The sequence below is a fragment of the Mastigoproctus giganteus genome, chromosome 12 (genome assembly GCF_048544385.1).
Source record: "Mastigoproctus giganteus isolate SK-2022 chromosome 12, ASM4854438v1, whole genome shotgun sequence".
NCBI classification, from domain to species: Eukaryota; Metazoa; Arthropoda; class Arachnida; order Uropygi; family Thelyphonidae; genus Mastigoproctus; species Mastigoproctus giganteus.
Genome location: NC_143586.1, coordinates 27,846,971 through 27,991,149, shown reverse-complemented (window position 1 = coordinate 27,991,149; position 144,179 = coordinate 27,846,971). Strand labels below are relative to the sequence as shown.

Sequence of the window (144,179 nt, the reverse complement as noted above, 5' to 3'; positions counted from 1 at the left end):
AGTTAAAGAGAAGGAAAGAAAGAGAGAATGAATGAGAGGGAAAGAAATAATCAGTGATTGAATTAAAGAAAGCGAGAGAGATTTTCGATGAAAGAGAGAATGAATAAGAGCGAATGAATGAGAGTAAAAGAGAAAAAATAATAATCAGTGAGAGAAAACGATAATTAATGAAAGAGAGAATGAAACAGAGAGAATGGACGATACAGAGAGAGAGAGAGAGAGAGAGAGAGAGAGAGAGAGAGAGAGAGAAAGGGAGAAAAAGATAATCGATGAAAGAGAGTGTAAGTGATTGAGTTAAAGAGAGCGAAAGAAAAAAAGAACAAATGAGAATGAAACAGAGACAGAGAGAGAATGAATGAGAGAGAAAGAGAGAGATTGAATAAGACAGGAAGAGAGAGGATGAAAGAAGGAAAAATGATGAATGAAAGAGAGTGAGTGATTGAGTTAAAGAGAAGGAAAGAAAGAGAGAATGAATGAGAGGGAAAGAGATAATCAGTGATTGAATTAAAGAAAGCGAGAGAGATTTTCGATGAAAGAGAGGATAAAAGAGTGACAGAGAGAATGAATAAGAGAGAATAGAAGTGTGAAGGGGACTATCAATAAGACAGAATGAATGAGAAATGAGAAAAAGAAATGAATGACAGTAAAAGAGAGAACACAATAATAAAACGATAACCACAGAGAGAGAGAGAGAGAGAGAGAGAGAGAGAGCCGAGTGGTCAGGAGCCCATGCTCTTTGAGTGGACCGCGGTTCGAGCCCGTGACTGCTAAATACGATTAATATTTTTTTTATATTGATTGATTTATTGTAAACCCCACTGACCTGGTGGTCATGCCGGAGTAGAAACAAAATAATCGATGAAAGAGTGTAAATGATTGAGTTAAAGAAAGCGAAGGAAAACAATGAATGAGAATGAGAGAGAGAGGACTGAGTTAAAGAAAGAAAAAGAAAAAATAATGAATGAGAATGAAAAAGTCACAGAGAGAGAGAGAGAATGAATGAGCGTGAAAAAAGAGAGAGTGATAATGAATGACAAAGGAAGAGAGAGGATGATAGAGAGAAAAATAATAAACAAAGGAGAGTGAGTGATTGAGTTAAAGAGAGGGAAATAAAGAGAGAATGAATGAGAGTGAAGAGATAATCAATGAGAGTGATTGAATTAAGGAAGGCGAGAAAGATAATTGAAAAGGAGGTTCTACACTTTCACTGAAAGACAAAATGAAAGAAGAAAGCGAATTCAGATGATAGTTAGAAGAACTGAAAAAAAAATAAAAAAAAGAAACAAATCAAAATACATGTTCGATTCTCCTGGTCAGGTGTTGAAATGGAAAACTGCCCTAAACGGAAAGCTCCTTCATAAAAAATAAACTTTGTACATGCGACTGACGAACCACGCGCGAACAACGTCTATTCCGAGTCTGTGCAGCGTTCCAGGTCTCGTACAACCGATATCGATGCTCGTGCACGCTGCTAATTCACGATAAAATCATACTCCGGCGTTTAATTGACGCTATTTTCTATCTAAAGGTACGAAGGAGGGAGTTATCAATTCCGAGTCTTCGATCTTTATAAACTGACGCGCAAATTTCGTAAGAAAGTAGAAATAATCCAAAAGATCCGTAAATGACGGAAAATAAACAATTCGGCAACGGACTCGCTAATTATGTTCTCCACCCTTTCACTGGCATTGCGCATCATCCCATTAACACCAACTTCTTCTGAGACGCATTAGCTTTCTTATTTCTGTTTTGCGCGATGTGGCTCAGTTGTCCGCGTTCCGTGCACCTTAGCCCTTTCGACATCTCGCCGTTGCGCCACAACTAACACGTGACCATTCGTACCACGAACGGAAACCTTTTACGTAGTCGAGTAGAATTATTGCCGCTCTTTCTTCACTACCAACAACGCTCACGACTTAAGATTGCGCGATGCAAAGCTTATCGTTTCTATGACAACGGATATGAGAATAGATATACTGTACGTAGCTAGGGTGCGCGAAGAAAAAGAAAAAAAGTATTATCATTTGGCGCTTTTTTTTTGGATTTGGAGTTTGAGTTCGATTTTTGATGCATTGCTCAACTTTTTCATTCGTTCATGGTTATTGGCATCACAACCACGTAATGGCTGACGGATTTTGAGCCTCCATCATTAATATAATTTGCATAACAATAGGATCATACGATTAAAGTTGCTGCACGCGTATATTGGGCATTGAAGGGATTCGTGTACGATAGACTCAAGTGTTTGGACTTTGTCGCGTGCAATCGATTTGTTTGCGCACGCATTTTGATGATTTAGGTCAGGCCTATTTTCTTCTTTGTCCCCTCCCCCAGACATGATTTCTGCTTAATCTATTTGTAGTGTTACTCAATGTTGAGTGGAATCCAGCCAAGGGCTGATTGGTATTTTTTGCCTTATACTTCAGTAACTTTGCACCAATATATGGTTCCTAGGGGTCTTGTATTAGGTTGATTGGCATCCACTAGATGGCTTTTTGATTATTATTTGTACAAGTGCATTTTTGAGAGCAATTTGCATACTGTGAGGGGTTAAACGCCCAAAATAATCCACCCAGAAAACTCTGCTCAAACAATATGAAAGTGGGGTTAAACTTTAGAACAGGGTGCGCACTCCAGTGAAAAAAAGGCTACGTTATGTTATGCCACTAATTCGGGACGGATTCAAGCAATTAATGATTAGTAATGATTATCACTCCAGTGAAAAAGGGTTAGGTTATATTACACCACTAATTCGGGACGAACTCAAGCAAGTAAACGATTAATAATGATCAGTAATTAATAATGACTAGTAATTAATAACAATTAGTAATGATTAGTAATTAATAATGATTACTAATGATCTATACTCCAGTGGAAAAAAAAGGTTATGTTATGATACACCACTTGAGGATTTAAACAATTAATGATTAATAAATGATTAGTAATGAGTAGCACTCTGGTGAAAAAAATGATTAGTAATGATTAATAATGATTAATGATTAATAAAACAATTAACAATTAGTGGAAAAAGGTTAGGTTATGTCATGCCACTAATTTGGGATGGATTCAAGCAATTAATGATTAGTAATGATTAATAATTGTTAGTAATAATTAATGATTAATAAAGCAATTAATAATTAGTGAAAATATGTCATGTTACGCCACTAATTTGGGAAGGATTCAAATCATTAATGATTAGTAAATGATTAGTAATGATTAATAAAGCAATTAGTAATTAGTGAAAAACTTAGCTTTGCAATTAATGATTAGTAAATAATTATTAATGATTAATTATTGATGCTTAATAAAACAATAACTAGTCAAAAAGGTTAAGTTTTTGACTAAGTATTGTTTTATTAAATGATTAATTAATCATTAAATCAATTAATGGTTAGTAAATGATTAGTAATGATTAGTGATTAATAAAGCAATTAATAATTAGTGAAAAAGTTTAGACTATGTTATGTTATGCCACTAATTTGGTACGGATTCAAGCGTTAATGATTAGTAAATGATTATTAATTATTAATTATAATTACTAATGATTAATGATTAATAAATCAATTAATAATTACTGAAAAAGGTTAGGTTATGTTATGCCACTAATTTGGGATGGATTCAAGCAATTAATGATTAGTAAATGATTAGTAATGATTAATAATGATTAGTAAAGAAAATAATAATTAGTGAAAAAAAGTTAGGTTGTGTTACGCCACTAATTTGGGATGGATTCAAGCAAATAATGATAGTCTGGAGTGCGCACCCTGTTCTAAACTTTACCGAAATTGGATAAAGAGTGAAGGAAGGCGTAATAGAGGTGGAAAACAGAGAGAGAGAGAGAAAATAAAACACAGTTGTAAATAAAGAACAAATATAAGAAGGAGAGATAATAATAGAGCGAAAAATAGAGAATTAAAAAATAAGATGTAAAAAAGAGAGAATATGAAGAAGAAAAGATAGAAATAAAGAAAGTAGGAGAGAGAGAAAAGTGTGTGCTTTGAATGTTTATCGGAGGTCTTCTTGACTATGTGTCGCAATTACTATTGATTATTCGAAGATTCTTCAAAGTACTTTCATATTCTCTCTTTTCACAGAATCTTTTATTGATAAACAGCAACATGGTAAACGTCAACAAGAAGGCTTAAAACTGAACGTGACTATAATCGTGAGCAACAAGATTAGAAATGTGTCCAGATAAGCACGCTTTTCAGAGAACCACTCCAGGAAAGTCAATTGTGTCATAATAACAAGGTGGTGGGTAGCTGACATCATTCGTAGTGTAACAACCACTTTGGGACTCCTGTCCATATACTTCAGTGTCACGATGGGAATTGATGGAGTGATTATTTTAAAAAAAATCATTGAGTCGTCTTTTGAAACCTCAGTTGGATTACTTTAATCACGATGATGGCTTTTAAAAATGAAAATCAGAAGACCAATTTTTTGCACTCCTCCAAGAATCTTATTCTTCTACACCTATACAGCGCAGTAAATGATTCAAATTCAAAATTATTTAAAATACTAAACTAATAAAATTAGCAAATTTTATGCCACAGGTCAACTGAATACATTGATTAAATGTTTAAGAGACAAAATTTACCGTTATCCTCAGAGGAGAACAGATGCTGCCCATGAAATAATACTAGAACAAAATATCCAGGCGTCTACTCGCTCCTATGGCAACATAACTCTTTTTATTCTTAGAGCAGTGATAAATTAGCACTGGCAGAAACGAGATGACAAACGGAAACTGTCTTCTCGTGTGATAACTTTCAGAAACCAGAGAGGGTGGAGAAAAGAGAGTATGAGTTAGGGTCGGGTAGTACTCATCCAACCCAAAAGGCACGTTTTTAAATAATGATGACAGTCGCTGGTCCATTTGTCACTGGGACACAAAAATAGGATGTGCTTGGTGTGCTGATAGGAAGCTACACGTAATTTTGTGTAGAGGGGAAGAAAAGATTTTGGGGGTTCGAGCTTTTCAACTGCGTGCTTTGAATTATTACGCTTGCTCTGAAATTTAGAAGAGAGGATGGCTTCCGTTGTGACACGACTCGAAATATTTCACTTTTGTGTGGTGGCGCAATTTTGTAGCTCATTGAAAAACCACAGCATAAAGAAGGCAGGTGATAATGGAAAACAATTCACCCTTTCTATCCATTTATACCTCTCACTGAGAACTTATGATGCCAGTAGGTGGTGTGAAACTGTGGCAGTAATAGCATTTTCTTTTATGGCCATTGCTCGCTTATCGAGGTCGGGATCAATCGATATCAATGGCATCAATCAATAGCGTGGCTGAATTTGTATGGAATATCCAAGAAACATCAATCTCCAACGACAGATGTTTTATTCGCTGTTAGATGAGGTGAAGTAAAAAATTAATAGAACGATTGACGTAGTACCAAACATTCAAAGTGGTATGTACAACTTGTTGAAATCGGATTGAAATTTTCCACTGTTTTACTGCGAAACCTTATCGATCCACTGTTAAATTATTTTTCGAGGTTTAGCTATATTCATCTAAAGTAAGCGCAAAAAGGGACTGCAAGGGCCTTTTGGATTGGAAAAGGGCCTGTATTGTATTCATTATTTCTTGAACTGTTTTCCGATTAAATTTATTTAAATAGTTTTCGTTTCTACTTCAGTTAAACTGATCATGAGTATGTATGAATCATAAGGGTATTTTCAAGTCTCAACAAATTTGCTTAAGATCTGATCGCCAGCTGGAGGGTTGTTTGTTGTTGGGTTTTAGGAGCATCATGCTCCTAAACCCAACCCATATTGCTCCGTGTCTGCAAATTGTATGTTCTGAGGTCGATTTTTGTTTTCTGGACGAAAAACCCTTTTCTGGTTTCTGGGAGAAAAACACCATGCTACACTCGCTTGAAACCGACTAACTCAGCCATGTTGTAAAAAAGGCCCATAAAAATTCTTCCCGTCATCGATGGGACATCGATCGCCGTCCTCCATCCGGTTGGGTGGAGGATGGCGATCATACCAAATGTGCTATCCACGAGGGCCAGCTGGAGGGGAGGGAGCATGAAAATGGTCGTTATGCAGTGAACTCGATTCATGTGATGAGGTAAAAATTCTGCTGTTTGCATCACTCGTTTAGAGAGGTCTGGATTCGAAGAATGGAAGAATTATAAATGATATATTAACTAGGTCACTCCCCGAGTTCCGAAAACTTGACTTTTAACTAGCACGCATGCTTTTAGGAATCAATAATCTTCAAATATTTATTTTTCTTCAGGATCAATTAAAAATGGATAAAGCTTGCTGTACCAATTTTGAATACGAAACTAATTACGAAATTCTCTACAGGTAATTTAAATTTTTGCACTGTCCTAACGAAAGCCAGATATGGTTGGTTGGGCTATTCTTTGTCACGTTCCTTCAACCAATAAGATTCTGAAAAATAATGCCCTCAATAGTTTGTCAATTGTCTGTCCTAAGAGTCCGTTATACTGTACGTTTGTTGAAAGTCGCTATTCCTTGAAAGACACAGACCATAGCAATCATAAAATAAAGAACTGGTGGTTCAACCTCACAGCCGCTAGACTGGTCTGTAAAATATTAATTGTCAAGCAGTCGCCTTTGAGCTCCTCATACGTTCTACAACGATGTTCCGGAATTTGTAATCCTCTCAAATTGAAATCGTAAGACTGCTCCCCAAACCAGGCTTCTGTTGGTTGCATGATGTCACCATTCGATGCATAGTGGATAATCTTTAAATGTTTTTTTTTTTTTTTTATATTTGGAAAAAGGTAGTCAGAGGGTGCAAGATCTGATGAATATGGGAGATGATGATTCTACCCATTTCCAGGTGCCCAGAAGACATGACCTTCACAGCAGACTCCGTGTGGAACATCTTTGGACGGGAGAAGCTATTGTGCCTTACTCCTTTTCGACTGTTTCTTGATCTCTGGATCACATAATGAAACAACCATGTTTTAACCATGGTCACAATTTGAGAGAAAAAAATCATTGACACCTTGTTAAAAACAGTGAAGAATGGCAGTTGAGAACAGGACATGTTGTCTCTTTTGATCAATATTCAGACACATTTGGGGATCCATTTGGCAGAAAGCTTCTGCACGACTAAAATGTCATGAATAACATAAATAATACATTTCCTGTACATGCCTAGAGTCTCAGCTAACTGTTTAGCAGAAATTCGTCTATTAGACAGTATCATGGCGTGAATAGCATAAAAATGGTCTTCCTGTCCTCTCTGCATCCTAAGTTTCAAAAAACCCATTTTAAATTTTGCAACCCAGCTTTTAATGGCTGAATAGAATGGAACACTGTTCTCCTAACGTCTCCATATCAAAATGAATTTCCTTTGGTATTTTCACCACGACCGTTCTACCTTCAGTTATGCTGTAAGTGATGTTTTGGGCTCACATCCTTTGTTCAAACTGTAAAAAATAAAAGTGAATATTACGGTTTTTGAGGCAAACGGGCTATTTAACTTAAAAAGATATGCTCTCTCATATTTTGAGACCCATTTGTCAATAAATGGTGGTGAGTCAAGCCAAGGAGGAAAAACATCATTTATAAGCACCCCCCCCCCTCATAAGGAATAAATTGTAAATATATCGGTATTAATTCTTGTCTTTCTAACCCGAAATACATGCCTTTAATTCAATCTTAGGATTTTAAACTTTTCATATAAGTCGACCCTAAAATTTCAAAAGACTTTTTAGCGCGTCAAAGGTAGACTTATATCCCGGGATGTACGGTATATTATATAAGGATCCGAACGAAATAGTCTTTCTGTTTTTGGCAACTCACTGCATTCTGAATGGCCTCGTTCAATTTGTCTATTTTATCTTTCAAGTTACATGAACACATGAGACCCGATTCGCAAAGAAAATTTTTCTTAAAGGATGACGAATGAGTTGTAGGAGGAAAAACATCGAACTACTAGCCCATGAAAATCGAATGGAAAAATCTAAGAAAGGAAAAAGAATTCCGAGTTTCTTGTAGTTAGGAAGCCGACAAGAAAACCAATTACAGGAAAACTCCAACAGCAAAAGGGTAGCTAACAGAATTACAGAGAGGCCAAAACGACTAAATTCAGTGGAAGAACATTCACGTCTTAGATTTATCGAGAAATATTTCTTCGAGTAATGCGATAGCGCGACAGACCAGAGTGTACCACACACACACACACACACACACACACACGGACATACAGAAATACAATTAGATGAACGCCATCGCAAACTGACCTAAGGATTAGATGGAGCAAGAAGACTAGGAAGAGTCACTTGGAAAGCCAATAATTTAAAGAAGGGAAACCCAAAGGAAGGAAGGAAAGAAAGAAACAGTCAAAGAAACCAAAAATCAGGTTTGCATGCAAATAAAATTTTTAAAAAGAGAATTGCAAAATAAAAGGGAAAAATCCAACGATCGAGTATTACAAGAAGTTATAGAGATGTAATGAAGAATGCAGAATGAGAAACAAATAGAAAAGAAGGAAAAATTGTAGCTCTTAAATTCATGCGTGTTTAATACGTATTATTTTATACATTCCACTCCAAAAAGGCATCCGGGTGCATGTCGGTTTCCTATTGACGTCGCTGAAATAGCGTTCCAGTCCCCCCCTTTTGGCCTCTATGACACGTTCTACCTTCGTTGGTAGGCCTTTTACCAACGAACTATAGGCCACATCCAATATAGTCTTCTATTCCTCTTGCATAAAAGTGATCAATTCAGCTATGATGTGGAACATGTTGGTTTGACCCTAACCCCACATTACAGTGCATCTCATGGGTGTTCCAGAGTTTTCAAATCGAACTCTGCGCTGGTCATTCTAACTTTTTGTGTATGGAAGTCCGGCAGAATTGCATTGGGCATTATTCTGTTCAAACAAACATTGGTCTGTATCAAAGAACTGGTTCTCCTCCTCCTCCTCCTCCTCCCCCACAACCACCTAAGGTCTTTGGCAATACTATGAGAAACAGCCCCATACCATAACCACCTACTTCAAACTGAATTGTTCACACAATACACTCCGGCAGCATGCATTCTCCACACCAATATTCGACGCTCCACAGAACCGATTTCCAATGCTCTGGACTAATTACTACGTTCTTTGTACCATGAAAAGTGAGACCACTGATTGTATAATAGTGATCTTTGGCTTATACGCCACCGTTCTCCTATAAAACCGAGACTGTAGAGCTTGGTACAGACCGACCTGAACCTCTGAAGCTTTTTATGGGTATTTTTCACCACGTTGCTGAGTTAGTCGGTCTCAGGCGAGGGCATAGTTTTTTACTCTAAGAAACTCGGATTTTTAGTCCGGCAAACAACAAATTGACCACAGAACACACGTAATTTATATATTACATACGGCGCATGGCCAATTGCAGATGAACCTAAACCTTACAACAACCAACCAACCTATACTTAGTCGATAGAGTAGAGGTAAAATATGTCAAATTTCTATATTTTCACACGCACATTAAAATCAGCTTTTGTTCCTTTTAAATTTGATGCATTTATTAGTTAGTAGAAAATACCACTATATTATTTTTATATCTAAAATACAGTAGTTGATAATGCTATCGATTCTATAGAACTTTTCTGACTAAACTTCTCGTTGAAGTACCCATGTAATATGGGTTACCATGTGCCACGCTTTATTCCATTTTGTAGGTAAAGCTTCTCATATCATCGTCCCTTTTGTTCAGATATGCTAAACTCATAAACCAATTCTGTGTACACCCATTTACAGTACTAATTCGTTCCAAGAAACAAGTGCGCGATGAGCAGCTCCTTATTTCTATTTCTTGCTGTTGTCTTCTTCTTCTTCTACACTACCATACCCCGCTGCTGGGTACATTTTGACTTTATATTAAATATTGTGCTTTCATTATATAAATACCAGCTTTATGTAAATATTCTGTGATTTTATGTCAAAACTCTATTTAGCTGTCTTTCTGTAAATGCTGCTATGTTTATCTATGTTTATCTGCATCTATGTTTATCAGGGGCTCTGGTACTACACTGCTCTACAAAATTAACAGAACACGTAGAAAACGTGGTAACTCTTTCAGCTTTTGATGAAGCGGAACAAAATTTGATATGGTGTTGTACCACAGAATAGCGATGAAATGAGGAGACAACGAGAAACTTTGGACAGGTATAAGGACACTTATAAGGGTTATATAAGAATTACCAAAAAAGGTCATATTACAGAAGTCAATACAGATGCTCGAAAACATGGTCACATGGCGTGTGACCCCTCCAACGGCTAAACAGGCCTGATAAAGGTCAACCACGCTCGATATAATGTCTTCAAGATTATGTGGCAAGAAATCCCGTTCTTTCACCAGCGTAGACCTTAGCTCACCGAGTGACCGAGGAATTGGCTGTCGGCGTGCAATGCGACACCCAAGAACGTCTCACACATGTTCGATCGGATTTAAGTCTAGGGATCGTGCTGGCCACGGCAGTCGTTGGATATCTTCAGTTTCAAGATATTCCTCCACCACTTGAGCTCTACGTGCAGTGGCACTGTCGTGAATCTGGGCAACCGCCCCCATAAAAAGTCGCACATAGGGTTCGAGGATCTGTTCTAGGTACCTCTGCGCAGTTAGCGTACCCCTAAAAAAAATGTTGATCTTTATTCCGCCCCACACGAGAACACCGCCTCTATCGTAAGCGTTTCTTAGATATTGGAGGGATGGCACCACATTCCTCGTTATCTACAGATGAAATAACGTCTAGAATTTGTTTGTAGGATAAAACGAGAATCCTATTTTAGTGTGAACAGTGTCTTCGGCTACACTGTTCACAACAAAATATTGATGAAAAACACTTTGTTCCATTAATTTTGTCAAGCAGTGTATTATGTATGTTGTTATAAATAAATTAAAAAAAAATAAGATATAGCGCTTCTGAAAGGCTATTCTTAAATTTTTAAACTACTTGTTCCTTGGAAACAAATTCTTTAATTAATATAATAAGTTATCTACGGTTTATGAATAGTAATAAATTATATTTTATATAGTTATTTAATAATAATTAATATATAAAATAATAAATTAATATCATAAAATTGTAAAATTAATAATAATAAATAATTTTAATAATAATACATTTAACGTAACTGTTTAATTTACTTTTGATTCAAAATACTAGTTGCACATTACGATTATTACTTTAAGAATTCTTGTTTATAATAACGATGAAATTGAATAAAAGATTGAAAAGCTTTTACTTACTAGTTAATTAAAATTTATAAGCAGATATGTTGAGAGCTTATATACCACCCATTATAATTTATATATAATACTAGAAATTATCCAATGCTTTTTTTAATTCAAAAAAATACGAAACTTTCATCAATAACCATTAAACCTTAAAGAGTTTCTTCACACATCGTTTGGCGTGATTTGATGACCGACTTTGCATGCGCCCTCTACTTTGGCCGAATTCCAAGTGAGTGAATGATTATTGGATTCAGAAATTCGCTACAAAGTCTTTAATCTGATTGCCTTCTCCAGTTAGGAAAGGAATCGTCAAGTTGCATTTCATTTAAAACGTGTGTTTTTATTTAGAAGTAATTTATCTTTTTTTTTTAAAGTGTCCTTTAGAAAAACAATTGACATCTAGCATGGAGAGAGAAAGACAGACAGCGAGCGAGCTGAAGAAGAATGCTGAAGGAATAACAAAGAAATACGAAGTGCTTTGCTTAGGGAAAAAGAAAGAATGAAGCTGAACATTAGATAACGAGAAAATAGCCCATGGTTACTGACCATTAGATTAAAGAACCTGCTTCAACAAAAGGTTGCTTCCTAACACGGTTAATTTAGAAAATTAAATTAAAAGAAAATCTCATTTCTGAAATCATAATTAAGAAAGCTGACTGAAAGATAGGTAGTAATTATGCCAAAAGATTGATAACATAATATGGCTAATCGGAATATACAGACGCTGACCACTCAAAATGTTATGACAACCCCCGAGTTTTAGCAATTTACCGTTAGTCCTCACTTGGTGGCACACGTGTCTCAGTGGGAACCGGTAAATGTGATAATGCAGGTTGGTGGCATGCGGTCCGTACGAACGACTTGATCGACGTGAGCACGGGACGCGATCTGACGGACTTCGAAAAACGGTTGATTGTCGGTTACCGGTTGAAAACGGAAACTGCGGATGTTGTCGGCTGTTCGGTTTGTGCTGTACTTAAAGGTGAAAAAAGGTGGAGTTCAGCTTTCCATCGTGAGCGAAAAAAACTACAATCAAAGAAGAGTGGTTCATCTCCTAGCAAAAAAAGGGAAATGGTTTGCATTTGAGCTTTTGAGTTTTTTATTGGACGTCGATGTGCCTAGATCAACATTGTCAACTGCTGTCAGTGATGAGGAGGACTTTGAGGTGAGTTTTTTAAATTTAAAACTTAATTACCTTAATTTGAATAATTATATATTTGAATAGTACATATAGAAGTTAGGCATAAAGGTCCTGCCAAGGCACACGTCCTTCATCTGATTGAAAATATCTCATAAATTCGTTTCTCACTTCTTTAGCTTCAAAAGTTGCCCTCCGTGCTCTATGTTGCAAATCCTGCAGACCAGTATCGCCTTGGATAACTGCCCTCCATTATCCCGGAATAATATTTCCATCTCGTGTTTCATGGTCAAAAGTTCCTTGAGGAGAGTATAGTGATCGCGATGTTTTACTCCTTCTCAAAAAGTTATGAAGATAAATGCATATTGTTGTGATGATTTCAGAGTTTTTCACATTAATCATTAGTGGTTTTCTAAATACACGAAACACACATGAAAGCAACCCAAAAGTATTTTCCACTACTCTGCGAGCACGAGAATGTCTATAATTGTATTGTCTCTGACAAGAGCCTTTGTCGTGGTAGCCGCTAAAGGGTTTCATGATGTGTTCCTGCAGAGGGAACGCATCATCCGTCAATATTACATAAGGCGATAACTTATTGCTACCAGGAAGTGATTATGGTTGAGGTAATTGTAGGTTTCCTTTGGCCAATTTCTTATAAAATGACGGTTCTCGAAAAACACCTCCGTCAGAAATCCTGCCTTGACAGCCAATATTAGCGTATATGAAATTATAGTTTGCGTCAGCAATGGCCATCAAAACAATGCTGAAATTCCCTTTGTAGTTGAAAAACATACTGCCACTCCAACACAATGCGGGTAATTCCAGGAAACTTCAAAATCTTTTGCTATCTTTCTCCACCCATCTTCAGTGCAAGGCATCTGGAAAAATTCAAAACAAATTTAGTTATCTAGTAATTGCATTTTTGTAATTGCAGGAAGAAGAAGAACAAGAAGGCAGTCGACACACTCAAGATTCTCAAGTAGAAGTCAATGAGCCTCCAAATCAGCATGAGATGTCCAATAAACGCGAAAGAAAAAGCTGTGAAGAGGAAAGTGAAAAATACATTGCCCCTAAAAAGACACGGAAGCGTTTATCTCCTTCGGATCGTGAAGAGGAAGCATATACTATTTTAAAAAATGCGTGTCAAAGAGATGATTGCTCAACATATGGAGACCATGTGGCTAATGAGCTGCGAAATTTAAACTCTAGAGCACGAACAATGGTTAAGCACATTATTTGAAGCAGCTATGGGCAAATATGATGTCGAAAATGTGCCTACTCGAACTAGTACACCTCTTCATCACAACTATGAAAGTAGTGGTTGCACTGTTCTATCCTCTGGGGCCGAGAATCTGCCTCACAACTACGAGTATGAAAGTAGTAGTTTCACTGTTTTATCCTCTGGAGCATCTACATCGACGTTTTCTGAGCCATCCAACAGCTCAGAAAACCTTTTGACTTTTCCAGTACCTTCTGAATTCCTAACTAAGAAGACTCTGCCGAATTGACTTCAAATCTTGTAATAATATATGTCTGTTTGTAATAAATAAAATGTTTAGTATAATAATATTTTTACTTACCTCGACAAAATCATGTAGAACGTCGATCAAAGCTCTGCATACCTCTGGAATAATTCGAGAAATGCTTGGCTCAGATATCCGAAACAGATACATAAGGGATGGATAGTTATCACCCGTACCCAAATATCTCAATGTTACTAACATTTTCACACGAGGTCGCATTGCCTCACGAAGGTCGGTATCATATTTTTTTATAATAGGTGAAACTTTCTCAAGCAAGTATTCAAAATCTTCTTTGCTCATTCCTGTGAAATTTCGAAATAATGCTTCATCGTCAGCAACCAATTCATTGTAAAAATCATTCTGAGCTTCTTCACCACCAACATATAATTCTTTTCTCCACCACCGTGGCTTTCTTCTTTTTTTTCTACGATTCAAAGCTACCAAACTGAAGTTGCTTCCATGGAATCGTTGAGACGCATGCTTCAAAGCATAGACGACATAGCGCATGCGACATTGTGGCACATAGTCGCACACCTAGAAACAGGCAACACTAGGAAACATGTAGCATGCCTCTTGTCGTTCAGTGTTGCCTCAGTGGAATTGCGCCTTAAGGTTTCCAAGAGTTGACGGATGGTGGACAGAGCAACAATTGCCGGCCAATGGTCATGACGAACGTAGATTTTCCCGCCTAGTGCGAGCAGATTGATGGTAAACGGTGGGACAGCTGACCATGTACTTTGAGCGCCCATTGGTTATAATCACTGTCCTCCCCACGCCGGGTGGAAATGGCGCTGGTTTGAATCCTGTTAATGACGCGAGGAACTTTTCTAGGTTTTTTTTCCACTCTGTGGCTGAGTTAATCGGTCTCTTCCCCCCCAGAAACCTGGGTTTTTCATCCAGCAAAGCAGGCAAATCGATCAGAGAACTCACGCAATTTACACATGGGTATTTGAAGAGACTTTCTAAGTGACCCTAATAAATAATTTTTAGTTTTTTTTCTACCCATCGCAGGTGTGAATGCGTCACTCAGTTTGAAGCTGCGTAACTTTGGCAGCAGCGTTGGGTTGATCCTAAAGATTGTGTAGTGGTGCGTTGGTTAAGAGATTCCAGAATGGGCATGAAATGAGACCAGTTAACAGTTTAAAAGAAGTTGTGAGCTTTCTGCTGTTTACTTTGATTGGTAGCCTTGGCAGGTCTATTTGTCTAGCCATTTGGGTCGTCTTTACCTGTGGAAGAATCTGATGTTTATGAAGGGCCCACTCTCTTCGGCATAGACTTTTCCTTGACTGTCAGGGCAGCTTACGCCAAACTTTCTATTATATAGAGCACCGTAGGGTAAATTACAGATATAATTCGTCTGGATATATTGCATAATTGTTCTTAAGTCATTTGCATACAGAAGATTTACTTTGGCGCACCATCTAAGGCTACGCATTCTTGTTACTAGCCTCATTATACTGATAGAATCTAAGTTTTGGGTCAAAAATAACCCCAAGGTCTTTGTGGCTGTTCGCTATGGGAATCTGGGCTCCACAGAAAGAGGGAAGAATTTTGGCCGGTGAAGGCTTTAAAGAGAATAACACCATGTTAGATTTACTAGGGTTTAGGCGCAGCCCAAACTATTCAAGGTAGAAAGCAAACTCAGCGACCTGTTATTTATAGCATATGTAATTTTAGCTGGGTCAACTCCAGGCCGGAAGTGTTTTAGTATCTTGATGTCGTTGGCGTACACCAAAATATCTTAATTGAAATCGATGAAAGGTATGAGCGCAGCCGTGTAGAGCAATCCGTACAGAACACCTCCTTGTGGCACCCAGCACTTATTTTTCTAGTGCAGACTGAAGTTGTTGTTTCTGAGGTATACAATTATGCATGTGAGAAATAATCTTATGAAGGCCTGAATCACTTCCCTGAAGGTGGAAAAACGATTCCAGCAGTGCAAGAAGAGTTTGACGTTGAAGCTATCAAAGGCTGCCTTTAGGTCAACGTATAAAACGGCTTTGAGTGTGAAGTTAGACGTCGCCAGGAGATTTGTAAGAGTAGAGCGGTTAGCTAATGTGCTTGGGTGCTGTGGGCACTGATGTCTTCTGTAATAGTCTGATGAAGTATTTGTTCTATGCGCGAGGAAATATCTGTTTTGAGAGGATTGTATTAAATATATTTACCAGTAGATCAATAATGTTTGGACATAGACACTTCACGATAAAATGTGGTATTGGGTAGGTGGTCATAATGTTACTATTAGGTAGTCACTATTAGGTAGGTGGTCATAATGTTTTGATTGGATGCCTTTTAATACTTGTTCTCTTAGTTGGTGTTTTTCTTCTCTTGTACGCTGACTACTCAAAGAATTTGCTTTAAATGATATCTATAAAAATCTAGTCTTCAATCCCTTTATACGAGTAACAGCATTTTTACGCTGTGGAGGTCGCTTTCCTGCTGAATTGCGTAGCGTTGCGTGTGTCCATACTATTTCGGTGACATTCGAAAACCGATTCTTTTTGAAAACCCCAAGAACCAGAAGTATTATAACCTATAGTATTTAGAACCGTACATGGGTTGAGAAGATGAAAGGAGATACCTGTTGAATCGTTGATGTGATGCCTGTAATTTTCAGGAAATACGTATGAAGGGAGCTTGTTCTAGAAAATGGAAGTTGAATGAGTAAATGAAGAAGAAAGGTTGTTCTGTGAGTTTGAGGTTGGACAGTAAAAGGATGCTCACTGACTGTGGCACGTGTTCGGACTGGTTTGGAAGAGAGAGCGGGAATTATAGAAGCCAAATCAGAAGAACAGTGCCCATAGAAGAATCTATAGTAACAGTAATACACTGGTGTGCAAACCTTAAGGACCAACACTATTTCTAAAGGTTACAACCACAAAATCTTTACTTAAGTTACTCTTTACTGATGAGAGTAGATTCAGTCTCAGCAGCGATTCTGGACGGCAGTTAATCTGGAAAGGCGGTTGGCACACGGTATCACCCCGCAGACATCACTGAAAGGGATCAATATGGCGGTCGAGGTGTTCTCGTCTGGGGAGGCGTTATCTTGGATGGACGTCCACAACTCCAGATACTGGAAGGCGGTACTGTAACCGGTGCACGCTACTGTACTGAGGTAATCCTTGCCCATGTGCGTCTGTTCCGAGGTGCTATTGGCCCCGAGTTCGTGTTTATGGATGAAAACGCCACATCCCATCGCACTGCAGCTGTTGATGTGCTTTTGGAAAATGAGGACATTGCTCGTATGGATTGAGGAGACGCCTAGCGGCACGTCCACGCCCACCAGAAAATGTTCACCAGCTGAAGATGGCACTGACAGAGGAATGGACAATGTTACCGTAAGAACTTATCAATAACATTGTTCTAAATATGGACAGGCGGTGCAAAGCCTGCATCGACATTAGGGGTGGCCATATCTCTACTGAGGACCGCCTCTTCCCTTTGTTCCATCTTTGGCAGTGATGTATCTGTACCATGGCAGCCAGTGCTATGTTGCCATTTTTGAATAAAGTCCCTCTGTATCGTTTTGTTTCTGTTTTTGTGTCGGTTTTGTCTCCTTCATCATTTCTGTACCTCACGAGGTTCCTTTGATATGCTTTTCCCATATCCAGGCCACTCTTATGAGAAGCTACAGGTGAAAACCTGACTGGTCCTTAAATTTTGCACACCAGTGTAGTATTCGCCATATAATGCAAAGAAGCCACAGACTTTTTACGACTTGTTGGCTAAAAGAAATCTTCCTACAATTCAATTTAAACCTCAAGCTCTGTAATTTGAATTTGAGACCCTTAGTTCTGGGATTCTTTGTAACAGTGAGAATTTCACTTAAAGTAGGTTAAGGTAGCTCACTGGTGAAATATTTGTTTTGTGTTAGGAAAGCCGCAGGTTCGATCCTTGTAATCTATACGTATGTTTTCATTATTATTCTTTAGACATTCGTGAAAGTAAATATAGAATAAGTATAAAAAATATTCTTCATTTCAATTTTTAAAGTCATTAAAATTATTAAAAAAATTGTCTGCACTGTTGTACATGGTAAATTTTAAAAATTCTGCAAATTGTAGGCACGCCACCTCTATAGTTCCTTCCTGCTATTGCATGCTTCTGCCAGCGGAACTGCTTCAAGTAGACCTTTCCTTTCGAACCACTTCAGTATCTCCATTGTAGCTGTTTTAACCTCCTATAAGTTGACAGAAAAAAACAGTTAAGATTCTTGGATTGTGTTTGCAATTGCGCGTATTCTTCAGTCGATTTTCTGTTCGATGGGCGAAAAGCCCGAGTTTCAGGATGGGGAAAAAAAAAAACCAAAAAAGCTTTTTCCACTCGATGTGGAAAGACAGCCATTATAGCCACGCGAGTGACACCACCCCTGCAAACTCAAACTGCAAAATTGGAAGTAATTTGCAGGGGTTATATTGATGAATGGGCAAGTTGAGAAGCAAAGGGACGGCATGCTTAATCAGAAATTCTGTGATCATAAGAATCATGCACATAATTTCTACTTTTTCCAAGCTTGGTATGTCTCTGAATGCGTAGGTATGAAGATGTACTCAAGCAGTGGGTCTTCTAAAAGTTCCGAAACTCTTTGACTCAGGTACGTAGAAATTATTATTATTATTAGCCATGCAAGGAAGTTTATGCTGCACCAGCCAAAAAAAAATTCTCGAGTTACCCTGAGAGACAGAGAGAGAGAGAGTCAGAAGTAGAAAGGAATCACCAAGAAAGAGAAGAATGATGATATCCTTCAACAAGGTTGAAGGAAGACTTTGCTGTCGAATAGTTCTCTCCAGCATCTCCCATACATTCTTAATAGGATTAAGATCAGTGAATGGGGAGCCATGGAAGATGTTGTATACTCATGTCATGTTCTCCGAACCATTCTTACGTGATTCTGACACGATGTGCTGTTGAATTTCCATCCATAAAGTGGCCATCACCTTTGAGATAAAAGTGTAACATTGCAGGGTGTGGTAGATCTGATGAAAAATTCAGGTACTTCCTATATGACGTTCGACCTTCCACCGGTATCAATGGATCCAGCTCATGCGAACAAAACATTCTCCATACCAGGATAGCACCTCCAGATGCTTGGATTGTCTTAGCAAGGCAAGGTAATCTGGAGGTGGTATCATGATATGGGGAAATCCAGTAACCTAGCAACCATCGCTTCGTGAGGTTCTCGCCACACTTTCTGCCTACTATCAGTACAAAAATGCGTTGTAATTCATCTAATGGCATGACTTTGTCATCAGATGAATTACCTTCAAGAGTATTAAAAATAATACTCTTGAAGTATTATTTTTCTGCCACATTTATGCCTTTGCGATGTGGAAGAACCGCTTGCTTTCCAGTCATTAAAAACCTTTGAGATGGATGCCTTTGAGAAATCAGTTATGTCTTTTCGTTTCTTGAATCGTGGCTCCTGCTAAACGTGCACCAAAGATAAAAATTTTTTCAAATTCTGATATATCATGCGTTTTCCCCATTCTGGCTTCAGATTACTGCAATTGAACAGACTGTGCATCTATTTTGTTTGCATCTATTTGCATTTATTTGTGTTATAGAGTGGAGTTTCTCCTCTCGCCTTTTAATTTTTCTTCCCTACTGTGAATTAACCTTTTTTTAAATTGCTCTCCCCTCTTGTTTTCCCTATAATGTATACAGCCCGCTTACTAATATACTTGTATTAATTAATATTTACAAGAATTCTTCCAGTCAACTAATGAAAACCCGACATTTTAAATAACTGTTATTTAAAACATCATACGCTGATAAAAGACAATACAACGTACATCGAAAAACTCCACTCATATTGAGGAGAAAATCCACATAAGTTGCCTATACCTTACCCAAGAAGTATCCACTTCCGCTGTTAGGGCAGACAGGTCAAGGCAATTAGTTGGGTCATGTAAACAATGAGGGTTCTCACGAAATATGGTCATGATTACGCGGACCCAAAGAGAGAGATAGAGAAACCGTAATTATCACGTGAGTGAATAAGTAAATACCTTTAGCGCGGAACGAGCGTTCACACGTATCTGGTTTCACCCTTCCATTACGGAAAAAGGTAACGAAGAGGGTTTGTTCACAAGTCTTTACTACAGACGTGCTGGAAGATGTTAGGTGATGGGATCATTCCTTTTTCCATCACGTGTGTTAGCATTAGCACTAGTAGTGGCGTATATACAAGAAAACAAGCATATACAGCATTAGCCAAAAGAAAAAAAAAAAAAAAAAAAACGAAAAAACCATCATCCTCCCATTTCACCTAACCATTCTCTCCAAACGTTTATCTAGTTCTTCCTTGAATTTAGTTAAGTTATCAACTTCCACAACAAGACAGATGAAAGTTTGTTCCAACAATCAACCATTCGCTGACATATCTGTCTTTCCTCAATTTGAATTTATGCTCTCTAAAGTGCAAGAGCAAGAATCCCATCAGCATTGAGCTTGCTAAAACCATTCAAAGCCTTAAATTGGTGCAATTGCTGCCCACGCGCTGAAATTTGCAAAACTGAAGACTTTCTTGAAAAGAGCACCTCTTTGTTTCCTACACTAATCTCGTTGACCTTCTCTGTACTCATTCCAGCAGCTCTACATCCTCCTAAAACGAGGCCTCCAGACCTATGCAGTACTCAAGGCGTGGCCTGACCATTGTCTTATACAAATGGATAATCGCCTCCTTACCCCTTGTTCAAGTGCAAGGGACATGAGTCTTGGCTTCGATGTCCAATCAGATGCTGATATTTGATAAACTTTACGGGACGTTCAGAACTTAAAAAAAGGGGACCCTTAGAAGACCATGGTGACGAGGAAGGCAATCGTCAAAGAAGAGTCGCAGTGGTAAAAGAGTTCCAAAAGAGGTGATATCCTAGTCTTGTCCACAGTCACCGCATCCAGAAAGGACGCCCAAGAGCAGAGAAGGTGGATCGAGCTCCCAAAGATCCTCAGATAAATTGCGAGACCTTGTAAAAATCGTGAACGCCTACTTAAAAAGTATGATTAGCGAGAGACTGAACTAAATACACAGCTCAACAGAATAACAGCACAAGAAGAACACGTGGTGTAACTCGGGCAATGAAGTCAGAAAAAAAATTGGTATACTGGTGTAGTACCGTAGAATAGCAATGAAAAGAGGAGACAGCGAGAAACTTCGGACAGGTATAAGGGAGATTTATGGAGTTGTATAAGAATCACGAAAAAGGTCACATTACAAAAGTCGATACAAGATGCTAAGATGCTGGAAAACATGGTCACATGACATCAGTACGGAATATAATCCCTCCAACGGCTAAACACTCCTGACAGCGGTGGAGCACGTTCAATATAAGGGTGTCTATGAGATTCTGCGGCAACAAATCCCATTTTTCCATCAGCACCAAGTGACCGAGGAGCTGGCTCTCTGCGTGCAATGCAACGCCCAAGGGCGTTCCACACTCGTTCGATCGGATTTAAGTCTGGTGATTGTGCTAGCCACGGCAGTCGTTTGAGATCTTCAGTTTCAAGATATTTCTACGCCACTTGAGCTCTATATGCAGTGGCATTGTCGTGCATGAAAAGACGATCTGGGTCAACCGTACCCCTAAAAACTCGCACATAGGGTTCGAGGATCGGTTCTTGGTGCCTCTGCACAGTTACAGTACTCCTCTCAAAAACATGAAGAGAAGTGTGTCCGGTGAACATTATTCTTGCCCCTACATGAGAACACTGCCTCTACAGTAAGTGTCCCTTTCTCTGATGTTGGACGAATGGTACCGCATTTCCTCGTTATCTCCAGACTATATCCCATTTGTCAGATCTCCAAGTCACGTGTTCATGGCACTAGTTTCAACTAGATCTGATTTGGTTTGGGGTTAATGGGATAAAAAAAACTCTGACTTCCTTGCGTAGGGCCCACTTGAATTGAACCTTTTTAACACAGTCCAGTTGGAAATGTTTTCACCTCTGGCCGCAGCAACCTCAGGAGACAGTTGATGACAGGTAATCGTAGGGTTCCGTCTTGCTGTTGGAGCCAAATAGTGGTCTGTTCTGGTTTACGTAGCCCTTGGGCGACCTTGGCCAGCTGGTCTTGTAATAGTTCCTGTCTCTTGGAACTGCTTCCATAGTGCCGAGACGACACATTAAGCCAACGTGCCACATCCACCTGCGACTGACCTGCTTCGAGTCGTCCCAGGGCCCACCATCTCAATGAATCATCTAAACGATGAAGATTTGCCATCCTGAGTACTGGAGATGTGGCTATCCCACTGAGCAAGCCAAAACATGGGAAGGAAGTCATGTGGTGGCAACCTGTGTTTTTATAGGCATGAATAATTTGCATAACGTGCGGGTCTGCAAGGTGGTAGATCGATTTCTATTGGTAACTCGGAATTTGCATGCCAGGATGCCTATTATATCAAATATTATCCTTGGGCGACACTGTTCACAATAAAATATTCATGAAAAACATTTGGTTCTGTTAATTTTTGTCGAGCAGTGTAGTAACGCGTTAATATTTACTTGTGAAAAACAATAATGGTTAAATGATTTCTTCCTGGTATTTTGTGCTGTTATATACTTACAAAGAAACTTAACTCTAAAATTTATGCGCTTAGTTAAAATACTGAAGATAGTAAAAAAATAAACGTTTGTTCATTTTCTAATTGATTGCCTCTCTGCTAATCCTCATTGACACCAGAATTAGGAACAAGATAAAAGGCTATTCCGGCATTGAAGATTAAGCAAACCAGTATTGTGCAATCTTCAATGAAATCACAACACCAATCCAAACTGCGGTATTCATGGGAAGTTCTCTTCTTGAATATTGAGGGTACAGAGATTGTGTCCTGTAGTATTGAGGCTGTGGGACCGCACTTTACGCATGCGCAATGAAAACGCCTCCTTAACACGGCTGCAGTGATCCCAGTCTTCATAACATTTGCATTTCTTCTATCTGTGACTGTACAAAAGTTCTTGTTTTTTTGGCCAGTGTGCGTAATTGTAACCGCCCTTGTCCAATAGTCCTTATTCAACCGTCCTTGTCTAATAGTGCATTGTGTGACCAGATAAATGGTAAACTTATGGATTTATTCATGTGCTTAGATAAATTTGGCCTGGCCCTAAATCCACAGAAGACTGTATTGGTGTACTCTCTGAAGAAATCACCTGCGCTGGTACATCCAAAACTGAACGGGATGCTTATTCCAATTGTCAGAACTCATGGAAATCTGGGAATAATGTTTGACACTGAACTTACGTTCACGTTGCATTATGACTTGCTTGTAAAGAGAATGAACTATCTACATTGGACAACCAAACAACACCTCTTACAAGTGAAACAAACTGCGAAAACCACACGATCTATGAGAACCAAAGTGTATTCCGCCATATTGTATGGTGCTAAATTGTGGGCGTCAGTCACCCACCTACCTACATTAGGAGAATGTATACGACTGAATCCTGGCTGCTGAATTGGACTAACAAAAACAGTATCTCCCCCTTCATTTAAGGACCACACAGCTTTCTGAACAGCTGAAACCACAGCATTTACCAGTCATCATTGCCTGGAAATGACTGGAGTGATATCACCACCATGCTTCTGGCAGCTTTGTGAGTGGCATATCCCACCATCTGCCTTAAGAGACACGAAATCCCTCTGGATGAAAGCCAACATGCTGAAGATGGTCGATAGATTCATACCAGCCAGGGCGTTGGAATCAATCTTATCATAGCTTATCTCAAATTGGAGCTGACCTTGAAAGGCTAATAGAAAATCCAATGTAAAACTTTATTTTTGGTAGGATTTCTGATTAATTAATTTATGTTCAATAGAGAGAGAGAGAGAGAGAGAGAGAGAGAGAGAGAGAGAATCACTTTCCATGGATTAGGCAAATGGGTACAGCTAATTAGTTTTAATAAAATCTATCTGTCAAACATTAGGATTAGCATTAGCTCACGGAGTTTTGGTGCACAAATAGAATAACGTAATATGTCACTGTAGAGTCATGTGTCTGTTAATTATATTCGTGGAGCTCCAGTAATTAGTAATGTTAATTAACAACAGTTATTTCTGAGCTAGAGAGATGGCACTATATAACTTTTCCTCCACCTCTTTATTGGATTTATTATATTGTAGGTATAAAAGTCTGGAACATTACTTGTTTTCAAGAAACGAAGTAATGCTGAAATATCTGCTTAAATTTAAAATTTCTTCGTCTGAGAAAGAAAGAAGAAAAGACAAGAAAGAAAAAATGGAATGGAACTAAAGTATGACTGAATAAGAATCTAAATGTTCGAAATATCACTCATGTACATCATTTGAAAAAAAATAAGAAAAAACATTTTATTGAAATAGCGTACGAGAGGGTAAGAATTGTTACTGGTGCGAGTCTATTGAATTCGTTGTATTAAAGCAGGTTGTACATTGAAGGGGGATTTTGGGTCTACGAGGAATAAAGGGATTTACACTCCATTACCCCACACAGAGAACTTGCCATGATGACCGATTCGTTTATTTACTTTAAGTATACACTCTAAATGTATAGTTCCATCGAATTCAATTGCTAATGGATAAGTTGCGTATCTACAAAAGAAAAACGATAAAGTAGGAGAAAGAGAAAGAGAAAGAAAAACGCAAAGGAAAAGACAAATAAAACTTAAGGTATCTAGAATATCGACAAAAAAGAAGAAAATAGCAAAGTTAATGAGAAAAGATAAGAATGTGTTTGTGTATGTACCAAACTAAAGAAGTTAGATGCGTGTGTTAAACGGCAAAGTAACTAAGGCTATGAGGCGTCAATAGCTTGTGTTTTTAAGTAATCACGTGTCTCCAGTCTGAAACAGTGCAACCATCGTCTGAAGCCCAATAACTCAACCACACTGTGAAAAAAAAGTCCATAAAAATTCCTCGCATCATTGACAGGATTAGAACGCAGGCCTTTTCAACCCGCTATAGAAGGGCGGTGATTACAACCGTTGTGCTGCTCGCGAAGCTGAATTAGAGAAAAGAAGTACGAATAACTGATAGGAAACATCATGTCACTGGATGAATTCTATATCTATATGAAATACTAGGCTCATTTTGTGTAGATATTTCTGCTCAATGATTTTCAACACTCGTATAAAGCTCCAGAGCGCCAATCTCTTCAGCAATGATCCATGCCACAAGTGACATTCTTATATTACACGCCACAGACACCACGCATCTTTCTCAAACTGGTTGTTTTTCCGAGATTGAAGTGCAATACGCAACAAAATACTTTCTATCTACTCCACCTTCACTGTTTTTGTTGCCAAAAAAAAAAAAAAAAAAATGGGGCTTTGAGTTGATATGAAATCTTTTTCAGTGAATATGTTTAGGTTTAATCTTCTCAAAAGAAATTCGAAGTTCATTTAAACATCATTCTTATTTCGCAGTTGGAAAAGCAACCGAATTATTGGTAAAAAGGAAAAATTATATGCAATTTGATACCTCAGTAAAGGACTTTTGCCTTCGTGGGTACCACAGTTGGTTATTACCGTCCTTATTTTCTACACTGATGGAAAATTCTTCAGTTTGAATCCATCAATGACGTGAGGAATTTTTATTTCACCACGTTTTTCACAACGTGGCCGAGTTAGTCGGTCTCAGGCGAGGGTGATATGGGTTTTTTCGCCCGGAAATTTGGTTTTTCGTCTTGCAAAGAGCAAATTGACCACAGACCACCCGCAATTTACAGACATATAGACGTTGCAATATGGCTTAAGTTGCTGACTCCCCTAAAACCCTACAACGTTCCACAAATGACTTTTCTTCTCAAAAAAAGGAATTTATTTAAAATTCCGATTTCTGTACTCTAATTCACCAATAGATAATTTGTCAAAAAATAACATTATTTAAAATTTTTCAACTAAAAATTTGGTCTAAATATTAACATTGGATAGCCAAATCGTTGAAGATAATAGAGATATTACACCTTATCTTAAGAAATACAGGTTAAATGGAAAGGACTTTTGAGTTTGGAGTCGAATAAAATATTAGGAAGGAAATGTTCAAACGTTTTGTGCCCATTACGGAACAATAAATCTAGAGCTGCAATTTAAAGAATAAACGAGATTATCGGAAAAATCGATATCAAAGCTCTGCTAGCTACAAGGGTTGGATGGCAAATCATTTACCATCCAGCCAGAAACATGAGGAGAAATATAAAAAGCGTGTAGGGTTTCGTCAAATGTCGACAACAGAAGGCAGTAAATTAACATGGAAAAGAAAAAAGAGACAAAAAAGAAACATCTTGTGCTGTTGTGAAAACAGTGACCATTATTATTTTTGACATCAAGGGTTGAGAAGTTCCAGACGCATAAAGTAATGCAACTATAATAATAAAGGTGCACAAAAAAAGATAAAAAAATTGTTGACTTATTTCACTATCGACATCTTTTCTAACTTGTTACACGCAATGTGTATAAAAATGGCTTGAAATAAAAACTCATGTAGATGAGTTGAATTATTTACCTTGCGTGCATTTTAAGACCGGTTTGTCTGTGTTCAAAAAAAAGGAGAAAAAAAAACAGTTTTGAAAACTGATGGTACCATCTACTAGTCTCACACGAACCCGTATACCAGTACCCTATTGATTTTCCTGTTGATATACACTTTTAAATGACCTTTTGGCATGTTTGCTTAATATATGAAGTGCACAAAAGATAATAAAATTTCCGAACAGTAATTAAGTTATCTTGATTTTATAAAATCCAAAGTACTGCATCTCTTTTATAAGTCTTATGCTAACTTATGCATTAAAGAGGTCTGTTTACGTTTAATTTCCTTGATAAAACGAAGACCCAGGAAGCTTTCTTCTTCCGGAGAAAGCGCTGTTTTTCTAATCTCTGGAGAAAATGTTTCAATGAAGGAATACAAAAGTGATGTGGGCTTCTTATCTTCTTCTTCTTGAAAGTAAGTAGCACAGAGCAAATTACGACGAGATTGAGAACAAGAAATGAATAAGTATGCATTTTGGAAAGTTTAAAGTTGTTGTAGGGTTTTAGGAGTATCAGCAACCATATTGCTCCGTTATATATGCCTGTAAGCAGTTCTGTGGTCGATGTGCTGTTTGCTGGATAAAAAACCCGAGTTTCCAAGAGGGGAAAATGTCACCCTCGCATGAGACCGACTAACTCAGCCACGTTGTGAAAAAGATCCATAAAAATTCCTTGCTTCATTGATTCGAACTCAGGTCTTTTTCTCCGGTGTGAGGAGGATGGTGGTAATACCAACTGTGCTACTCACGAGATCGGAAATGCTAAAGTGAATACAACTGAACATTAATTGTTTAGAATATTTTGGTACGTAATCTGGTAGACAATTCTATATTTCGGATTATAGAGAAGCCACAACGAAAATTACAATTGACGAATAACCTAAATCGAGCATTTCTCCAGTGTAATTCACAGATCAAAAGACGAGGTAATGAAGAAGAGAGGAACATGAGAAAATGAGGAACATGCACTCGGTATTTGCATAATTCGAGACTGCTCCATTAGGTGGAAGACAACCATTTATCAACTTTTGGAAAGAGAAAAGCAATCATATGTCCATGTCACTAATTCATCATTACACCCCAATTCACCACATCGCGCTCCTGTCAGTGTCATTGGACACTGATAGGGGCGCAATGTGGTAAATTAGTAAGGCAAGGAAGCAATTCTGAAACTGCGGCACTAGAACACTGAACTGTACACAATCGCGTCGTGGTCCGTGTTCCAACAAACCTGTGAGTAAAGAAATCTGAGGTCACCCAAGTCAAGTTCACCAAGCAAATGATTAAGACACTCTTCTTGACATTACACTGCAATTTATTGTCAAGTTGGAAAAGGGAAGAGGAATCCCGGCAACGTCCTGAACAAATGAAGTAAACATTTCTCCAGTCTACTTCTGATTGGTGTAAACACACAAAATTTGCCATTTCGTCAGAATTGAAACCACATTATGCTCATGAGGTGAAAGTAACAGTCTGATGGAAGTTCATTTCTCACTTCATCTTTTGTCCCTACTTTTTTTAAGGAACTAAAGGCGAAAGGACCCAAAACGTGTATCATCAATAGTGTGGCGCTACGCTTATCTATCCAGGTCATACCTGCTCTTCAAAGTAAGAGGCAATCGCAAAGGTTATCTTCATTCATGATTGTGCTCCACCGCTATTGATTGAAGAAGTCAACACGAACTTTGACGATTATTTTCATAGCAGGTAATTTCCCATCACTTTGCTGGACTTGCAACCAGTGGATTTCAAATTATGGAGGTACCTAGAAGTCTGGAGTTTATACAGAGGGTGTCCACAGAAAGCAGCAGAAGTGATGTGTGCGTGCGTGTGTGAGCGCGCGCGTATGATAAACGCCAAAGCAACTAAGTCTATGAGGCGTCAGCATATTGCATTGTGTAAATTACGTGTATTCTGTTTTAGATTCGACTGTTTGCTCAATGAAAATCCAAGCTTCCCGGTGGGACAAGACCATGCAGCCTTCGCCTGAGAACGACAAACTCGGCCACTTCGTGGAAAAAGCCAATAAAAATTCCTTGTGTCATTTGACGGAATTCGAACTTAGGCATTTTCCACCTGGTGTGAGGTGGAGAGTGATTATATCCAGTGTGCTAACGAGGATCGAGCAGAACTGAAATCAGCTTTAATTAAATAGGTAACATCACGGGTGAAATGCCTTCATCAGCTATTTCATTGGTGAATAGAGGTATGCAATGTGTAATGTATCCTAGACGTTGAGTTGTCATATTGAAGGAATATTGTACAGTATACGGGAGATATATATGTCCATCAATATAAATGCATTACTGTAAACCAAATATCACATAACAGCAAAATTTCTTTTGTCACGAGTTTCGCGCATACAGAATTCTGAAAAGCAACAAACACTTTCCCGTAGCATAAATTATAGTATAGGAAGAATGCAAACACTACTAATCGATGTCCTAATGTATTAATATTAGCAATGTGAAATATCAATATACAATTTTTTTAAACCCCTTTGCACTGGAGAAATACAGATCGATACGATCTGTAGTTCGTTCGTTCGATACGTTCTCCAGTTATTATTTTTTGGAGATGGCCATCAGGGGAGAAACTGCGAGATAATGTTAATGAAACATTATTTCGTTGATCAATTTATTTTATTTTTCGTTAAGATTTTGTTGCATACTGTTGATCATTTGGATGGTAAAGGAGAAATAACATGTCATGGGCCATGACATTCTCAGAATACTAGACAGCTAAGAAAAGTAGGTGTTTAAAAGATCAATAACGGTAACATCCTCTTATAATAACAGTAGCAATGAAAACATGTTTGCCAGAGCAGTCTAGACGTGGTTTGTTTCCTTAGTAAGATCAGCCAGAGGCAAAGGAAAGTTTGCGTTATCCATCTTCTACAGGAAAGGCAGAAGTTTCCTATTTCAATACTTTTAATTATCAAGAGAAAAGCCGAAACGTACACAGTTTTGAAGAGAGGAAGAGAAAGGTTTGGGGTTTACCATAATGAAGTGTAAAGTCCTACAGTTGCTGCACAAATGAGCAAAGTAAACAGTATGGGATACAAAGGGATGAATACACAAACGGATCCACACACATTGAAGTATGTGCGTAAACGCATATTTTTATTAAAATGCATAAAAGTCTTCAGTACATATACAAGGTGGCAGAAAAGTAAGCAAATATATTTGAGGGTAAAAATTTTAAACATTATTGCTCTCTAGATTACCTTGATTTAATTATTTATTTGACAATTTTGAAGGCCTTTCAGCGCTTATTGCACTATCGCCTTAAATATGTATAATGTATAAATTGGAGCAGCGTGGCAATAAGGGCAAGACAAAGAGTGGTTATTCATGGACACTACTCTTCGCCGACTAATATTGTTAGTGGAGTCTCCGAGGGTTCAGTGTTGGGCCCATTATTTTCTATATTTATTAATGATACTGATGAAGGTATATCAGAAGGTGTCTCAGTTTGCAGATAATAGAAAGATTGGCGGGGTGGTTAACGACAGTAATCAAGGTAAGCTACTGCAACAAGATCTAGAAAAATTAGGTAGATAAGCTGAGAAATAGCAGTTGAAATTTAACATTGACAAATGCAACATACTGCTTATAGGTAGCAGTAATCCCAGATTAAGGTACCAACTGTGTGGTTCTACACTCAGGTCAGTGGAAAATTAAAAGGCCTGTGGGTAATTGTGCAGTTAGATATGAAGTTCTCTGAGCAGTGCAGACAAGCTGCCAGGACAGCTCATGGAGTTTTGTCTATGATATACAGGAACTTTGCTAGTAAGGATAAGGAGGTGATTATCCCATTGTACAAGGTCATGGTTGGGCCGCATCTAGAGTACTGTATACAGGTCTGGAGGCTCACTTTAGGAAGAATGTAGATCTTAGATCTTCTCGAATGGGTACAGAGAAGGGTAACAAATTTGGAGAAGGGGTGCAAAAGGGTGCTTTTACCAAGAAATGCTTCGGTTCTGCAAATTACAGCGTCTGGAGACTAAGCCTGTGAGGTGTTCTGATTGAGTTAAGGCCTTGAATGGATTGAGCAAACACAATGCTGATGGCATTCTTCCTCTTGCTCAGACTACGAACAGGAGGGAGCATAGATTGCTCAGACTACGAACCCGAGGGAGCATAGATTGAAATTGAGGAAGATTGGTTGTAAGATTGATGCACGGAAGTTTTATTGTTGGAACAAACTTCCATCTGCTGTTGTTGAGTAGTTTGAATATATTCAAGGAAGAACTAGACAAATTATTTGAGGGGATGTACAGGTGATGTGGGATTTTTTTTTTTTTTTTTTGGCTGATGCTTTATAGTTTCGCTTTCTTGCATCATTTTCCACCACTAATATGGTGCTTATACCCACGCACGTTACCACAGAAACACACCCAGTGAAGCTGCCACGATATGAGATAAGACGGATAATTGCATAATAATGATAAAAATAATGCATACTGCTGACCTCGTGTTCAATGGATGGAAAAAGTTTAACGTTACTATCCAATTTAATTAAAAAAACCCTTAAAAACTCCATTTTCGTAATGAACACACAATTAAGAAATAATGCATAGTACTATATCTAAAGGACGTGAACTAAATTTCTGTATATACGGGGGCGCGATCATATAGATCAAAGTTTGCAACTAACCATTTAACAAAAATGTTATTATTAACCGTATTTTGCTGCAACATGAATTCGATATTGAGAAGTTTCTAACATCAAGTTTTCCATACCTCTAATTTCTTTACCACAACTTGTTAAGCTTACGCCCTCAGAAATATTTGAGGGTCCATTCAGATACGGAGGGGCTGTTAAAACGGAGCAAATATGCCCTCGCAAAGCAATGTTAATGAGTTACTCAGTCTTTTAAACAAAATGAACAACATATTGCAGAAGCATCCACTGTGAATTACAGTCTCTGGGCAACGCCGGATGTTTATTTGCTCCTGCGTCGTGTAGTCACGTATACAGTATTCGCATTGACGGTGGCTACTCTGAACACCTGCTAGAGCCTGACGTGTACCTACATTCGGCTGCAATAAATCGCTTTTCTTTCTTTTATTAGCTCCAGCTCATTGCACAACGTGAATGCCACACAAATTGATCTAAGGAGCATATTCGCTGACCGTTATCGAAGTGAGTCGTTACTTTCGTAATTGTGTCCCCGATGTCCTTTCTTCAAAGGACCAAACAGATAATAATCTGGCAAGGACACGTCTTGACTATACGGATAGTGAGGAATTACAGTCATCCAAATTGTGACTTCCCACAATTTGTGTGGAAATCACAATTTGGACTGACTTATACAGCGACCAAATATGGAGACTGCACCTGAAAAAAGAATCGAGCTTCTAGAAAGGATTCAAAAACGGGAACCCTCTTACAGATCTCATTCCCTTGGTGAGATCTGTAAAAAGGTGTAAGTGGAAAGACTACAGAATTTGACAGTGTGGCAACTTAGAGAGGATCTGATTAAAGTTTACAACTTTGAGAGATGGACAGTAAAATGAACGAAGGCAAAATTTTCACTGTTATAAATGATTGTCAGCGTGGGGTGTACAGTGGTTATAATCACCGGCTTCCTCGCACTAATTAGAAAAGGCTCGGGTTCGAATCCCTTCAATGACGCGAGAAACTTTTATGGATTTTGTCCACCGGAAACTCGCATTTTTCGTCAAGCAAAACTGGCAAATCGATAAGAGAACACAATTTATGGACATAATATACAGGGGTATACGAGTTGGCTTGCGGGTAGTCCTCATATGCCAGTTTGTTACAAATAATCCCAGAACAAGGGCCATAAATTTAGATTACGATGGAAGAGGAACAGACCGGATTGTAGGAAGTTTTCTTTTATTACGATTAATTACTATAATCTCTACATGAAGAGGAAACACCTAGGTTATTTATTAATTATTGTTATTACCTTTTTCTGGTATAGCAAAAGTCTGGGGCTTCCTTGCATCATATGACTAATGGATAAATATTATCATTATCATATGTTAGTTCAAACTGCCCATCTTAATTCTAACGTGAATACATATGTTAATCTCGTCTGAGATGGATCAATTTTAACTTGTATTATTATGCCCTCCTTGCCTTCAGGCTGTGTAGGAGCAATCCTACAGAGCGAGTGTTTCTAGTGTTCATGCTCGCCACCCAAGACTAGGTAATCAACACCGGGAACTACAGAAAATGCATCGCCAAATACTCCCGGAGTGACAGATGACACATGTCAACGATGCCGCCTGGCCCCAGAAACAATCTAGCACATCACTGCGGCATGCAGGGCAATCATCCAGACGGAGTACACTCATAGACACGTCCAGGAGGCCATGATAATACATCAGAAGCTAGCGCAAAAATGCGAGTTGATCAGAGAAAGTGTACCGTATTACAAGTACTGTACGAACCTCGAGCCGTACTAGAGGTCACCACTCGCAAACTATACTGGGACCATGGCATAATAACGGACATGACAATCTCGCACAACAGACCAGACATGATTCTCATCGACAAGAAGGATCGCCATAGCGGTGCGCAACACCAGAAAATCTACGAGGAAAAGATCAGGAAGTACACAGAACTTAGACAGGAAGTTAAAGGGATGTGGCATATGGAAGAAGTAGTGATCATCCCGATCACCGGGTCAACCACCGACAATTTGCCAGAGAGCCTCCATAAGAACATAGCAGCAATAGGCTTCCCAGAAAACCGCGATCCTAAATACCTGTAGGATAACAAAAGAGTTACTTGACCAACAGAAATAACAATAATAATTGTAATCAGATAGAACCAACCACCCACCCCATGGTACCAGTACCCATCAAGGGGAGAAAAAAGAAAGCGGTTTTTTTTTTTTTTTTTATTAAAATAATAATAAATACTAAATTTTGCGATTACCTCAGCGTGCACACACATGTGTGGGGACCTGATAGTGCAAAAAATTAACGTGAATAACAACTTAAAATAAAAACAGTTCTCTACAGAAATATTCGATAAGTACTGTATTATGTTTTCTCGATAAACAAAAAATACATAATTAGAAAAGTAAAATGCCCGGTTGAGTGCCTTTGCCCGACGAGGTGAGGAAATAGTGTTCAGTGGGCGAATAATAGCATTCATTTAATACTAATTTCAAATAATAATCACATGCATGTAAGCAGGAGTGTGCTGCCACTTTGTTAACAACGGGCTCGTTCGAAAAGAATTTCAGCTAAAAGTCATCCACGGTTAAAATAGCCTGTTAAATTTTATCCAGATATTGTTTTAGACAAGGGACTCGGATAAGCTCCAAAAATTTAACAAGGGACTTGCACAAGCCCCTCTCCCCAAGTACACCACCATGTAAGTAATTCTTAGGTGTGTCTTTTCACTACTTCGGTATTAATCGCGTTCATTGTGATTTAATACCGATATTGATCTTTCTTTGTCTTGGACACTCCTTTTCGGAGAACGCCAGTGTTAAACTGATTCGCGGTTTTCTCTCATTGGAGTTCCAGGTAAGGTTTCAGACGTTTGCTTGGTGGATCTATTATTTTCCTCCCCTGCATCATATTTGAAGATACTGAGGTAGAAAAAATCTCCTCAATGGGTAGATTACGTTTAAAATTCAAACTTGGGACATTTTTGTAATTTTATTTTGGCTTAGAACTGTCAGTCCAGTCTCATTCCTTGAACTACAATGGTGATTATATCCAAGAAGCAACTTGTGGAGCTGCTTGGACCTTATTTGGACTCTGTGGGCTGAGTAATACAGTCCTCATTAGAAACTATATCTATATTTACTGGCTTTTTTCTTTTTTTTTTGAATGATTTTGTATTTACGCGGCGTGGTTGTGAAAGGTTGGCAGGGACCACCTAATACAATAAATAAATAAATAATAAAAAATATATATATATTAGAATAGGTATCGTAATTTCTTCACATCTGATTTATGTAATTGTAGTTTCTGGTCCAAAGGCCATAGGCGTGTTCTGAAGTCGATACATTTCTATATGTTCAGTCGCTAATTATAGCCTATTGGGTCTTCCTTCCTCTATGGGTAACTTTGGGGTAACATCGCCCGCGACGGCATCGGCTGTTTGTCTGCATCGCATAAGTTTAATGATGAACATGTAAAAATGTTGTACATCACATGTACAAATATCGTGCATCAGCCAGCAGGGACCAGAATTCTCTGAATGGAAGTTAACAGGTGATACATTTAACGCATGGACCAAATGATTAGCAGTAAATTCCGATGTCCAAATTGCAAGCATTAATCGTATAAATTGTTGTATCAATTCGTTAGAATGAGATGAAGGAGTGAGATATCCTCTCCTGTTATCTTGGGATCTTTAGGAGCGTGCTTACCGAGTAATAGCATTAGCATTACCACTGGCAAATGATGTAAGAAAGCAAGCTTATACAGCATCAACAAAAAAAACACGATACCTCCCATTTCACTTATTCATTCCCTACAATAGTTTGCCTAATTCTTCCGTTAATTTATTTAAACTATCAACTTCCACAACAACAAATGGAAGTTTGTTCCAACAATCAATCACCCATTGGCTAAAGGAAATCTTCTGCACATCTATCCTGCAACCGTCCTTCCTCAATTTGAAATTGTGCCGCCTCATGTGTGTGTGGTCTGAGCAAGAGGAAGAATCCCATCATCATTGAGCTTGCTCAATCCATTCAGAGACTTAAACACCTCAATCATATCACTTGCAGGTGCCTAGTCACCAGACGCTTAAATTTGCAGTACTGAAGTCTTTCTTGATAAGAGCATCTCTTTGTTCCGCTAACAAATCTCGTTGTCCTTCTCTATACTCGTTCCAGCAGCTCTACATTCTTCCTAAAATGAGTTGTAAGACACAAAGTCTTACAAGTTAAATTTAAATATAATTTAAGAAAGAACGCTAGATAGTGATATTGTAAACCACAAAAGAAAACACTTAAAGTCACTAATATTGTTTAAGATAATGGGTCTCGCGCTAATGGAATTAATTTAAGAGAAGGTTAAATTTAATGTACAAGCAAATATACCTTGAAGAAAAACATTAGAAACAGATATACGATCAGTGCCCACACCGGAAATAGCAAGCGAAGATAGCAAGACGGAACAGTGGGGGGTCAACTGATAGTATGGCAAGGGACGGTTTGGTCCAGAGATGACAATAGGGGTACCAGCGGGGGCGCTCTTGTTTACTGCAAACAGAGCAGGTGTGGTCATTTTATAATAAGGCGAGACGAATCAAGAAAATGGACGCAGATGATTTCCGGATGGGTACCGAGCTCCAGAAAATTCTGGTCATTTCCAGAATATTCGAGAATTCTCTAGAAACGGAAGTTATCTCTACACCGGAAGGGGACGATGATGGTCAGATAGAAATGATTGGTCGAGGAAAGGAGGGGCGTTACTAGGTTTTGGGAAATAAAAGGGGAAGAGCGCGTGCAAAAGGGTGTGAAAAGGGGTGATAAGATGTTTTAGATATGTGATGAAGTTTTTCGGAGATGATTTTTCGAGATGTGATAAAGTTTTTTTTGGAGATAATAAAGTTTTTCGGAAGATGATAAAGTTTTCTTCGAGAGTGATTTTTTGGAAAGATAAGCCCAGGAAACAGTCCCCGGAAGCGATCCACCAGTAGAACCAGTTATGGTGAGTTCACTAAATTCTGATAGCTTTAACAAAGTGTAGATAAGTTACGGAAAGGGGAACTTTCTCGAGATGGAACATAGAAGTCCGAAAGCGTCCACCGAGAAATATATTTGAAAGAAGGACAGCGAGATAATGCTAACAGAAGAAAACTGTACCGTCCTGTAGAAATAAAGTGATGAGAAGCGGCTCCTACAGAATGATCCGGCACAGCAAAGAAGGATACGACACCAGGATGATCGTCAAAGCGGAAAGTGTCCCTGGCAAAGTTTAGAATTCCAGATGAACGTTCCCAAACCAATGGAGGACCCGATGCAGAGCAGAAAGTCACAGGCCACACGTTGTATTAGCGGTAAGATCCAAATCCCCAGAAGTAAGTGGTTAAACAACGAATTTACCTCTATGTAATTGCAAAGGACTGCAGGGAAGATAGATAAATATTAAGGGAGATTTAGGGAAGCATACAGTTAAGAGTTAAGTTAAGGTATAGATAAGTAAGGAAATATCATAGAAATAGTTAATGAAGGATGGTTTACAGTTATGATTTATTTACTGATTAATCAATGGAGTAAAAGTAATAATTTTGGACGGGTTAGCCTATAGAGCAGGTACAGATGTATGTTACTTACCTAATGTCACTGATGTAGAGAAATTAGTCGCTAAATGCTGGAGTTTACTTGAGGGAATGAAGAAATAAATAATCCCATGTATATTTCATTTACATGTAACTTTAAAGTGCTGGGGAGAGAATAGAATAGAATAGTTTGTAAAGTGGACATTTAATTCCAGAAGAAGAATTGTATCAATCATGAAGAAGAATGTAGGATTGTGCTAGATAGGTATGAAAAAGAAAGATATAAATAGATAAATAATAAATGTCAATTGTAATTAAGAAAGAGTTAAATTAAACTGATTGTACGAGATGTTAGTGGGCCTATAGTAAGAAGAAGATGATGGATGGGGGAGCCTAATGACCAGGAACGTGATCCATGCTTTGTACCTATATATGAAGTGAATAATGTGTAATGATTTGTCTTATCTTTTATTTGTAAGTATGTATAATAAACTGATTGTATTTCACTTAATGAAAATGGAGTTTGGTCATTTCTGAACACACAGCAAAACCCAAAGGAGGAGTGCTCTAATATAGAAACTCCCTCAGAACCGGAATTCTTCTGTGAGATAACCAGTCAGATGCAAAGTGGGGAATATAAATAACAAATAATAACAAAATAAAAGTAATATAAAAGTATATATAAGAAGAAACCCCACCCCCACAATTGGCGACCCAGCTAGGGATAAATAGAGATAGATTGTTACATCATTAAACCCCCCCCCACAGAGTCTTCCGAACCTGTAAGCAGTACTCAAGATGTGGCCTGAACCACAATAGGATAATCACTTCCTTGTCCCTGCTAGCAAAATTCCTGTACATCATTAACAAAACCGCACGAGCTGTCCTGGCAGCCTGTCTGCATTGCTCAGAGAATTCTATATCTGACTACACAATTACCCCGCGGTCTTCTTCATTTTCCACTACCCTGAGTGTAGTACCACACAGTTGGTACGTTACTCTGCGATTACTGCTACTCATATGCAGAACTTTGTATTTATCAATGTTAAACTTCAATTGCTATTTCTCAGCCCATCTGGTTAAATTTTCTAGACGCTTAATTAAAAAAAAAAAAAAAAAAACGAAGAAGAAAAAAAAAACAGTATCAACAGTCGGACCCCGTGACTCTAGGGGCCTCCTTGTTTTCTCCACTGCGCCCCTGAAAAAGTGTTATGTTTTGAAATTGGTGAAATAAACCTGCTTCGCGTGTAATCTGCCTTTAATTTCTTTAGAATTACAGATTATCCTCAGACGTTTCGTTATACTTCCTGTACCACTTCTTCAGTGACTGTAAAAACAGCATAATTGGTAAATTATGATGATATGATTTATATAAAGTTGTTAATTTTAATTGCACATTATTATTAGAAGAATATTAAGTGTTATTTTTCTCAGAAATGCCATGTCTGGAATACGATCAGGCCGTCTGATATACAATAAGGCAAGTTCATCGTTTAAGGTCATGAATGGCATAATCGATTATCAAGAAATCATTCGATTATTGCGATTGTACTTATATCATTCATTATGGTAAATAATTCGATTATCGAAATCTCTCGATTACTACCATCGATTATGGAAATCATTCTATTGCGCCTACAGTAGTTTAAAGGGCACGAGATGTCGAGACTCGCATGGGGGGGGGAGTTGGCTTGAATTTTTTTTTTTTGTAGTTGTTGGCGAATAGGCTTCTGTGGCCATAATGCGCCTCCCAAGGTTTTTGCAGTACTTTGATCCAAGCCCGAGGCGGGAATCGAACCCGCGACCTTTGGGTTGCGAGGCAGGCACTTTACCCACCCGGCTAGCCCGGTCGGCTTGGCTTGAATTGTAGTTTCGCTATTGCAAGGGCATAACCTAATTCATACTGGGGGATGTACTGTGTATATTTGCTATTTTAATTTATTTATCTATTTATTTAATTTATATTATCACACATACAAAAGAAAAAAAACCTGTTTTTTATGGGGGTTTGATGGCGCATAAGCAGCTATGACTATAATGCATTTTTTAACTTGTAAAACTAGGTCTAGTTTCCTATCATTAATTGATTGCAGGTGTTTATAATAATTGAAATGATATTAGTGAAATTTATAAAAAATGTTGAGGGAGGTGAAAATGCACAGATTAGTAAGAAGTTTTACTAATCTGTGATGCATGTTAATGGACTTCATTTATCATGTTGTTATCTAAATGCTTAAAATCCATCAAAAGATGCATTCAGTGCCAGCATTGCTTACTAGGTAGTCTTTTATATACTTTTATATAAATAACGCCCTCGTGGGTAGTACAGTTGGAAGAATCGTCCCACACCGCGTGAAAAAGACCTGAGTTCGAATCCTGTATGACAGGAATTTTAATGAGCCTTTTTCACAACGTGGCTGAGTTAGTCGGTCTCAGCCAAGGGTAACATGGTTTTTTCTCCTGGAAACTCGGGTTTTTAGTCCAGCAAACAGAAAATCGACCACAGAACATACACAATTTACAGAGAGTATACACACAGAGCAATATGGTCTTAGTCGCTAATTCTCTTAAAACGTAGCTACGACAACAACAACATGTAAATAATAAACGAATTCGGAAGATTACATATAGGAAATATATACCACTCTCACGCGTGTGTGTTCATTCGAAAATCAACAATATACAAACCAAAAATGTTTTTTTTTTTTTTTTGGTTTGTATTAGCATTAGCATTAGTTGAGGCATATGATGCAAGAAAGAAAGCTTATGTAGCATCAGCCAAAAAAATAAAAAATAAAATAAAAAAAATACATTTCACACATCCATTTCCTTTAAACGTTTGTCCAGTTCCACAACGATGGATGGAAGTTTATACCGGCAATCAACAACCCGCTGGCTAAAAGCAAATTTCGGCACATTCATTCTATGGCTGTCTTTCCTCAATTTGAATTTATGCCCCCCCCCTCAGGTTCGTAATCTAAGCAAGAGGAAGAATCCCATCAGAATTGAGCCTGTAACCCATTCAAGGCCTTATACATCTCAATCAGATCACCTCGCAGGTGCCTAGTCTCTCTTCGAAAATTATAATTTTCTTGATAATCAATAGTTGGAAACCATTGATGATCCAGAAAACCAACCATTTGGCACCAGATAACAAAACAAAAAAGGTTCTCTGTATTTGTAATTTACGTTATTTTAGTGATTTTCTGGTTTCTTCATGTCAGTATTTCTAACACTGGGTTCGTATCGTTGCAGCCCATTTAAACTTAATTTCTTTTTTTTTTTTTTAATTCGACCAAAAGACACATTGCCTGTTTCAGTACACTAACCAAAAGATTTTCGTTGTGCCATTATATTCGGTCCAGCGAATGTAATAGTATTTTTTGTGGCACTTTTCGGCCCTCGTTTCCAAAATTATCATACTTTTTATCACATATATATATATATATATATATATATATATATATATATATATATATATATATATATATATATATGATAAAAACTACCACAAAATTATAAAAAAAAAAAAAAAAAAAATATGAAGACATTTCTAATGACGATACATATTTATTTTTAATAAATATATTTGCATATATTCTGTTTACACATATTCTTCCAAACAATATAGTAAATATGCGGATAATATTTACTATTTTAGTATAATAATAGTTAAATTAAATTAATATGATGGCGCAATTTCGATACCCTCAAAGTATGAGGCTTCATAAGCCGTTAAAGAAGACAATTGAGAAATAATATGTGGTTGAGGTGAGGCTCCTTTTCCAAAATTATAAATTTCTTGATAATCAATAGTTGGAAACCATTGATAATCCAGAAAACCAACCATTTGGCACCAGATAATAAAAAAAGTTGTCTGTGTTTGTAATTTACGTTAGTTTAGTGATTTCCTGTTTTCCTCATGTCAGTATTTCTAACACTGGGTTCGTATCGTCGCAGCCCATTTAAACTTAATTTTTTTTTTTTTTTTTTTCATTCGACCAAAAGACACATTGCCTGTTTGAGTACACTGACCAAAAGATTTTCGTTGTGCCATTATATTCGGGCCAGAGAATGTAATGGTATTTTTTGTGGCAATTTTTGGCCCTCATTTCCAAAATTATCATACTTTTTATCATATATATATATATATATATATATAATAAAACTACCACACAATTATAAAAAAAAAAAAAAAAAATGAAGACATTTCTAATGACGATACATATCTATTTTTATATATCAAATATATTTGCATATATTCTGTTTACTCATATTCTTCCAAACATAGTAAATATGCGGATAATATTTACTATTCTAGTATAATAATAGCTAAATTAAATTAATATGATGGTACAATCTCGATACCCACAAAGTCTGAAGCTCCATAAGCTGTTAAAGAAGACGATTGAGAAATAATATGTGGTTGAGGTGAGGCTCCAATGACGTCACAACGTGAAATCGTTTGGTCCTCCCATAGTTCTGTTGGTGTCAATATGAACGGCGGAGCTTACGGTGCTGGAAAAGCAGGGTCTCCTATAGACCCTTTTAGCGTTATTCAGAGGCCTCAAGTCATTTTAAGACTATTATGTTGGGTAAGAGACACAGTTCTTATGACCTAAAGTTCTATTTGTTACGTGTTTTGACGATTTTGGCAAGGATTAGACATGCTTGTTTATCGATTGGCGTTGCTGGCTAGAGTGAAGTCTTCCTCGCCATAGTTCGGTAACGGTACTGCACCATAACATCTTTCAGTAATGCGGGTAAAAACATTGCTATCTTTCAGCTGTATGTTCACCGGTGGTTTCTTGTGATGTGTATTTGGCATTTGTTGTGCCAAGATTTCATCTTTGTAATTCATTTTGTGTGCGCACCATCCTTTGTTTTATTATTGAATGGCATTGGTTCAGGGAAATTCATTGCATTTTGAGGAGGGAATAGAAAACACTTTTGACGTTTCTTTTGGGTCCTAGTATACAAATGTTGAAAGAGAAAAGTATTTTAATAAACAATAATTTGGCTTTAGTTTTGATAAATTAACTGTAGCTCATCTTTTGACTTAGGAAAAATAAGCATTAGAGTGAAAATTATATAAGTATTTACTGTTCTGTTTGAAGAAACGGTAACTTATCCAGATTACGTCTTTTTAACTGAGAGAGAGTGTGAATGTGTATATTTATTAATTTTTACTTGAAATTGAATGTAACATTGCAGATTGAGTTGATAGAATTGAAATGGAATAGTATAGTATTAATATTCATTTTACTAATCCCCTATTAGTGCCTTATAAACCTCAATCAGGTCACCTCCGAGGTGCCTGGTTGCCAAGCTCTGTGTCAATATTCATTAATTTTCCAATGTAGAACCATCATCATAATTTGGAGATGGAGTGATATAAAGTTATATAATTTAATGCAGTGTGTCCATCTTTTTTTTTTATAAATTGGTTAAATATACTTTATTGTCTATTCAGACAAACAAATCGTATCCTGTATAACAATAATATTATATAGGTTAATGCTTTAAAATTTTTGCATCAGCTGTTCATGAAGGAATTAATGTACAAGATCTGTTATAATTACAAAATTTTCATCAGTATGGTCTTCTATATTCACATTTTCTGAAGAATCTTGATACTAAGGAACTTCTTTTTATAAGATTTTTTTTCTGATCGTAAACAAATTTATTCATTGTTCACGCTCTGATTCTGTATGCTATAAAGATGACAGCAAGTTTTAATTTTGATATAATATGAGATATAACATAGTTATATAGCTTACTAATACATAAATATCTAAGATATTTATGTGATAGCAAGATAGTAGTTGTTAAATGTGATACAAAAAAAAAATGTTTTTTTTTTTTTTTGGAAGAGGTATGTGAAAACCAAGGGGGGAAAATGTATATTTTGTTTTATGTAGTTGTTAGGTAGTGTTGTTATATAGTTTTAGAAATATATAATTGGGATATTTGAAAACTTAAACTGCATATCACTGTCAAAAAGTTAGTATTATGGGGATTGATGCTAGTCTGATTTAATTTCCATCAGCTTGCAGAAATTAACAAAAAAAAATATGCACGTATATGTATTTTTTATTTATGTACTGCCAGATTTCAAGCACTTGTGAGGTTCCAATCTCCAAAACTTTTATCATTCCGTGTCCAAGTTTAGAAACCACTAGTTTAAATAAAGTATCTAAGTAATTTTCTGGAATGTATGTATAGTATTGGATTCTTCGAATACTTTATTTTTGTGGCAAATTGGCTTTGATGTGATTACTGCAAAATTATCCACATAAGAAGCTCAAATATTTTGTTCAGGAAATGTAACAATATATTGTCTTGTTTTCTATTTAAAAAGTTCCAGTTGTTTGCTCCTTTCAATAAATCTAAAGTAGGCTCACTGTACATGCCTTTATTTTGTGCCATGGAATTCCACAAGATATAGATTTAGCATCATGGATGGACTATATTGAAATATTGTTATGTGGAATTTTAACAGCATTTTTGAATGCAATGAAAAATGGGAAAAATCTATTTTGGGTTATACTCCAGATTATGGGTACACCTCCGTACCTCAGAGAGAAAGTGGCTTCTTTTGCTTGAATCCGTCCGAAATTACTGGTGTAAACTAACATAATCCTAAGTTTATTAAAAAACCCACACTTTTGCTTGAATCTGGCCCGCATTTAACCATGCCCACAACACGGTGACAAGGTGTACCCAAAATCTGGAGTATAATCCTATTTTGTAAGTGACTACAATGGAAATACTTATAATAGAGTAAGAAATCAGTAAAAAAAAAAAAAAATTGGCTCCTCCGTAGCCAGGTGGGAAGGAGCAGCAGTGCGTAGCACGTGCTTCTTGATTAGACCGGGGTTCGAGCCCGTCACCACCAAATACGGAGGATGCGGAAAGGTCAGGGAATGACCACCGCATATCCCAGAGCAATATGGCCTTAGTTGCTAATGCTCCTAAAAACCAAACAGTAAAAAATAGAAAATTTGATAGTAAATTATTAAAAGCTTGTGCTAACCTTGCACAGACTTCTAATTTTAGAAACTTCAATAATCAAATATGCTGAGATGGCCAGGCAGCCAAACATCTCAATGAATAATATAACTGCAGTTTGTATAATGCTGAGTTCTTAGATTGGTTAGTCTGTATTCAAGCTCAAAAGTCCACATTTCTGAGCTTGGGGATGGGGGTGAGTCTGTGTTCTCCACTTGAAACCAACTAACTGAGCCCTAAAAGTTTAGAAATGTCACCATTGATGAGGCACCAGGATGGTGAGATTAGATAAGTAGTGAGCCTAGTAGTTATCCTTTCTAGAAAGGTGACGAGACAAAATTATGATAGGTGCATAATCTAACTCCAGCATGTGTCACCATCTCTTGGCTTGTCTAGGTGAGCTCATGGAAACATGGAACTTATTTGGGATTTTCTAGGCATTTATAGGCCATTTCTGTGAGAATAAATGTGGGTGCAGTAAGTAGAAATCCAGAAATCTCTGGATTTCCACTTACAGTAACGACCAGGCCTGTGTTTTGCAGCTGGATGTTCTCCCTGAAGCTAGCTATCGATAAGTTCTGGAAATAGTCTTAACCTATTTAGTATTGAAGTTTTCTAAAAATTTCATATGTATGATGGTTGGCTTTTGGTTTATTCCTGTTTGTGAGGAAGAGGAAAATAGAACACTCCAATGGAATGTTTTATAACCAGTTTGAAGCCAGGTAACTCAGAAAATTCGCTTCACTTTTAGCAGCCAGTTGGTTAGAGCTGGTGTGCTGCTAATTGTTGCTGCATTGCAGGGAAAAAGTATTAAGTATTAGCTCATACGAAAAAGGCTACAATTACACAGCATCTAATTGGGACTTAAGATTTAATTTAGTAAAATGTGGAACGATAAATTAGCATTGATCCAGATAAGAAAGAAGTTTATTTGTTGGCATCCATGGTAAAATATCATAATCATTTTAAGATAAATACTAAAGATTATATGCACTTCATAAGTGTAATGTACTTATTCATCAAATCCTTAGTGCTCCTCTTCAAAATAATCCAATTATTACTCGAAGCCCTGTTCATGGAATTGTATCTCTAATATGAGCATATAAACAGATACAGTATATGCACATTGGTGTTAATATAGTTGCATTGTTGTTTATAAAACATTTCCTGAAAGCAGTATAAAGGTGAATTTTGAGTGAGTTATAATGGGTCAGCTGGATTGTAGGTTTACCAAGACAAAAGGTTGAGCACTACTGGCCTTGAGCGAAGTTGGTTATCCATTTGAGTGAAGGGAACTTGGGTGAAGAAGTAATAATAATGGTTTTGTTTTTGTAATTAAGCATTTGGTTTGAAGATATTTAAGTACAGAATATATTTACTTATTTGTGAAGAAACTTACCTTTGGAAGAAACAATTAATGATGTATTTTTAGGTGAATTTTGCCTTTGGTGGTGGTGCTATAATGGAAAGTACTAAGTAGCTGAAGTATATAAGTAATCGATGTGCCTTGAAAATAGTTTTCCAAAAATTAACTATATTAATGAACTAATATTCACAGTGAATGTCTTGCCTTTTGAACTAGATATCTTAGTCTCTGTTTCCTTACTGATGAATTCTGTATATTTTTTATTTATTTTTTAACCAATTTAATTGTTTTTTGTTCTGTTTTGAACAACTTTTGGATTGGCACATCTTGGCCTTAGAAGCCCTTGTGCCAAATAAAGCCTCATTTCAGCCAACTAATGCTTTTGTCAGTATACGTAATATAAATGTTTTCAGTGTATGTGGTAAGTGGTGTATATACAAATATATTCACACACTTTTCGAGGTCACTTCAATAATGTTTCATTATGAGTGAAAATTTTTAACGTGTAATTGGCACACAAGTGATTTTCTTTTCATCACACATGCACTCATTTAATAGAGTAAAAAGTTACCCAAAGTAATTCAGAATTGTTCAGTTTTTGATTCCACCCTTATTTTAAATGTTTTCTGAACCCACTGTCAAAAATTCACTTTTTTATGTTAAAACAAAACAAATATTTTTAATTATTTTTTAAAAATAAAAGCCTCTACAGCACCTTTGATTTGTTTTTTTATCCTCTCTTATTTAAATATTATCTCCATTATTATTTTTGACCGACACTTGGCCAAATGTTACTCAGAAACCTGAGCACTTCACCGAAAAGAATGCCATTCTCTTCCATGACATGAAGCTAGAGAGCATGATGACTGCATGTACTCCCGTAAAGTGTTGAGTATGATTCAATGTTTAAATGTGAGAGGTGTATGCCAATTTTAAATTTGTTTTTCACACATGCATATTATTATTGAGACTAGGCTTAACCTTGTCCTGTATTTTTACTTTTTGCATGATAACAAACAAAAGTTTCTGTAATTTTCAATAGCATAATGAAAGACACTTTTATTGAAAGGTATTGAGAGTTTCAGCTAAGTGTAATAAGCAAATGAAGAGTAGAACTTTACTGAAGGCTGTGTGAAGCCTCAAAGACCTCATATGATTGTCTCCAGGTTATATAGGTGTTGCTTATCTGTGTTTACAATTGTAAAAATTCATGTGAGATGGCGGTAATAAAACAGCTTTGAAAATCAGAATCTTTACATCCTATGCTAAAATTTTTGGCAAAGGATGCAAAGAAAAACAGCAAAGACTTCTTTACTTATGTAAATTCTGAAAGGAAGGCAATGAATCAGATTGGTCCACTGGATATCAATGGTTCAACTGTTGATAACCCTGCTCAGATAGCTGATAAATTGAATGAGTATGTTACATCTGCATTCACACATGAGGAATTCTGTAGGGAAGTGGAGGCCAGAGGTTTATCAAACTCTAACAGGGGCTAAATGATTTTGTAATAACTGAGAGCAAAGTGGAGGAGAAATTGTTGAATTTAAAAATAAGAAAGGCACCCAGGATGGATAGGATCTATCCAATTATATTAAGGAACACAGCAAAGGTAGCAAGAAAACCCTTAGCCATAATTATGAGGGCATTCTTGGGAGGTCCCCACAGATGGCAGATGTGCGTGCCAATGTATCCCCAAACCACCAAGGGGAATCAAAGGGTGACATGAGTAATTATAGACCTGTTAATTTATCTTCTGTTCCTGGAAAATTAATGGAGTCACTGGTTAAAGAAGCACTGCAGGATCATCTAGACAAGATTAGTTATAGTTCAGACAAGCATGGGTTTGTTAAGGGAAAGCTTTGTCTGATCAATCTGATTGGATACTACAATGTGGTTACAAAGGAACTGGATGCAAAAAAAATTTTTATGTCATATGCCTGGATTTCAGGAAAGCTTTTGATACTGTTGCACATGGAAGACTGCCATACAAATTGGAGCAGTATGGGATTAACGGCAAGTTGCTGCTATGGATAAAGGAATGGTTGAGTAGGAGAAGAGATTGGTAATCAATGGACACTGCTCTTTGTGGACTAATGTTATTAGTGGAGTTCCCCAGGTTTTGTTGTTGGGCTCAGTGTTGTTTTGTATATTTATCAATGATATTGATGTAGGTATGTCAGGCTTAATGTCCAATTCTGCAGATGATACAAAGGTTGTCAGAGTTGTTAATGGCAGTATGCTACTGCAGCAAGATCTAGAAAAGTTGAGTAGATGGGCTGAGAGTTGTCAACTGAAGTTTAACATTGAAAAATGCGAAGTACTGCATTTCTCAATGTTTACTGTGCAGTTGGTACTGTAATTTACCGACTGTGTACTACACTCAGGGTAGTGGAGAATGAAAAAGACCTGGGAGTAATTGTGCAGTCAGATTGAAGTTTTCTGAGCAGTGCAGACAGGCTGCAAGAGCAGCTCCATGGGGGTCTTGTCAATGATATACAGAAATTTTGCAAGCAGGGACAAGGAGGTAAATTTTTCATTGTATAAAGCAATACTTGGTCACACCTTGAGTACTGCATACAGGTCCAGAGCCCTCATTTTACGAAGGATGTAGAGCTGGAACGAGTACAGAGAAGGGCTATGAGCTTGGTGAGAGAAACAAAGTGTTGCTCTTACCAAGAAAGGCTTAAGTTCTGCAAATTGCAGCATCTGGAGATGTGGGCACCTGCAAGGTGATCTGATTGAGGTGTATATAAAGCCTTGAATGGTTTGAGCAAGCTCAGTGCTGATGGAATTCTTGCTCAGATTCCACACATGAGGGGCATAAATTCAAATTGAGAAAAGACAGTTATGTAATAGATGTGCAGAAACTTATCTTTAGCCAGCAGATGGTTGATTGCTGGAACAAACTTCCATCTGTCATTGTGGAAGTTGACAGCTTAAATAAATTCAAAACAAACAATCAAGGGCAGAGAAACTTGGAATGAATGGATGGGCGAAATGGGAAAGTTTTTTTTTTTTTTTTTTTTTGGCTGATGCTGTATAAGCTTGTTTTCTTGCATCATATGCTTCTACTAACGCTACATGGTTTTAGTTCATTTCAACGTGTTTTTTTTTTTTATGAGAACCCCAAACATGAGAAGTACTAGAACCTATAGTACTTAGTACCATGCTTGGGTTGGAGGTTGAGAAGACGAAAGAAGATATTTGTTGACATTGGACTTGAACTTCTGTAGACTGTCATTTTCAGGAAATATGCATGAAGGAAGGTTGTTCCAGAAAACGGCAGTTGAATGAATAAATGAGGAAGATGAAAAGTTGGTTCTGTGAGTTTGAAGTTGGATAGTAAATGGATGATGGCGGCACTTGTTCGGACTGTTTTGAAAGAGAGAGAGAGAGGGAATTATAGAAGCGAATTCAGAAGAACAGTGCCCATGGAAGTATCTGTAGAAAAGGCATGCAGCAGACACAGTACGTCTATGAGACGGTGAGTGGAGAGACTGTTAGAGATGAGTCATTAATTAACCTAACTGCCCTCTTCTGAATGGAATCTAGAAGCCTGAGAGAGGTTTTGGGGGCACCACCCCAGATGTGGGAACAATAATCCATGGTAGGGCGGATTTGCGATTTGTACAGAAGACCAGCGTGGCAGATTATGGTCCATTTCCCTCAGCATGAATTGTTGAGGAGACTTCCATCCTGCGGTGGGTTGATAATGGCTGCAGTTTACCTTTTACAGAGTGAACAGCTGTGTGGAAGAAAAGTAACTGAGAGCAAAAGAGAAAACCAAGTTTTTTTTGATGCAGTGGAAGCAATATTTTTAATGTGCTTGTGCCAAGAGAGATTAGAAGTCGAGGTAATCCCCAAAAGAGATATATCATCTTGCCTAGAAATAGGAGTGTCACCAAAGATAAGCATAGGAGCAGAAGAATCCTTTTTTCGAGATATAAGACAAGACTGAGTTTTAGAAGGATTGAAATCAACTAAGTTGTCTTTGCTTTGCCCCACTGGAGATCGGCATTTAAAGAATTGCTAGCAGATATCGAGAAGTTAGCATTAGTAGAGGCATATGATGCAAGAAAGCAAGCTTATTCAGCATCAGCCAAGAAAAAAAAAAAAAAAACCAACCACTACTCCCATTTCACCCCTCCGTTCGTTCGAAATACCTGTCCAGCTGAGTCTTAAATTTATTTAGGCTATCAACTTCAACAACAAGCGATGGGAGTCTATTCCACAAACCAACTGCCCGCTGGCTAAAGGCAAATTTCCGCACATCTATCCGACATCCGTCCTTCCTCAATTTGAAAGTATGCCCTCTCAGGTGATTATTCTGAGCAAGAGGAAGAATCCCATCGGCATTGAGCATGCTCAAGCCATTCAAAGCCTTATACACCTCTATCAGATCACCTCGCCGATGCCTAGTCTCCAGGCTCTGTAATTTGCAAAACTTAAGCCTTTCTTCGTAAGAGCAACCCTTTGTTCCATTCACTAATCTTGTTGCCCTTCTCTGTACTCGTTCGAGCAGCTCTACATCCTTCTTGAAATGAGGCCTCCAGACCTGTATACAATACTCAAGGTGTGGCCTGACCAATGGGAATAATCACATCCTTATCCCTGCTAGAAAAATTCCTGTATATCATTGACAAGACACCATGAGCTACCCTTGCAGCTCGTCTGCACTGCTCAGAGAACTTCATATCTGCCTGCACAATTACCCCCAGGTCCTTTTCATTCTCTACCACTGTCAGCGTAGTACCACAGAGTTGATACGTTGATCTGGGGTTACTGTTTCCCATATGTAGTACTTTACATTTGTCAATGTTAAACTTCATTTGCCACCTCTCAGCCCATCTGCTCAACCTTTCCAGATCCTGTTGCAGCAGCATAGTATCAGTAGTGTCCTTAACAACCTTGGTATCGTCTGCAAATTTGGACATTAAGCCTGATACACCATCATCAATATCATTTATAAATACAGAAAACAACAATGGACCCAACACTGAACCCTGAGGAACTCCACTAATAACATTAGTCCACGTTGAGCAGTGTCCATTGATTACCACTCTCTGTCTTCTGCCACTCAACCATCCCTTTATCCATAGCAGCAATTTGCCTCCAATGCCACACTTCTCCAATTTGTGCAGCAGTCTTCCATGCGCAACAGTATCAAAAGCCTTTCTAAGATCCAAATATATAATATCAAAGTTATTCCCTGCATCCAGTTCTTTTGTGACTACATCATAGTATCCAATCAAATTGGTCAGACAAGACCTGCCCTTAACAAAACCATGCTGTGTCTGAGCTATAACTGAATTCTTGTCCAGATGATCCTGCAGTGCTTCTTTAACCAGTGCCTCCATTAATTTTCCTGGAACCGAAGTTAAACTAACAGGTCTATAATTACTTGTGTCAGCCTTTGATCCTCCTTTGTGAATTGGGGTTACATTTGCACATCTCCAGTCCAGTCAAAGAAGCTCTCATAATTATGGCTAGGGGTTTGCTTACTTCCTTTGCTGCCTCCTTTAATATAACTGGATAGATCCCATCCACCCCTGGTGCCTTTTTTATGTTTATCCTCAGCAATTTCTCCTCCACTTTCCTCTCAGTTATTAGAAAATAATCTAGCTCACTGCCAATGTTTACTTCACCTACGACATTCCCCTTCCTGAATAACTCCTCATGTGTGAATGTAGATGCAAAATACTCATTTAGATTGTTAGCCACCTGAGCAGGATCCTCAACTGTTGAACCATCAACATCCAGTGGACCAATCTGATTCATCCCTTTCCTTCTTGAGTTTAAATAGGTAAAGAACTCTTTTCTGTTTTTCTTTGCGTCCTTTGCCAAGGATTTCTCATAATCTGCCTTTGCCTGCCTAATCTCCTTTGTGACTTGGTTACAGACCAACTTATATCTATCATAGGCTTCCATGTCACCCATTAATTTGTATGTATCCCATGTATTTTTCTTCTCTGCAATATGTCTCATTAGTTCATCTGACAACCATTTAGGCCTGAACCTTGAACAATATTTCTTGGTTGGTATGTAAAGCCTGGTAGCTTCTAAGATTAGTTCCTTGAATGCTTCCCATTTTGAATTTGCTGTTGGTAACATCATCAGTTGGTCCCACTGTATAGAATTTAAATACTGTCTCAGACCATCATAGTCGCCTTTACGAAAGCAAAAACCCTTCCCTTTGCCTCTGATGGTAGTTACCTCCTTGAGTAAATCCCACTTCAGCACACTGTGATCACTGCCACCCAGTGGTTCCTTTATCTGCAGATTCCTAATGCATGAAGAATCACTACTGATAATTAGATCAAGAGTATTACTCCCTCTAGTTGCCTCCCGAACATGCTGGTGTAGAAAACAATCATCCAATAAATCCACAAAAGCCCTGCTAGTGTGTGAGTGACCAACCCACAAATTCCAGTCAATATCTGGGAAATTAAAATCCCCCATTATAAGACTCTCTGATTTACTGGCCCATTCTATTTCCCTGTACAGTATCTTATTATACTCATCAGAGTCATTAGGCCTATAGCACACTCCTATTCTCAATTTTGATTTACCTATGCTTATGTCACACCAAACTGACTCGACACTGCCCTGTCCATCAATGTCGACTGGCTTCACTTCCTTGGATTTTATGTGTTTTTTAACTAATAGCATAACCCCTCCTGTCCTGTCTATCCTTTCTATACACATTGTACTCCCCAAATTCCAGTTCTGCATTCCTTATATCTGTGTGACACCACTTCTGATATCCCAACAATATCTGCCTTTGATGTTTTGAGCAATACCTCAAATTCATCAAATTTATTTACTAAACTCCTAGCATTGGTGTACACGCAAGTATACCTGCACTTGTTTCTATTCTTAGCTACCCTAACACAACCCATGTGTTTACTTGTATCACAATGACTTCCAGCAGTCTCTGAAATATCCTGCATCTTGTTTTTCAGGCTTCTGCTCATTCCAATAGAAGCAGTGCAAGAATCTCTTTCACCTCTGCCAGTGGCTACTGTTAATCCATTAGTCTTTGTCTCCCCCCAAGCTAGCAGTTTTCCGACCCACCTAACACTGCCTCGATAGCATCAGCAAATATTCTTGCACCCTTTCTATTTAAGTGTATCCCATCCCTGTAGAAGCAATCTCTCCTGTTAACAAGTACATTCCAGGCTGAAAAAAATTCTACCCCTTGAGCCTTGCACAATCTTTCCAGGGCCGAATTGATCGACAAGGCTCTCATCATATACTCCCTCCTATCGTGTCTGGGCAGCATTGCAGACACTTTCAAATTTAACCCTACTTCACGGCTTTTTTCAACAGTGACCTGTACTTGTTAAGTAATTCCGCTGGTCTCCTACTCTTAATGTCATTAGTGCCAACGTGTACAACTATATCACCTTTTGTGCCCTTAAAAGATGATATCTGCTCTACAACGTCAAAAGTTGCAGCTGTTTGAGCAGGGCAAGGTTTCTCGAACTGGAAAGCAGAATGAAATGTGCTATCATCGGCAAAGCTATGGATAGGATTTCCAGTCAATGGAAGAAAGTCATTAATATACAAGAGGAAAAGAGTGGGGGAAAGAACTGAACCTTGGGGGACATCAGCATTAGTGGAGAAGTTAGAAGACAGAGCCATCTACCATCACCCTCAGTGAGTGATCAGAGAGACAAAACTGGATAACCAAAGATGAAAGAAGATGAAAAGAAGATAAATGTTGACATTGGACTTGAACTTTTGTGGCAAACCATAAGATGGAAGCTTGTTTAAAAGACCTTTATGCCAAACATGATCAAAACCCTCTGAGATATCTAGAGCAACTGCTTGTGTTTCACCGAACTTTTCCATTGAATTTGTCCATAAATGGGTAACATAATCCAGAATATCACCAGTGGATCGACACTGACGAAATCCATACTGACGGTCGTTGATCAGACTGATCAGACGGAAGGTTTCTAGATAGTTTAATATTTAGCTTTTAATTGATTTCTCCATTACTTTAGAAAAAGTTGAAGTAATTGCAATGTGATGATAATTGGATGGGAGGGATTTGTCACCCTTTTTAGGAACTGGCTGGATATGAGCAAATTTCCAAGCAGAAGGAAAAACACCTTTGGAATAAGAAAGTGAAAAAAGGCGGCAAAGAACAGGAGTAAGTTCAGGAGCACAGGTTTTGAGAACAAGTGGAGAAATACATCAGGACCAGGAGCTTTCTTAGCATCAAGATTCGTCAAAATCCTTCTGACATCCTTTTGACGGAGGACCACAGGAGACATTGAATGGAGCATGTTGGGAATGGTGGGAAGTGTTTTACCAAGATCATTAATACAGGAGTTTGAAGAAAAATGGGATGCTAGCAGGTCAGCTTTATCCTTGGCTGAAGTGACAACAGAACCATCTGGTTTTGACAGAGGTGGGAGCAGAGATGGGCAAATGTTGCGGCCAATGGCTTTGGCAAGAGATAATGCTTGGCTACCATTAGGGCAAGAGGCAAGTTTACTACTCTTAGCCTGGTCAAAATCAAGTTTGGACTGATTAATGACTGCTTTACAATTGTTGTGAGCTTTGGTGTAGGCAGAAAATTAAACTGATTTGCAAACAAGCCAATTCTGATTTGCAACATTCTTCTCTTGAACGAAACCAAGGTTTAGATATAGGATGAGCTTTTAAAGTGGAATGTGGAATAAAGGATTCCATTCCTACAAGAATAATTTCACTGACATGATCTGAGCAAATATTGACATCAGACGTTTTGAAACAGTAATCAGACCAAGGAAAAGAAGAAAAGAAATCTCACAGGTCATCCCATTTTGCATTCTTGTAATGCCAAACAATACAAGGTTGGGAATAGCCATGAGATAAAGGCTCCATTGGAGAAGAGACAATAACCAAGTTGTGATCTGAGGTGCCTAAAGGACCACTCACTTCGGCCGTGTACTTAGAACGGTTGTTTGTGAGAAAAAGATCAAGCGTGTTGGCTGTATGGCTAGGATTGTCCAGTATCCGTGTAGGTAAATGAACAATCGGTGCAAGGTCATTAGTAATTGCAAAAGCTTCAGCATCTCAGCCAGCTGGGTCACTGTGATTGGAAATGGAAGCCAGCTGGAGTTGTGAACATTAAAATCACCAAGGAAAATTATCTCACTGTTAAGAAAGTTGGACTGGAGGAAGTCCAAGTGATTAGTGAAGTTGGGAGAATGATAGAGACAAAAGATGAATTTGGCACAATTGAGGTAGAGATTTTAAGCCAGAGAAGATTGAAAAGAGGAGATTCCAAATTACCAATCTCTGACAGGGAATATCGGAACAGACATAAGCACAAGTACCACCTTTGAGGCGAAAGGAATCATATAGCGAATAATTTGGGCAACTGAGATGACCAGTAGTTGAATTAACTGATAACTGAGATTCTGTCAGAAAAAGTACATGGGGTTTGGCAGACTGCAAGTGGAAATGGACATTGTTGAGATTAGAATTGAGACCACATACATTTGTGAAATGAACTAGGAAGTGTTTGGGAGGTTTAGATCTTTTCACAGATAAGCTTACTCTATTAGTTTGACAATTCATGGTGTATTCAATAGTAAGAAAAAGTGGGGGGGGGACATGCTGTATTGAAGTAATGAAATTTTTGAATATGGCATACACATGGTAAGAATATACCCAGATCCTTGACATAACGTGGCCACGACAATGCCTCCCGCATAAACACTACTCGGACTCCCTCCAGTCACTATCTGGCAGGGTAGAGGTAGCAAGATTATACACTAGCTGATCCGAAAGCCTCCTAGAGAGTTACCAATAGGTGAGGTCTGGTGTATTAACTAGCGGCCAAGCTGCGAACACCGTTTTAGAGCTGTAAAAGTGTAAGGAAGATTGGATCTCGCCATGATGTCCATCATAACTTCAAAAGTCATCAGTCATACTGCATGATGGAAGAGATGGGGAAGGGTTGACCGGAACTTAGCTCTGGAGACTAAACATGGGTTCCACCACTTCAAGCCTCCAATAAGCAAAGTGGTGGAATTGCACCGGTTGATGAGAGTCATCTACCACCTAGTATTGCCTGGTAACAGAGGAGCGGCATTTCTCCATGTGGTATGGGCGCCACACCTCGACCCCCCATTACGTTGGTTCATACCTGGGTGGTCACCCACAGTGTGCTTGTGCATGGAGGTTTTACCCAGAATTACTAACAGTCCCGCCATCATGAAGGTGCAAGCAGAGGATTTGGCTGTCGCAGACTGTCCGGAGTTCACTGAAATTGGGTCCACTTGACTTGTGTGTCACCCAAATACCAGCTCCATCAGTGTTTTAGACTCCCAAGTACAGCTTGTCTGGTGCAACTTGCAGCCAAGTTGAGAATAGTGCTTTTTATGTTATAATTTTTTGATATTGGTTATTGTTGCCTTTTCTCTCTTTTTTGCCCTTCTCACTGTTAGAATTTTCAAAAAACAATTCATTTCAATTGTTTCTTTCAATACAGATGTTTACAACTAAGTCTAGTTTCCTGATCCACAGATGGTATGAGAGGCTATGGTACTGGAAGGTAAGAAGCACTTGATAGTGCCATAACCCTCAGTAAAATTTCAGTGAAAGGATTTGTAGGTGGTGCATTTTCTAACAATTTCTTTACAAAGTGATTGCCAAAACTATTTTGGAAAAGAAGTTTGGAGTTGTATCATTAAATTCATGGTTAAAAAAAAAATCTCCATTCTGCATTATAAAATATTACATAGAACAGGCAGTCTGAATTGTCATCATCATCAGCCATTTTCAATTCACTGCAGGATGAAGGCCTCTCCAGCAACTTTCCAGTTCCTTCTGTTTTGAGCACTGGCCATCCATTTACTACTCAAAGACTCATGAATTTCATCTATCCATCTACGCCTTTGTCTTCCAGGTTTTCTTCTAGCTCCTCTTGGGTACCATTCTGTTATTTTCTTAGTCCATCTGTCATCATGTCTTCGAGCTATGTGTCCTGCCCAAGACCATTTTAGTTCTTTAGTTTTGATAAGAATGTCCTTTACTTGAGTTTGCTGCCTAATCCATGTGTTTCTCTTCTTATCTAACAGTCTGATTCCCAATATAATTTGTTCCATTCTTCGCTGTGTAGTTCTTAGCTTCTCTTCCATTCTTTTGGTGAGTGCCCAAGTTTCACTTCCATAAGTCATGGTGGGGAGTATACATTGATTCATTATTTTACGTTTCAGACAAACTGGGATATTGCTCTTCAGTATGTGACTATATTTCCTGAATGCTATCCATCCAAAATTTATTCTTCTCTTGACTTCCAGCCATTTATCATTATTACAGCTAATAACTTGTCCCAGATGAGTATATGACTCCACCTTTTCAATTACTGCTCCTTCAATCATTATTTCCCTTTCCGTGGCAAACCTGTTCATCATTACTTTTGTTTTAGCCATATTCATCTTTAGTCCAAAATCCTTACTAACTGTGCATAACTGATTAATGTCTGAATTGTAGAAGATCCCAATTAAAATTTTCTGTTTATACTCCGGCACAACAACCAAGTCAGTAGAGTTTACAGTAAATTGTCAATACAAATATTTATCGTATTTAGTAGTCATGGGCTTTGAACCCCGGTCCACTCAAGAAATGTGTGCTATGCACTCTCGCTCCTGACCACTAGGCTATGTCAGACCTAAGTTTCACTGCATAGTTTTATTTTATCTTATTATAATGGTTGTTTCCACATCTCCATTTTAATTTGCTTAATTTTCTCCCAGTGTTAATTCCTTCCCCTTCCAAGTAAACATTGTATAATTCCTGAAGACAGTCAGTGTTTTTTTTTTTTTTTTTTTTTTTATTTTAACTGAAAATTTTATACAAATATTTTTACCTTGAATAGTGGATTGTGTCGTCTTTTATTGTAAGTTAACTTTTTGTATCTCTCTCTAACCTTTAACCTATATGAATAAAGAAAAATGTAAACCCAAGATGATTGAACTTTTAAGATATGGTGGAAGCATTCTTGAATACCTAATGCTTTTGCAGTATGGCTTCCTTAGAATACAGGTGGAAGCTTTTTTTATGTGCTGAACGGTTTTTAAATATTGGATCACTGAATCAAGTCAAGGCTGATTCCTTGAGCCTTGATTTGTATTGATTAACTCTGTAGAGATTCCTAATGCTTTCTAAGAAAAATATGAAAATATTGTGTATATGAAATATTTGTTCATTAGTTATGCAGGTACATTCCTTTCCACTCGCCTTAATTTTAATGAAATGTGTGTTTATTTGGATCACATGGGCTCGTTCACATTACTAAGAGCATGTAATTTTGATAGCATAGAAGCATATGGAAAACTGGAATTGACCAGATAAGTTGGCAGGAAAAAGATTTATGTTAAATTTGGGTTAAAATTTCTGAGGCTTTTTATCGGGCAACATAGTTTGGGGTATTATAGCATTTTAATCATTCACCAAAGTGGAGAAAGTTATGATGATAACAAAGTGTAAAATGGAATGTTCATTTTGTGATATTATGAAATTAAATACCTTCAAAAGAACAAAATAGTTCACATATACTATTCCCATATTTTACTTAGAAAGCATTTAAGAGTCTTTAGTTAGGTTAGGCAGATAATCCTTATATTAACATGGGAGAGCAGTATTTGACCTAATTTTTACCAAGGATTCAAATGATATTGAGAACTTTTGTATTAAGCAGCATTTGCTAATACCTGTTTATTTGCTGCCAGTCAGAGCATCAATGTGAAGAGCTAAGAACTAAACTTTTGACAAAACAGTCAGTGCGCTTCAGAGCAGAAAAGAAGCACAGACATGATAGACAGTGTGACAACTGTAGGATGCCATGGAACAGCTATGGTCTGCATCACATCTGTGCACTTTGTTTGATTAGCATAATTTACCACATTTAATAGATAATAAACAATATGAGTTGTTAAAACTTTATTTCTTTCCATTTATCTGTACAAAGCCACATGCAGAATCTGATTAAAATGCTTGTGAAGGACAATGTAAAATGAATTAAGGACTGTCTAAAGATGGCTAGATTAAAAAATGAAAGCATCCCATGAAAAGCAAAGTGCACTCCAACTTTCTGGAATGTTTAGTGAAATTAAAGGTGGAATAAAAATGCACCAAAAACTAAAATAAATTTTTTGACTCCAGAGGCTATCTTCTGTCAATATGGGGAAAAACTGAGCATAAGCAAAAACTAAACTCATCAAAAACTGAGCATAAGCGAGGAAATGGAAGTCTTATGGTGAATTAAGGTTATGACCTTAATCTAATTTATAGATAACAAACAAATATATTAATTTAATTTACATCTTCCTTCAGCAGTGGGGAAAATCTTGGAGGCAGTGATTGAGTGCAATTTAGGGATATGATAAAAATGCCATTCTGAAGGACATAGGTTTGGAAAACCATATTTAATTGACTTGGTTAGCTATTTTGACACAATTACTCGTGAGCTGGATGTAGGAGATAATTTCCCCATTGTTTTGACTTAGTCCCTCGGACCTCACCTCATGTGACTTCTGGTTTTGGGGGTTTTTGAAGAACCAGGTGTATCGGGAAGGATGTCAAACTCTGGCAGATCTGAAGGACATCATTAGATGTTATGTGCTGACTATTCCAGTTGACATGTTATGTTCTACTCGAGAAAATGCTGTTCTTTGAATGGAAACTGTTTACCAAAATGGAGGGCACATTGAACAATTGTAGTGCTGTTCAAGTGATTTGTATTGCCACAACGCCATACAACCCTGGGGGTTCACATCTGGTGAGTATGGGCTTGACAAACCCAGAGTCCTTAGCTGGATATCATCATTCTTCTCTTTCTTGGTGATTCCTTTCTACTTCTCTCTCTCAGGGTAACTCGGGAATTTTTTTTTGGCTGTTGCAGCATAAGCCTCGGGCTTCCTTGTGCTATATGGCTAATGATAATAATAGTAACAAATTTTGTAACTATTTTTTTTTTACCCAATAAATGGCGAGCACATTCTTTATTGTACCTGTTGTCCAAATTTCTCTTCAGTACGAGCCTTATAACTCGCTCCAGAGCCCTCTACATAGGGATACTTTAATTTGAACAACCCCATATAAGGCCAATAGTCATAACGATGGACTTCGTTTAGTTAAAAATGTCTTCAGTTGGTACTTAACTGAAGACGTTTTTAACTAAACGAAAGTCCATCGTTATGACTCTTGGCCTTATCAGTTTTATATTACTCAGTTTTTTTAATTAACTTTCCTTCATGACAACCAGGGATGGAGATGTGCACTTCTGCCTCCTTACGCTTATTTTAAATTCCATCAACTTAAATTAATTTATTTTTTATCTCGTTTTTTAATTTACTAATTTAAATTATTCAACCCAAAGTCTAGCCATCATTTCACTCTAATAACTATTGCAGATTGTATAAGGTGAGTACCATACATTAAGCATTTGCTATTTGGAATTTAGTCTAGAACTGTGATTTGTTGGATTCAGGACAACTCTTTTCTGGTTCTGTTTAACTTTAATCTCAGAGTTGCTGTTCGGCGAATTGTGTTTGTAATACTGTCAGTATAAAATGTCATAATACTTCTCAACACTGGTATCATTTAAGTTCATTGCTTTTAGTGCTGTTACTGCTTAGCTCACTGCAGATATGTCTTTCTGTTATAGAAAGAAATATATAAATTTGCATTTCTTTACATTTTTTCTATCTGAAGACATACTTAGTCTAGGGATGGACCATGGTCATACTGAAATATTACTTTCACTATTATGGCCCATATGTATATCTTGACACTAATGTATAGTGATATATTTTGTACTGATTGCTGCATATTTTCTCAGCAGCAAACCATATTGGCCTTTAACACCATTTTATATTTCCTAACTGTGTTCTATTAGATAAAAATATATGGTGATTAATTAATAAACAAGGAGAATATATTTACATATATGTATATATAATAAGTCTCCTAACCAGTGAAGTTTGTGCCTCCTAGTCTTGTTGATCTGCATGTTCCCTACAACAGATTTACATCCTTCTTACATCATAAGCTCACAACTGTTTGGCTACCAAGAGAAAGAAAAAGAAATAGAGGAAGACAGAAAACCAGGTGGAGAGAAGAGTTAACATCCCTTATAGGCTCCACTTGGACAAGACTGGCATTGAACTGAGATGAATGGAGAAAATCAGGGAAGGCCTTTGCCCAGCAGTGGGATTCTACAGGCTCACACAACATATATAAGGCGCCTCCGTAGCCAGGTGGGAAGGAGCAGCAGTGCGTAGCACATGCTTCTTGATTAGATCAGGGTTCGAGCCCGTCACCACTAAATAGGGAAGATGTGGAAAGGTCAGGGAATGATGATCACCGCTTATCCTGGAGCAATATGGCCTTAGTTGCCAATGCTCCTAAAAACCAAATAACAAACAAACAAACAACATATAATAAATTATATATTGTTATTGTCCTGTTAAATTTAACTGTGAGGACAGTCAAATATTATTTGTGTATGTGTAGGATATTGGTAAAAAACCAAGAGAAACAAAACACATTTTGATAATTTCTAAATCCACCTTTGAGCTGTGTTGAAAAGGTCACCAGAATTTGTGACCTTTGGAATCTTTACTACTACATTCATGTCAGCAGTTATTTTGTATTGTATTTTATTTTAGAGAGTATCTTTAATAGAATTATTTAGCTTGATGCTGCTAGTAGTAATTTTAAATCTCTATGCCATTTTTCCTTAGGTATGGTCCCTCCATTACAGTTTATTGGTGAATATAATATTCAGGTCTACATTTCTTTACTACAAGCTTGGTAATTTATTTTATTATTACTATTAATTTTTCATAAAGTGTTCTACTGAGATATGGTTCTTCCAAGGTTCTCTTTAATTTTCCATCAAAGAGGTGTGCTATCTGAGGTTTTCATTGAAGTTTTCCATAGCTTTCTTTGGTTCTCCAGTTTCAGTTGAGTAATTACTTCACATGATTATGGTTTTCATAGCATAGTTCACAGTTTTTCAGGCCTGCCCTGTTGCAGGTTTAGAGGTTATTGAAATTCTGCCTCCCTTGAATTTTTTTTTTTTTTTTTTTTCAGATTCCAGTGTCTTGCTGTTCCTGATGAAATAATTTCTTGTGCTATTTAAGTACTCTTTTCTTTATCCTTTAGCATATTATTCACAAATCAAGCAAATTTTGAGATCTTCTTTTATAATTGCTTATAAAAGCAATGTTTTTCCATTCTCAACACAGCAGAGTGAATTTGAGTAGAAATATGTTTAAGCATGTTCAAGAAAATTTTAGTTAACAAGAATATTTCTGCATATCTATCCAGCAACCATCCTTTTTTTAGTTTAAATTTGTCCTCTTGTATATGTGTTGTTTGAGAAAGAGTAAGAATACCATCATAAAGAATAATAATGCATGTAGTTTACTCAACTCAAACACTTCAGTCAAGTCTCCTAACCAGTGAAGTTCAAGCCTTCCTAGTCTTGATCTGTGTATTCTTTCCAACAGATTAGGTCTTTCTTTTCTCAACTACCCTTAGTTTGGTATCCCAATTCTGGTATTATTCTGGGACTTCCAGAATAACACATCAAGATTCCAGATTCAATACTTCACATTTATCAATGTTAAACTTCAGTTGCCATTTTTTTGGCCCATCTTCCTGTTTTATCCAGGTCTTGTTGAAGTAACATGCCCTGATTTCTGCCATTAACCACCCTACACACTTTTCTCTTATAAGCAAACTTGAAATACCTACATCTGTATCATTGTCAAATGTTTAAAACAGAAGCTTAAAATGATATGCATAATAGCCAGTAAACTTTAACTTTCACATTTGGCGTCAGTTTTTGTATGGCAGACTAGCAGCAATTGACTTCCACATTGTACCACCATAAAGTATTAGTAAAGACCTTGCTGAATGGCTTAGTATGCATGATATTATGTGTCCAAATTCATTTGATACCACAGACTACAATAATATTCTTAACTCTGTAAGTTGCATGAGGTTGATTTAGTTGATATTGAAATTTTGCAAGATTATTTAATGAAAAAACTTTCGAGCCTACAGGCCAGTAAGGCACCTTGGAGTTGATGGAATATACCCGATAATCTTAAGGGAGGCGGCAAGTGAGTGCATTGAACCATTGAGGCTAATTATGCGAGCATCACTAGACTCTGGGAGATCCTGTTGGATTGGAAAAGTGCCAATGTATCTCCCATAGGCACCTCCGTAGCCAGGTGGGAAGGAGCAGCAGCAGCAGTGCATAGCACACACTACTTGATTAGAACGGGGTTCAAGCCTGTCACCACCAAATACAGAGGATGCGAAAAGGTCTGGGAATGACCACCGCATATCCCTGAGCAATATGGCCTTAGTTGCTAATGCTCCTAAAAAAAAAAAAAAACAGTATCTCCCATACATAAGAGTGGCTCTAAGAGTGAAGTGGGAAATTATCGACCTGTCAGTCTGACTTCAGTGGTAGGGAAAATCATGGAGGCAATGATCAAGGGTGGAATTCAGGATCATTTGGATCGAATTGAAATTCTCAAGGATACTCAGCATGGTTTTGTAAAGGGAAAATCATGTTTAACAAATCTGGTTCGCTATTTTGAAAGGGTCATCATGAGCTGGATTTGGAAATAACTTCGACATTGTTTATTTAGATTTCAGCAAAGCTTTTGACTCAGTCTCACATGAGCGGTTGCTTTGAGCTGGAACAGGTTGGAATTACTGGGAAAATCCTTGGATAGCAGGATGGCTTCAGGAGGCAGAGGGTTGTGATAAATGGCTATTCATCAGATTGGGTTGATGTAAGAAGTGGGATTCCCCAAGGATCAGTAATAGGACCACTGTTCTTTTTAATTTTCATAAACGACATTGATGGAAGGTGTGATGTCTAAATTTGCAGATGATGTTAAAATTGGTAGAGTAGTTAATGATCGCTGTCAAACTGACCTTCTTCAGAGAGACCTAGATAGACTTCAGGAATGGTCAGAAAAATGGCAGCTATGCTTTAATCCAACAAAGTGTAAGGTATAACACCTGGGAAACAGTAATCCCAAAATAACTTATTCACTTGGTGGAGTTCAACTAAACCCAGTACTGGAGGAAAGGGACTTGGGTGTTACGATACAGTCAGACATGAAATTCTCTGAGCATTGTAAACAGGTTGCAAGGAAGGCCCATGGTGTCCTATTGAACTTTTTGCAAGTAGAGATAGGGACGTGATAATCCCATTATATAAGGCTTTTGTTAGACCACACTTGGAATACTGTGTTCAGGTATGGAGACCGCACCTAAAGAAACACACCGAGCTTCTTGAAAGGGTGCAAAGACGGGTAACCTGCCTGGTGAGATCGGCAAAAGGGCATCCTTATCCATAGATGGACAGGGCAGTGTCGAGTCAGTTTGGTGTGACATAAGCATAGGGAAATCAAAATTGAGAGTAGGAGTGTGCTATAGGCCTAATGACTCTGATGAGTATAATAAGATATTGTACAGGGAAATAGAGTGGGCCAGTAAATCAGAGAGTCTTATAATGGGGGATTTTAATTTCCCAGATATTGACTGGAATTTGTGGGTTGGTCACTCGCACACTAGCAAGGCTTTTGTGGATTTATTGGATGATTGTTTTCTACATCAGCATGTTCGTGAGGCAACAAGAGGGAGCAATACTCTTGATCTGATTATCAGTAGTGATTCTTCATGCATTAAGAATCTGCAGATAAATGAACCACTAGGTGGCAGTGATCACAGTGTGTTGAAGTGGGATTTACTCAAGGAGGTAACTACCATCAGAGGTAAAGGGAAGGGTTTTTGTTTTCGTAAAGGCGACTATGATGGTCTGAGACAGTATTTAAATTCTATACAGTGGGACCAACTGATGATGTTACCAACAGCAAACTCAAAATGGGAAGCATTCAAGGAACTAATCTTGGAGGCTACCAGGCTTTACATACCAACTAAGAAATATTGTTCAAGGTTTAGGCCTAAATGGTTGTCAGATGAACTAATGAGACATGTGGCAGAGAAAATGCATGGGATACATACAAATTAATGGGTGACATGGAAGCCTATGATAGATATAAGTTGGTCTGTAACCAAGTCACAAAGAGATTAGGCAGGCAAAGGCAGACTACGAAAAATCCTTTGCAAAGGATGCAAAGAAAAACAGAAAAGAGTTCTTTACCTATTTAAACTCAAGAAGGAAAGGGATGAATCAGATTTGTCCACTGGATATTGATGGTTCAACAGTTGAGGATCCTGCTCAGGTGGCTAACAATCTAAACGAGTATTTTGCATCTACATTCACGCATGAGGAGTTATTCAGGAAGGAGAATGATGTAGGTAAAGTAAACATTGGCAGTGAGCTGGATGATTTTGTAATAAATGATAGGAAAGTGGAGGAGAGATTGTTGAGGATAAACATAAAAAAGGCACCTGGGGCGGATGGGATCTATCCAGTTATATTAAAGGAGGCAGCAAAGGAAGTAAGCAAACCCCTAGCCATAATTATGAGAGCTTCTTTGGACTCAGGGGAGGTACCCATAGATGGAGATGTGCAAATGTAACCCCAATTCACAAAGGAGGATCAAAGGCTGACACAAGTAATTATAGACCTGTTAGTTTAACTTCTGTTCCAGGTAAATTAATGGAGGCACTGGTTAAAGAAGCACTGCAGGATCATCTAGACAAGAATTCAGTTATAGCTCAGACGCAGCATGGTTTTGTTAAGGGCAGGTCTTGCCTGACCAATTTGATTGGATACTATGATGTAGTCACAAAAGAACTGGATGCAGGGAATAACTTTGATATTATATATTTGGATCTTAGAAAGGCTTTTGATACTGTTGCACATGGAAGACTGCTGCACAAATTGGAGCAGTGTGGCATTGGAGGCAAATTGCTGCTATGGATAAGGGGATGGTTGAGTGGCAGAAGACAGAGAGTGGTAATCAATGGACACTGCTCAACGTGGACTAATGTTATTAGTGGAGTTCCTCAGGGTTCAGTGTTGGGTCCGTTGTTGTTTTCAGTGTGTTATGAATGATATTGATGATGGGATATGAAGTTTAATGTCCAAGTTTGCAGATGATATAAAGGTTGGCAGGGTTGTTAAGGACACCACTGACGCTATGCTGCTGCAACAAGATCTGGAAAGGTTGAACAGATGGGCTGAGAGGTGGCAAATGAAGTTTAACATTGACAAATGTAAAGTACTACATATGGGAAACAGTAACCCCAGAGCAACGTATCAACTCTGCAGTACTACACTGACAGTGGTGGAGAATGAAAAGGACCTGGGGGTAATTGTGCAGGCAGATATGAAGTTCTCTGAGCAGTGCAGACGAGCTGCAAGAGTAGCTCATGGTGTCTTGTCAATGATATACAGGAATTTTTCTAGCAGGGATAAGGAGGTGATTATTCCCTTGTATAAGGCAATGGTTAGGCCACATCTTGAGTACTGTATACAGGTCTGGAGGCCTCATTTCAAGAAGGATGTAGAGCTGCTGGAACGGGTACAGAGAAGGGCAACAAGATTAGTGAATGGAACAAAGGGTTGCTCTTACAAGGAAAGGCTTAAGTTTTGCAAATTAGAGTCTGGAGACTAGGCACCGGCGAGGTGATCTGATAGAGGTGTATAAGGCTTTGAATGGTTTGAGCATGCTCAATGCCAATGGGATTCTTCATCTTGCTCAGAATAATCAGCTCAGAGGGCATAAATTCAAATTGAGGAAGGACGGATGTCGGATAGATGTGCGGAAATTTGCCTTTGGCCAGCGGGTGGTTGGTTGGTGGAACCGACTTCCATCACTTGTTGTTGAAGTTGATAGCCTAAACAAATTTAAGGCTCAACTGGACAGGTATTTTGAGCGAACAGAGGGGTGAAATGGGAGTGGTGTTTTTTTTTTGGCTGATACTGAATAAGCTTGCTTTCTTGCATCATATGCCTCTACTAATGCTAATGAAGAAAGACTTCGAATGTGTGGGTTGCAGAGTTTGGAAACTAGACACCTTAGAGGAGATTTGATTCCAAACTCTGCAACCCACATATTCAAAGTCTTTTTTCATAAGCACGCCCTTTTGCCGATCTCACCGGTGGGTTACCCGTAATTCAAGTTACGGGGGAGAAATGTTTAGATTGGGCTGCTGGAAGTTTTATTTTAGCCAGCGAGTTATAAATTACTGGAATAAGTTGCCTAACATGGATGATAGGTTTAATTTCCTTTTCTTTTATTAATTATTATTATTTATTTATTATTTTTTTATCATTGTTTTAATCAGGTTTTTTTTTTTTTTTTTTTTTGGCTGGTGCAGCATATGCCATAGGCTTTCTTGCACCATGCGGCCATTACTAATACAGGGTGGTCACTGAAAGACTGAATGATATAAAACAAAAATAACTTTTACAAACACATGTTTTTTTTAAAATTTATTATTATTTTATTTGTAAATATAATTAATGGATTTTTTTTTAGTATTATGTGTGAAAAACAACATCCCTCAAATTTCCCTCACCATTTCCCTGCTCACAAATACAGGCTCTTTCCACAGTATTTTCCATGACCGTAAGCAAGGTTTCAGGTTGTAAACGTTGGATTTCGGCTCGAATGTTCTCCTTAAGTTCTTGAATTGTTCGCGGTTTATTTACGTAAACCCGTTCTTTCAAGTAGCCCCACAAAAAGAAGTCTGGAGCCGTCAAATCAGGTAAACGCGGAGGCCAAACAAATTCAGAATTTTTTGAAATTATTCTTTCACCGAAAATTTCTCGTAGGAGGTCCATTGTTGCCCTGGCAGTGCGTGCAGTAGCTCCACCCTGTTGGAACCATACCTCCTGATTATCTTTGACTGCTGGACGTAAAAAATTTTCAAGCATTGTCCTATACAGGGCCCTGTTGATTCTTTCTGGCTGACCTTCCTCATTTTCAAAGAAATAGGGGCCGATAACTCTTTCAGCCATAACACTGCACCAAACAGTACATTTTTGGGGATGCAATTGATGCTGATGTAATTCCCTGGGATTCTCAGTACCCCAAAATCCGCAGTTTTGTTTGTTGATGTACCTGTTTAAATGAAAATGGGCCTCATCACTCATTATCAAGTTGTTCAAAAAGTTATCTCTGGCTAGGTGTTGAAATCGAATGGCGTACTGCAGGTGCTGCTGAGTATCTTGGGGTAGTAAAGCTTGGACCATTTGGATCTTGTATGGAAACATTTTTAAATCCAGTTTCAGAATCTTCTGAAGAGATGTTCTGGCGATGCTTAGTTGAGCAGAGAGACGACGGGTAGAGGCACATGGATCCTCAAGGACACTCTGCCGTACAGCTTCCGCTGCTGTGTCAGTGTGCACAGTGTGCTTAGGACCTCTTCCCAGAAGATCGCCGAGACTGATCCAGTTCTTTAAAATGTTGCCAGTATTTTCTCTGAGTTTCAATAATTTATCTTTCACTGGAATAGAAAAACCCAATAAGTTTTACTCATTGCTGGACCTCATACATAGCCATTTTAATCTCCAAGGGATCCTCTATGACCTGTAAAAAAAGAAAATAAAAAAGATTGAAAATGAACAAGTTATGACTTTTTCAAACCCTTCGATCTTTCAGTGGCCATCCTGTACTAATACTAATCTGAGCAAGAGGAAGAATCCTATCAGCATTGAGCTTGCTCAAACCATTCAAGGCCTTATACACCTCAATCAGATCACCTCGCAGGTGCCTAGTCTCCAGACACTGCAATTTGCAGAACGTAAGTTTTTCTTGGTAAGAACAACTGTTTGTTCCCCTCACCAATCTTGTTGCCCTTCTCTGTACTTGTTCTAGCAGCTTTACATCCTTCCAAATTGAAGCCTCCAGATCTGTATGCAGCACTCAATGTTTGACCTGACCATTGCTTATATAAAGGGATAATTACCTCCTTATACCTGCTAGCAAAATTTCTGTATACCATTGACAAGACCCATTGAGCAACTCTGGCAGCCTGTCTGCACTGGTCAGAAAACTTCTAATCTGACTGCACAGTTTCCCACAGGTCCTTTTCATTTTCTAATACCCTGAGTGTAGTACCTCACAGTGTGGTATGTTACCCTGGGGTTACCGCTACCCATTTGCAGTACTTTGCATTTGTCAATGTTAAACTTCAGTTGCCACCTATCAGCCCACCTGTTCAAATTTTCTTGATCATGTTGCATTAGCTTGCTGTCATTAACACCCCTGCCAACCTTCGTATCGTCTGCAGACTTGGACATTATGCCTGATATACCTTCATCAATATCATTGATAAATATACAAAACAACAATTTGGCCCAACACCAAACCCTGGGAGACTCCACTCACTAATAACATTGGTCCATGAAGAGCAGTGTCCATTAATTACCGCTCTGTCTTCTCCCACTAAACTATCCCTTTATCCATAGCAGCAATTTGCCCTTAATGCCATACTGCTCCAATTTGTACAGCAGTCTTCTGTGCAACTGTATCGAATGCTTTCCTGAAATCCAGGCATATGATATCAAAATTATTCTTTGCATCCAGTTCCTTTGTGACCACATCATAGTATCCAATCAAATTGGTCAGAAACGACTTCCCCTTAACAAACTCATGCCATGTCTGAACTATAACTGAAGTCTTGTCTAGATGATCCTTCAGTGCTCCTTTAACCAGTGTCTCCATTATTTTCCCCAGAAGAGAAGTAAAACTAACAGGTCTGTAATTGCTTTTGTCACCCTTTGATCCCTGTTGGTGAATTAGCAATACATCTGCCGTCTGTGGGGACTTCCCTTGAATCCAAGAATGCTCTCTTAATTATGGTTCAGGGTTTGCTTACTTTCTTTACTCTGTCCCTTAATATAATTGGATAGATCCTATCCACCCCAGGTGCCTTTCTTATGTTTAACTTCAACAATTTCTCCTCAACTTTGCTCTCAGTTATTACAAAATCATTTAGCTCCCTGTTAGTTTGATGAACTTCTGGCCTTCACTTCCCTACAAAATTCTTCATGTGTGAATGTAGATGCAAAATACTCATTCAATTTGTCAGCTATCTGAGCAGGACCATCAACAGTGGAACCATTGATATCAAGTGAATCAATGTGATTCATTGCCTTCCTTCTAGAATTTACATAAGTAAAGAAGTCTTTGCTGTTTTTCTTTGCATCCTTTGCCAAAGATTTCTCATAATCTGTCTTCGTTTGCCTGACCTCTTTTGTGACTTGATTATAGACTAGTTTATATCTATCATAGGCATCTGTGTTGCCTGATAATTGCAGAGAATGCATTTTTCTTCTCTGCCTCAAGTCTCATTAGTTCATCTGACATCCAATTTAGCCCTAAACCTTGAACAGTATTTCTTAGTTGGTATGAAAAGCTTAGTAGCATTCCAAGATTAATTCCTTGAATATTTAGAATTTGTTGTTGGTAACATCATCAGTTGGTCTCACTGTATAGAATTTAAAAACTGTCTGAGACTACTGTTGTCACCTTTTACACTTCTAATACCTGTCGCTTAAAATGTTTTTTGTGAATTTTCTGAAGAAAAATCTTAGAAATGTGTGTTAATTATTATTAAACAATTAGAAGAAATTCGTGATTAGTCACACGTGTGACTATTTTGGAGTATAAACCTAATTATATGTATGTGTTGATTGACATATGTTGTGAAGAGTTATTGATAGTAAGGTTGCTTTATTGCCATGTGCTTTCCTCCAATCAGTAATGCTCTCTGGCTTAGTAACATTGATGTATCATCTGGAATCAAACCGTTTATGCATATGCTTCATGTTTCTTGCATCGAGCACTCTTGTTACTGACATGATCTTGTTTAATGAAAGTGTAAGTTGAAGGGCTGTTTTTAAATTTGCATTTGCTTGCTGACAGGTCTAAAGGGAGTTTTAATTTTCTAAAATATAATTAAAAATATGTTTTTATTGTAGAACATAGATTTTTCACAGTTGTGTTCAAAACAGATTGAAAATACAGGCAACATAAAAAATGAACAATTTTGAATATTTTTTGTTGATATTTTTTCAAATTTTTGCATATACAGAGAAATTTCAAATTTTCCTGTGACTGCTTTCAAGCTAAATTCCTCTGACCTTGTGTGAGTATAAACAGAAAAAAAAAAATTATTTTATAAAATATATTTGGATGATCACCAACATGTTGAAAATATTATTACTGTTAACCATACAGTGCAAGGCTTTTGCTGGACCAGCCAAAAAAAAAGTCAATTAAAAATAATAAAATAAACTACCTATTTGAACTCCCCTTCCTCATGTAGTTACCTGTCCAACTGACCTTTGAATTTTCCCAAGCTGTCAGTCTCCATAGTTACCTAGTATATAGTTACCATGGTTACCTAGTATATAATTACCTCTGTAGGCAGCCTCAACTGCTTGTGGAGGTAACTAATCCAGTAATTAACAACTCACACATTGTTCAAGGGTGTCAAAAGTAATTTTGGTCACTGATTCTATACTGAAAGAAAATCAATGAAATTCTTGTTAAATATTAAGGGGTTCAAATTATCAAATTATTATTAAGGAGCTAGCTTTGGTTGATTACATATTTCCAACAGAGGCCCCTTATGATCACATCCTTATCCCTTGTTGGAAAGTAGAGTGTGAGTGTGTGTGTGTGTGAGTGTGTGTGTGTGTGTGTGTGTGTGTGTGTGTGTGTGTGTGTGTGTGTGTGGTGAAGAACAGTGTATTGAAATAGTATCTTTCCTTGTGAGAATAGTCGGAATCAATCAGAATATCTATAATAAAAAAAAAACAATTATAGATATCGTATGCCCTTATGATCCAGAAGCAAGTTTAATGCTGATGAAATGGTGCATTTTTATCATTTCCTTTATTAAAACTCCATATCTACAAAAAAGGTTAAAAATATAGAAATTATAAGAGAGCCAAGGAAAGACTTTTCTATCTTCTTTTGCTAAAGATCATGGGGATCAAAAAGTTTCAGCTATTAGGAGTCACCAGGCCTCAACAAATTTTGTTCAATATCTAATCACCATTGCTAGTAGGTAGTTCCACTCGTTCATATAAAATTTTTTTTGATGTTCTTTTATGAGAGGATTAATATTTTGCATGCAGAGTGGTTATAAGATAGGGAGGAGTCTAAGTAATAATTTATCATCTGGGGTTTTTTAAATTTGTATTGCTTCAGTACTATGATAATAGTTAACATCTCATTTACAATTAATTTAACAAAGCTAAAAGTTAATCATGTATTGGTAGTGGCAATGATGCAAGGAAGCAAGCTTTACACAGCATCAGCCAAAAAAAAAATTACCAAACTCATCTTGTCCGTCTAATGCTTTAAATTTATTCAAACTATCCATTTCCAGAACAACAGATGGAAGTGTGTTTGAACAATTGATTACTCTCTGGCTGAAAGCAAATTGGAATTGCTGCTGTGAAGGGTCTATTGTATATACAATAGACAATAAAGTATACAATTTGTATACAATAAAGATTATATATATACTGCTGTCACCACAGAAACCAAATTGTTGCATGTCTATCCTTCAACTGTCGTTTTCAGTTTTTTGCCCCCTCTTATGGGTGTTGTCTGAGAAAGAGTAAGGATATGGCATAAGCATTTAGGTTCCTCAATCCTTTTCAACCACTGCAGTTTGTAGAACTGAATATTTAGTGTACCCTTTTGTGTCCTTGACTAATCTTGTTGCTCTTCTCTGCACCCATTCCAACAGTTCCACACCCTTGTTAAAATGAGGCCTCCAGACCTGTATGCAGTACTCAAGATGTGGTCTAACCATTTCCTTGTACAATGTAATGATCACCTCCTTATCCCATCTAGCAAGGTTCCTGTATGTTATTGATAAAATCCCATTAACTGTCCTGGCAACCTGTCTGCATTGCTCAGAAAACCTCATGTCAGTTTCTACAGTTACACCTAGGTTTATTTTGTTCTCTACCACCCAGATGATATATTATTTTGGGATTAGTGCTACCCATTTGCAGTACTTTTCATTTATCAATGTTAAACTTCAGTTTCCAATTCTCAGCCCATGTACCTAATTTTTCTACTTTTGTTGCAGTAGTATTCCTTGATTCCTGTCATTAACCACCTTGCCAACCTTTGTATCATCTGCAGACTTAGATGATACACTTTTATATGCCTTTGTCAGTATTGTTAATAAATATTGAAAATGGTAAGGATCCTGAACTTAGTCCCAAGGGACTCCACTAATAATATAAGTCCAAAAAGAGCAGTGCCCATTTAAAACCACCTTCTGTCTTCTGCAACTAACTATATTAGATTAAACTATATATTAAAAACAAAATAAAAAAAAATGTTAAAAATTGCATACTCACCTTAATTTCAGCCTTCATAGCTAGTACAGTGACTACAGTCACCATTCTTTCACAGACCATCTGGAAAAGGATAGGTTCAAATCTTGGGAGAATGGGACGAATTTATGAGCCATATATCTACTTTTTTGTACCGATAAGAGTTTGTTGCTTTCAGGGAGGGTTGCATGTTTTTTTTTTTCATTACAAGAACTGACTGTTTCTGAAAAACAGGCAGCCAATCAGAAAATATATGAAATTTACAGAAAGCATTGATGCCTCATGGGCTTTGCTGCCTGAGCACTTTCCTAAAATGACCATCCCAAGCATTTATTTCAAATGTGCCTTTTATTTCAGAAATATAATAGCTCATTCTAAAAAGAATGAGTATAATTTTGAAAATTATTTATCTACATAAATGTACACTTTGATCTTTTCTTGAAATAGTTGTTTGATGTTACACATCTAAGTCCAGCATTGCTACTGTTCTCCAAAAATTTTTGAAAATAGATTCTCTGACAAGACTTCCAAAATGTCCCTTTGATTATTGCTTCCAGAGAGTTGAAATTAATTAATAAATTACATAAAAAAGCTGAATATTTCAGTGCTGTATTAGGGTTATTAGGAGTAACAAAAGCTACATGTATATTTGTATGTGCACTAATGCTAGGAGCATATTAAATGAATTTGAAGTACCGTTAGAAGTCATCAAAAGCAGACATTGTAGGAATATCTGGTGTTACTTATACTTAGGGCAGCGTTTCTCAAACTGTGTTCTGTGGAACGCTAATGTTCCGTGAGATGTGAACAAGTGTTCCGCAAAAAATCGTAATTAATAATTAAAAAAATAAAATAAATGAATTTTGCATATTTGTAGCATACACCACTTTTGTATCATTATAATATTTAACATAATTTTTTTTTTTCAGTTAATATACTGGCATAGACTAATAATCAAATAGACTGCAGAACACCTGTATAAATTTTTTTGATAATTATTAGTATTTCTAAATATTATTATTAAAAAATGTGACCATAGATTTGTGGTTGAAAAAAGCAACTTTAAAACGAGAAGCAAAGTACTTCTAGTAGTGGAAGGTCGATGAAAACGAACACAATATTGTCACACTTCAAAGTGAGGATGAACAATCACAGCCTTTTGTTCCCCAAAAATCTGAAGTGGAAAATCAGGAACCAAAAAGACCGAAACAAAAGTATAACGACAGTTATTTGAATTTCAGCTCTACATGTGTTGGAAATAATGATGCTCCTGATGCACAATGCATTGTATGTAATAAAATATTAGCAAATAGTTCTTTAGCTCCCACTAAACTTGTTTTGTAAGTGTTCTGTGAATATGTTGTGAGATGAAAAGTGTTCCGTGACTAAAAAAGTTTGGGAAATGCTGACTTAAAGAATGCAGAATTTAAATATGGAAAATACAGGAGGATGGAGAGGTTATGCTCTTAGTTAAGCATATTAAATCTAAGCTAGTGCATCCACTCGACATGGGTGGCCAGTGCAAAGTTGAGTCAGTTTTGTGTGACACAAGCACTAGAAAAACGAAAGAGAGTAGGTGTGTGTTATAGGTTTAATGAATGTAATGGGTATGACAAAGAACTATATAGATAAATAGTGGACCAGTAAATCAGAATATTTTATAATGGGCAATTTCAACCTTCCAATTATTGACTACAGCTTGTTGGTGAGTCATTTACACAGTAGCAGAAATTTTCTGAATTTATTGTTTGATTATATTCTACACCAGCATAATAGAGAAGCAATGAAAGAAAGCATTACTCAATCTGATTATCAGCAGTGACTTCATTTTTTGCTCTACTCATATATTGGACTACTTTCACACAAATGGTATTCATCATTTGTGTGAAAGTAGTCCAGTATATGAGTAGTTTAATATATGAGTGTGAAAGTAGTCCCTTCTTTGAGGTCCAGAGAAGAGGCTTGGTCACTTCCAGCTTTTGAAACCCTTAGCCATAATGAATAAGTTTGTTTATGAATGCAGTGGATTACATTTCAGTGGCATTAGCAAATAGTAATAATTCATGATTTATAACAAAGTCAACCTGGCCATTGACATGAAAATTGTTACGAAGATTCCTAAAATATTCTAAGTAAGCAGTGAAATTTTGAAATGGATCAGAGCTCTTGTTCCAAATGTATAGTAATATTTCTGTAGGGGAAACTGGGAAGAGAATACTATGAAATCAGAATTTAACTTATAACTATCCCAGGGGTCAACAGAATATATGTTGAAAAGTTGGTAGCAATCTGCATTTTCTTGTTGATTAATGTAAAAACAAACTTATTTATGATTTTTGTGTGTGTTTTGGGGGGGGGGTAAACAAGGGCTGTGCAATCATAACTGGACCTGAAATTTTCCCAAGGACCAACAGAACATAGGTTGAAAATATAGCCTTGATCTGATTTTTCATTCTAGAGTAATATATGCAAAATGTACTTTTATTTGAATTTTATGTGAATAGATTTCTGTTTGGGGTTTAGGGAGACTCTGATTGATCTTAAAAGCTTTCCAGGGACCACCGAAACATGCTGAAATTGCGATATTGATTGAACTGTTTCTTATTAGGTAATGTATGGAGTGCATTATTTTTCAGGTCATTAACTAAAGTGAAAAGTAAATATAGTTATCTTCATATCAAATAATTACTCAGATTTTAACTTTATAGGGCACTTAATAAAACTGTAGTTTTACATTCTTGAAACTTAGCCATTCAATTTAAATACAACTATAATATTTATCACTGTCTTCCTGTATACTTTTTCAGTCTATTTTTTTTCTCTCATCTCTTTGCAATTGACACCACCTTCATGAATCTTACACACAAAGCATGCACAGACTGAAACTAACAATACTACATTTAATTTACATCTAAAACTACATTTACATGAATTTCTCTTTCACACAATTTGTAAAAGAAAGAAATAATAATTGCTGGATTTTTGTGTCTCTCATTTTAATGAAATTTCGGATGACTTGACAAATCTTTCTGTATGAACCAAATTGAAAATCTGTCCATTGGGGTCAAATTGTTGTGTGGACAGACACATGGAGAGGCATGGCAAAGACAGTAGATGCTTATGCATATATGCTAACAAGTAATAAAACAAGCTAGTTAATGTATGCAGCACATTACATTTCATTTTAGTACATTAGGAAATAGTAATAATTCATGATTTATAACAAAAAATGAGCAAAAAGCAACTTGTGTGTGAACCAAGAAAATTTTGTATTCTACACTATAGCCAAAATATTCTGTACTGTAGTCAAATTGTCCATTCATTCCTCCAACCAGCACACAGCAACAAACAATATCCAGTGCTTTGGCTACAGTGTAGAATATACAGATAGCATATGTATGATAGAAAGAAATAATTGCCAAATTTCTATTGGCTTGATTTTAATGAAATTTGTAGTCTTGACAAATTGTTCTTAAAAGAGAAAAATATTGAATTCCATGAAAATGAATCCACCGGGAGCAACAGTATTAAGTGTGGATAAAGACATTATAATCGTTAGATTCGTATTGGTCCGATTTTAATGAAATTTGAGTTAACTCAACAAATCTTTCTAAAAGGCCCAGACGTGACATTTCATGAAAAATCCATCCACTGGGAGTTGAGTATGTTACATGTTCATAGATAGACATGGTGAAGATAACAGGTGCATTATGCATATATGCTAATGGCTCAAAAATGAAGATACAGGAATTCAAATAGAGCACAGGAAAGTATACATAATTTGAATTAATATTTTTATTTAACAAATGCATTTCTAGCCATTTTCTGTGCAAATGATAGGTGGAATAGAACTAGGGTATGCATGCCAGGGGGGCAAAGGTTGATGTGACGTAGAGCAGATATCCTTTAAGGGCAAAAAAGGTGATATTGTTGTATATGTTGGCACTAATGATATTAAGAGTAGGGGACTGGCAGAATTACTTAACATGTACAGGTCTCTGTTGAAAAAGCCACGAATTAGGGTTGAATTTGAAAGTGTCTGCAATTCTGCCTAGACGGGATAGAAGGGAGTATATGATGAGAGCCTTGTCAATCAGTTCGGCCCTGGAGAGATTGTGCAAGGCTCAAGGGATAGAATTTTTCTCAGCCTGGTCTGTGCTTGTTAACAGGAGAAATTGCTTCTGCAGGGATGGGATACGCTTAAATAGAAAGGGTGCAAGAATATTTGTTTATGCTATCAAGGCAATGTTAGGTGGGTTGGAAAACTAGCTTGGGGGGGATACACAGACTAATAGATTAACAGTAGCTGCTGGCAGAGGTGAAAGTGATTCTTGCACTGCTTCTATTGGAATGAGCAGCAGCCTAGAAAACAAGATGTAGGGGATTTCAGAGACTGCTGGGAGTCATTACGGTACAAGTAAACACATGGGCTGTGTTAGGGTAGCTAAGAATAGGAACAGGTGCATGTATACTTGTGTGTACACCAATGCTAGGAGTTTGGTAAATAAATTTGATAAATTTGAGGTGTTGCTCAAAACATCAAAGGCAGATATTGTTGGGATATCAGAGGCGTGGTGTCATACTGATATCAGGAATGCAGAAATGAAATTTGGGGGTACATGAAGGGTAGACAGGATAGGAAGGGAGGAGAGGTTATGCTATTAGTTAAGAAACACATAAAATCCAAGGAAGTACAGCCACTGGGAGTATTGAGTGCAGTGCAGTGTTGAGTCAGTTTGGTGTGACATAAGCACTGGGAAATCAGAATTGAGAGTAGGAGTGTGTAATAGGCCTAATGACTTTCAGTATAATAAACAGCTGTACAGGGAAATAGTGGGCCAGTAAATTAGAGAGTCTTATAATGGGGGATTTTAATTTCCCAGATATTGACTGGAATTTGTGGGTTGGTCATTCACACACTAGCAAGGCTTTTATGGATTTATTGGATGATTGTTTTCTATAGCAGCATGTTCGAGAGACAACTAGAGGAAGTAATACTCTTGAACTGTTATCAGTAGTGATTCTTCATGCATTAAGAATCTGCAGATAAAGGAACCACTAGGTGGCAGTGATCACAGTGTGCTGAAGTGGGATTTACTCAAAGAGGTAACTACCATCAGGGGTAGAGGCAAGGGTTTTTGCTTTTGTAAAGGAGACTATGGAGGTCTGAGACAGTAATTAAATTCTATGTAGTGGGAGCAACTGATGATGTTACCAACAGCAAATTCGAAATGGGAAGCATTCAAAAAATTAATCTTGGAAGCTAATAGGCTTTTCGTACCAACTAAAAAATATTGTTCAAGGTTTAGGCCTAAATGCATATCAGAGAAACTGAGACATGTGGCAGAGAAGAAAAATGCATGGGATACACATAAATTAATGGGTGACACGAAAGCCTATGATAGATATAAGCTGTCTGTAATCAAGTCACAAAGGAGGTTAGGCAGGCAAAGGCAGATTATGAGAAATCTTTGGCAAAGGATGCAAAGAAAAACAGAGTTCTTTACTTTTGTAAACTCTAGAAGGAAGGGGGTGAATCAGATTGGTCCATTGGATATCGATCGTTCAACTGTTGATTATCCTGCTCAGGTAGCTAACAAACTAAATGAGTATTTTGCATTTACATTCACTCATGAGAAGTTATTCAGGGAGGGAAATGCAAGAGGTGAATTAAAATCTGGCAGTGAACTAGATGATTTTGCAATAACCGAGAGAAAAGTGAAGGAGAAATTGTTGAAGATAAATATAAGAAAGGCAACTGGAGTGGATGGAATCTATCCAGTTATGTTAAAGGAAGCAGCAAAGGAAGTAAGCAAACCCTAGCCATAATTATGAGAGCTTCCTTGGACTCATTGGAGGTACCTATGGACTGGAAATGTGCAAATGTGACCCCAATTCACAAAAGAAGATAAAATGGAGACAGGTCATTACAGACATGTTAGTTTAACTTCTGTTGCAGAGAAATTAATGGAGGCATTGGTTAAAGAAGCACTGCAGGATCATCTAGACAAGACTTCAGTTATAGCTCGGACACAGCATGGGTTTGTTAAGGGGAAGTGTTGTCGGACCAGTTTGATTGGATACTATGATGTAGTCACAAAGGACTGGATGCAAAGAATAATTTTGATATCATATGTTTGGATCTTAGAAAGACTTTTGATACTGTTGCGCATGAAAAACTGCTGCACAAATTAGAGCGGTGTGGCATTGGGGGCAAATTACTGCTATAGATAAAGAGAGATGGTTTAGTGGGAGAAGACAGAGTGATTAATAATGCACACTGCTCTTCGTGGACTAATTTTATTAGTGGAGTCCGCCAAGGTTCAGTGTTGGGGGTCCATTGTTGTTTTCTGTATTCATTAATGATATTGATGATGGTATATCAGGTTTAATATCCAAGTTTGCAGACGATACGTAGGTTGACAGGGTTGTTAAGGACAGTAATGGCAGTACGCTATTGCAACAGGATCTAGAAAAGTTGAGCAGATGGGCTGAGAGGTGGCAAATGAAGTTTAACATTGACAAATGTAAAGTACTACATATGGGAAGCAGTAACCCCAGAGTAGCGTATCAACTGCGTGGTACTACACTGACAGTGGTAGAGAATGAAAAGGACGTGGGGGTAATTGGGCTGGCAGATATGAAGTTTTTTGACCAATGCAGACGATCTGCAAGAGTAGCTCTTGGTGTCTTGTCAATGATATACAGGAATTTTTCTAGCAGGGATAAAGGAGGTGATTATCCCCTTGTATAAGGTAATTGGTCAGGCCACACCTTGAGTACTGTATACAGTTCTGGAGGCCTCATTTTAGGAAGATCTAGAGCTACTGGAGAGAGTGCAGAGAAGGGCAACAAGATTAGTGAATGGAACAAAGGGCTGCTCTTAAATTTTGCAAAGTGATTTGATTGAGGTGTATAAAGCTTTGAATGGTTTGAGCATGCCCAATGCTTATGGGATTCTTTCTCTTTGCTCAGAATAATTTCCCGAGAGGACATAAATTCGAATTGAGGAAAGACAGTTGTAGGATAGATGTGTGGAAGTTTGCCTTTAGCCAGCGTGTGGTTGATTGCTGGAACAAACTTCCATCTGTCGTTGTAGAAGTTGATAGCTTAAATAGATTCGAGGCAGATTCATTTGGAGCAAGTGGATGGGTGAAATTAGATTTGTTTTGTTTGGCTGATGCTATATAAGCTTGCTTTCTTGCATCATGTGCCTTTACTAATGGTAAAATTTGGTAATTATTGAGGAAAATTCTATTTGAAAACTGCTTCAGATCTAGGCCAAATGACACCTTGGATGTGGTTCTTCATGGTTTTGTGAAAAGAAATCATATATTTCTGGACTTACTGGTTCCTCATCAGATAGTAGAGGGTCTCTTTTAAATAAATGGCAAGAAGACCCATTGTCAAGGTGAAGTTTGTTCTGCTGTGAGCAATAAAACCATTGCATAAATTTAAATAGGCAGTTTGAATTCTGATTGCAAAATATAGGAAGGAATAAAACCTGTTCTCCCAACTTAATGTAATTGGATGAAAAATTGAATTTTGCATTAATGTTGTTTACAAACATGGCTGCCTACAATAGGAGTTGTTTGGTATTCAGAAAATGCAATTTCTTAACCTAATGCTAAGAACTGTAGATCTGAGAAAAATATTTATTTCTCCATCACTAATTATCATTGAGTCACTACTCTTTGTTGAACAGCAAGAGAATATCATAACTTCAAACAACAAACTTCCTCTGTATGATAAAGGTAACTGCTCACTGCAAACATTTTTGCAATTATTTAGTGTTCATTTTGAAGTGGTTAGAGTATTGTAAGAATTTTTATGGTTCCGAGTGATATCTTTGTTCTACCAGAAGCAGAGGCTTACCATACATCAGCAAACTGGGGCAGTGTGGTAAGGGAGAATTGTGAAATACCCCCTACATTTTTATATGAACTCAGTGAAAGAGTGCAGACAAATGTACAGAATGCACCATTCCTTGTACTCAGGTTTTTAGGTCTCACTGTTTAAAATAAAAAATGTCAGAGGCAGTTCACAAATTTTAGTGAGAGAAAATGTTGATGGCTGGTCCTCCCAGAATTAATTTGTACCAAAGTTATTTAGAGGGTGAGACTGGTTAAGGTGCAAATGATAAGAAGGATTTGTGGGAAAGTGGGAACAGTATTAAAGACCACTTCAGTACTGTTCTATGGTAATGCAAACAAGCAAAAAAAATGGGCTCCTCCGTAGCCAGGTGGGAAGGAGCAGCAGTGCGTAGCATACGCTTCTTGATTAGACCGGTGTTCGAGCCCGTCACCACCAAATACGGAGGATGCGAAAAGGTCAGGGAATGACCACCGCATATCCCGGAGCAATATGGCCTTAGTTGCTAATGCTCCTAAAAACCAAATAACTAACTAACTAACAAGCAAAAATGAATTGATTATGGAAAGATAATTCTAAACTGGATGTAAGAAAATTTGCATTTAATCAAAGAGTGAATGGCTGTTGGAATAAGTCAGTGGTCTTCAAACTTTCAACATCTACAGAACCCTTGTCAATTCTGATTAAGGGTTCCTGTAATATGTAATTTATATAGAAAACAAATCGCTCTTTAAAATTATGTTATGAAAATTTTTGCTGTTACAATATGTTCAACTTTTTTTCTCAAGTGTAAGTGCTATTTTAATAAATTTTTTAAATATAATTATGAAAAAAACAAATTATAATTTTTGCAAAACTTCAAAAAATGTCGCGTGGAACCCAGTTTGTTGACCTAGTTTTGTAAAGCTGGAGAATTTATATAGTTTTAAAAATAGGAGTATTTAAATATTTGGAAGAAGCAGGTAAAACAAAATCGGGGAGACATAAAATTAGTACACCTTTACTGCATTTAATTTTGATTAGGCAAAATCTTTGCTCCTACTGAAGACTGGGGTCTGGGTATTTGACCTTAATGCTTGGGTCTGTGTTCAACTCAGAGACAAATACATGTTATTCACAGTTTTGCTTATGATGCTAATATCATTGTAAATTGTGTATTGCCAGAAAAGATGAATCTGCTATACATTTTAAAATCCGAGACACTGCCAGGATAGCTGTTTTGAGGATTACTGATTTCTCATCAGCTGGTTGGTAGTTTCTGTTAGCAAATGTATGCAGAATGTACATAAAAAAATAATGCATTTTTTCTAAGTGAACAGGCAAGCAGTGTATAGGAGTAAAACTTCCATTTAAACACACAGCAGCTATTATGTGCACCTTTTTAACTCCTAGAATTGGATTGCATTGGCCTATTCAGTAGAGTACCAGAGGGTTGCAGAGATTAAGAGCAGAAACTTGGCCCACAGTCATTAATGGTCAAGATCTTCCCATGATCAAAATTGAATGCAGTAAAGCATACAGATTTTCATTGAAATACTGTATACCCCTGCAATTCTGTAGTATCAATCAGAGGACAAATCTGTTTTTTTATGGCAAATGTTATATAAGCTTTGTTCCCTTGCATTGTTCTGCCATTTTAATAAATTTAGTTTCATCTTCTTTTTTTTTCCTCACTTGTGTATCACTGATGACCTTTGCTATTGATTTTAAACCTAACTATAGCTTTGCATTGTGGTACACTACATTTTTACTTTCTAGTTTGCTAAACTTTTCTCTGCACAAATAAGGCAACTATTCATTTATCTACCACTATTACTTATAAGCTGATACTATTATTCACACAAATATTGCCCCCTCTCCTTTAAAAAAAAGTAACCTTCTTATTTGCTCCTGGCATTATATTTCTACTGAGTAGTTGTTTACTCTAACTCAGCTCAAATTATTCCTGCAATAAAATATTGTTTTGACATCTAAAACATTTCAGAACTCACTGACTCTGTCCAGATGAGTTATAGTGTATTATGGGATCCCTTCCCCAATTCCTTATTACACATTGTTTCTGTTCCTTTTTCTTGAAGAGTATTGTAACCCATTAATCTTTTTACTTGTGTATACTGCTCAAAGAATTTCATATCTGACTGCACGGTTACCCACAGATCTTTTTAATTTTCCAATACCCTTAATGTAGTACCACACAGTTGATAAGTTACTCTGGGATTACTTCTACCTATATTCAGTACCTTGAATTTGTCAATGTTAAACTTCTGCTAATTGACCTAATTTTCCTAGATCTTGTTGCAGTAGGTCACCCTGATTTCTGTCATTAACCACCCTGCCAACTTTGTATCATCTGTGAAGTTAGACCTTAAGCCTGATATATACCTTCATCAATATCATTAATAAATATTGTAAAAAAAAAAAAGTAAAGTGCAGCCATTATCAACCCACTGCAGGATAGAAGCCTCCTCAACAATTCATGCTGAGGGAAATGGACCATAATCTGCCATGCTGGTCCAGTGCGGGTTGGCAGATTGACCGTATTCAGCAGTCAGGGGCTTGAACCCTGGTCTACTCAAAGAGTGTGTGCTACTGCACTCCCGCTCCTGCCCACTCGGCTACGGAGGCCGTAAAAAAAAAAAAAAAAGGCCCGGCATCAAACCCTGGGGTGCTGTACTAATAGCATTAGTCCATGAAAGAGCAGTTCCCATTGATAACCTATCTCCTTCTACTCAACATCCCTTTATCCATAGCAGTAACTTGCTATTAATGCCACATTGCTCCAGTTTGTATAGCAGTCTTTTATGTGCAACAGTATCAAAAGCCTTCCTAAAATCCAATTATGTGATATCAAAATAATTTTTTGCATTCATTTCCTTGCTCACTGTATCATAGTATCCACTCGGATGGGTTAGACAAGACTGCCCCTTAATAAATTCATTCTGTGACTACAGTATAATTGTATTCCTGTCTAGATGATCCTGCATTACTTCTTTAGCCAGTGACTCCATTATTTTCTCTGGAACAGACGTTAAGCTAACAGGTCTGTAATTACTCATGTCACCTTTTGATTCCCCCTTTATGAACTGGGGATATATTCACACATGTCCAGTCCATGTGGACCTCCCCTGAATCCACAGATGCTCTCATAATTGTCACCAAGTGTTTACTTATCTCATTTGCTGCTTCCATTAATATAATTGGATAGATTTCATTCACCCTAGATACCTTTTTTTTTTGTTTAGCTTCAACAATTTTTCTTTTAGTTATCACAAAATCATTAGCTCCCTGTTAGTCTGATAAACCTTTGGTATCCCCTTCCCTAAAGAATTCCTCATGTGAATTTAGATGTAGAATACCTATTTAGTTTGTCAGCATCCTTCTCCTAAGCAGGACCATCAACAGTTAAACCATTGATATCAAGTGGCCCAATGTGATTCAACCCCTTCCTTTTACTGTTAATATAAGCATAGAAGTTTGTTCTTTGCATTCTTTGCCCAAGATTCTCATAATCTGTCTTAGCTTGTCTAACTTCCTTTGGGACTTGATTATAGACATTTAAAAATACTATAGGCTTGTCTGTCACCTGATAATTTATATGCATCGCATGCATTTTTCTTCTATGCTATGTGTCTGAATAGTTTATTTGGCATCCTTTTAGGTCTAGGTCTTAAACAGTATTTCCTTGTATGAAAAGCATAATAGCTTCTATGATTCCCTTAATGCTTCCCATTTATAATTTTCTGATGCTAACATCAATGGTTAGTCCTACTGCATAGAATTTAAAAACTGTCTGAGACCACTGTAGTCACCCTTGCAAAAGCCTTTACCCTTGACAGTAGTTATGTCTTTAATTAAATTCCATGTAAGTATGCTGATTGTTGCCACTCAGTTGGTCCTTTACCTGCAGATTCTTAATGCATGAACAATCACTGCTGATAATCAGATCAAGAGTATTGCTTCCTTTTATTGCCTCTCTAACTTGCCGCCATAGAAAACCTTCATCCTAGAAATCTACAGAAGTGTTGCTAGTGTGTGAGTGATCAACCCACATATTCCAGTCAACACCTGGAAAGTTCAATTTACTGGCCCATTATTTTTCTGTACAGCTATTTATTGTACTCATCATAGTCAGTAGGCCTGTGGCACACTCCTCTCATTTTCCCACTGCTTATGTTACACCAAACTGATTCAACATTGCACTTTCCACCCATGTTGACTGAATGCACTGCTTTAAATTTAATATACTTCTTCACTCAGAGCATAAATCCATCCCCCATTCTGTTCTTTCTGTTTACATTTTACTCTTCATATTCAAATTCAGCATTACTTATGTCTGAGTGGCACCATGTCTCCGCTTTCCCTACAATATCTGCATTTTATGACTTAATCAGTACTTCAGATTGATCAAAATATTTACAGTGCTCTTAATATTGTTCCGCAGGTGTTTCCGTTATAGTGTGTGCTTGCCAATCAACGTTCTCTGTGAACCACTCGGCTTCCTGCAAGATCAGACACTAATATTGCATACAGAAAACCTGGGTTTCATATGATTGTCTAGTGATTTAGATTAGGACAAAAATCCCATGCCCTCAAGACTCACTCAGATTGACACTGAGAGCAAGCTCGCACCATCGAAGATTGCGTTGTCTATACTTTGGGCTCCTTTCTATGTGATTGGGCTCCAAAGCACCGCATAACTATGGTTCTTCTTCAACAATTTGTTCAGTGAGTTATGTGTAGCAGAGAATTGTCACAAGGCAGAATCAATAACAAAACAAGGTTTATTAAACATACTAAATTGTACAATTAATCATTAAAGAATTGGTCATGATTTGGGTAACACTTGTATAAGATTCCTTGGGTACAAACTAAGCAGGTTAAAATATTGCTGCTATTAATATAAGAAATTAATAGTGTTCTTCATGTGGGCTCTTCCCTCATTGCTCTCACAAGTATTCAAAATGATTGGTGCTTGTCATAACATAACTGTTCTAATGCTAGAATAGGAAAATATGTCAACTTAACAGTTATAATTAGTATTTTTGACAACTAGGTTGGTAAGTCGCATTATCTGTTAAATCCTAATTACTAAGAGTTGATAAAACAGTTGTCAGAATGTGTCCACGAGGAGAGAGGTCTTTAAATGTGAATAAAACAAGAGGAGGGTAGGTTCGACTTTGGGGAATTTAGTACAGTTGTCATTAGTCAACAAGGGTTGACTTACCTGAATAATTCAGCATTGCCTCAGGGGCCGTAGTTCTAGAACAGCGGTACATCATCGATTCTTTTCTGTCTCTCCTCTTCTGATTTTTCCCTTCTCTTCTCAGCTCTCTAACCCTGAAATCTCACAAATCTCTCACGTCTCTCTCTAATTTCTCTTTGCTATCAAGTCTCACCAAAAAATCCCCTGTCTGCTTATCTCCTCTTCAAATATATACTTCTGCGTCCCCCTATCTGAGTTTCCCATGACCTATTCTGATTTCACGGGTTAATTACGTGGGGCAAAGAATAAAACTTAGGAACTGTCATGTAATGCGACTGGACACTTAACGGTGATATAGTGTTTCAACGACCGCATCCCCTCGGGCGGTGCCTCCGTAGCCCGGTGGGAAGGAGCAGAGCAGCAGTGCATAGCACACGCTTCTTGGTTAGACCTGGGTTCGAACCTGTCACCACCAAATAAGGAGGATGCGGAAAGGTCAGGGAATGACCACCGCATATCCTGGAGCAAGGCCTTAGTTGCTAATGCTCCTAAAAAAAAAAAAAATGAATAAAACCAAATCCCCTGGGGCGATGATTATTGCACGTGCGAAAACAAAAGTGAAACGCAGCTATCTCCGAGGGAGTGCCGCTATTTTAGTTTATACAGGCTGCGGAAAAAGTATAGGGCACTTTGAGGAATAAATGCTTCTTAAAAGCAAGCAAAAGGGCTAAAAATGAAAGCATTTTTATAATATATACTGTAATATATTTAATCTCAAAGAAATAAGGACATGAATAAAATACGAATAGAAGAAATAAATAAAAAAACACTTTGTGCCTGGATTAGTGGGATGGTTTGTCCAAGTTTTGTTAAATGAAAAGGGGGGGACTTGCCCTACACTTGGAACCTGGTTTTATCCTTCAAAAAATTCTTCAGGTTGGGCATTGAACCAGTCTTTCACAATTACTTTTAGCTATTCACCATCTTAAAATGAAGTCCATGAAGATGACTTAAGGTTTCTGAATAAATATATTTATTGGCATATGTGGGCTGTATCAGTGGTGGGGGGGGGAGAGTTGATTGTTCAAATCTGCATTCATCAATTATAGTTTGTGCAACCCAGGCTTTGTGCACAGGTGCATTGTCAAGGAGAAGCAAAATCCAGTGATGCAACTTTCCTTTTCTTTTTTTTTTTTTTTTCCTGAACTGCAGCTTTTAACTTTAGCATAAGGCTGGCATAATATTCTCCTGTTATTGTGGTTTTAGGTGCAGGGTAATCAATTAACAGCAATCCTTTTGTGTTCCAGAAAACTGAGAGAAACCCTTTTTCTAGCTGATTGTTGGATTTAAATTTTTTTTTTTTTTTTTTTTTTTTTGGGTTGTTGATTCCTTGTGCTTCTGCTAGATTCTTTCTTATTCGAGATTTAGGATCATAAAAATTTTGCCACGTTTCATCACCAGTCACCAAATAAGATAAAAATCTGTCTGGATTAGCAAGAATAAATTTTAAATTCTCTTTTGATGACTCCACCTTCCATTGTTTGTCTTGAATAGAAATTTTTCTGGGAACTCATCTTGTACAAACTTTGGACATTCCCAAATGCCTATGTATTATTATTAAAATGCTTCCATGGGAAATGTTAAGTACTTTTTCAAGTTCAGACATGTTTTAAATATTCTTCTCTTTTCTAAAATTATTTTTCCTTTAACAATGGCAGTTGTTTCAGAATGGATTGCTTTATGTGGTTGACCAGACCATGGATTATACTTAACTGACCCCTGTCCTTTTTTAGCTCTCCTGCAACAGTATCTTGCAATAGTAGCAAAACTGGGTGATACTCCCACAAACACTTAGCCATTCTTTTATGGATTTCTTTAGCATTTCTGCCCTCATTAGTTAAACATTTGATTACCAAATAATGCCTGATTTGCTGTTTATTCATTCTTATTCTACCTACCAACATAAATTAAATTTTAGAGACTGCATAAGACATTGTCATACAAGTTTTTTTTCATGATATTTTATTAATGTGTTATAAGAACTTTTTGACCACCCCTTATACTTCCAGTGATACACATGCCATCAGTTGTGAATACCTATGGTATGTGTACCATAGGTATTCAGCAAATGGTACACAATTCTGAAGGTAGCTTTAAATAATTGGACAGCTGATATAGAATCATTTCAAACATTGTAACTTTGAAACAGCAGTGACTTTTTAGTTGAGATCCAAATGAATTATTAAATTCAGCAACTTTATTTTTCAAACAGTGTGAATATTACATTAGGAGACCAATTCAAAACAACATTTATTTAAGTGAAATTAAAGCCAGATCCTCCACTTTTTCAAGACCTGATGTTTGGCACTTTGCCATGTCATGCTTTCAAAAAAAAAAAAAAGTTAATGTTTAAATTATCTTATTATTTGCAACAAAGATTATTATTAGTTTATATGGCTTAAAGTTGACTATAGAACAGATTTATATAATTTGTTGTATTCAGTATAGTTTTAGGCATTTTTTAAATGATTAAAAACATTTGAATTTGAGTATTAGTGTTTAGTAGTGGCAAAACAATGCAAGGATTATAATATTTAAGTATTTTTATTGAACCCCTCATATCTCTTTATTATATTTTTACTCTCATTTAGATGAATACCTTTCCATAAACTCTCATTATGAATATCTTTCCATAAACTCTCATTATGAATATCTTTCCATAAACTATTTTAAATTTGATTTCATTTAATAATATAGAAAATAATTCATTCTTTTTTTTCTTCCTCTTAGCTTTTTGCAATAGTAGTATTTGGATGTATAGCATCAGAAGGATGGCTGAATGGAGTTTGCCAGTACAACAAAGATACAAATGCTTGCAATTATGGGATTGGTATAGGAGTTATTGCATTTCTTGCAAGTATCGGCTTTATTATTGTGGAAGCATTGTTTGATACTTTCTCTAGTGTAAAGATCCGTCGGCGTGCTGTTCTGGCAGATGTTGGCTTCTCAGGTATGTTGACTGTGCAATTAATCTTTCAAAACAGACAGTCTGGAATATTCTGATCTTATTTTTGGAAATGCAGTATTGAAATATAGTTGTGTATTTTTTTTTTTTTTAATTTTTCTTTCCCCTATATGACACCCTAGCCTTAGTTTAATATTCTAAGTATTCTTAATATTAGCTTAATATTCTAAGTTATATTCTAAGTTTTTGAAATGAACACATGCCCTTAGTCCTCCATGATATGATTTTATCATATCATTTGGAAAGATGTGGGTTTGAATTGCATTAGAAGCTGAAGGCATTATTAAATGCCTTTTCAATCAACTGTAGCTTGCTGATCTCAGACAGAGGGACACTGGTCTGAGTAGACAAACATTTCCAAAATGAAGATGATGATGATGATATTCCCTCAATCATTTATTCCTATGTGTTTGGGTTCAGTCTTAAAATGTTAATTTCTTAAATATTTTTAAGGGTATTAAAACATTTATATGTGGAATATATTAAAAGTCTATTCACAAATTATGTTAGGCAAGAGGGTTTCTCAGAAAAAAACATTCTAATTTATTATATGTGAGGTTGTACAAATATTAATTAAGTATTTTTTCTTAAAAAACATGACTTGAATATGAGCATTTTGTTATGTAATGAGTTCAAGGTACATTATAAAATGTTGTGGGAATATGTGAAAAGTTTATCATGTTATATAATTTATAAGGGGCCCCAAGGAAAAATTTATAGTAACATTTTTCCTGTGATGTGAATATTGAAAGCTTGATAAATTAAAGTATATAGTATATAAAATATCATTTATGCTGTATTATATTCTTGCACAAGAAAATTCAGTTGCTGAATATAACTTATAAGCAACTGGTAGACTGTTTTCATACTTCATACAAATGATTTTCACAATGCTTCTTAAAGACAGCCACAGAATGTAACCATCATACAGAGAACAGATGTTACATGATACACTGTTTTGTCTCAATTGGAGATGACAACAAGAGAAAGAGCAACATTAAGAAATACTGGAAGGTCTGCATTAAATTTAATTGTAATCGGCATTTATTATATGTTGTTTATTTGTTGGTACATCCCTGAAAAACATTTTGATAGTAAGAATGACTATTTTTTAAAAGCAGGTCATCTGGCTCTGAGTTTTTTCAGTGAATTTTCTTTCTTTATGTATGTTATTTATATGTTATGTTAATACAATACAAATTACTTCTGGTATCTCAGGCTGTGTCTGTTTTCAGTAAACTATTTCTTATTAGATTTCAAACTAATTCATTTGGAAGCTGAGCTAGCTATGAAACTTGCAAATGATTTTCTAAATGAAATGCCTTGACAATATTTGGCTCTGTTCATATTCAGGCCTTAGTTTCTCTGTCCTTGTTGTAAATAGTAGCATTACTAACTGCATGGCTGGTTGCTTCCTTATTCTTATTTTGGACCTCTTTCAAGCATTAGATGCTCACTAGAAGAGACTAAAGTTATGCATTATTTTTATTGTATGATATGCAGTAACTGCCTATTTTTATATATACAGTCATACTTTCATATATTCTGAATTTTTATATATTTTCAAAAAGGGCAAATGCCTATTAAAATATAATATGAAAGATAGTATACAAACAGTACAGTAGGCTCCCAATTATCTGAAGTGATTAGGAAATAAGTTTTCTTGGATAATCAGAACCTCAGATAATGTTCAGAATGAAAGAAAATGTTGTAAATGTGACAAAAACGTATATTTATTTACCTACCCACTGTATTCATATTTATAAAAGTTAACAATAGCACGAGAAGATTTGCCAAAAATTTTAATATGTACATAATATCTTTTGAATAAAGTAAAGAAAAGCAATGTGGTTTTTTTCTTTTTCATGTGCCTTCCTAAAAATGTATAAATTGTCAAGCATCTTGTTAGTGAGAGCAGTCTTGTTGTTGTTGTTCCATGTAGTTAAGTAGAGACTCATTAAAATTGACAGCACCTTTTTCATGTTTACTGATAAACTGAAGTTTTTGTTTGATGGAGAGAACAACCCTTTTCTGTTTTAACATTATGGATGCACATGAATACAAATTAGCAAAACAAAACTCCAAGAGGAACATTAAAATTGATTGTAGAGTAATAAATGTGAAGCATTACTAAGTATGACTGTTGAGCTGGTAGGCAGAAAGCAAAGGTGAAGGATGCAGTTTCTGAAAAATTCAAGTGTCTTGTCTACATTAACATTAAAAAATGTAAACAAATGTAATGGATTCCAGTAATATCATTTTGTTATCTGACTTTGATTTCTACAGGTTGTAGAGACTCCAGAACATGTTTGGTGACACTTAAATGTGAGAGAACACATTCGGTGTGCCATAATTTTCGGATTGTTTGAAACAAGCAACATTTTGAAAATTCATGCATAATGGTTCAAAATTAAAAGTTTTTGAAATTCATTGCTAAAAGCAAACACTTATGGCTGCTGAGCTTTAAATCAGAACAAATCTTAATTTTATGAAATATTCATATTATAACTTGAATAAACTTTTCGCTATGAAAAGTTTATTCAAGTGTGTAAAATAACATAACACAAGCAAAGAACAAATAAAACTATATGCCAAGTCTATAAATAAAAGCCAAAGATTACTGCAAAACATTGTCAGTGTGTCAGTATTAAGTAGTTGTTAATTGTGTGCCTTTATGTTTATAACACTTGTTTGTTGAGTACTTAAAAATGGCTGCTTGTATGCATTTCAGCACAGTACTTGGTTGCATTTAACACAGATATGCATTGTGGCACATCACTCTTAGTGCCGTTTTTTATCAGTAGCAGCTCGTGACTCAGATGTTTGGGGGTGCTGCGTCTTAAAGTTATATTAAAATGCTTTGGTTATAAGACATGTAGACATACACAATAATAATAATAAGCAAGTTAAAAATACTACAAAACATTAACCGGATATTTACCATTAACAGACTTGAACTTTTATTTAAAAACAAAATCCATTCTTCGATTTTTATTTGTTGAAAAAAAAAAAAAAAAAAAGATAAATTGCAGCCATTATCAACCCATTGCAGGATGGAAGCCTCCTCAACAATTCATGCTGAGGGAAATGGACCATAATCTGCCACGCTGGTCCAGTGCGGGTTGGCAGATCGATCGTATTCAGCAGTCAGGGGCTTGAACCCCAGTCTACTCAAAGAGCGTGTGCTACTGCACTCCCGCTCCTGACCACTCGGCTACAGAGGCCTGTTGTTGAAAATAGATTAATAACTTTTTCATTCAAGTTTGGTGCACTGTTGACCAAGCTTTTCTCCATTGAAAGCATTGCTTGAGCATTTAGCTTTTTCTGATTCATAGTGCTCCTTAAAAATGTTTTTATTCTTTTTAATGTCCAATGGCAGCGTTCCAGCTCGGAAGTAGTCATCGGAATGGTCAAAAGAACTTTTATGAGTTTTATAAGTTCACCAAGAACTTCAGCTAGATTATTTTCTGAGATAAATTTCAGCAAGTAAGTTAATTTGCAATAATTGTGTAGATCATATCTGCTATAGAAAACTTGTAATTCCGTAAGACGTTTTTCTCTTTCAATCATGGGATATGCCTCAGTAGTTTCCCGTACCTCTTCCATGGTCATTTTCGTACGAAAAATAACAGTTCTCCTTGTTAAGCAATTTAGCAGCAATTAATTGCTTTGTAAAAGAATATCTCTCTCCTATGTCAACACTTATATAGTCACATACTTCCTTTGCTTCAATCATGAGTGTTTTTGAAGGATGTTCACAGTACATTGAATTCCTGATTTTTAGAATGGCATTCTTAAAGTTTTCTATATATTCGTGTATTTTAACTGCCTCAGCTTCTCGAGATTGCATTTGATTATAAATAACTTACATGTGAGGCATTATCTGATTTAAAAGTTCTAACCAGAACTCAAATTTTTCATTACTTAAGGTGTGCAAAATTCCAGTTGCTTCTGAAATTGTCTTATCTGCGTTTGCTGTCTCTTGTAGTCCCTCCATGCACTTTTTTAAGGATTCAAAAATTTCATAAATGCTGTTCACGGTGCGTATATTGAAGTTCCATCTTGTAGGGGAAGGTCAGGCAACACTGCTTTCCATATGCTTTCTGAGAACAGAGAGACTTTGTGATCTCGAGAAAACTGTTGATATCAACATGAGGTTCGAAAAGAATATTCTTGAATCTCGGGTACTACTTGCTGCATTTCTCATCATCGGATTCAGTTGGTGTGCATAGCAGTGAATAAAATGTGCATCTTTGTACACTTTTATTTTAGCCTGCACTCTCCCTTTCTTGCCTTTCATCACACTTGCACCAACAACCAATTTGAACAACAAGTTTTTGAGTATTTTCTTTGAGGATTATGTCTAACTGTTCTAGAATGCACTTCGATATTCCATTTGGTTTTCCAGAGTGAAAAAACCCCAAAAATGCTCAATGTCTCCATTCAGTTCATATCTCGGAACAAATTACCATTTGCATATGTTCTGAAACATCTGTTGTGTCATCAGCCACGACAGCTACGAATGAGGCTTCTTTAATTTCTTTTTTTTATTTCATCCTGGCATATTTGCAGAAAACAGTCAAGAATATCATTCTGAATAGTTTTTGAAATGCCTTTAAATGCTGCATTACTTTCTAAATGGTTCTTTAAATTGGAATCTAATGTACTTGCAAAATTTATTAATCCTCTGAATACTGCTGGATTTTTAGAATCATCTTTTTTGTCATGTCCACCTAAAGGAATTTCATATTGTCCACAAAATTTAATGCAGTCTTTTATTTTAGATAACACCTTATGATTCTTGGTAACTTTTCTGTTATGTTTGTAGATCGAAAGTCTGTAGGCCTCACTAAACTGTTCTTTAATATTTACGCTTTCTAAAAGCGATAGGGAAATCACATTATCAAGATGTTTCTTTGAACACTCATGTTTTAGAGTTTTTTTCTTTCATTCTGTTTATGTTTGTAAAGCCACTTTTTGTCCATGTTAAGTCACCGAACAGCAGTAAACATGGAAAACAAAACAATGCATTTTTAACTTCACAACCACAAAGCCAACTTTTCCTTTGGTACCATTCAGTTTTAAAACTGCGGATATATTTCTTATTATTACTTATTCCCTGCTGAGAAATTTGAATCTTTGCTGTGGGGCAGCCTTCTTTTTTAATTGCATTTTTTTCTTGGAGAGATAATTTTGAAAAACTAAGTTGAAATTTATTCACTGTCACGCAATTTACTTCATGGGGAAGCATGGAGGCCATGATCGAATCAAATTTCGCAAAATCGTGTGTCGTAGAAATAATGTTTTACTTGCACATCACCTCATAATATAACTTAAACTTACCAAGTTCAAGCTCAATTTGCAATTAAGCTGTAATTGCATAATTACACCGTTGAATGTTGCGTATTATTCTATTATATTATTTAGTTACCTAATGGAAATTCGGGCGAATAACAAAAAGACACCGACATTGTGCCTACACACCCATCATGGTCAACGATGAAATCTGTACTGTGCGCTTTACAGGTACTTTAATTCGTTTCACCTATAAAAATATATATATTGGCAAGTTGCCAATATGCTGGTTGCCAATGGCAACCAACTACCAGATATTCACTGGAATGCAAAATGTGTCACTGCCCGGCACACAGTGAGGCCTACGGTTAATTAAACTTCAAAGTTGGAAACGATGTCATGTTTTTATTCATTTATTATTGAAATGATTACTGGAAATAGAGGATGCACATACTATATGCAGGTCCTGTTAATAAAAATATTCATTGTGTTGTATTGTTCTTCACAAATTTTCATATAACTCCGTTCGCTGTATATCTAGATTTAAATAGCTGGGGTTGCTGCAGTGCCTATGGACGAGTTGCCCCTGCGTTTTATGCTTATGTGGCTTACATGTTAATCTATCCCCTGTGTAATTAAGAATCTATTGTATATGTTTTCTGTGATGTGATAATAGCACATTGTAAAACTGATTGTATTGTAGCTATCTAAAACATAGAGAAAACACTGAGTTTCCAGAAAAATTTTCTCTTCCTTTTAAAATTGTAAGACTGGGAAAAATTAGATTAAAGAAGATTACTATTATTTATTTGACATGTAATGGTTGTTTTTTTTTTAATTACAAATGGACTACTGGGAAATACCTGTGCATATCGTTAGAACTCTCACACATAAGAGCTACATGCTGTCGTGAGTTTAACACAAAATTCAAAGCTTAACCAACATCAATAGTAACTTTCAGATGTACTCCAGTATATCTGAAATGATTTTTCCAATAACGAATGGATAATGCTAAACATGCCAAATTACATAAATGTACAAATAAACTCTGGAATTGGACACGTAGTTCTGCCACCAAGTAGGACTCAACCTCATTGTAGGGACACTTCAAGTTAAAGAACAATAGAAATATTTTAACTTGGAGCTGTCTAGAATATGAGACAACCTTGATGAAAAACTTTCACTGTCTCATGCTGTGATAAAAAAATATATTATTAATAAGAGGGTCTTTGGAAAATCTTTAAGAATCGTGGATATTGTGAAAGTTCTGGAACCTAAATAAATTCTGTAGACATGCAGCACTAGCACAAATCTGTGAGATATGGAAATTTACACAGAACATGGATTGGAAAACTGCATGGCTTTAACTCAAAAATGAACAGGTTATGTACATTTTTACATATTTTTTGACATGCACTAAAGCTTGCCATTGGTAGTTTTCTAATTTGCAATGGGCTTTTCATAGAAAAGGCAGCAGCAAAATATTAATACATTGATGAGGTTTTGTAGAGATGTTACATGAAAGACAGTCAAGTAGTCTTTTCTTGTTTTTTTTTTTTTTTTTTAATATAAAGTTAATTGAACACAGTTTTTAAAGACTTCTGATACCCATCCGAGTATTGCACCTGGATTTTGTCACTCATGAGGGAGAGGAAGTGAACTTATCAATGGCTTACAAACAACATTCTGAATTGATCACAGCTTCAGATTGGCTTGCTGGAAGTTTGAATTTGAACCCATTAGGTAACAAGTTCAAATCCAATGTTAAGAGTCTGAAGTGGTTTTGAGGGAAGGAGTGGCCAACTTTCTCATGGATATGGAAATATTCTAGACCTGATCATCACCCGTGAACCAGATGACATTATAGGACTGACAGTACAAAAACAGTAACAGGAAGTGATCATAGAGTTTTAAGTTGGATGATGGGGGGAGGGGGGGGAGAGAGATAGAGAGAGAGAGAGAGAGAGAGAGAGAGAGAGATAGCAGTTGTTAAGGGCAAAGGAGTGGCTTTTAATTTCAAGAAACAAGATTCTGACAGCTTAAGGTGCTACAAGACCTCTATTAACTGGGGAAATAGTGCACAGTACACAAATACATTAGAATTATGGTATACCTTTAAAGCTAGTCACAGAAGCCTTGAAAGTGCATATACCATTAAAAAATAAGCATGGGGAGGATGCTGAAATGGATGAATAGTGAGGTGACCAGTTTAACTGTCTGTTGGTAATTGGTGGGGGTGGAGCTAGAAAATTCGGTGAAGGGCTGAAACTGGAGAGCATGATTGGCCTGGGTTTTGTTCTGAAAGAGATAAAATTAGGTGGGAATATGTTCACCTCCTCCCCCGTGATTGATTCCTTTAGTGCCTTGTATAGCCATGCTTGAAGTCTTTGATACCACAAAAATGCAATATCCTTGTGAACTCCTCTGACTTCAGATAACCATTCTGGAATATAAATTTATTTTAAGCACACTTTCACATTGTGCTCCTTTGCAGTGATTGAAGAATCAGCAGTAATATGCATACCGAAACATGCAAAAGCTGGGTATTCTATAGTTCTTAAAAAGAGTCAACATAAATCAGAGAAGCTACCAGTCCATCCCACCCAGGATTGTCTCTATCCCATTGGGGGCCCCTGGCACTTCGAACTTTTGAGGGGATCTCCCACTCTTTTTATAATTAATATTTGTTACTTCATTTATAAAGAGCTCTCTACTGTGTTAAGGTATATGCAACTCTTACTACCTGTTGGTAATTGGTGGGGGTGTCTGGGAAGGAGATAATACATGGTTTTATATAATTAGAATTTAGTTGAAAATGAGGATTCAGTTAGATGAAAATAAAAGTCACTGTTACACCACAATTGTTGTGTAACAGTGTCTTTTATTCAAATGAAGGTGGTGTGAATTAGTTTTAAAAATGTTTACTGAAGTCGGCTGTTAGCTACATTCAATATTCTGCTGAATGTTGAAATATTCTTTGTGTGGATGGGAGACTTCAGCCTGGACCCCAAACTCAAAGGATGGTCTCATAGTTTTTGTAATAGATTTCTACTCAATAATTAGCACATTTCAACATAAGAATGCTGAACATGGAAAAGCATTCATTAAATGAAAAATATGTTCTAGTTTTGTTCTGTTGAATGCTTTGACTTTTTTTTTTTTCACTTTTTTTGTTGTTGTTTTCTTCCTGTTTTGTTTTCATGTGTGTGTGGGTTTTTTTTTTTTTTACCTCTATACTTTTGAGTGTCTGATCATAACACAGAACAGCAGTGTTATAATTTTAAAATATTTTATAACAGAATGCTAATTTTTAGCATAAACATTTTTTAAATATTTAAATACCATAACATAAAATAGTAGCTAATTAATTTGATATGTTTTATAGTATATTAGGCTTTACAAAAATGTTTTATTTTATTACTGTTCTGTTGTGATTAGCATGCTGTGCATTTCTATGGTTTGTTGGTTTCTGCTATTTGTGTGATGCCTGGAGAAATTCATCACATCCAAAAGGAGGATATGGAGTTAACAATTTAAGGGCAGCTATTGCTTTCAGCTTTTTCTCTATCTTCACTTGGGTAAGTCTTTTGTGCAAGTCTTTAATGTTTTTAGCTTATGTAGATGCAATAATAGGGTACAGAATTAATTATAATGTATTAAATTTAACAGTAATTTCATATGTACTGAAACCGTCAGTGAACATTTCAAAGTGTCATTGAAAAAAAAATTATATATATATGTACAGCAATACCTCGATTAGTAAGGCTTCAAACAGCACGGGTTTCACTATAACACGGTTTTCAATTAAGTTTAAGTCAAATTTATTGTACATATTAAAACTCATTCAATAGCCTAGACAGTTACTATACACGTATGCTGCGGTGCCAACTGTATTGTCTACCATGCACATGGTACTTTAGCTCCCTTCAGGCAGTCAGCTGCAACGTGCAACAGTGTTCAGTATTCTTAATTCCATCCTGACGAGACAACATGATAGTTTTTCAAACTTTTCATTTCAAAATTTATTTTTTACCCCTTTAAATATGATCGAAAATATATCTGCATCTTGGCTAGAAATCACTGCCAACAACATGCGTTCTGTTTGGCAGCATGTTTTGCACCATTTGGTTTCACTGGTTTTGAATCGCAAGTTCAGATAATTTCCGAAGACATTGTGAAGGTTGGAAAAGACTTGGGATTCGAAGCTTCGGACACTGCCAATGTATGTGACTGCATTGACTCACATGCAGATGACTTAGATCAGTGGCCTCAAACTCAAATTGCATGCGGGCCAAATGCACGATCTGAAAGCAGCTGACGAGCCGTACGTTAGTTTGTCTCCATTTATATAGCAATATGAACTGCGCAGCTGTGCATCCAGCTAACCAACTAGTTACTGACTCAAGGAAAATATATATCAGAAGTACTAACTCAATAGAAAAAATCGGAAACACCACAATACTGAAGCGCCACCAACTGTCGGCTGGTGAACTAAATTTACTGATTGTACCGATGTGGGAAGTTCTCCCACCTTACCCTAGTCACGTGGCCTGGCATACAGTGACAAAAACAAAACCCCAACCTATTCATTCTATCTCTTTTTCCTTCAATAGCAGTCGCGCACATAAGCTAAGTCCATATCTCTATGTCTCTAAAATTATAAGCACCGTATTTACAACAAATACATAATTGAAATGTATTCGCGGGCCGTGTAAAATTGCTTCGGGGGCCGGATTGGGCCCGCAGACTGCCAGTTTGAGACCACTGACTTAGATGATGCAACTCTCCTTTAAATTGACGAGCAAACTGCATATGCAGAAGAGGAAAAAGATTCTAAAGTGAATAACACTGAAGTGCCACCAAAACAATTTTCAACAGAAGAACTGGAGAAAGTTTTTTGGGGGTGGGGTTGACATGGCCTGCGAGGCGATTAAGGACGGAGATCTGAATGTTGAACGTAGCATCGAGATATGGCAAATCTTACAAGACTGGATTCGATGTTACAAAGACACGTACTTCGAGAAAAAGAAGAGACGGCTCCACCAGACTTCATTATTGAAATACTTAAATAAACAACTGTTTTTTTTTAAAGCTTTTTACTCATCTCTCATGATGTTACCTTTTCATTAATAAAATTTTTGCAATTTTTTTTTTAAATTTCAAATCCTTTTAATTGGCTATCAAGTGCAAATTGTTTATAGATTTATTATAATTTGTTTGTAGACTGTGTTTCTCTGGCATGCATTCAATTAAAACCCATTATAATTATACCTCAATGAGCACGGTTTCACATAACACGGAATAGTTTCGGTACCAATTATCAGTGCTATGCGGGGTATTGCTGTGTGTGTGTATATATATGTATATATATATGTATTCAATGATAAGTGTTTATGTTGTTAATATTCTTTATTATAATCTGCTTCTGCAATCATGCACATGTTCTATTGTGTACTTTTAGGTGGTCTGTGTGTTTGCTTAGATTCCTTGAATTACTGAAATAATTTTTCTTTAATGTTCTGTTTTAATTTTGGGAATGGGCAGATCAGCCAATTAGTATTAGTAGTAGCAAATGATGCAAGAAAGCACGCTTATAGAGCATCACCCCAAAAATGGGGGGGGAACCCACTTCACCTGACCATCCTGTTATTCCATGAATTTATTGAAACTGCCTACTTCCACGACAACAGGTGGAAGTTTGTTTCAACAATCAACCAGCTGCTGGTGAAGGCACACTTCCTCACATCTATCCCGCAACCATCCTTCCTCAATTTGAATTTATGCCCTCTCGTGTGTAATCTCAGCAAAAGGAAGACTGCCATCGACATTGAGCTTGTTCAATCCATTCAAGGCCTTAAACTTCAATGAGATCTCCTTGTAGGTGCCTAATTTCCAGATGCTGCAATCTCATTGCCATTCTCTGCACCTGTTCCGGCAGATCTACATCCTTCCTAAAATGAGGCGTTCAGACCTGTACATAGTACTCAAGGGGATAATCACCTCCTTATCCTTGCTAGAAAAGTTCCTGTATGTCATTGACAAAACCCTATGAACTGTCCTCGCAGACTGTCTGCATTGCTCGGAGAATTTCATATCTAGCTCCACAGTTACTCCCAAATAAGATGAGTGCATCATGACAGGAATGTTTCTCTCAATCGAAGTTGTCAGGCTGTGATTGATATGTGACATGCCACATTGCCACACTGAAGAAACCAACTATTTTCCTTTTTTTTTTTTTTTTTTGGGTCATCATTTGTTGTGAATTTCATCTCTCTACTCTTTTAAAAGTTCTTGGTAGTAGGTTGAATTAACAGTGACATCTTGCGGAACATATTTCTGATACAATTCTCTTGTCAAAAAATGCAATCAGCATTATCTTCACATGTGATTTTGATTGCCGTACCTTTTTATCATTGCTATCCAGTTAAAACTTTACTAACGGATTGTCAGATTTTAAAAGGGGGTAAGGTAAAGAGAGCATTATTATTCATGAGGAATAATGATATTAAATGCACACATAGTGTTAATATGTTGGATAAATATGAGACCATGAAATTTTTCAGCAGTTCAGGATGTTTACAATTCTGCACAGGCACAACAGGAGGGACTATATACTGAAAACTTTGTAGGTTAACACTAGACGTGAGGAAATATGCAAGGCTTTTGGAAGACAGTTTTCATCAGCATATCCTGCCCTAGTAGGTAGAAGGAATGTCTTGTCACTATCACTGAGGAGGCATTAAAGGTTTAAAGAAACTCTCCCTTTAAGGCCCCCTCAGTGATGTTACCACTGTTTCTTCTCCTTAGGGGGAACAGGGTTAATAGTATTAGTATTATTCAACCTATGCAAGGAAGCTTAAGGCTTTTTCTGCACCAGCAAAAAAAAAAAAAAAAATTAATTAATTAATTAAATAACATAAAATTAAACTGCCTGTTTGACTCTCTCTTCCCACTATAGACAGATATTTAAAGAACGTTCTTGTTTAAACTCCTTTGACCTCATGAGCATGAGGTCAGAGGAGTTTATAATTAATTATGTCAGTGAATGCAATCATCAACCATATTTAACAATCATGCAGACTCAAACCATGGTCCACTGAAATTTCTGTGCATTACTGCACTCTTCTTGTTTACCACTTGGCAATATATTTTTATGATACTGATTGAAGTAATGTTTGCACACATCTCAAGTGTTCTTGTTTGTTGCTCACAACACCTGATATTTGCAAGATGTGCTATGGGTAGTGATGTTTTAAATGAACAGGAAGCTATTGCTAGGGAAGCAAGCCGAAATAACTTTAAGGGCTTTGTCAGGGTGGTAAACTATACTTGAACATCTAGTATAATGTAAGAGTATCATCAATAAAATGAGTAAATTCAAATTTCTTAGGGCAGTTAAATGCTGACATGATAGGGCTACTGGAAATGTGGTGTTGCCCAGAACTACTAGAGGATGATGAGGTTCATTATGGTAAGTATAATGTGCTTAGGAAGGCTATACAAGGTGGAAGTGGCAGTAGTCCTTTTATGGATGGGCAGAGTTGCAGCATATCTTCAGAAATCCTTCCTGCTAAATACATTCTTGAAAAATTGTCTTCGTTTATCAGACTATTTCTTTATAACAGTTTTTCTTTTACTTCCATGTTGATAATAACACTAAAAAACATCTTTAGTTCATTTAGTTAAACTGAAACCGTCATATCATATCATATGGAACAGTAGGAAACTGCCTTATTTATAAGTTTCCTTTATTTTTCCCAAATTTCTTCATGGTCTAGCAATTTCTCAATTTTGTAATTTTAGTAATTTTAAAATTTCTCAATTTTAGTAATTTTGTCATGAGAAAGGGCTTTCCAAGATGTTGACAGCATGCCTAAATACTTCACTCTATCACAAAGTATGTTACTGTGACTTAAAAGAAGAAAAAAAAAGAAACAATGCTGCCTGTACTTAACTGCTCATCGACTTAGTTTTTTAAAATTATTTAGAAGAATGGATGACAGTACAATAATTTTGGCAGCACAGCAGGAAAACAAATTTTATAATCAGAAATGCAGAGACTCTCAACAGCTACAATGTTTAGACTGGTGGAGGACAAAAAAAAAAAAAAAAAAAGCTACCTGCTATTAGTTTACATGAAGTATAAATGGATGGCAGTACAGTTAATTGAGCCAGCACACCAGGAAAACAAATTTAATAATCAGAAATGCCAACAGCTGCAGTATTGAACTTGAATAGAATTGGGGGGGGGGACTGCATGCTGTTAACAACAATATTAAACATCAGTTTAGTTTTTTCAGATACATGAAGTATGAATAGATGACAGTACAGTAATTGAGCCAGTACTTTGGAAAAAACAAATTTAATAATCAGAAACACTGATGGTCATGCCACCACAACATCTGACTGAAAAAAGGCTACAAAAACAAAAATACTGCCTACCATTAACAACTGAATATAAACATCAGTAAACATTGATTTAGCTTTTCAGATTGTTTATACGAAATATAAATAGCTGGCAGTACAATAACTCACCAGCAGTGGGTGGTTGGGGGGGATACTGTAATTGGTAATGCCAATAGTAATTGTGGCCATGCCATCAGACTGTTCTGGCACCACTCTTTCTTCATTTTCATAAATGACATTGATGGAGAGACAGAGAGCACAATGTCAAAATTTGCAGGTATTGTGAAGATTGAATGACTGGTTAATAATAATCTATGTTAAGATGTTCTTCAGGGTGACTTGGATGGGCTTAAAAGATGTTGAGAAAAGTGGCAGCTATGGTTTAATTAGTGAAGGCTTTTAATGTAAGGATTTATAATTGGGGAATAGCAACTCCAAAGTAGCTTACCAACTTGGTGGGATTGAATTAAAAAGAGTAGAGAAGAAAGGGATTTGGGAGTTATGATTTAGTTAGGTGTGAAGTTCTCCAAGCAGTGTAGGCAGATGGCAAGGAAGGTCCATGGTGTCCTATCATGATTTATTGAACATTTTGCCTGTAGAGTTAGTTAGGTCATATTCCCATGATTTATTGAACATTTGCCTGTAGAGTTAGTTAGGTCATAATTCCCATGTAGGACATTTGCAAGACTGTACTTGGAATATTGTGTCAAGTATGGAAACCACACCAAAAAAATACATCGGGCTTCCTGAAATGGTCTAAAGACTGGCAATCTGCTTGGTGAGGTCTGTAAAAAACACCCTTATGAGGAAAGACTTGAAATATGTAGGCTGCAGGGCTGACAACCAACATCCTTAGAGGGGACCTGATTGAGGGTCTATAAGGCTCTGAGAGGAGATAGTAAAATGAACGAAGAAAATTTTTCGTTGTTATATTCCACAACTAGAGGCCATAAATTAAAATTGCAGGGAAAGAGAATTAGAATAGATCATAGGAAAGTTTCTTTTAGCTACAGAGTTCATTACTGGGATAAGTTACCTCCATAGGTAGTTGAGGCTGGCAGCTTGGGTAAGTTCAGGGGTCAGCTGGGTGGTTTAATATGTGTAGAGAAAAACAGTTTATTTTCCTTTTTCATATAAGTTCAGTACCTTGCATTGAACTACTTCAGATAAACAGACCAAAATTTTTATTATTTATTTTTATATATTCTTTATTTACAGTTTTGGCTAGTGCAGCAGAAGCCTGTCGCTTCCTTGCATTATATGGCTTAAAGAAATACTAATAACTAAAATCTGCTTTTTTTTTTTTTTTTTCATTATAGCATCATATCTTTAAACTAGAAGATTTTGTAATTTTGAGTACATATGACAAACGTTAAAAAGTTCGTTCAAAGCAGCTTTCCATTGGCTGGCATGTGATAGTGAGTTAAAACTCGTGTGCTTATTCTGAAAAATGTCTTGAGCCTTACAATCTTTTAGCTGCTGTTCTAAAATCATTCATTGGACTTTTTGATCAAGCATTGTTGAAATACAATTTTTTTTTTTTTTTTTTTTTTTTTTTTTTTAAACATTAAAATTTGATTCTGCTATCTTTTTGTTATTCTATCTAGTGAAAATATATTTTGTGTGGGGACTCAACTTGAAATCTGGTTTTGAAAAATAAAGATGTTAAAACCATATTTTTGATATTTTGTTATTTAGTGTAAATAACACTAAATAACAAAATTTTGTATTTTTTTAATATAAATCCAAAATAGTCCTTTTAAGTATACTTAGTTACATAATTTTGCATTTTCAGTAACTTGCATGTGCATTGAAAGATTTTTAATTGGCTTTTATTTTATTGTTATTTTTGTTTACATTTTGTATACATATATACTGCTCATTGAAATTGGCCGACCTATGAGCAGATACGTATATTTAAAACTTTGTATGAATGTTTGAGATGTAAATTTATATATGAATTTCTTTTTAAGACAATTGGCATAGTAAAAGTGGAGCCATGAGGTTGGTATTTGTATGTGTGGTAGTGTCATTGCTTGTTATAGATGTTTAAAGCATTGACCTGTGTCTAGTAATGAGAGTAGAGAATGAATATATTATCCAAAATGAGACTTTGTACTATGTAATAGGCTAAGAGCAGTCTAAGTACACATAATGCTACAAGAGTTTTGTAGCATTATGTGTACAGTCAGTTACATCAGGTTTCATTTCATGAAATTACTGGTAAATGCATTTCATTGGTTTGATAAAATTTTGTGATATTGTTTAAGCTTAGTGATAACCAGCGCAGTCTTACCAGGCTGTAGTAACGAATTGATAACATCACTTGTCAGATTTTGAAGGAGTTAATATTAATTTGTTAATATGGTGTTTTATTCTATTACAGTACTCCCATCACTTGCTGATCTCTTGTATACTGCACATTTTCACAAGTTTTAGCTTGTGAATTTTTTAACAACTTTGCATTGGACTTTTTAACTACTTTAAATAAACTAACCAAATTTTGTGCAGTATTAGAAAAATAAAAAGCTTCCAATATATAATGCCACGGAGCATGCTTCTAAATTTTTCAAAGAAATTTGGATAATTAATTTCAAATAACTGCAAAATCCTGTTGTCAAACCAGATGTTGGGTGTAAATTATAAAATTAACTTAAGACGCTGGTTTAATTATATAAACACTATTAAAAAATTAAAAATACTAACTTGAAAAGTTTGCCATATTAAGTTATTCTGTGGATATTGATTATTATAAAAAAAGTTACTTATTTATTTTAAAAATACAAATTATAAAATCAGTTTAAAAGGTGAAAGAGATTTCATCCACTTTTAACCAAAGCAAAACAAAGATTGGAATTGGCAGGCAATCTTTCTCAAGGCTGATTAATGCTTGTCTAGTGTTGTGATTAAGAATAAACAAAGTTTTTACAGGAACGTTTATTGTAGCATCAAGAATGGCTGTTGAGTCATCCTCTGTGACTGAGAGGCTATCTAGAAATTTTTGCTACTGGCTTTTTCTTTTTTTCTCTCAATATTGGTATCTCTGCTAGTAGTGATAAACTGTAAATCTGTTAAGTTGTTTGCCTGGAATGTTAATGTTTTTTGTTTTTTTCCTTGTTTCTGAAGTTTTAGTAATAGGATGGGCCATGATAAATCTTGACTGGCTGTTTTGAGGGTAGAAGTGTGGCTCTCTTCTCAGGTGTTGTTCTTATTGCTGTGGCATTTTTCTTTACAGTTATCTGTGTTTCTTCCTTCCACTTGAAATGGTACAGTAGTCAACCACTTCCTTTAACACCAGACAGCTTAGTATCTGAAATGCTAATGCTAGTGTGTCTGTATTTAAGAGAATTACTGTCTGGTACTATACAGAAACAAAAAGGAACCAGAAATAGAACTGCCAGAGAACTTTGCAGTCAAATATAATATTGCTCAGCAGCCAGTTTCAATACCAGAGCAACCAGTTCTTGCAAAAACGTCATTTATTCCTAATCTTGACTCATGGTGGCAAGACTAATTGCCTTCTGTTTCTACTCAGTCTGGTTTTGTCTTGGTTGAAAGTGGATTCAGTTTCTGTCAGCTGGGAGTTTATATTTTTATAATACACTGTAAATGTTTATGTAATATGTAATTCCTTGTTAAAGTATGTGTACTTGATTTAATAAACTTTTCCAGGTTAACAATGCCAGTTTAAATGTTCTAAAAAAATAACATAATTAATAACATAATGTCCTAAAATAACTTATTTATTTAAATTCCATAATTTAAGTAATTAAGTCAGCATTTTTCATGCTAATTGTATCATTTCCTCTTCGTGTTTGGTCTGATGACAGGCTCTCACAGTACTTAACTTATTGGGTAAATGAGTGCACTAAGTGATATATTTGTACCCCATCTTTACACATTCACTGCTACCTCATGCAAATATTTGGCATTGGATTTTTAATCCACTAGGAGGGGGAACCACTCTACTTTTACAACTTATTCTTCTAATTTGAAAGAAGAAAACCTGGACATTTTGTGGACTGAAAATCTTGTGGTTTTCAATCTTGGGCCACAAAAGTTGCCAGGAAAGCTGGCAACACAATGGGTCCTAGTGACATACATTGACATTTTTTTTTTTTTTTTTTTCTTTTTAGCTAAGAAATATACTTTTAGTAAGGCTTTATTTCCTGAAGGAAGGAAGGAAGGGGTTGAATCACATTGGGCCATTTGATGTTAATGGTTTAACTGTTGATGACCCTGCTTGGGTTGTTGACAAAAACTGAATAGGAATTTGTGTAGGTATTCTACATTCACACATGAGGAATTCTTTAGGGAAGGGGATACTAGAAGTTTAACCAACTCTAACGGGGAGCTAAATGATTTTGTGATAAGTGAAAGGAAAGTGGAAGAGAAACTGTTGAAGCAGAACATAAAAAAGGCAAGTGGGATTGATGAGATTCATTCAATAATATTACTGGAGGTAGCAAAGGAGGTAAGCAAACTCTTAGACATAAATATGAGAGACTCCTTGGATTCAGGGGAGATTCCTATGGACTGGAGATGTGGGAATGTATACCCAGTACTCAAAGGGGGATCAAAAGGTAGCATAAGTAATTACAGATCTGCTTAACATGTTTGAAGGAAATAATGGAATTCACTGAAGGTTAAAGAAGTAATGCAGAACCATATGGACAAGAATGCAGTCACAGCATGGAATTGTTAAGGGAAAGTCTTGTATGACAAATCTGATAGTAATAGTAGTAATAGCAATAGTGGCATGTGATGCAAGAAAGCAAGCATATGAGCTTATGTAGCATCAGCCAAAAAAAAAAAAATTCACGCAACCATTCCCCCTAAATGTTAGCATTAGCATTAGTAGAGGCATATGATGCAAGAAAGCAAGCTTATTCAGCATCAGCCAAAAAAAAAAAAAAAAAACCACTACTCCCATTTCACCCCTCCGTTCGTTCGAAATACCTGTCCAGCTGAGCCTTAAATTTGTTTAGGCTATCAACTTCAACAACAAGCGATGGAGTCTATTCCACAAACCAACTGTCCGCTGGCTAAAGGCAAATTTCCGCACATCTATCCGACATCCGTCCTTCCTCAATTTGAATTTATGCCCTCTCAGGTGATTATTCTGAGCAAGAGGAAGAATCCCATCGGCATTGAGCATGCTCAAGCCATTCAAAGCCTTATACACCTCTATCAGATCACCTCGCCGATGCCTAGTCTCCAGGCTCTGTAATTTGCAAAACTTAAGCCTTTCTTCGTAAGAGCAACCCTTTGTTCCATTCACTAATCTTGTTGCCCTTCTCTGTACTCGTTCCAGCAGCTCTACATCCTTCTTGAAATGAGGCCTCCAGACCTGTATACAGTACTCAAGGTGTGGCCTGACCAATGCCTTATACAAGGGAATAATCACATCCCTGTCCCTGCTAGAAAAATTCCTGTATATCAGTGACAAGACACCATGAGCTACTCTTGCAGCTCGTCTGCACTGCTCAGAGAACTTCATATCTGCCTGCACAATTACCCCCAGGTCCTTTTCATTCTCTACCACTGTCAGCGTAGTACCACAGAGTTGATACGTTGATCTGGGGTTACTGTTTCCCATATGTAGTACTTTACATTTGTCAATGTTAAACTTCATTTGCCACCTCTCAGCCCATCTGCTCAACCTTTCCAGATCCTGTTGCAGCAGCATAGTATCAGTAGTGTCCTTAACAACCCTGCCAACCTTGGTATCGTCTGCAAACTTGGACATTAAGCCTGATACACCATCATCAATATCATTTATAAATACAGAAAACAACAATGGACCCAACACTGGACCCTGAGGAACTCCACTAATAACATTAGTCCACGTTGAGCAGTGTCCATTGATTACCACTCTCTGTCTTCTGCCACTCAACCATCCCTTTATCCATAGCAGCAACCTGCTTCCAATGCCACACTTCTCCAATTTGTGCAGCAGTCTTCCATGCACAACAGTATCAAAAGCCTTTCTAAGATCCAAATATATAATATCAAAGTTATTCCCTGCATCCAGTTCTTTTGTGACTACATCATAGTTCCAATCAAATTGGTCAGACAAGACCTGCCCTTAACAAAACCATGCTGTGTCTGAGCTATAACTGAATTCTTGTCCAGATGATCCTGCAGTGCTTCTTTAACCAGTGCCTCCATTAATTTTCCTGGAACCGAAGTTAAACTAACAGGTCTATAATTACTTGTGTCAGCCTTTGATCCTCCTTTGTGAATTGGGGTTACATTTGCACATCTCCAGTCCATGGGTACCTCTCCTGAGTCCAAAGAAGCTCTCATAATTATGGCTAGGGGTTTGCTTACTTCCTTTGCTGCCTCCTTTAATATAACTGGATAGATCCCATCCATCCCGGGTGCCTTTCTTATGTTTATCCTCAATTTCTCCTCCATTTTCCTCTCAGTTATTAGAAAATAATCTAGCTCACTGCCAATGTTTACTTCACCTACGACATTCCCCTTCCTGAATAACTCCTCATGTGTGAATGTAGATGCAAAATACTCGTTTAGATTGTTAGCCACCTGAGCTGGATCCTCAACTGTTGAACTATCAACATCCAGTGGACCAATCTGATTCATCCCTTTCCTTCTTGAGTTTAAATAGGTAAAGAAATCTTTTCTGTTTTTCTTTGCATCCTTTGCCAAGGATTTCTCATAATCTGCCTTTGCCTGCCTAATCTCCTTTGTGACTTGGTTACAGACCAACTTATATCTATCATAGGCTTCCATGTCACCCATTAATTTGTATGTATCCCATGCATTTTTCTTCTCTGCAATATGTCTCATTAGTTCATCTGACAACCATTTAGGACTGAACCTTGAACAATATTTCTTGGTTGGTATGTAAAGCCTGGTAGCTTCCAAGATTAGTTCCTTGAATGCTTCCCATTTTGAATTTGCTGTTGGTAACATCATCAGTTGGTCCCACTGTATAGAATTTAAATACTGTCTCAGTCCATCATAGTCGCCTTTACGAAAGCAAAAACACTTCCCTTTACCTCTGATGGTAGTTACCTCCTTGAGTAAATCCCACTTCAGCACACTGTGATCACTGCCACCCAGTGGTTCCTTTATCTGCAGATTCCTAATGCATGAAGAATCACTACTGATAATCAGATCAAGAGTATTACTCCCTCTAGTTGCCTCCCGAACATGCTGGTGTGGAAAACAATCATCCAATAAATCCACAAAAGTCTTGCTAGTGTGTGAGTGACCAACCCACAAATTCCAGTCAATATCTGAGAAATTAAAATCCCCCATTATAAGACTCTCTGATTTACTGGCCCATTCTATTTCCCTGTACAGTATCTTATTATACTCAACAGAGTCATTAGGCCTATAGCACACTCCTACTCTCAATTTTGATTTACCTATGCTTATGTCACACCAAACTGACTCGACACTGCCCTGTCCATCAATGTCGACTGGCTACACTTCCTTGGATTTTATGTGTTTTTTAACTAATAGCATAACCCCTCCTGTCCTGTCTATCCTTTCTATACACATTGTACTCCCCAAATTCCAGTTCTGCATTCCTTATATCTGTGTGACACCACGTCTCTGATATCCCAACAATATCTGCCTTTGATGTTTTGAGCAATACCTCAAATTCATCAAATTTATTTACTAAACTCCTAGCATTGGTGTACACGCAAGTATACATGCACCTGTTTCTATTCTTAGCTACCCTAACACAACCCATGTGTTTACTTGTACCGCAATGACTTCCAGCAGTCTCTGAAATATCCTGCCTCTTGTTTTTCAGGCTTCTGCTCATTCCAATAGAAGCAGTGCAAGAATCTCTTTCACCTCTGCCAGTGGCTACTGTTAATCCATTAGTCTTTGTCTCCCCCCAAGCTAGCAGTTTTCCGACCCACCTAACACTGCCTTGATAGCATCAGCAAATATTCTTGCACCCTTTCTATTTAAGTGTATCCCATCCCTGTAGAAGCAATCTCTCCTGTTAACAAGTACATTCCAGGCTGAAAAAATTCTACCCCTTGAGCCTTGCACAATCTTTCCAGGGCCGAATTGATTGACAAGGCTCTCATCATATACTCCCTCCTATCGTGTCTGGGCAGAATTGCAGACACTTTCAAATTCAACCCTACTTCACGGCTTTTTTTCAACAGTGACCTGTACTTGTTAAGTAATTCCGCTGGTCTCCTACTCTTAATATCATTAGTGCCAACGTGTACAACTATATCACCTTTTGTGCCCTTAAAAGATGATATCTGTTCTACAACTTCATCAACCTTTGCCCCTGAGACATACCCTGGTCCTGTTCCACCTATCCTTTTTACAAATGTTTGTCTACTTCCTCCTTAAATTTATTTAACCTATCAACTTCCACAATGATAGATGGAAGTTTGTTCCAGCAATTAACCACCCGCTGGCTAAAGGTAAATTTCCGCACATCTATTCTACAGCTGTCTTTCTTCAATTTGAATTTATGCTCCCTTAGTAGTAGTGGTGGTATGTGATGCAAGAAAGTAAATGTATGAGCTTATGCAGCATCAGCAAAAAAAAAAAAAAATCACACCATTCCCTCCAAAGGCCTGTCCAGTTCCTCCTTAAATTTATTCAACCTATCAACTTCCACAACGACAGATGGAAGTTTGTTCCAGCAGTTAACCACCCGCTGGCTAAAGGCAAATTTCCGCACATCTATTCTACATCTGTCCTTTCTTAATTTGAATTTATGCTCCCTTAGGTTCGTAATCTGAACAAGTGGAAGGATCCCATCAGAATTCAGTGTGCTGAACCCATTCAAGGCCTTATACACCTCAATCAGATCACCGTGCAGGTGCCTAGTCTCCAGCCACTGCAATTTGCAGAACTTAAGCCTCTCTTGATAAGAGGATCCCTTCATTCCCCTCACCAATTGTGTTGCCCTTCTCTGTACACGATCAAGTAAATCTACATCCTTCCTAAAATGAGGCCCCCAGACCTGTATGCAGTACTCAAGGCGTGGCCTGACCATTGCCTTATACAGAGGGATAATCACCTCCTTTTCCCTGCTAGCAAAATTCCTATATATCATTGACAAAACCCCATGACCTGTTCTGGCAGCCTGTCTGCATTGCTCAGAAAACTTCATATCTGCCTGCACAATTACTCCCAGGTCTTTTTCATTTTTTACCACCTTAAGTGTAGTACCACACTGTTGGTACGTTTCTCTGGGGTTACTTCTACCCATATACAGTACTTTGCATTTGTCAAGGTTAAATTTCAGTTGCCACTTCTTAGCCCATCTGCCCAAATTATCTAGATCCTGTTGCAGTAGCACACTGCCATTGCTGTCGTTAACAACCCTGCCAACCTTTGTATCATCTGCAAACTTCGACACTAAGCCTGATATACCTTCATCAATATCATTGATAAATATACAAAACAACAGTGGACCCAACACCAAACTGTGTGGGACACCACTAATAACATTAGTCCAAGAAGAGCAGCACCCATTGATTACCACCCTCTGTCTTCTCGCACTTAACCATCCTTTTATCCATTGTAGCAACTTACGCTTAATACCATTCTGCTCCAATTTGTACAATAGTCTTCCATGAGCAACAGTGTCAAAAGCTTTCCTGAAATCCAAATATATGATATCAAAATTATTTTTTGCATCCAGTTCCTTTGTAACCACATCATAATATCCTATCAGATTTGTCAGACAAGTCTTTCCCTTAACAAACCCATGCTGTGTCTGAATTATTGCTGCAGTCTTGTCTAGATGATCCTGCAATGCATCTTTAACCAGCGACTCCATTATTTTACCCGGAACAGAAGTTAAACTAACTGGTCTGTAATTACTCGTGTCACCCTTTGATCCCCCTTTGTGAATTGGGGATACATTTGCACATCTCCAGTCCGTGGGAATCTTCCCTGAGTCCAAGGATGCTCTCATAATTATGGCTAAGGGTTTGCTTAGTTGCTTTGCTGCCTCCTTTAATATAACTGGATAGATCCCATCCACCCCAGGTGCTTTTCTTACGTTTAACTTCAACAATTTCTCTTCCACTTTGCTCTCAGTTATTACAAAATCATTAAGTATCCTGCTAAAATTTGATAACCTTCTGCCATTTTCAAACCTTAACAATTCCTCACATGTGAATGTAGATGCAAAATATTCATTCAGTTTGTTTGCTATCTGAGCAGGAACATCAACAGTCGAACCATCGATGTCAAGTGGACCAATCAGAATCATTCCCTTCCTTTTAGAGTTTATATAAGTAAAGAAATCCTTGCTGTTTTTCTTAGCATCTTTTGCCAAGGATTTCTCGTAATCTGCCTTCGCCTGCCGAACCTCCTTTGTGACCTGATTACAGATTAACTTATAACTGCCATAGGCTTCTGAGTCGCTTGATAATTTATATGCATCCCATGCATTTTTCTTCTCTGTTACGAGTCTCATTAGTTCATTTGACAAGCATTTAGGCCTAAACCTTGAAGAATATTTCTTAATAGGTATGAAACTTTTAGTAGCATCCACGATTAATTCCTTGAATGCTTCCCACTTTGAATTTACTGTTGGTAACATCGTCAGTTGATTCTACTGTACAGAATTTAAAAACTGTCGGAGGTTCATAATCTGAACAAGTGGAAGAATCCAATCAGAATTCAACGTGCTCAACTCATTCAAGGCCTTATACACCTCAATCAGATCACCTCGCAGGTGCCTAGTCTCCAGCCGCTGCAATTTGCAGAACTTAAAACTCTCTTGGTAAGAGGATCCCTTCATTCCCCTCACAATGGTGCCCTGTAGTCAGGTGGGCAGGAGCTGCAGTGCACATGCTTCTTGATTAGACCGGGGTTCGAGTCCATGACCACTGAATACAGAGGATGCGGAAAGGTCAGGGAATGACCACCGCATATCCCCAGAGCAATATGGCCTTAGTTGCTAATGCTCCTAAAAACCAAATAACAAACAAACAAACATTCCCCTCACCAATCTTGTTGCCCTTCTCTGTACACACTCAAGCAAATCAACATCCTTCCTAAAATGAGGTCTCCAGACCTGTACGCAGTACTCAAGGCATGGCCTGACCATTGCCTTATACAGAGGGACAATTACCTCCTTTTCCCTGCTAGCAAAATTCCTGTATATCATTGACAAAACCCCATGACCTGCTCTTGCAGCCTGTCTGCATTGTTCAGAAAACTTCATATCTGACTGCATAATTACTCCCAGGTCTTTTTCATTTTCTACTTCCCTAAATGTAGTACCACACAGTTGATACGTTCCTCTGGGGTTACTTCTACCCATATGCAGTACTTTGTGTTTGCCAATGTTAAAACTTCAGTTGTCACCTCTCAGCCCATCTTCCCTAATTTTCTAGATCCTGTTGCAATAGCACACTGCCATTACTGTCATTTACAACCCTTCCAACCTTTGCATCATCTGCAAACTTCGACACTAAGCCTGATATACCTTCATCAATATCATTGATAAATATACAAAACAACAGTGGACCTATCACTAAACCCTGTGGGACTCCACTAATAACATTAGTCCACGAAGATCAACACCCATTGATTACCACCTTCTGTCTTCTCCCACTAAACCATCCTTTTATCCATTGTAGCAACTTACCCTTAATACCATTCTGCTCCAATTTGTACAGTAGTTTCCATGTGCAACAGTGTCAAAAGCATTCCTGAAATCTAAGTATATGATATCAAAATTATTTTTTGCATCCAGTTCCTTTGTAACCACATCATAATATCCAATCAAATTTGTCAGACAAGACTTTCCCTTATCAAACTCATGCTGTGTGTGAATTATTGCTGCAGTCTTGTCTAGATGATCCTGCAATGCATCTTTAACCAGTGACTCCATTATTTTAACCGGAACAGAAGTTAAACTAACTGGCCTGTAATTACTCGCGTCACCCTTCGGATCCCCCTTTGTGAATTGGGGATACATTTGCACATTTCCAGTCCGTGGGGACCTCCCTTGAGTCCAAGGATGCTCTCATAATTATGGCTAAGGCTTTGCTTAGTTCCTTTGCTGCCTCCTTTAATATAATCCACCCTAGGTGCCTTTCTTTGTTTAACTTCAACAATTTCTCTTCCACTTTGCTCTCAATTATTACAAAATCATTAAGCACCCTGCTACAATTTGATAACCTTCTGGCATTTTTAATCGTTAATAACTGCTTATGTGTGAATGTAGATACAAAATATGCATTCAGTTTGGTTGCTATCTGAGCAGGATCATCAATGGTCGACCCATTGATATCAAGTGGACCAGTCTGATTCTTCATCCTATTCCTTTTAGAGTTTATATAAGTAAAGAAATCCTTGCTGTTTTTCTTAGCATCCTTTGCCAAAGATTTCTCGTAATCTGCCTTTGCCTGCCTAACCTCCTTTGTGACTTGATTACAGACTAATTTATATCTGCCATTGGCTTCTGTGTCGTCTGATAATTTATATGCATTCCATGCATTATTCTTCTCTGCCATGAGTGTCATTAGTTCATTTGATGGGATACTATGATGTAGTAACAAAGGCTGGATGCAAAAAATAATTTTTATATCATATACTTGGATTTTAGGATTGCTTTTGCTACTGTTGCCCATAAAAGACTCTACAGACTGGAGCAGTGACATTAAGGAGAAGTTATTCCTTTGGATAAAGGAGTGGTTAACTAAGAAGTCAGAGTAGTTATCAAGGGTGGGGGGGATGAATTGATAAGAAAACATACCCTACAATACTTTATTTTTATCTCAAAGTAAAATCCATGCTTTGTGAATTCTAACTGTAATTCAGCACATGGATATCCTCTAAGATATTGAAGTTTCATTTTTTTTATATTTTGGCCTGGCAGTGCATAAATAAAACCATATATTTCAGATTCACCAAAAGCTCAGAGCAGTTTACTTGATGGCTAAGAAAATGTTTGTCTCACACAATGGTAGTTAATTTCAGTGATTATTGGTGCTGAATCCCACAAGAGGAGAACATTGTCTTCCATACACTTCTCATCTCAGTACTTGAAATATTCTTTCTCTGAAGTTCTGCTTCCATATTGGGTATCTTCCATTTCTTGTAAGTAATTTCATAATGCATTTTCATCATTTCAGTTCATCAAGGAAAAAAAAAAATTCTTGGAACCACAGGAATTTTTTGGCGTCTCCGTGGCCAGGTGGGAAGGAGCAGCAGTGTGTAGCACACGCTTCTTGATTAGACCGGGGTTCGAGCCCGTCACCACCAAATACGGAGGATGCGGGAAGGTCAGGGAATGACCACCGCATATCCCGGAGCAATATGGCCTTAGTTGCTAATGCTCCTAAAAACCAAATAACAACAACAAACAGGAATTTTATAATCAACATGGGTTTCTGTTTTGATCAGGTTTTACTATATTGTGCTGGAATGGCTAAATGATTGCAAGGAAGCAGACCTTTTCTGCATATGTAAAAAAAAAAAAAAAAAAAAAATTCAGTCATTCATTTCTGTTGCCAAAAGGTGGCCATCCAATTTCATCTGGAACTTTACCACACTTTGTCTTGACTAACTTGGGTCATAATTTATTCCAGTGATCTGTAAGCTACTTGAAGGTAAATTTCATGGAATCCAGCCTTCTCTTATTTCCTAAGATTTTATATTTGTGTCCCCTCTGTTTCTTGTTCTTACCAGTGAGTATATACTTCCCTTGTTTATTTTACTGACCCTTACATGGCTTTGTACACCTCAATTAAGCCTCCCTCTTCTCACAGTGTCTAGTGTCAGTCTTGGAATTCTACACCTAAGTTGGTCTTTATAGAACAATTAATAGTGCTTCACACCAATCTGATTATCTTCCTTTGAGAAAAGTTGCAAGTCCTGTTTGTGTTATACAAGGCCCTATTCTATATAATATTGGTGTAAATACACCATAGAAAACTCTTAAACGAAAAAACTACGTTTTTACTTTGAAGGGGCATCATTTTATCTGTATCTCATATTGTGCTCCTCCTCCTTTACAACGAGTTGCCATGTATTACACTACCACCTCGAATAAGTAACGCTTCACTAAAAGAGAAGACTATTGTTACTTATTCTCAGTGGGCACCACCACCCAGTCGGCACCGTTTCAAGGCTTGTTGACCCTTCATCGGTGGGTGGGCAGACACCCTGGTATTGCAGACATAACAATCCAGTTGTGAAGATAATCACACAAACGTAGTTTTTTATTTAAGAGTTTTCTATGGTATATTTACACCAATATTATATAGAATATTTACACTCTTAAACATATGATGCTTTATTGCATCAATCTTTATTTTAACATTATCATGTACACCTTCTGGCATCTCTCTTATTGTGTTATTATCTTCACAACTGGGTTATCATGTCTGCAATATCAGGGTGCCTGAACCGATGAAGGGCCAACAAGCCTTGAAATGGTGCCCACCGAGAATAAGTAACAATAGTCTTCTCTTTTAGTGAAGTGTTACTTATTCATTACTTATTCGAGGTAGTGCAAATACATGGCAACTTGTTGTGAAGGAGGAGCACAATATGAGATACAGATAAAATGATGTCCCTTCAAACTACAAATGTAATTTTTTCGTTTAAGAGTTTTCTATGGTGTATTTACACCAATATTATATAGAATATTTACACTCTTAAACATATGATGCTTTATTGCATCAGTCTTTATTTTAACAAGGCCGTGTTGTCAAGGATAGTTATAGATATTCGCAGATGTACAGTGCAGTGTGCTTTTTCATTTCTGTATGGCCTGTCTTAATGATTTGACTGTGCGTAGCACACGCTTCTTGATTAGACCGGGGTTTGAGCCCGTCACCACCAAATATGGAGGATGCGGAAAGGTCAGGGAATGACCACCGCATATCCTGGAGCAATATGGCTTTAGTTGCCAATGCTCCTAAAAACCAAATAACAAACAATGATTTGACTGTAACAATGGTGCCTCCGTAGCCAGGAATCAAGAAGCAGTGCTAGCACACGCTTCTTGATTAGACCGGGGTTCGAGCCCGTCACCACCAAATATGGAGGATGCGGAAAGGTCAGGGAATGACCACCGCATATTCCCGGAGCAATATGGCCTTAGTTGCTAATGCTCCTAAAAACCAAATAACAACGACTGTAACAATGCAAGTGAGTTCATTGTACCTATTTCCTTTTTTATAATTATATAAGTTTGCATTATATATAAGTTCCAGAATAAAACTGATGGGGAAAAAATGATAAATAGCCAATGTCATTATTTTGAAAATTTATAAATATATTTTTTTAAATAAAAATTTAGTCCTGGAACTTTGTGAGCTTTAGCATGTAAGTGGTAATAATAATAACTAAATAGGAATGGGAAATAGCTAGGTGAATTCTACTCTGCAGTCTTGAATTGCGTCATTTACATATATATTGACAGTTGACTGGAAAACAATGGTTTACATTAAAAATTGAAGTTCACTGAAGTTCTATTTTACTAGTATAGTATTATGTGTAAATATGTATACTGTATATTGTAATAAAAATACTATGAAATTTTGAAAAGTTATATCATAGAATTCTGAGTTACCATACTGATGAAATGCCACCTTTCGTAAACCTTTTAGCTGGACATGCCTTGTTTTAAAAGCTTTATGTAGGATGACAAATGTGTTTACACATTCCATTTCAGGACAGTAAACAAATACAGTCAGTTATAGTAAATAAATAATTATTTCAGTACAGTAAACAAATGTATATATTGTATCCCTTTGTTATTACCAAAATTGGTTTAATATGTTAAATGAAAGTGAAATGTAACAATTTTATATTGTTTTAAAGTCTAGTTAATTTTTGCACATTTTTATAGTGAATCAAAAAAAGAAAATAAATACCATTTCACTTTTCTCATGTATTGAATATAAATGTTATTGAAATATAATTGAGGCTTTCAGTTTTTTTTTTTTTTTTTTTTTTTTCTATGATACTGTTCCTTTAAATATCTAAAAATTATTAGATTATCATAAATTGCCTTGTTGCAAATAAGATATAAATTTATTTTCAAAACAGCCATATTTAAAGTTATTTTGGTACCTATATGGAAAATTTTCTGGTATGTCACCAAATCATTTAAATGATATGTTAATTTTTTTGTTAGGCTGGTTGTGTGTTTTTTGCTTTCCAACGCTATCGCCAAGGAGCAGACTCTGCTTTTGCTCCCAGCTATGAAGCAGAACCACATGGAATGCCTGTTGGTGGCCCATACACAAGCTATCCTGATGGACCTGAAATGAATGAAGCCTATCAGGAGCCACCGTTTTCAACTGGTCAGTCAGAAACGCCAGCAGGAGCACCAAACTTCCAGCAACCTGCATATTAATTTTAAAAAAATAATCAAGAATTGAAGAGTAGAGGGAGGGAGGGAGAGTTGTGTATGACAGCTGTGTGAAAACAGTAGTATGACATAAAAACAGATCTTACATGTAATGGGTATGCATTTAAACCAAATGGTAAGGGGGGTGATGGACATATTCAATATTTATTCAGTTCATGAAGCATAATTCAGAATGTTCCTTAAATTATGTATTTGTGGACGTGAACAAAGATCATGTTGACAAAGTATTCCGTACATTATAAACAACTTGTGTAGCTGAAACTGGCTATGTATGCCTCATCCTTTATGCTTTTTATTTGGAATTGAGCAGGCTGGTTTAGTACAATCCATGAAGTCAAGGATAGTTGTAGATATTCGCAGATGTACAGTGCAGTGTGTGCTTTTTCATTTCTGTATGGCCTGTCTTAATGATTTGACTGTAACAATGCAAATGAGTTCATTGTACATATTTCCATTTTAGTGTATACAAGGAACCACACTGTGAAAGATATCTATATAAATATATTATATATATCTTGTTGTATTTATTCAGCACCACTGTGGGTGTTTCAATGAAGAATAGAGATGTATAGTTCAATTATAACTGTCAACAGTATGGTGCATAAATGGATTTATTAAAAATAAATAAATAAAAACCAGATTAGAGATTAAATATACTGTTTTATGTTAGGATATAATTTGTTATCAGCATTTGTGGTAAAGTCTTGTAACTGATTTTAACAGTTTCACATTCACAGATATATTTTTCCTTTAAATTAGGAAGGTATGTATTTTTGACTGTGCTTTTGTTCCTGTAAGAAAAACATGGTCGAAATTGGTTGGAGTTGAGTAATATGTGAAATATTTTTCTGTTCAAAATCATGAAAGATTTGTGCATATTGAATTTTAAAATGTGGTTGCTGAAAATTGTATATAATATAAATGTTTATTTATGTACTGTTTTACTTCCTTAGTATTTACTCAGGAAAATGTACTTCTAAACTTTTAACAATTTGTTTTGGAGGTATAGTGTACCTTTTTGTTGCATGACTTTCATTATAAATTTAGTAAGGTTCCAAAAACCTTATTGAAAAGTTTTCCACTTTTCTTTGCTTGAAATTTGCTGTTTCTTAATGTTGTAATTATTATGAATAGTAATTTGCATGGTTAATATGTAACTTTAAAAACGTACAAATTTATTTTGTGTCTTCACTCTACACTTTTTATGCACATTGAACGAATTCATTTTTTTGAGTGCAGTAAAATGAAGTATTGAAGAAATTAAGTTGCAAATTTTAAAAAAATATATATTTGTATTTATATCTTTGTTTATGTTAAGTTGTAGTTCTGGAAATATTTTAATGAAATAGCATAAAGAAAACATTGTAAAAATTATGTATGCTTCTTCAACATGATGCTACCATTCATAACCTCATTATCCTAAAAAAATGAGGGAAAGGGGCGACAGTGTTACATAAGTCTTATTGTTTCAGAACCTGCTAAGTTTAGCAGTTCTCTCATTGAGAGAGGGAACATGGCATATGTTCCTAAATATATTGCAATTATAGCAGTATTGCTATAATTTTTTTAATAATGAAATATTTCTTATAAATTATTGCTATAAAAATTGATATTTATATATATGCATATGAGACATGGCAACCTTCAAATTTTGTGAACACTAGGGTGCAACCCTTTCATTCCTTTGAATGCAAACCTATTTTGAGAGGTTCATTAAAAATTTACATATTTTTTGTTTATATATTTAATAGTTGTCACTTTTGTAACATCAGAGTACCTACCCGTCCACCTAGGGTGGTGGTATCCACCGAGAATAAGTAACATTAGCCTTCTCCACTGGTGAAACGTTGCTTATTCGAGGTAGTACAATATCAGGGTAACTCAGTGAAGTCATTCACAATATGAGATATAACAAAAATGATGCCATTTCACCAACTATTGTGATTTACTGCAAACTAATATGATGCTATGCACTAACTTTTGTACGATATTTAACAGTTGAAAGTTCTTGCCTTTGTGTTATATAATAAATTTATAGAAAATTTACTTTGCTTATACTGAGATTGGTATGAACTTTCATGGGATGGTTAGACGATTTATTTTAATTTTCTGCTTTAGTGGAATGAAAGTTGATACCAATATTGGGGAAGATATGTGCATACACATCAGACACATTGTGTGGTGGCAAACATTTATGAATTTTTTTATGATTCAATGATCAAAACATAATGTTGCATATTCTATAATTGCTCTTATTTTCTTAATGTACATCAATTTTATTATGCAGTCCAAGTTTTATAGTTGGCTCCTTCAGATTAACTAATGTGCCCAATTTAACCCTGCCATAACACTTCTAATATGATTATTATTCTTCTATGCGATCTGTAATAGACTTTCTGCATACTTGTTGGGTGTGGGTTGCATGATTTTTATTGACACAAATTCAGATTTGTCACCTTAAAAAAATTGCAGACCAGTCATTGAATATATCCAGTATACAAGCATTGTATACTGGCACCTCATGGTCTTAGTTACTTTGGTGAAAATTTCCAACAAATGAACCCAACCTGGCTCTACCTACTTGATTTACTGGTCCAGCAGATGAACTGACCTTCAAAGTACATGACTACAGATTGTTGTCATCTTTGAATGTTTTCTTTCACTGAGTTGAACATTTTCTGCAGGGAACCGAATTTTTTAAAAATAGCATTGGCTTAAATATATCAAATTTAGTTCGTATGGCATGCCAGTATTTTAAAGGCATGGTTTATATTCCACTTTTTGTATTTTTCAAGAAAATTCTTTAAATTGCTAAGAAATTAATGCATTAACTTGTGACAAGTTTTTGAATGATTTATAAATATTTTGTCAGTGAATAAGAAAAATGTTGATAATGTTGCATTATTTGTGGCATCGCAGAATTTATTTTGCTCTGATAAATAAGATGTCTCATATGCATATATGTTATTTATCATTAAAATTATTTTAAGTTCTTTCATATTGCATTTTTAAAAATTTAGCCACCCTGCTGCCACCGGCATGATGTACTGTGTGATTGTTTAACTTATTTTAAACGTCATTATTGGTAAATGCTTTGGAAGGTGGCTAGTGCAATTTTTCATTGAGAGAAGATTCTAATAATACCAGACATTCCACAACAGCCACTGGTTCATGGGTCATCTCAGTTACGGTTACACAAATTGTATTTTTTAAATTTTTTTAGGTGTTTTATTTTTTATTATTTTTATTTTTTTACTTATTTACTTTTTTAAGAGTTGATAGCATTGTAATGAGACTGCAGAAATAATTACAAGGATTTTGAGTAAAATTAATCCCAGAATAATTGATAGTTGCCACTAATATAAATGGAAACAGAATAAGATATTTTATTGGCTATTTATATAAATAGCCATTAAATAAATGGCAGTATTCTTTTATTCTTAAACTTTGAATGATTTTTTACATGTTGACTCATTTTGGATGCAAAATATTGGACATCAGGGTGGTTAATAAGTTAATATTTTTATTTTTTACTTTTATTGCCACAATGTTTTGTCTATTGATTATTATACTGAATGTTTTATTTAATTTTTGTCATTTTTGATTGTTAGATTATTACAAATTCTTAGTTATTTTAAGAGCAAATATTATGATTTAAATTATTATTAAAAATTATATTTAGTCTTAGGGATGAATTTTTAAAATATTCACTGTTCTTCCAGACTAACATACTGTAGTAGTTTCATATATTTTTGTAGGCAGTGCATGTTTTTAAATGGATTCTTTATTATCCCAGTGTCATTTTATGGTTTGTGTAATCTTGTTTTAGCGGTTATTTAAGAATTAAACCACCATTTTAGAACTGCCCTCACCTGTTCATCATAAAGCACATATCTATATCTTGTTTTTATGGCACATTTTATATAACAGATGATCAAGTACAAAGTGTCTCCTCTTAACTGTACTGTCACCCGTCTTGTCTTTGCTGCTTGGTAACTTTATCACTAATGCCACAACTTGAAAAGATTTACTGTCGGTTATTACTGTGCTGAAGAACTATTTATTACTAACTAATGATAAAAAAAAGCACATCCTATATTTAGTCTCAAGATAAGGTTTCTACTTAATTTTATATAGTATATGTTAATTATCTAAAGGAAAAAATTTTTACTCATTCCATTGCAGCATTTTGTCTGTGGAAAGTTAGTTGTTACGTTATTCCCATAGCAATAAACCTAGCATGATTTCATTTTTCATTGTATTGTTATATCAACTTGATATAAAAACTAAAGCCTGCAGTTATTAGGGGAAAAAAAAGCATTGATTAATATCCATAATAAATCCTTATATGGTTGTGAAATGTAGCAGTTGAGAATTTTCTTTTTTGAAGATGAATTATAGATATTTGCTGCACTAAACTGTGTCTGTGAGGCTGACCTGTGTATAAATATTAAATTTGGTCTTAATCTAGTTATTCCAAATGCAAATTGGTGCATACAGTTTCACCGATAAACATTTATTGGCCTAAATATGTATGCTGGACTGGGTATATTGTTGTTAAATCTTTCCATTGTCACCTGTTTGCTGATTATGTCTAGAGATATGACTTGACAGAGTTGTGATGGAGGCACAGATGATTGGTATTGTTTTTATAGGTAGCCACTGGAAATGTTATTGCTTAGTCATTGTACTTAGCCAAATCACTGTGATGTATGAATTCTAGTCATAAATAAAGATACTTAAAAGATTTTTGTTATAGTTAATTCTTTTACTTTGACAGGCGTCCCTTTACTCATTATTACTGGCGTCCCTTTACTCATTATCATTATAAAAATACAGTGGCATCCACTGTATTTTTATAATGAACACAATTTACAGGCATTTAAGCATGGAACAATAAAGGTTTATTGTTCCATGCTTAAATTTTGATTTCAATATTTAATTAAATGGCATAAATCATACCTGTAAATCTCAAGTTTTATGACAAAGCTTAATTTTTCCGAATTAGTAATGCCAATACAGTGCCACTGCTTATTGTGATCATGGGTAGTGTTATTTTTCACAGTCCCAATCAGACATGAATACAGAAAAAACTGTATTGTAGTTAGGGCTGTAGTTAGTCTGTTATCACATTTTTGTTTTGCAGTTTATGCACATACAGCGGACATGATTACATAACATTCCAATTTTTTTTAACTCTGGCACTTTATGTAGCTGTTGCTTTCTACAGTTAGTATGGGTGTTCCATAAAAAAAGTACTGTATCTGTACTTCTAGCAATCTGACTGTTTTACAGCAAAGCATTAAATATTTTCTGATTCTAGATTTTATTTTACTTGTTTTTAATGGTTTGTGTGGATTTCCAGAAACATTTGTTTCATTTATATTGATGACTTTCTTGAAGAAATTGTGGGCAGTTATATTGCTTTTTATTCTTGTGTTTTCTTTGTCCATGTGTACATTTCCACTGCATCAATAAACAATGTGTGAATACCTGAATTCTTGTTTCATAGGTTATTGTAATCAAGATGAGTTCCAAAGTGATCACAATAAGTGGCATCCACTGTATTTTTATATTGCTAAGGCTTGATATTTTTAAGAGTGTGAGTGAGCTAGTGAAGGAGGGGAAGAGACTATTTCAAACTATAGGGTATATACAAATTGGAATTTTCAGTGACTTGTGGCAGAATGTTGGGTGCTTTTACTCATGACTTTTTCATAGTTTGTCTTAGTGATTTACAAGTTTTCTTAAATCTGACTCATATTCTGGCTGCTTATTTATATTGCAAGATTTAAGTAGGAAAGGATCCTTGTATCGATTTCAGTTACATCCATTTATCTATGTGTATATGCAAATAGTGTAAACTTAGAAATTATTTATCCACATTTTGTTAAGTATATGCTTATGCTCACCATTATGCATCTCATATTTTGGAAATATGCTTTGCAACTGGATTGTCATGATTTCACCTGCCCACTGATGATAGGCCAATAAGCCTTGAAATGGTGCCATCTGGGAAGCGGTATCTGCCAGGAAAAAGTAACAATGGTCTATTAGTCAAACGCTTATTCAAGGTAGCACAATATCGTGGCAACTCGTGAAGGTAGTGGCAATATAAGATACAATTAAATCGATGCTTAAATTAATGCCATTTCAACTACTTACGAGTTCACTACAAACAAAATATTGTGTATCTACACTGAACGTTCATTAGCAAGTAGTATAAATATAACAACACAACGTGGCTGTGTTAGTTGGTCTAAGGAAAGGGTAGCATGTTATACACCTGGAAAATTGACCAATGAACACAATTTACAGGCATAATATATACATGTGATATGGCCTAAGTTGCTGATGGGCTTAAAACCCTTAACACACACTGTTGGTCTTGAAAGAGTACTGGAAAAAAAAAAAAAATTGTGTACTCACAAATGGGAAATTAGCATTAGTAGAGGCATTTGATGCAAGAAAGCAAGCTTATGCAGCATCAGCCAAAAAAAAACCACTTCCACTTCACCCCTCTGTTCGTTCGAAATACCTGTCCAGCTGAGCCTTAAACTTATTTAGGCTATCAACTTCCACGACAAGGGATGGAAGTCTATTCCACCAACCAACCACCCGCTGGCTAAAGGCAAATTTCCGCATGTCTATTCTACATCTGTCTTTCCTCAATTTGAATTTATGCCCTCTAGGTGATTATTCTGAGCAAGAGGAATCCCATCAGCATTGAGCATGCTCAAACCAAAATTGTGTGGTTTTCATTTGCTTGGAACAGTGCAAGGAACCTTGCACTGTTCCAAGCAAATGGAAGAGTTCGCCTATAGAGGTGACTAAGAAGTAATGGATCCCACCTGCTGTTTACCAACTTGGACATAGATATGGCTTCAGTACATACTGTATTGCTTTCCATGGATTCTGCTGGCCACAAAACGAGTATCATTGCAATTCCTGTCTATCCTGAGAAAGAGTTATTTATAGAATGTTAATGCAACTGATCACTATGCCAAATGTGTACGAGTGGTTTCAGGAATCTGACCGATAATTTGTATATTTGCTTTGGAGAGCACGGATCTCAATCCAGTTAAACATCCACAGAATGAACTTTGCAACAGATTGAAGAACACAACCTGTTTCTGCATTGCTTGCAAGATAATTTGCGAACTGCCTGATACAATATTACTTCTATCATTATAAGCTGTTACCAAACGTGCTGGCATTAATATGGGAAAACTGCACTTCTTCATGGGTAGCCCAGTAGTTAAAATCATCCTTTCACATTGAGTGGAAAATGCCAGTTTGAATTCTATCAGTGATGCAAGTAATTTTTGTGGGCTTTTTTCACATGCCTGAGTGGAACAGAGTTTGAATCCCGTCAATGACAAGGAATTTTTATGGGTCTTTTTTGCAACGTGGCTGATCAGTTGGTCTCAGGAAAGGGCAGCAAGGTTTCTCCTGGAAACTCCAGAAGAAACTCTTCTCCACGGGTTTTTTGTCCAGCAAATCGACCACAGAACACAATTTGCAGTTATACTGTATAAGGTGTTGATGAGCCTAAAATAAAAAAAACTCACCATTACTTTGGATATGTTTCTAGTACTGAAGCTGTGATCATAATCCTTGAAAGATTTCATGTTCAAATGGTATGAATGTGAGTGTTTCTCTGAGCTGTATACTTGAACGTTTGATTTTGAGCATTGTGCAATGGACTCATCTTTCTTACTGGTGCTTTTATGCACTTCAAAGTCATCTGGTAAAATGGGAGCATGCATCACTATATTTTGGCAATAGCTATTGGGAACCCATTGTTCACTGAATCCCAGGTTATGGATTACAGTGTCATTGCCGATTAAGTTTAAACATTAATCGGTTGCTGTTATTTTTCTGTTACATTGAGTTCAACTAGCAAGATTGTCAAAACTGATTATTTTCAGCTATTTATGCCCTTTGTACTTCACACGTTCACGACTCCTTGAAAGATTCTATTCCATGTACGAAAACAACCCCATGGTAGTAGGATCCCTCATACTGCGCTTGAAGCCATTGATGAATTTACCTTCTTTCACTGGAGAGAAACCAGTGGTATGTGATGATCTTTTGAACAGGTGAAGCAGTAATTATTTTCTGTTTGCTGGAAAAAAATCCGAGTTTCCGTGAGAAAAAACCATACTTCCCTCGCCTGATACCGACTAACTCGACCACGTTGTGAAAAGGCTCATAAAAATTTCTCACGTCATCGAATGGGCTGGAACTCGAGTCTTTTCCATCAGGTGTGTTCAGGGCGGCGATTCTACCAACTGTGCTACCCACAAGGGCGTCTTTCACATCACAGTGGTGTTATACAAACGGTTTCAAATTCTAAAGGATTCTAAAAACTGAGGACAAAGAACTGAAGCTTCAGTAACACAAGTATTAGTAGAGATAGGAAGATAGCAAGCCATTTCTACCATCATCCCTATGCTGCTATCTTAAAGATTGCTGACCGCATAGATACGGTCAGCAATCTTTAAGATAGCAGCATCTTAAGATGATCTTTATGCCAAACAGGATTACACGCCTTAGAATTATAAAGAGCAGGTGCTAGGGTTCCACAAAACTTTTCAATCGAAACTGTCCAAAGCTGAGTAACGTAAGCCCATATGCATTATAGCCAAAGTAGCTTATGCGCCATCAAACCCCCCATATATCAACGTAAGCCCATATACAGACACTGGACAAAATATTAAGTCACGTGCTATTTAGGGCATATAACAGAAACACGTGATCTACACTTGTATTTTTACAGCACTGAAATTAAAGTGACTGAAGAAGCGATTTCACGAAGAAAGATGAAGTGCACAGAAGGTGCTAGTGAGTGGCAAAAAAAGAAGTAATAGCATTTTTCAGGTCTATAGCTCAACCTGTTAAGTGTCTGAATTTGCTGGTGTTTTATAAAAGAACAGTAATAAGAGATATTTTAAGGAAATTCATGAATTGAAATAAACCAGATAGTTGCAGAATTGAGTTCGAAGTTCTGTGCTAAGTGATCGGTGACGAATATCACATCTAGTAAACGGAAAATGATCTCAAAGGAGACAAGAACTGCTGCAAACTGTCACCCAAGGCCCTCATCAGTCGATTTCTGTAAACTAAAGAGAATTGTATAACATGGATATCTAAAGTAGTCTCCAACCCCCAAAAAGGCCAATATTAATGGTTGCGTATAAAAAAGCCCATCTGATATGGGCTAAAAGCATAAAAACGACTACTGATGATTGAAAAGCTGTGATGTGGTATGAGGAATCCGAATTTTGCCTATGGCTATCAAATATATCAAATATCCATCTGAGAATAAGTAACGTTAGTCTTCTCCTCAGGTGAAGCGTTACTTATTCGAAGTAGTGCAATATCATGGCAACTCGTTGTGAAGGTATTCATAATATGAGATATAACTTAAAACGATGCCGTTTTGCTAACATTCTGTTAATTCAGATTTGGCTATGTATTATTGATGCTTTCGCACTATTCTTCTACATAGCCTATCAACTTCCACAACAACAACAACAGGTGGAAGTCTGTTCTAGCATTGAACTACCCGCTGGCTAAAGGCAAATTCTGCACCTCTATTCTACAACTGTCTTTCGTCAATTTGAATCTATGACCCCTCATGTTCTTAATCTTAGCAAGCGGAAGTATCCCGTCAGCATTAAACCTTCTCAGACCATTCAAGGCCTTATACACCTCGATCAGATCACCTCGCAGGTGAATAGTCTTCAGATGCTGCAACTTGCATAATTTAAGCCTTTCTTCGTAAGCGCACCCCTTTGTTACTCTCACCAATCTTGTTGCCTTTCTCTTTACTCGTTCTAGCAACTCTACATGCTTCCTAAAATGAGGCCTTCAGACCTCATTTTAGGAAGTACTGTGTACTGTACTCAAGGTGTGGCCTGACCATTGCCTTATACAAAGGGATAATCACATCCTTGTCTCTTCTAGCAAAATTCCTATATAATCATTGACAAAACTTCATGACCTGCTCTGGCAGTTCGTCTGCACTGCTCAGAGAACTTCATATCTGACTGCACAATTACTCCCAGGTCTTTTTCATTCTCCACCTCCCTGATGGTAGTACCACACAGTTGGTACGTTTCTCTTGGGTTACTGTTACCCATATGGAGTACTTTGCATTTGTCAATGTTACACTTCAGTTGCCACTTCTCAGCCCATCTGCTTCACTTTTCTAGATCCTGTTGCAGTAGCATACCATCTTTACTGTCATTATCAACTCTGCTAATAACATTAGTCCACGTAGAGCAGTGTCCATTTATTATCACTCTCTGCCGTCTCCCACTCAACCATCCCTTTATCCATTGCAGTAATTTGCCCTTAATGCCATACCACTCCAATTTGTACAGCAGTCTTCCATCCACAAAAAGTATCAAAAGTTTTCCTGAAATCCAAGTATAAAAATTATTTTTTGTATCCAGTTCCTTTGTGACCACATCGTAGTATTCAATCAAATTGGTCAGATAAGACTTCCCCTTAACAAACCCATGCTGTGTTTCAGCTATTACTGCTGTCTTGTCTGAGTGATCCTGTATCACCTCTTTAACCAGTGACTTCATCATTTTCCCCAGAACAGAAGTCAAACTAAGAATTCTGTAATTTTTTGTCACCCTTTGAACCCCCTTTGTGAATTGCGGATGCATTTGCACATTTCCAGTCCATATGGGGACCTTCCCTGCCTCTAAGGATGCTGTCATAATTATGGCTAAGGGTTTGCTTACTTCCCTCGCTGCCTCCTTCGTTATAACTGGATAGATTGCATCTGCCCCAAGTGCCTTTTTTTTTGTTTAACTTCAACAATTACTCCTTCAATTTGCTCTCTGTTATTACAAAATCACATCTCCCTCTTATAGTTTGATAAACTTCTGGCATTCCCCTCCTTGAATAACTCCTCATGTGTGAATGTAGATGCAGAATACTCATTCAATTTATCAGCTACTTGAGCAGGATCATCACCAATCTGATTCATCCCCTTCCTTCTAGAGTTTACATAATAAAGAACTCTTTGCTATTTTTCTTTGTGTCCTTTGCCAAAGATTTATCCTAATCTGCCTTTGCTTGCCTAACCTCCTTTGTGACTTGATTATCAGGCGACACTGCAGCCATAGGCTGCTGTATCGCCTGATAATTTATATGCATCCCGTGCATTTCTCTTCTCTGCCACGAGCCTCATTAATTTATTCGACATTCGTTTAGGCCTGAACCTTGAACAGTATTTCTTAGTTGGTATGAAAAGCCTAGTATCCTCCAAGATTAAGTCCTTGAAGGCTTCCCATTTAGAATTCACTGTTGGTAACATCATCAGTTGATCCCACTGTATAGAATTTAAAAACTGTCTGAGACCACTGTATTTACCTTTACGAAAAGAAAAACCCTTCCCTTTACCCTTAATGGTAGTTACATCTTTAAATAAATCCCACATCAGCACACTTGATAACTGTCACCTAATGGTTCTTTTATCTGCAAATTATTAATGAATGAATGGTAGCGAATCATGGAATGGTAGCGAATTTAAATCCTGTAAAAAACGTATGGGACTGTATTGAATGGGAAATGAAAACACAACATCCATTAAACCTGAATGAATTACACGCTCAATTATTTAAACAGGGAATTTATATTGATATTAAGGAGTCTATTTGAATCCGTACCAACAAGAATTCATGAAGTGATTCGTACCAAAGGAGGAGTTACGCATTATTAATTGAAAAATTACATGACAAATTATTTCCTGTGTATCACTAGTGGATCGACATTGGTGGAATCTGTGTTGGTGACCATTGATCGGATGGAAGGTTTTGGGATGGTTTTAAGTGTTAGCGGTTAATGGATTTCTCCATTACTTTGGAAAGAATAGAGAAGAGTGCAATGGGCAATAACTGGTTGGGATGTCACCCTTTTTGGTAAAGGCCCATAAAATTTCCTGATGTCATTGAAGGGATTGGAACTCAGGTCTTTCCATCTGATGTTGGGAGAGCAGCGACTGTACCCACTGTGCTAGCCACGAGGGCGGTTAAAACTGGTAGCACAGTGGTTATAATCGCGGTCCACTCCACACATGGGGAAAAATGCCGTGGTTCGAATCTTGTCAATGTCACGAGGAACTTCTATAAACATTTTTCACTCCGGGTTGAAATAGTCTGTCTCAAGCATGGAAAGCAAGGTTTCCCCACCCGGAAACTCGGGTTTTCGTCCAGAAAAACAGGCAAATCGACCAGAAACAAGCAATTTCCGCATAATACACTTGGGCAGATAAATTAGTTTTCTGGTTGCCCTAATATGACATTTTTATAAATAACATTTAAATGAACTTTGAATGGTTGTAGGCAGGTCCGATGCTATCATTAGGCGAACTAGGCAGTCGCCTAGGGCGCAGAGCTCAGAGGGGGCCCAGTACTGACCTCAGCCTATACTTCCTTTGGAGGAGTTTCGTGGGCGCTGACTTCATGATTTGCCTAGGGCGCCAGACGCTGGCGGCTAATCTAGCGCCGCCCCTGGTTGTAAACGAGGAGGAGATCAAGGGTGCTGGGTGTGTTTACAGGGTTGTCTGGTGTTCTGGTAAGTAAATGAATAAGCTGTGTGAGGTCATTAGTAATTGCAAAAGCTTCAGCATCTTGACCAGCTGGGGCTCTGCGACTAGAAAAACGGAACGCTAGTTTGGAGTTGTGATCATTATAAAGAGAGAGAGAGAGTCAACTAAGGAAAATTATCTTGTTATTAGGAGAGTTAGACTGAAGAAAGTAAGAATTCCAAAGAAAGGAAGTCAAAGAGTTACCAGTGATTACTAGAGTTGGGAGAACAGTAGAAGCAACAGATTAATATGACATAATGGAAAGAGAAATGAATGAGGAACATTTTGGGAGGTTAAAATCTTTTGTCTATTAGATTATTCATAATGCATTCGGTAGATAAAGTAAAAGTAGATGTTGGGGAGGGGACATGAATGCATTAATGAAATTTTCTGATATAGCGTACAGCCAGAAAGAATATACTCAGTTCTTGATATAACGTGGCCTCGACAGTACCACCCCACATCACTATTCGGACTCCCTCCAGCCAAGTTAGGTAACTTACAAATTGCTCTACATTTCAGGCACTTTCGATTATCAGACAACAGGACGTAAAGGAGTTAAAAATGTCTCATTTGTACTCAAGGATTCGAATTATTATAGGTCCTACCATGTGGGTGAAGCAGCTGCATTTCCATCATGCGTATGTAGTAGAAAGCCCTTCAAAGTGAATGCAGCACACTTTCTACAGAACTGCTGCATGTTCTATACAACCTTCAATAAATGAAAATTGTCGGTATCATGGTTTCCTGCGATAATTTAATCTGATTCTCCTAGCGCAATATCTCACGTAAAGAGTAAACACCCATCTTCCCATCCTTTCCTACGCGAAATTTTCAATTTAACCAATTGCAGTAAAAAAAATCTCTCAAACATAACTCACTGCCTGATCCTAGTACATTCGGAAATACACTGCTCGACAAAATTAACAGAAACAAAATGTTTTCCATGAATATTTATTGTGAAGTGTCGCCGAAAGCAAATATTTGATATAATAGGCATCCTGGCATGCAAATTTCGAATATCCAATAGAAATCGATCTACCACCTTACAGAGCTGCACATTATGCAAATTATTGATGCCTATAAAAACATGGGTTGCGACCACATCACTTCATTCCAGTTTTTTTTTCTTTTCTTTTTTTTTTTTTTTTTTTTTTTTTTTTTGGCTTGTTCAGTTGGATTGCCACCACATCGCAAGTACTCAGGGTGGCAGGTAATCATCTTTTAGATGATTCTTTGAAATGACGGGCCGTTGGACGACTTGAAGCCTCTGGTGTGCCACCTACTACACAGTGTAGTAGGTGGCACGTTGGCTTAATGTGTCACGCAGTATTGTCTCGGCACTATGAAAGCAGTTTCAGGAGACAGAAACCATTACAAGAAGAGCTGGCCAAGGTTGTCTGAGGGCTACATCAACAAAAGCAGACCGCTATCTGGCTATAACCGCAAGAAGGAACCCTATGATGTCCTGTCAGCTGTCTCTTGGGGTTGCTGCAGCCACACGTAAAACATTTCCAATCGAGCTGTGTTAAGAAGGCTCAATAGGTTAACTCTACCCAAAGAAGCCAATGTTTGTATCCCCTTAACCACCGCAGAGCTCGTCGAAACTGGTGCCATGGACATGTGACGTGGAGCCCTGCCAAATGGGATACAGTTCTGTTCTCTGAGTCCCGTTTTAGCTTGTAAACAGATGATAGACGTCATTTCACCTGGAGATAACGAGGAATGCGGTACCATCCCTCAGAGAAAGGGACACTTACGGTGGATGTGGTGTTTTCATGTGCGACGGAATAATGATCAACGGCCGCACCCTTCTTCATGTTTTCGATAGGTTTACCAAAACTGCTCAGAGATACCAAGAACATATCCTCGAACCCCCATGTGCAACTTTTTTGAGTTGCAGTTTGCCCAGATTTTCTTTTCATGCACAACAACGCCATTGTATATAGAGCTCAAGTGGTGAATTATATGTATTTTTTGAAGGAATACCTTAAAATTGACGATATTCAAGGACTGCCGTGGCCAGCACGATCATCAGACTCAAATCCGATCGAACGTGTGTGGGACGCCCTTGGAATACGATTACGATTTTTTTGGCACATAATGTTATAGATACCCTTAAATCGCGCATGGTTCACCGCTGTCAGGCCTGTTTAACTGGAGGGGTCATACTCTGTACTGATGTCAGTTGACCATATTTTCGAGCATCTTGTATCGACTTGTGTAATGCAACCCTTTTTGGTAATTCTAATACAAGCCCTAAAAATGTTCCTTATACCTGTCCGAAGTTTCTCGCTGTCCCTTCATACATTTGTTATTCTAAGCTACACCACCATACCTAATCTTGTCCGGCTTCATCGCAAGCTGCACCAGTTGCACTACGTGTTCTGTTAATGTTGTCGGGCAGTGTAGTAGAGAATGAGAAAGCAAACGCAGGTCGTAGACAGTTGATCCATAGACCAGACGATGGAACCGAATTTAGGGATTTTTATAAATAGAGAAGAGTAAAAGCCAACAAAACTTCCTAGAAGAGACTCTGGGAAGTTGGCTATCCTATTAGACATAAGAGACGAATACGTTGCACGAGTGCAAAAAGATAGTTGGCTAAGTGTCAGGTTAAGGACATCTTGGACTTAAATATGTGGTCATCGTACTCTTCAAGCTCCCATAAACGCCCATCAGAATCCTGAATTGGTGCTTAATTTCTTCACTCTTTGCACTGATATATATAGATAGATTAAAATTTTAAATAAATATGCAAAAATAATAGAAAACCAGAAGAAAATTATGTATTTTTTTTTGTGTTCTTAAATTATACTAACCTATATAGAAGCTGCGGTTCTGTTTAGTGTAGGACAGTGTCATCTGTTGCGGTTGCATCAGCAAAGCTGTTTCTCCTTCTTAATCTTTGCAAAACCAGCAACACCACAGTACCTGGGGGGCAAAAGTTTCAGCTAGTGCTCATTTCCCCATTCAGATCCTATTATCACTTCCAGTGAGCAATTTAGATGTGTGCTGATCTCCCGCCATGTCGCCTCCAAGCACGGGCTGCAGCTGAATGCACGTGATTTATGAACACCCCTTTCCTCTTTCCCCTTCTTGCCATCATCAACCGTCTATGCCCACTCCTACGCTATATCGATCAATATTTGAAGTCGGTGCCTGCTTGGACCTCCGATGATAACGGAAATACGAAGCCGGAAAGGATGCGTGGCGACTGATATAAACGGCTCTCCATCTACCGGCCACTAAGTAATGTGACGTGTGACCTATGTCGTCGCCAGAGCTCGCTAGGTAGTTACAACGCTTCTTGTTAGACTGACAAAACAGAAAATCCACCATACACCAAACCACTCAGTAATATAAAGGAATTAAAATCTGCACATTTAAACCAATAAATTAGGTAAATAACGTATAATACATAACCTAGGGCTATATAATCATAATATTTACCGTATTTGTCGGCTTATAAGACGCTGGGGCGTGGAATAGGCACCCTAATTTTGGAACTGTAAATTTAAGAAAAAAACTTTTTAAAAAATGTATTGTTAATACAATGGAAATTTAAAATTCGATAAAAATAAAACCCAAAAGCCAGTAAAGAAAGGTAAAGAATTATTACTCTTATTATTTTAGTATTATTCAACTTCCGATTCATTACTGATTTGATCATCATTATCATCATCCTTTTCATTGTCACTCTCATACAATAAATGACTTAAGTGCCATCCACTGCATTACTTATACCACATTTTTTAAAGGACTTGACCACAATTTCAATCTTATAAAGTGTGTCTTATAAGCCGACAAATACGGTATATATAATCATATTAACCCCAGGGGCTCACATCTGGTAAGTATGGACTTGGCACACCCAAGGTCCTGAGCTGGATATCATCATTCTTCTCTTTCATGGTGATTCCCTTTTGACACACTCTTTCTCTCTCTCTCCATTACTTTTATTAATTTTATTTACTTACCCCTCCTTTATTCCTTTTCTATTTCTTATTTTCTACTTTTCTCCTGGTCTTTCCCGATACTGGAGAACTTTAGGAATCTTCAAAGTCCATCAGTTTTACTCATCAGAAACTACATAAGCAAGTTGTTGTTATTGGATCCTTTAGGAGCAGCAGCGACTAAGGCCATGTTGCTCCGTGTATATTGTCTGTAAATTGCGTGTGTTCTGAGGTCGATTTTCTATTTGCTGGGCGAAAAACTCGAGTTCCGGGAGAAAAAATCACGCTACCCTCTCCTGAGACCGACTAACTCAGCCACGTTGTGAAAAATGCCCATAAAAATTCCTTCCGTCATCAACGGGATTCGAACTCAGGTATTTTGCACTCGGTGTGGGGAGGACAGTGATCATACCAAATGTGCTACCCACGAGGGCCTACATACGCAAGAATACTGTCATTCAATTAAGTAGTGTGGGGGAGGATTGATCAACTACTTTGGTGAATATTTTAATTAAAGTAAGAACTTTTTCTTGCTTTGGAGATAAAGAATAATGAATTTTTCTTGAACATAGCTTCGGCCATCGACCATTATTTGCATCTCACCTTTTCTACGGATTTATATTTCTTTTGCTCTTAGGCGACACCAGTTTCCCAATAGGTAACAGCACCATGACAACTAGAGATACTCATCGAGGTCGAACGTTATGATCGTAACAGTAACACATCATTTGCACCGCAGAAATGTTTAATTACCGTGACGGATCCAAAAGACCATTTCGCAACGAATGCTTAGCGATCCGGACTGATGCTTCTCTTTAATCTGTCCAGCGTGATGTCATTATGTCAGTCAATATAGGATCAGGGGCTTGGTGTGCTAAAAACTATGCAGTTCTGTTATGAGTGTTCTGGGAATTTCTATCGCGAGCCATTTGCTAAAGAGAACGCCCAACCAACGTTCTGCTGAGCAGGGCATTGTTATGAAGTTTTTTTCTGAGCAAAACTATAATAGCGAGTGCATTTCTTTTTTCAAAGGCTTCAACGAAGGTGTACCATTAATTAGTCTGCAAAGAGGAAACTTAATGACAAGTGTTTCTTAGTATGTAAAGGTGTCACCGCATTGATTTTCTTAAGGAGCGGAAGAAATGGGAGGAGTTCTTCACCTTTTTCCCTTATAGTTCATGCTTAGCACCTGCTAATTATCATTTATTTGTATCATTAAAAGAACGTTTAGGCGATAAAAAAAATTCAAAATAATGGATATGTCGTCGGAGAGGCGCAATTTTGGTTTCGACTTAAAAAACAAAAAGGTTCTTTGCGAAAAAGTATTCGTAAGTTATCAGAAAGGTTATAGAAGAGTTTAAATAAAAAGGGAGACTTCCAGGTAGAGATTTATTCTTCTGATATGTCATGCCACCCTCTTCCCCACTTTTCGTTTCAAAAAGCGTTGCACTCAGTTACCAAGAAAGCTTTAAATACGAGATCTGCCATTGATTAACAAGCTGATACCTTAACGGCATCGATGACCTATTCATGAAAAGGGTAAATTATATTTGCACAATCGATATTGTTTTTTACATTTCATACTGAATGAGAGAGAGAAGACGGCAGCTAACGAACGACCTCCACCCGTTTGTGTGTATTCACTGAAGAACCATCGGTGTCTCTTCAAGTCCTTCACAAAAGTTCCAATGTCGAGTGTCATTGAGAATACAACCTTCTCCACAATAGATAAGAGCGTATGCGTCTTGAAAGGCCACAGTTCTCTGAGCCTTTTAATTTTGTTTTAGGGGTGTCCGATACTTTTTTTGGAAGGTAGTGTCCACTAAATTGAAGCTGCAATCTTATTTGTTTCGTCTCACTATTGCATTTTGCTATAATGGCCATTTGGCGGTATTTCCAATTTAGAAGGTTGATTCCTCTCACTGGCCATAGTTGAGTCTACATCCAATTAATACGGGAAGAACTTTTACGGGATTTTTGACAGTGAGGCTAGTCTTAGGTGGAGGTTCCCTTCGGGGAATTCGAACATTTCATCCCGCAAAGCAACATAACCTAACCTAAAAATAGTGAAGAGCTTTTTATCCATTCTACACAAAATAATTTGTGTACATCATTAAAAACATAAATTCATTATATTTCCAAATTAGTGTCTATCAATTTTTCCCTCGCCATTTTGTTTTCGAAAACAGATTTACATTTAGTTAGAAAGCCATAAAGCAATGAGTTTAGTAAGAAGAAGCGTCCAAGTCTCGTATAAATCTTGATGTTATTGTCCATTCTTGACTCTGTAAAGTCGAGAGTTTCTCCTCAGCATCGTGGCAGCTAAAACTATGTGTTCCACGAATTGGTAAATACGATCAATAATTGCCTCAGTAAATTAATTGTCTCACGGGACTCTTTCTCTTAAGCAGCAGGACTTCACGTTTAATGAAATGGCCTTAACAAAGGACTAGCTGGTGTCACCACTATCGTAATCAGTGGCATGATAGTAATTTCCTAATTATGAGGGATTAATTATTGGTAGCTATGTCACTTGAAAAGTTTATTAAAAATTCCAGACTATTGCCTGTCAAAAGCCTGTCTACACTATGCTCAAAACCTGAGTGCCTTTTTAGTTATTCGTTTGGTAACCTCCAAACGTAAAATGTGTTAGAACATATGACTCCAGTACAACAAATAGGTTGAAAAGATAGAAGATATTTGTTTACTATGGACTTGAGTATAGCGAAAGGAAGAGTTATCCACAGGAAACAAATGAGCATAGGAGTTGAGTGGCAGATCCTCTTTTTTGTGATAATTAAGACAGGACTGTGTTTTAGAAAGATTTAAGTTAACTAAGTTTTTTTCTCTATACCCGGAGATCAGCATGACTTTCGAGAAATGAAGCTCCTCATGCAGTGTAGAGTTTGTGGAACTGAAATGTGGAATATCTCAGACTCTGAAAGCTACTAGGTACTCGTATAACACCTCGATCACCACATACAGCAGTCAGGAGAAAAGTGACTGCCTAGTTGCCAAAAACACAAAGCAGACCATAAAATGGATGCTTGTTTAGATGACCGTGATGACAAACATGATTGAAATCCTTAGAAGAAACACGAGAGCAACTGCTTGAATTTTTCCATTGAATTTATTCAAAAATGAACTTTGAATTTATTCAAAGTTAAACATAAACCAAAATATGCATCACCTGCAGGTAAAAACCAAAATACGTATCACCTGCAGGCACGTTATTTATTTTAATTAGCATATTGGTATGAAAAAGACAATTCGACCCCTAAACAACCCCAATAACTAAATAAAACTGGCTAAGTTTCGGATTTCAATATTAAAAACCATCTTCACGCTGAGGTTTTTGGGTTTGGGAAGAGTTCTAAATCTCGACCGTCAGATAACAACTGACCGACAGAATACAGAGGGAAGAAAAATCTTTTGTGGATCAAGCTATTTCCGGGAATATATTCATTGTCCCAGTGTTGTATGATGTAGTGTTTGGCTGTTGCACAACTGTCCCACAAACACAGTATTTAGTGAAACCACCTTGCAACCCAACAAGCAGTCCAATCACTTTGAGATCACCACAAATATTCCAACCATAGTCATTGTAATATGGCAGCAAGAATCTGGGACATACTATCGTAAGTTTCTTTCAGGCCAACAGCATGAACAAGAGGAATTGGTGGTAAAGTATTTACATTATGAAGCAATACTGATTGCTTCATAATGTAAATTATGATGCGTCAAAACTTAGCTTAGTTCATTGATGCGTCAAAACTTAGTTTTGACGCATCAATGGACAAACGCCATTCAGAGGTATTGTGATTAATGTTCAGTTCGTGCATAAGGCCAACGATGTCTTTGCAGACACACATGTTGTTTTCCATTACAAAATATCCTGAAAACTCTTCATTTCGCTTAAGGTATATTGCAATGTTTGTACCTTTGTCGAGTAAGTTCCACTGTTGTAGTCTGGATCCGAGTAATACAGCCTTCTCTTTGGGTAAGCATAAGTCTCTGATCAAGTCGCTTAATTCATCTCGTTCAATGTAGTGTGAGGCCTTTTCTTTTTCTGGCTCGTAGTCCAAATCATGTGAATTCATGGTTCGCGACATCTGGTAAAACGATTTCTTCTGTACCTTCATTGCCACTTCCAATACCCCAAGATTTTGGTGGCACAGGTACCGGAAGTTCTTTACCGTGTGGCACTGGTCTAATTGCTAATGGGATATTTGGATATTTAATGCAGTGCTTGTTCTTTTGGGAAATACCTTTTATTTTTGTCATGCAGAAATAGCAGTCATCGAAATGATTATTGGGCTCGCGCCACACCATAGGGACGGCAAAAGGTAATGCTCTCAGCTTGCCATATAACCACAGCCTTTAGTTCGTTGTACAAGTAATACAACAGATTTGTGGAACCCAATTTTTTTCTTGATCACCGATCTTGCAGCCGAAGTGACATTGTATATTTTCTTCCTTTGAGTTTTTGGGATTAAGTATCCACAAACATAGCAGAAGTTGTCTGGGTGATTGACGCAAGTTCTGTGCTTTGTCTTCTCCATTTTAACAGTGCATTACCTAAAAACAGTAAAAATAATTGGTAAATCTGTAAATTGCTCCTGTTATATGGTCTATTTGTCTGTTTCTATCTCCTGGAAACTGGGATTCTTCGAGTTTCAAGGAGATAGAACAATGCAACCTTAGCTTCGAACTTACTAACTTGACCATGTTCTGTAAAAAGCTCATAAAAATTCCTAGCGTAATTGACGGATTCCAATCCAAGCTGGTTCTACCCGATGTGTGGAGAGGATGATGGTTATATTCACTGGCTATCTGTGAGGGTAACTGATAACTACAGCCTTGTTTAAGGAGAGTTTTAGAAATTACCTCGTCATAAACGGAAACCCAAATCAGAGCCCACCCAACCAGCGCCAAAGGATGTTTATCATACCTGCTAAATTGCCACGGAGGACCATCCAATTCGGTAGTTCACACACCACAAGTAAAGTGTAAAATGTGTTTAGGGTCTGACGGCACCAGAGGTTTCCTCCATCTCCTCGTGTAATCTGTGTGTTCTTAGTTGGTTGCTTGTTTTTCTGAAGGAGAAACACGAGTTTCTGGTGCGAGGGCATCAAAGGAATCCCGGAAACTCGTGTTTCTGGGATTCCTTTGATGCCCTCGCACCAGATTGACTAACTCGCCACAGTGTGAAAAAAAAATAAAAGTCCTTAAAAAGGACGAGTTTCTATTCAACCCAAGGCCTTTTTTACATGGCGTGGGAGGACGGTGATTATATTCGCCATTCGCTCGTTTCAGTTCAGCTATAACTAGAAGAGCCGGAAATCTAGGATTGGCTCTTCAGTGAAAAGCAGACACTGTCAATTGATGTATTTGCTTTATTTGAATTCCAATAATAAATTGTACATTTTACTTTATAATTTGTAATAATATCTACATAATTACAATTCCCTGGAACATCTTGGCGTTACAAAGTAAAGTTGTACTTATTGAAGTAATTGAAAATAACACTTACTGGAGAGCATACCCTAGGGACCCATTGGGAACCATGTACTACTATCAAATTATTGACTTGAAACAATGACAGTGAAATCAAACTGTTAGCTGACGGACACTGACATGGACCTTTTAAATGTACATCATGGAACTGACTGTATGGCTATGCTCTAAACTGACCAGAAATTGACAAACCATTTGAACGAAATGACAAAATATTGATGTTTCCAATGAGAGACACAGGGATTTGAAACCACTGGAATTAAAATTGCATCCTGAGAATAACAACACCTATACCCTCAGGACCCACTGAGAATTGACATATACTACTATCAATTACTGACTTGAAACAATGAGAGTGAAATCAAACTGTTCGCTGATGACCTACCTTTGTTGACCGGTCTTACAAGACCGGTCAACACATCCGATCTTACAACACATCCGGTCTTACAAGACCGGATGTGTTGTACTTCGATCGGGAGCCAGCACAGCCACTGGAAATGCACCACGGTTGTCCTTGAGAAATGGAAACTTAAACTGGACCTGATCTCTCCAGACAATGGCCATTGATAAGACGAGGAAGATCCAAGAAACACTCGGAGTAGGCAAAGTAACACTAAATGCCAGCCTCCTGAATCTACTTCTTGTCTGGGATAATGGATCCATTACCTGACAGTGACTGTTGACATTGGCGCCCCTGAACGAGGCACTCTAGCCCAGTTCACTTTTAATCCCCATCCGTTGGGCAGGGGGAAGGGAACAGTTTTCCATCCCCTATCCTCCCTGCTCCCCTCTTTTCTCCTGGTTGGGCTTGTCTCCGCTGACCAGTTTGGGGTTATCTCTCCCTATAATCCCCATGTCTCTACCTGTCCCCCCCCTTCTTCAGACTCTACCCCTACTCTAACTTATCACATTTTTTTACTTTATTTATTTATTTTTATTTTTTTAATTTTTATTTTTTATTTTATTTATTTATTTTTTAGGCCCTTGCCACTGAAATCTTCGGAAATTAGGTGGTAGGGCCTGCCAGAGTACTTAAGCGATCCTTCTACTGCCTCCTCGGGGCTAAGTATGGAAAACGATGGGGGTCCCACTAGGGGTCCAACGGCTAAATGATCAGAACAACATAACATGACACTACACAAGGCTAACACACACATTACACTTTTTAAATCTCTGGCCTTCACAGAGTACACAACGCGGAGATAGGGGAAACCCCTGAGGCCGTAAGTCATCTAAAACTTTACCCTTTGACAGATATTTCTAAACATACAGAACAGCTAGTAAAAGAAAGCAATGCTCCTGGATATACAGACTTTTTACATGCGTATTAACTTTGTTCACATAAAAACTCTATAGTATCTTCTACCATCTTGAAGAGATTAAAACTTTTTTTTTTACATCGCTTGTGCCAACACATTACAAATCGTTTTTTCCACAAATCCAATAGAAATCGTCGATAAAAAAGAAAAAAAATATCGATCGTGCCACAGATACAAAGTCACTTCTTTCTTACACATATCCTCAACGCTAAATGGGAGCAAAATCAAAATGTCCTGCATCCTCATCTTCTGAATACAGTCCAATCCCTCTATGTATCCAAAAGTAAACTTTCAGTTACAAATTGCCACACTACTTCGTAATTGGCATCCTTCTGACTTATCTGAACTTGCTGACGCCCGCATCTGTCTGGCGTCTGAAGTTAATGCGGAGCTGGTGACACTCCCGCTGTGTTGTGAACTACCGGCACGTGAGGCTGCTACTTTCTCCTTTCACCAACTCCTCCGACAGCTGATCAATCAAGAACACTAATCTTAGTGGAACACAAATGAAAGGAGCTGCCAGTGAAGAGGGTGAATTCTCTCGTATTCGAGAAAGAGCTCATCTTTAATGAAGTCCCTGTAGAAGCTCATTAAAGGGTTCATAAGGATTTGTGGAACCTTAAAGGACTTCACATTATACTATACATTGTATCCGAGGTGTACATTAAATGGTGTTTATAAATTGAGCATATTCCATTGTTAGTTTTGCTTGTTTTGTGGATGAAAACGCGAATAGTTGGATAAAAAAAAAAGGAATAAACAAAACAAAGCCTGGAAACATCACCCAAGATAAAGCCAATAGCACGATAAATGAAGTTGAAATTTTCGGCTTTTTCAGCCGAAAACCATTGGATTTCTAATGAGAATGATTTGGTTGATTTTGTATTAAACATACACTGTGCTGCCACTTTATTAGGTACACCCCTGCTGTGCACACAAATGGTTTGTCCCACAACGTTGCAAGTCACATGACCACAGTTGTGGATTTAAATGCAGCAGAACAACCTTTCTAGTATCAGTTAAGCGTACAAACTGTAGCAATAATGGGGAAAAGGAGTGATCTAACGGACTTCGAACGTGGCATGGTAGTAGGTTCAAGACGTGCTGGACAAAGCAACTCTGAAACGGCAGTTCTCCTGAACTTTTCACGTACCACAGTTTCAAGGGTGTAACGAAAATGGTGCAACGAACCGAAAACATCCTCTTAATGGCACTCCTGTGGAAGAAAATCGCTTGTTGATGAGAGAGGTCAGAGGAGGATGGCTAGAATTGTGCGAGCAAACAGACGGGCCACAATGTCGCACATCATGTCAGAATACAACCTTGGTGCGCAGAACAAAATATCGCAAGTGACCACTAGTCGCACTTTGTCGCGAATGGGCTACAACAGCCGACGGCCACATCGCATCGTGTACCTTTGTTATCAATGAAGAAGAAGAAGAGAACGTGCTTCCTGTGGGCACAGCAACACCAGCACTGGACTATTGAGGATCGGAAAACAGTTGCTTGGTCTGACGAGTCGAAGTCCCTGGTGCATCATGTTGATGGAAGGCTCAGAATTTGGTGAAAACAACATGAATCCATGGACCCAGCATGTCTGACGACTACTGTGCAAGGTGGTGGGGCAGTGTTATGGTGTGGGGAATGTTTTCTTGGCGCACGTTGGGTCCACTGATACCCATAGATTCACGTCTGAATGCCTCATCGTACTTAAATATCGTTGCTGACCAAGTGCATCCGTTCATGTTGACAGTTTATCCTCAGTTAGATGGTTCACAAAGCTCGTACCACTATGGAATGGTTCCAGGTACATGACAATGACTTTTCTTTGTTGCAGTGGCCCGCTCAGTCCACGGATCTTAATCCTATTGTACATCTTTAGGATGAGCTGGAAAGGGCTGTTCGCTGCTGGCCTACACCTCCGTCGAATCGCAAGGAATACCATGCATGTCTGCATGGTATTCCATTCCTGCACAACGTTTTCATCATCTTGTTCAATACATGCCTAGACGAATTCAGGCTGTTTTGAAGACTAAAGATGGCTCAAGACGCTACTAGGTAGGTGTACCTAATAAAGTGGCAGCACAGTGTTATTTTTGATGTTAGTTTTGATGTTATTTTAATGATATGCACTTAACTATTAATATAGATTTTTATTTATTATCACTATCTACAAAGTCATATTTCAAACATAATATTTACCCCAATAATTTTCATTCTGTGTTTATTTTATTCTATTTATTATTATACATTTGCCAATCGGTGGATTGAACAGCG

At 37.1% G+C, this 144,179-nt stretch overlaps 1 protein-coding gene across 1 annotated transcript; it reads left to right on the top strand.

Moving 5' to 3' along the window:
• Window positions 1–41,115: 41,115 nt before the first annotated feature.
• Window positions 41,116–119,115, top strand: LOC150076816 (synaptogyrin-1-like). The gene is made up of 4 exons (XM_090386992.1): window positions 41,116–41,220; window positions 88,196–88,415; window positions 97,164–97,303; window positions 118,261–119,115. Exons 1-4 carry the CDS (start codon window positions 41,122–41,124, stop codon window positions 118,480–118,482), a joined length of 681 nt encoding a protein of 226 aa, XP_090243118.1. The 5' UTR covers window positions 41,116–41,121; the 3' UTR covers window positions 118,483–119,115.
• Window positions 119,116–144,179: the final 25,064 nt, after the last annotated feature.

Coding starts and splice junctions, on each gene's coding strand:
- LOC150076816 (XM_090386992.1), top strand. CDS start 41,122: ATGAACGGCGGAGCTTACGGTGCTGGAAAAGCAGGGTCTCCTATAGAC. Junction 88,416..97,163: donor GGCAGATGTTGGCTTCTCAG/GTATGTTGACTG, acceptor TGTTGTGATTAG/CATGCTGTGCATTTCTATGG. Junction 97,304..118,260: donor TTTTCTCTATCTTCACTTGG/GTAAGTCTTTTG, acceptor TTTTTTTGTTAG/GCTGGTTGTGTGTTTTTTGC.